Below are 144,179 nucleotides of genomic sequence, written 5' to 3' on the forward strand. Positions count from 1 at the left end.
AAGATCTATGCTACTTGTAAGTATGTCTAAACTGTATAATGTACAAAGGGACTACACAGTCTGCAAGGCATGTGGCGCAGATTACAAGCAGGTACAAGGCCACATGGAGGTGCTATTAGGAACTATTATCTATCACATCATTATTTACAAGTAACCCTTTGTTGCACTAAATACATTGGTATACACTGTACTCATAAATTGTAGGTCTACCATCTTGGCAAAATATTAACACTCTTTGCATTATGGTGTACTTGTAGAATTGGCATATATTGTAGCATTACTATAGCACCATATCATGATATAAGATCTCCCTAATTGTTTACATGTTTACTTACTCACTACTAATAAATTATTTTTGTTCTTTCTTGTTATTATTTATAGGATTCCCAAGACTTTTCTGGGTATCAAGAATATGGAATTTTTTCATACTTTAAATGGAAGTAACTATTGGACTTTGCTTCAAATGTAATGCTTAAAGTAAATGGACAAAAACACAAACTATTTTTGGTTTAAAATTGTATATTAGTGCAAACAAACAACAAAAAGTGAAAAGCAACCACACATGCAAATCAGAAAAAAATAATTCAGCTGTTTTATTCCAGGCCTGCTTACACCCTGGGCAGCTGTTTTTCTCTTGACTTGACTTCTGATTACCTGTGATGTGGATGCAATAGTGGGGAAGAAGCAAAAGGCAGTGGGGCAGCAAAGGATGGAGGGGCAACAGAGGGTGGAGGAGCAGCACAGGGTGAAGGGGGCTTCAGAGGGCAGTGGGGCAACAGAGGGCAGTGGGACTATGGGGTAAACTTGGGGAGAATAGTGAGGGTAAACATGGGGAGGATAAGGAGGGTAAAGTTGGGGAGGATAATGAGGGAAAATTTTGGGGTAAAGGGGCCTGGGGAGAGAAAATTTACAGAGAAGCAGAAGTGAGGAAATATGCCTCAGGGGAGGAGAGACAACATGTGTCATAGGAGAAGGAATGGTAGCATGTGGCATTAGGACAGGAGGGTTGGTGGTGACATATTGTATAGCAAGGTCTGTGAGATGGGTCAGGATAGTGTCAATATTTTGGAAAGTGTGATGGATATGGGTTAGGGTTGTGTTGATGTCATGGGTGGTGTTTTGGAGGACTTGATTAGACTGAAACATTTTAATGTAGCATCTTGTATGGGTAACATCTACTGTATCTTCACTCAATAACATCAACATTTTTAGATAATATTAGTAGATTTCATAACAAAAAATAAAGTCGGTGTGTATATATGGGGCTCAAAATTATTGTACCGTATAAACTTAACAACCAGAACAGGGAGGAGGCCCAGCAGGAGGCTCTCCTGTCCAGCCCTCTCCCCACTCCCTGGAGGAAGAGTACAGGGCTGAATCTTAAGAGGAGACCAAGGTAGAAAAGGCCATGGAGGAGGTCCTTGTGGAGGAGGCCCTTGAGGCCCAAGTGGAGGAGACAGGGAGTCAGTCCTATTCTACTGCAAAATAATGTAAGTATCTTGATGTTATAATGTAGACTAATATTAATTATTTTGTTTTGCAGGACAAAAGTGTAGGCGTCAGAAAGCCTTTCTTTAAAAAATGTGACATTTCCTAGGCCTATGCAATGTTTGCCATTACTCAGGTGACATCATGGACCTAATAAGTTTTTGTTGCCAAGCAAACTCTACCCAACAATATATCTGCAAGAGATAAGATACAGTTTGTCTGGGTGATATTTTTTTACTTTCCTTACACAGTAAATGACAGCAGAGCCATTCTTCCACTATCATCATACCCTATATGGACAAAACTATTCGGACACTTGACCATTACACAAACAGGGACTGTAATGACATTGTATTCAAATACATATACTTTAAAGTGTAGTTGGTACCCCTTTTGCAGCTAAACAGCTTCCACTATTCTTGGAAGGCTTTCCACAAGATGTTGGAGTGTTTCTGTGGGAATTTGTGCCCATTCATTCTGTAGAGCATTTATGAAGTCAGGCACTGATGTTGGATGAGAAGGCCTGGCTCGCAAACTCCGTTCCAGTTCATTCCAAAGGTGTTCAATGGGGTTGAGGTCAGGGCTCTGTGCGGGCTGGTCAAGTTCTTCCACATCGAACTCATCAAACCATGTCTTTGTAGTCCTTGCTTTGTGCACTGGAGCACAGTCATGTTGGAATAGAAAATGCCCTTCCCCAAACTGTTGCCACAAAGTTGGAAGCATAATATTATCCAAAATGACTTGGCATGCTGAAGCATTAAGTTTGCCCTTCACTTGATATAAGGGGCCTAGTCCAAATCCTGAAAAACAGCCCCATACCATTATCCCTCCTCCACCAAACTTCACAGCTGCATAATGCAGTCAGACAGATAACGTTCTTCCGGTATCCGCCAAACCCACACTCGCCCATCTGACTGCCAAACAAAGAAGCGTGATTCATCACTCCAGAGAACACATTTCCATTGCTCCACAGTCCAGTGTTGAGGTGCTTTACAACACTCCATCCGCCATTAGGCATTGGTCTTGGTGATGTGAAGCTTGCATGCAGCTGCTCGACCATAGAAACCCATTACATTAAGCTCCCGTTGCACAGTTTTTGTGCTTGCATTAATGTCAGTGGGGACTTTTACGCACCATGCACTTTAGCAGTCTTTGAACCCGCTCTGTGATTTTACATGATCTTCCACTTCATGGCTGAGTTGCTGTTGTTCCTAAACACTTCCACTTTTAAATTATATCACTGACAGTTCACCATGGAATATCCAGCAGGGATGAAATATCACAAACCACCTTATTGCAAAGGTGGCATCCTATCACAGTACCAATAAGGTGGCATCCTATCACAGTACCACACTTGAAGTCACTGAGCTCACTTGCACATGTAGACTGCATGGCTAGGTGCTTGATTTTGTATACCTCTGGCAATGGGTCTGATTGAAAGACCTCAATTTAATAATTAACAGGTGTGGCCAAATACTTTTGTCCATATAGTGTGCATGCTTTTTTCACATCAGGCAATATCATACAGACATCATAGAAACAGCATCTTGCAAAGGGTTAATAAGCAGGGTTAGTATGATATTTTGATAATAACTATGATAATAAAACATGAGTGTAAGGAAGGAATTGAATGCCTGGGCATTCCACTGTCAATCAATAATACAAATGCATTTTTAAATCCGGACGTGCGTATACCAAATTTAAGTGCATTTTTTTTTTAAAAAAAATGCACATTACATTTGCTTTGTGTTATTTGATGATTCAAGCCCTTTTACTTTTCCTATTTTGTCCTAAAACACTGCTTGTCTTAATAAAGTCATAAAAGTTAAGGACTTTAGGACTTTCTTTACTATGAGGCAATATCATTCACTTGATTTTTTTTAATACATTGGTACAATTACACCTATAATTGTACTTTACTGTGCAGAGTGTGCCTAAAAGATGCAAAGTTGTCCCACTGAAATGTTCTTAGGATGAGGGCTGATCTCTCATACCACTAAAGATTTGTAAAACTCAAGTTAATCAAGGAAGAAAAGTAATGACCTTTGGAACCATACTCAGGCCCTCAGGTCCAGGAAAGTGGATACAACACCAGCTAAGGTTGACACAGCCAGAATGCAAGGGTGTGGGGGTCTAAGTTACTACGGGCCGCAGTCATTAAGGAGAGCAAAGCATAAAAAAGGGTAATCTTTGCACCTGGGCATAACCATGTTGCAATTGGGGAGATAAATTTAAAATGTGGGTACAGATGTATAGTTGGGGTAGGACATGTCCTAGATCAACTTTACATTTCAATGTAAAAATAAAGCTATCACGTATTTGTGTGCTAGATGAAAAAACAGCCAGTATTTAACTTGCATGCAAAATAATAAACTAATTTGCAGCCCTTGCATTGTAACATGGTTTGTCCCGGAGAGCATTTACTTCTTTTTTTGCCTTGCTTTCCTTAATGACTTAGGCCCTACATGTGTTCACTAGGGCTCACTGCAAAACAGAATGGGTTTGGCTGCGTGTAGTAACCAAGTTGCTATCCAGCAAACTGGCTCTTATTGTAGTGTGCAGAGCATTACAGTTAAGTAGTTCTGAAGGCAGAATAGCCAGACAAGCCAAGGTCAGCAGGATGCAGGTAAAAATAACAGAATTAGCAAGCAGAGGAACAATCAGGAAGAGCCAAAGGTCAAATCCAATCTGTCAGCTCAGTAGAAAGTCAGGATCCAACTATCACGAAGACAGGAACAAGCTGGCTTAATAATCAGGATTCAAACAGTAAATAGGATAACACGCTCAGGAACTCAGTCCAGCAAAGTTGATACTCTGGCAAGAAATGACAGGCAGATTTTTTTTAATCTATCTGCAGCTGTTGCATTTATTTTACACATATAACATAAAATATGAGCAAATGACCATGTAGAAGAACTAGGGGCCTGATTCATCAAGGATCTTAAATGAAGAGGTATCTTATTTCAGTCTCCTGGACAAAACCATGTTGCAATGCAAGGGGTGCAAACTAGTTTTCTGTTTTGCACATAAGTTAAATACTGACTGTTTTTTCCTGTAGCACACAAATATCAACTTTAAATTTTAGTGTACAAATAAGCTATCAAGTATTTGTGTGCTCTATGAAAAAACAGTCAGTATTTAACTAATGTGCAAAACAGAATACTAATTTGCATCCCTTGCATTGTGACATGATTTTGTCCAGGAGACTGAAATAAGATACCTCTTCATTTAAGATCCTTAATGAATCAGGCCCTAGATGAGCAAGGTAATTGGCTTATAAGTAAAGAAGTTTGGTAAATATGTTAAGTTATGGGTAATTATGATGTTACTACATTTATCTAATATATTGAGAAGGATTAAACATAATTTAAGTGTACCTGTTGCCTACGCACAGTTGAGGCATCTATATTATAGGCAGAACCAATAGTCATGCAGCCTATCAATTCACTTACAGCCTAAGATATATCTAAATGTTATAGAAACACTTAATACAAGAATCGAGTAAACTCAAATATATATATATATATATATATATATATATATATATATATATATATATATATATATATATCTATATCTATATCTATAATATAAAAGCCTAGCGGCGTGTGTTAGTCTGTGTGTGGAAAAAAAGCAAACAAGCTGCAGCGCCACCTGCTGGGCGGAGTTATACACTGACCTACTAAATTCTTAGCATTATCTAATATATAAAAGTAAAATCCTAGCGGCGTGTGTTAGTGTGTGTGTGTGTGGAAATTTTTTTTTTTCTCAGAAAGGGCTCATCCAATTGACCTGAAATTTGGTATACTGACATTATTTGACAAACAAATTAGAATAGTGAAGTCAGTTATCTTCCATCATCCCCCCTTCCCCCTGTGGGAGGGGTAGTAAAGGCTAAATTTGCGAGTTGAGGGCTTAAACTCATTTTCGCGAGGTAATTTTACCTCATGAACACACATGTGTAGAGGCGTGTGTTAGTGTGTGTGTGTGTGTGTGTGTGTGTGTAAGAAACTATTTTCTCAGAAAGGGCTCATCCAATTGACCTGAAATTTGGTATACTGACATTATTTGACAAAAAAATTAGAATAGTGAAGTCAGTTAACTTCCATCATCCCCCCTTCCCCCCATGGGAGGGGTATTAAAGGCTAAATTTACGAGTTGAGGGGTCAATCTCATTTTCGTGAGGTAATTTTACCTCATGAACAAAGGGCTCTAGCGTCGGGAAGTAACGCTCTTCCCCTGAGGAGGTCTGGGCTAGGCCCAAATGCATGACAAGAAACTTTTTAAGACCTTAAGTAGCTTGATTTGACTAGAATGCATGAGTATCATGCACGGGTTAACTTGTATATATATATATATATATATATATATATATATATATATATATATATATATATATATGTGTGTGTGTGTGTGTGTGTGTGTGTGTGTGTGTGTGTGTTTACTTGCCTGGAAAAACTGAGGTGTACAAAGGTACTGTGCAACAGTAGCCTTCAGCATAATTATCATAAAGTTCCAATCACCTATGATTTATTCTCACACTATCACTCCACAACGTGCATAGGGGCACCCTGAGAGGGAAAGCAACACATACAAAGTACCAGGTCCTGGGCCTACCTGTGAAATGAAAGGAGTCACTGCCTGGTGGCTATAGAAGGGGCCCGGAGTAGTTTCTGCCCCAGGGCCAGAAAATACTCTTGGTAGCCCTGATCGTACATACTGAGATTTTAAAAAAAAAAGTTTGTGGCTATATGGATTTCATTTTCCTCTTGTTTTATTTTCTATAATTTCCTCTTGCTGAGTATTTATATAAAATTGTGTTGTTGCAATTACACAGCATTATCCCACACTAGCCATCCAAAAAGCTGACATGTTTTAACTCTACTATCTGCTAAGCTATCACTGTTACAGACCCTCTGATCCAGTCATGCTTAGAAAGATCCTGGAAAGAAAATAAGTACTGAAACAGACAGAACTGCTTTCCCCACACTGCAAAATGTAGAGTTGCTTTGCATACAGAACAAGTAGAAGTGTTTTAAGGCATTGTAACTAGATGCAAGATTCTCCATAGGAGAGAGGGAGAGCATACTCTGGCAGTCTATTTCAAACGGATGAATCAGCTGCTCCTGCCAGTGAGAAAGCGGCCTCGATCACAGCCACGAGTGTAACTCAGTAGTTTGAATTGAGAAGGCTGAGCAGTAAGGGAGAAAAGATCTGAATACATCAATACCTTTATTATAATGTAAAACCTGATACACTTACAGATATAAAAGAGGCATGAATTGGGCTAACTTTTTCAACAACATCCTCCCGGAAACATATTTTGAAGTGGGCTTTTATGACATTCATTATGTTTTTAAGCTATAGCATGATTTTTTCTATGTTCAGTAGGCAAATGTGTTGATTAACTTCATGAATGTACTTTGTTTAAATGCTATCTGTGTTAAATAGAATACATAGAGTAGTATTCTTCAGCTGCCTGTAGAAAGAGATCCATGCCAAAATGTTCTGGACATTGTTGAAAGTGTTAACCCGATTTATGCTTTATTTATTTTATGTGTATAAGTTATAATAGAAAGTATCACAGCACCTGATCATTGAGATCTTGTCTCGCACGGTGCTCTGCATTCTTTATTCAAAATAAGCCTTTGTAACATAAAAAATGTATTTAATTGTTTCAAAACAGGGACATGCATAATATGTTCTCTGTGCAGGTTCTGAGCCAGTTTAATAGTGACTATTTCCCCATTGCCCTTTGCAGGGCCCTCTTAAGAACCTCTTGGGCCCCCGGGCACAGCAGTGCACCGGGGCCCCTATATATACAAAAAAAATTAAAATTATTATACATATATGGGCCCTGCAGCCCAGGGGGGCCCTCCGGAGGCAGGAAAAAAAAAAACCTGCAAAAAAAGAAGAAAATACTTACCGTGCTGTCAGCTGGCGATCCGGCTCCTTCCCTGGTCTCCTCCTCCGTCGCGCTCCGCAATGGATGTCGGGTGGGCATGATGACATCACGCCCGACAAGCACTGCCAGCGCGATGGAGGAGGAGACCAGGGAGGGAGCCGGATCGCCAGCTGACAGCACGGTAAGTATTTTCTTCTTTTTTTGCAGGGTTTTTTTTTCTTCTGCCTCCGGAGGGCCCCCCTGGGCTGCAGGGCCCCCGGGCACCTGCCCAGCGTGCCCAATGGGAAAGACGGCCCTGGCCCTTTGAATGCCCTATTTTCAAACCTTCCAAACCATCTCCTACACCAACATGTTATTCCGTTCCGACAATTATGTCACACATGCCTCACAGGCTGGCACATAGGGGGTTCCTCTCCTCCGCGAACGAACGGCACTGTACAGCAGCCGCGGCGCTGTCAAAGAAGCGTCCGCAGCAGTGCTGTATTGTAGTACAATACAGCACTGCCACGGATGCTTCTTTGACAGCGCCGCGGCTGCTGTCCAAATCAGAATCGCCGAAATGGAGCAGCTCGCGCTCTCTAATTTATTTATTTTTTTTGGGGGGGAACCCCCTTAAATATCCTGCGTTTGCCCCTGCCTCATTATTTCAAACATTTAACCACTACCAATAACGTAGAAGTGCAAGATTCCCTTTCCCCCAGCCAGAGTCCTGAGGACTAAAATATGTAGCCATTTGTGACAGGGATCCTTCATTACACTGAAAAGTGTAAAATTGCGGTTTGTGACTGGCCCTTCTGCTCGCACTCCCCCTCTGCCGCCATTTTAAAGTGGCAAGCAGAATAAACTTACTAGTTCTCTATTGTAGAACTGACGGAGACGTGGGAAAAGCAACTGCATGTAACAGCACCAAAGTCCTGGCACTCTGATTATCACCATAGTGAGTGATTGATTATTGACTTCTCAGTTGGGAGGAATGCTGAACATTATTTTTAAAATTTAATTGCACTTGCCCTGTTAAGCAAGGACCAGCACACGGGTGTTATTTATAACTATTGTTTTACATGTTTATACTTCAACAGCAGCTAAAGACCATCAGTATTAAACATGCTATACACTTGTGTACACGATCACAATCACTTTACTAACAGGCACTTAGCTAAATTTGTGATGGGGGGGAGCAAAAAGCTTGCCAGGGAGGGAGATCCGTCTCCTGCAATGCTCTCTCCATAGGTTATATTGGGCTCAAGCTGAGAATTTCAGAGTTTGATAAATAGGGCAAAATTTCAGTCCCCATACACAATTATGGGGAGTGGATTTGGGACTGAAGAGGCTGGGACCACGATATCTGCTACTATCCTCTATTGATCATGTTTAAACTTGCAAATGCAGCAATCCCCTGAAAACTACAGGTTTCGGGGATTTAAACCTCTTCATAGGTTCATAAATAAGTTTGCAATCAGGGACCTCTTACCGCTTTGGCTGTTTATTAATACCCTGTCTTGTTGTATTACTGTGCTTGTTCCCAAGCACATGAAAATGTTTACAAATATAAAAAATATTTTTAAATGAGAGGCTTCTGGTTCACTGTAACCTATTGATTTCCCTCTTGTTTAACCAGCTAACTTGGTGAATTTATTTGAATTGACAGTTACATGTGCATGCTACAACACAAAACAACCAATATGAAATTGTTGATTACAACAAAAAGGTTAATTAGGCATTGACATTTAAAATATCCTTTAAACTCTGTTGGTTGTATGAAATCCTCTCTGCTTTAGCTAATCAAGTAAATATAATTTGAGGTCACATTTCCCTGTGGTAGTAATTAGTGACTATTAACTAAAAAAGATTGAAAACAAGAAAAAAACCTTCAGGTTCACAATGGATCATTTCATTAGCTTCACAATTATCATTAGATGTGACAAATACATCTAAATGAGTGCAAACATCAATAAAGAGAGAAAGAAAAACCAACACAACAATCATCATTTAGGATAACTTGATATAATTACATTTAAGAATTGTAAGTAGACAGTGGAAGGGAAATATAGATGTTGTTTAATGACAATTATGAAAACAGTAATTTCTCTATATAATTCAAGAAAACATGCTGTTTGCATAAATTAGTGTCACGGGCACTAGGAGTCTTTACCCAGGGATCACCAGGTGATGGGCTTACCAGAGCAGTATAGGTGGTAATATGGTACTCTGGTAGCAGGGTGATCACGGAACAGGAAATAGCAGATGATGAGATGCTCAGGAAAGTCTATGACTAGCAGCACTGGCAATATGGAGGTAGTAATACACGAGGAACTGTATGGACAAAGGACACGTGAAGGTAGTCAGTGGTCTGCGGTAGCAAGTTGTACCACTGCTATAGTGAGGAGGAATGTCCAACAGAAACGAGGAGGTGATGAGAGTCAGCGGTCTGCGGATAGCAAGTTGTACCGCTGTCTGAGTGAAGGAATGGAATCCAAGTGGAGGTATCCGGGGAGTCAGTGGTCTGTGACTAGCAAGTTGTACCACTGAATATATATGTGAGGAGGTGCACGGGGAGAGACTGCAACACAATATATACACGGGCACCTTGACTTTGATCCACAGTAATATGCACAATATAAATGTATAAATGACTGAACAACACTGCCAATATAGAAAGTCTCTTGAAGTAATCCGGCATGAGATAACACAGTCAATGATGGCAGTAGAGTCAGCAGATAGTACACTCCAGAGGAGAACCAACACAGTCAATGATGGCAATAGACTCAGCGGATAGTACACTCCAGAGGAGAACCAACACAGTCCAGCAAGGTATGCAATACACAGCACAGTCAATGGGAAGTATGCATACCGTGGTTCAGGAGAAGGCAGTCAGACAGGAGTGCAGAGATACCTGAAGGGCAGGAGGCCAGCAGGATACAAGTCCCTGGATGGGTGAAGCGGGGGTCTAGCAGGTGCAGCGCACAGGTAGGTAGACCAGCAGGGAACACAGGAAGGCGTGGAGAGCGGATCAGCAGTAGATGGATGAGTAGCGCTGAGAAGTAACAGCAGCGGGTCTCTGCGGGAACACGGAGGTAACCAATAGCAACCAGCAGGTGCAGTAACGATGGGACACCGGAGCAGAGTTGAACTGGAACAGATGATCACGGAGAGTAGCGGGTAGCAATAGTGGCAGCAGACTCAAGGAAACACGGTAGAGTTGACAAGGACTGAAGACTGAAGCGCACAGAGGCAGCGGATAGGAATCAGCTAAACAGTCACGATGAAACACAGACGGGTTGCAGGTTGAAGACTGTAGTGCACGGAGGCAGCGGATAGGAATCAGCTAGCAGTCACGATGATGAAACACAGACGAGTTGCAGGTTGAAGACTGTAGTGCACGGAGGCAGCGGATAGGAATCAGCCAAACAGTCACGATGATGAAACACAGACGAGTTGCAGGTTGAAGCCTGTAGTGCACGGAGGCAGCGGATAGGAATCAGCTGGCAGTCACAATCATGAACAGGTGAGTGGATGTGGTTGAAGCCTGTAGTGCACGGAGGCAGCGGATAGGCATCAGCTAACAGTCCCAATGATACATGGTAGAGTTGAAGTGATAGAAGACTGTAGTGCACGGAGGCAGCGGATAGGAATCAGCTCACAGTCACGATGATACAGTAGATGGTAGAAGTGGTATGGGAACCACAGTAGTAGAAGTGGTTTGGAAACCACAGAGGTAGAAGTGGTTTGGAAACCACAGGAATCAGCAGGGCTGAATAAACAAGGAAACACAGGAACACCTTCAGAGACTCATGGGAAATGAGACTCCAAGATCAGGCAACGTGGTGTTGACCACAGGTGCTTAATATAGGGAGGTTGCCTGATCTGCCAATTAAGTTAAAGGAACATACACTGGAGGTATAGAAAGGGCTGCGCATGCGCAGTCCCTCAGGATGGAGGACGGCCACGGTTCCTAAATGTCCGGGAAGAAGCACTCACAGTCCGGTGAGTGACAGTACCCCCCCTTTTAAAGGTGGGCACAGAACGCCTGGAACCGGGCTTGTCCGGATTTTTGGAATAAAACTTCTTCAGAAGGGCAGGAGCATTAAGATCTTCAGCTTTGATCCATGAACGCTCTTCAGGACCGAAGCCCTTCCAATGAACGAGGAAACGGAGGACTCCTCGCGAAATTTTTGCATCCAATACCTCAGTAATCTCGAAATCCTCCTCCTGATGAACTTGAACTGGCTGCGGTGCTGAGGGAGGAGTCGAGAAACGGTTGATGATGAGAGGTTTGAGCAAGGACACATGGAAGGCATTGGAGATCCGAAGATTCTTGGGAAGAAGAAGTTTAACACATACTGGATTGATAACTTGAATGATCCTATATGGACCAATAAAACGAGGGGCGAATTTCATAGATGGAACCTTCAAACGAATATTTTTGGTGGATAACCAGACACGATCTCCAATTTTTAGTGGTGGAATAGCCCGCCTCTTCTTATCTGCGAAAGACTTATATTTGTTAGATGTCTTCTTTAAACAGGTTTTGACCTGAGACCAGATATTTTTGAAGGTCTGACAAGCAGTCTCCACAGCAGGAACTTGGGTGGGTGGGAGGGCAGGAAATTCCGGAAAAGACGGATGGTGACCGTAGACCACAAAGAATGGAGTTTTGGATGATGACTCATGGTACATGTTGTTATGGGCGAATTCAGCCCAAGGAAGCAATTCTACCCAGTTGTCTTGGTTGGCTGAAGAGAACATCCTAATAAAGGTCTCAAGATCTTGATTGACTCGTTCCGTTTGTCCGTTAGATTGCGGATGGTAAGAAGATGAGAGTGCTAATCGTATGCCCAAGGTTTTACAAAGGGCCCGCCAGAATCTGGAAACGAATTGTACTCCTCTATCCGACACAATCTCAGACGGACATCCATGGATACGGAAGATTTCTTTAATGAAATGTTCAGCCAGAGTAGACGAGGAAGGTAAACCGGACAGAGGGACGAAATGGGCCATCTTCGAAAATCTGTCTACCACTACCCAAATAGTATTGTGATTCTTACTTGGTGGCAAATCAGTAACGAAATCCATACTAATATGGGTCCAAGGCTTGGACGGAATGGGTAGTGGTCGCAGCAACCCTGCTGGAGTTCTGCGGGAGGATTTGAACTGAGAACATAAATCACAGGAAGCAATAAACTCTTTGACGTCTCTCCTCATTGAAGGCCACCAGTAACTACGAGAGAGAATCTCAAAGGTCTTGTGTTCACCGGCGTGTCCAGAAAAACGAGAGGCATGGAACCACGAAAGGATTTTCCTCCTCAGAGTAGGAGGCACAAGGGTCTTCCCAAATGGTAGCATTTTGGTGGATGAAGCAGCCAGAGAAATACATTTGGGGTCTAGAATAGCATGGTTGGGAACCTCTTCTACATCAGAGGACGTCACAAAAGCTCGAGATAGAGCGTCAGCTTTCTTGTTCTTAGCGGCTGGTTTGAAGGTTATAATTAATTCAAAACGGGAAAAGAAAAGAGACCATCTTGCTTGACGAGGGTTCAAGCATTGAGCAGATTGCAAATATGACAAGTTCTTATGATCCGTGAAGATCGTCACCGGATGGCGAGCTCCTTCCAACAAGTATCTCCATTCCTCTAATGCAGCTTTGATGGCCAGCAACTCCTTGTCCCCGATAGTATAGTTTTTCTCTGCGGGCAGAAGACCCCGAGAGTAGAAGGCACAAGGATGTAATTTTTGTTGCTCCGAGCGTTGGGAGAGAATAGCTCCTAAGCCCACATTAGAGGCATCTACTTCTAGGAAGAAGGGGAGTGTCACATCAGGTTGTCGCAGAATGGGAGCAGACGAGAAGGACTCTTTGAGGATTTGAAAGGCTTGGAGAGCCTCAGATGACCATTGCTTAGTATTAGCCCCTTTCCGAGTTAAGGCCACAATGGGAGATGCAATGGATGAAAAGTCTTGAATGAAGCGTCTATAGTAATTGGCAAAACCTAAAAAACGCTGGATGGCACGAAGAGTAGTTGGCTGAGGCCAATGTAGTACAGCATTTACTTTGTCTGGATCCATCTTCAGGCCAACTCCGGAAACTATATACCCCAAGAATGGAATCTGGGGTAACTCGAATGAACATTTTTCCAATTTACAGAACAACGAGTTTTTCCGTAGTCTGGAGAGGACCTCTGCCACATGTTGGTGATGAGAAGGCAGGTCCTGTGAGAAGATCAATATGTCGTCCAGGTAGACAACGACACATACATATAATAAGTCCCGAAAGATCTCATTGATGAAACCCTGGAAAACCGCGGGGGCATTACACAGCCCGAAGGGCATTACTAAATATTCGTAATGCCCATCTCTGGTGTTAAACGCGGTCTTCCATTCGTCACCGGAACGGATTCTAATTAAATTGTAGGCACCACGAAGATCCAACTTAGTAAATATCCGAGCTCCCTTGATGCGATCAAATAGCTCAGTGATCAGCGGAATGGGATACCGATTCTTGATAGTAATGGCGTTGAGTCCACGAAAATCTATACAAGGGCGTAATGATCCATCCTTCTTTTTGACGAAGAAGAACCCAGCTCCAGCGGGAGAGGTGGAAGGTCGAATGAACCCACGCTGGAGGTTCTCCTGTATGTACTCAGATGTGGCTTGAGTTTCAGGTAACGAGAGAGGATAGACCCGACCCCTGGGAGGAGTCTTGCCAGGTAGAAGGTCGATCGGACAATCCCAAGAACGATGAGGAGGAAGACGTTCAGACTGAGCTTTATCAAACACATCGGCAAATGAAGCATACTGAGGAGGGAGTCCCGGGGAGGAAGATGAGATGGAAGATTGCTGTACTTTAAGAGGAATAACTTGAGAGAGACAACGATGGTGACATTCAGACCCCCAAGACGTAACTTGAGGGGTGCGCCAGTCAATCTGGGGAGAGTGACATTGAAGCCATGGAAGGCCTAAGACAATCGGACTTGTCGTAACTGGAAGAATTAAAAACGAAATTTCTTCATGGTGTAGTACACCAATCTGAAGGGTTACTGGAGACGTACTCTGGGTGATGAGACCATTGATGAGACGTGATCCATCTATAGCCGTCACAGTAATGGGTGTTTTTAAAGTGATCACTGGTAGGGACCATTGATTCACTAGTGATTTAGAAATGAAATTTCCTGCTGCTCCGGAATCAATCAATGCCTGTGACTCAAAGGATTTGGTAGCAAAGGAAATCGTAACATCGAAAGCGCAGACTTTAGATTTCATAGACAATGGAGAGGACTCCAGGGACCCTAACTTCACCTCTCCAGAACTAGTTAGGGCCTGGCATTTCCCGATTTCTTAGGGCAAGAACTGAGCATATGTGTGGAATCAGCACAATAGATACAGAGTCTATTCTTTACTCTTCGTTTCCTCTCTTCTAAAGATAATTTGGAACGTCCTATCTCCATGGGAATCACAGAAGGTGAAACTGGACGAAATTGAGGGTTTAAACGAAGAGGTGCTTTAGCAGAAGTTGTTTTCTCAGATTCTCTTTCACGAAATCTCATGTCTACACGATGGCAAAGAGAGATCAAATCTTCTAGTGACGAAGGAAGCTCTTGGGTAGTCAGTGCATCTTTAATTTTATCGGAGAGCCCCTGCCAGAAGGCGGCAACTAATGCTTCAGTGTTCCACTGAAGTTCAGAGGCTAAGATCCTAAATTGAATGACATACTGTCCTACTGTATGGGAGCCTTGTCGCAAACGAAGAATGCTGGAAGCAGCGGAGGTCACACGACCTGGTTCATCGAACACACTTCGGAACGTGGAAATGAATTTGGCGCTATCTTGTAGAATTGGATCGTTTCTTTCCCACAGAGGGGAGGCCCAAGCCAGGGCTTGTCCAGAAAACAATGAGATAAGATAGGCCACTCTGGAACGATGGGTAGAAAAATTTTGAGGTTGGAGTTCAAAATGGACTGAACATTGGTTAAGGAAACCTCTACAAGTTTTGGGGTCCCCGTCATATTTTGACGGAGTAGGCAGGTGAAGCGTAGGAGCTGTAGACACCTGGGATGGCACTGGGGAAACGGAGGAAAGCACAGGAGCTTCAATACTAGCTGTAACAGTCTGTCCAGATGTTCCTTGGGAGGTTAACGATTGGTAACATTGAAGTAACAGCTGTTGGCGAGCATCCTGTTGCTCCACACGGCTGACCAGATGCTGCAGCATCTCTTTAGCAGTAGGTTCCGTATCTGGGTCTGTCATGGCCTGATCTTACTGTCACGGGCACTAGGAGTCTTTACCCAGGGATCACCAGGTGATGGGCTTACCAGAGCAGTATAGGTGGTAATATGGTACTCTGGTAGCAGGGTGATCACGGAACAGGAAATAGCAGATGATGAGATGCTCAGGAAAGTCTATGACTAGCAGCACTGGCAATATGGAGGTAGTAATACACGAGGAACTGTATGGACAAAGGACACGTGAAGGTAGTCAGTGGTCTGCGGTAGCAAGTTGTACCACTGCTATAGTGAGGAGGAATGTCCAACAGAAACGAGGAGGTGATGAGAGTCAGCGGTCTGCGGATAGCAAGTTGTACCGCTGTCTGAGTGAAGGAATGGAATCCAAGTGGAGGTATCCGGGGAGTCAGTGGTCTGTGACTAGCAAGTTGTACCACTGAATATATATGTGAGGAGGTGCACGGGGAGAGACTGCAACACAATATATACACGGGCACCTTGACTTTGATCCACAGTAATATGCACAATATAAATGTATAAATGACTGAACAACACTGCCAATATAGAAAGTCTCTTGAAGTAATCCGGCATGAGATAACACAGTCAATGATGGCAGTAGAGTCAGCAGATAGTACACTCCAGAGGAGAACCAACACAGTCCAGCAAGGTATGCAATACACAGCACAGTCAATGGGAAGTATGCATACCGTGGTTCAGGAGAAGGCAGTCAGACAGGAGTGCAGAGATACCTGAAGGGCAGGAGGCCAGCAGGATACAAGTCCCTGGATGGGTGAAGCGGGGGTCTAGCAGGTGCAGCGCACAGGTAGGTAGACCAGCAGGGAACACAGGAAGGCGTGGAGAGCGGATCAGCAGTAGATGGATGAGTAGCGCTGAGAAGTAACAGCAGCGGGTCTCTGCGGGAACACGGAGGTAACCAATAGCAACCAGCAGGTGCAGTAACGATGGGACACCGGAGCAGAGTTGAACTGGAACAGATGATCACGGAGAGTAGCGGGTAGCAATAGTGGCAGCAGACTCAAGGAAACACGGTAGAGTTGACAAGGACTGAAGACTGAAGCGCACAGAGGCAGCGGATAGGAATCAGCTAAACAGTCACGATGAAACACAGACGGGTTGCAGGTTGAAGACTGTAGTGCACGGAGGCAGCGGATAGGAATCAGCTAGCAGTCACGATGATGAAACACAGACGAGTTGCAGGTTGAAGACTGTAGTGCACGGAGGCAGCGGATAGGAATCAGCCAAACAGTCACGATGATGAAACACAGACGAGTTGCAGGTTGAAGCCTGTAGTGCACGGAGGCAGCGGATAGGAATCAGCTGGCAGTCACAATCATGAACAGGTGAGTGGATGTGGTTGAAGCCTGTAGTGCACGGAGGCAGCGGATAGGCATCAGCTAACAGTCCCAATGATACATGGTAGAGTTGAAGTGATAGAAGACTGTAGTGCACGGAGGCAGCGGATAGGAATCAGCTCACAGTCACGATGATACAGTAGATGGTAGAAGTGGTATGGGAACCACAGTAGTAGAAGTGGTTTGGAAACCACAGAGGTAGAAGTGGTTTGGAAACCACAGGAATCAGCAGGGCTGAATAAACAAGGAAACACAGGAACACCTTCAGAGACTCATGGGAAATGAGACTCCAAGATCAGGCAACGTGGTGTTGACCACAGGTGCTTAATATAGGGAGGTTGCCTGATCTGCCAATTAAGTTAAAGGAACATACACTGGAGGTATAGAAAGGGCTGCGCATGCGCAGTCCCTCAGGATGGAGGACGGCCACGGTTCCTAAATGTCCGGGAAGAAGCACTCACAGTCCGGTGAGTGACAATTAGTTTACATGCTGATTTTTAGGACAGTTATCATTTTTCAACATCTCAATTTTTTTTAAGTGATGTAAAACCTTTAACTGTCTCGATGTCCTCAGTGGCATTGAGGACTGTCTGAAACAACCTTCGCACTAAATAAATGAAAATCTATTACAGATCAAGAATTACTCAGAGCAGTAAATGAATTACACAGCAGTAATATTACTGACTGTCAGGCTATAAAGTAGCCCGGTAAAGTTAAGATAAATCATGTAGTTATAATATAGTAATTCAATTGGATCAATACATGCAAAAAATACAGATTTATATGGATAGTGTAAAGAAAAATAAAGTTAGACTGTTGCTGTAGCTAAATCTAAATTTGGGTCTACCGTATGTTTGTTAGTTGACTAAAGTTATAAGTTTGTGGCTTTTTCCCAAGTCCCAATATATCTTCATAGCTCCCATGTTGGATTTTGACATGTAATCAAAACGGAAGATGTAAGTTACAATGCGATTGCTGTTTCCATGCTATGCACATTTATACACTCAGAGGGGGGGGGAGGAGCTGTTTGTGCCTACACATGAGTCTTAGTGTGGTGCTGCGTTTGCACTAATTAGGAACTGGGATACTGACAGTGACTCTTTGATGTTCTAGTTAATTTTGTAAGTGTTATTTTATCTATATTTATTCTCTTGTAGTTTTTTATCTATTTATTTATTCATTCATTCAATGATGTATTCCTTTTAAAGAGAGAAAGGGAAGTAGTTGTGTTGGTTGTGGAGATGAAAGCTACAAATGGTATAAGGCTCCATTACATTGCTATATCAATTCTGGATAAATTTAGTTTAGAACTGCTCATCATCATCATCATCATCAACATTTATTTATATAGCGCCAGCAAATTCCGTAGCGCTTTACAATTGGGAACAAACATTAATAAAACAATACTGGGTAATACATACAGACAGAGAGGTAAGAGAACCCTGCTCGCAAGCTTACAATCTATAGGACAATGGGAGTTAGAAACACAAGGGCATGTGCTACATCATATTGCACAATGGACAAGCTAGAACTCAAAGGTAAAAGTATTGAGTGGGCTGTGTGTGTGGCAATGTTGGTCAGAGGGTTGTTGTCTTGCGTTAGCTGTGTAGAGGATGGTAATAGGGTAATCTAGGGAAATTAAGATGGTGGTTGAGGAATATCATAACCTTGTCTGAAGAGGTGGGTTTTCAGTGAACGCTTGAAGGTTTGAAGACTAGAGGAAAGTCTTATTGTGCGTGGGAGGGAAATCCACAAAGTGGGTGCAACCCGGAAAAAATCCTGTAACCGAGAATGGGAGGAAGTGATGAGAGTGGAGCAGAGACGTAGATCTTGTGCAGAACAGAGGTGTCGAGTGGGGAGATATTTCGAGACCAGTGAGGAAATGTATGTCGGTACAATTTTGTTAATGGCCTTGTATGTTAGTAGAAGAATTTTATATTGGATTCGTTGAAATACAGGCAGCCAATGTAGAGACTGACTGAGTGGCTCAGCAGAGGAAAAACGGTTAGTAAGGAAAATCAATCTAGCCGCTGCGTGCAAAATTGATTGTAGGGGTTCAAGTCTGACTTTGGGAAGACCAGCAAGGAGATGATTGCAAAAGTCGATGCGGGAGATGATGAGTGCATGAATTAATGTTTTTGCGGTGTCTTGTGTCAGATATGTGCATATTCTGGAAATGTTCTTTAGGTGTATGTAACATTATTTAGATATAGAGTTGATGTGGGGAAAAAATGACAGTTGTGAATCAAGGATTACACCTAGGCAACGAGCTTGCGGGGTGGGATTTATGGTCATGTTATCAACAGAAATAGAAATGTCAGGCAGAAAGCTTCTGTTTTTGGGTTTTCATTTTTTGAAAGATTGAGTTTGAGTTGGCGAGAAGACATCCAAGATGAAATGGCAGAAAGACAGTCAGTAACGCAAGACAACACAGATGGTGAAAGATCAGGAGAGGATAGATAAGTTTGTGTATCATCCGCATAGAGATGATATTGAAATCCAAAGGAGCTTATTAGTTTTTCAAGAGAAGTGGTGTAGATTGAGAATAGCAGAGGACCTAGGACTAAGCCTTGTGGTACTCCAACTGAAAAAGGAAGCGGAGCAGAGGTGGATCCAGAGAAATTAACACTGAAAGAGCAATTAGATAGGTAGGATGAGAACCAGGATAGGACAGTGCCTTCAAGACCTAGGGATTGTAGCGTTTGTATGAGGAGAGAGTGGTCAACAGTGTCAAATGCAGCAGAGAGATCCAGGAGAATTAGAAGAGAGTAATGGTTGTTGTTTTTTGCTGTGATCAAATCATTGACAACCTTGGTCAGCGCAGTCTCTGTGGAGTGTTGAGAGCGAAAGCCTGACTGAAGAGAATCCAACAGGTTGTTTGTTGTAAGAAAGTGTGTGAGGCGAGTGTAGGCAATTCTCTCGAGAAGCTTGGAGGGGCATGGGAGCTGGGTGATGGGGCGGTAATTTATGAGAGAGTTAGGGTCAGAATTCTGTTTTTTTAAAATGGGAGTAATCACTGCATGCTTGAATAGTGATGGAAAAATACCAGTAGAAAGTAAGAGATTACAGATTTTAGTTAGAGGGGGAATGAGAACAGGAGACAGGGACATATCAATTTGTGAGGGAATGGGATCAAGAGGACAGGAGGTAGAGTAGGAAGATGAGAAGAAAATAGAAACTTCCTCTTCATTTGTGGGATCAAATGAAGAGAGAGTGTCAGAGGGTGCTACAAAGGAATTGAGCCGATTGCCTGTCAAGGGAGATGATACCATTTCAAGCCTGATCTTATCAATTTTGTCCTTGAAATAGGAAGCAAGATCCTGTGCACTGATGTTAGTTGGAGGATTTGGGGCAGGAGGATTCAGAAGAGAGTTAAATGTGTTAAAGAGGCATTTGGGGTTAGAAGCCTGAGCATAGATGAGAGATCGGAAGTATGCTTGTTTAGCAGTGTCCAGAGCATTTCTATAGAAAACTGTTTTGGCGAATGCAGATTTAACTCCTTATTTTGACATCAAAAGTAGAAGACATTCACCAGTATGCACTGTATTCAGTACGTTGCCGACTTGTGAGATCTCCGTTCCGTGAGGGAAGATCTCACTGGCAATTTCTGGGGGCGTGGCCAAGTGGAACACATCATTTGGGGCCACAATTACATGGGAATTGCATCAACAGCCGCACAACCTTCACTTAACTAACAGAACTGGACGGTTCTGTGAGGTTGCCATTTTTTTTCGGGAGTCCTGGAGGACGCCCAGATGTTCGGTAGTCTAAAGTATTTTCTAGTGAAGCAATTGTTGTGAGGACAGCCAGTGACATCTTTATTATTTAGCGGTGAAAAAATGGGGTGATGTTTTTGCGCGTGTCTCCAAAAAAAGCAAAGTATTTGCTAATGCCTTCCTTTAAAATTCAAAGGGCTAGATTTACTAAGCTGCGGGTTTGAAAAAGTGGGGATGTTGCCTATAGCAACCAATCAGATTCTAGCTTTCATTTATTTAGTACCTTCTACAACATGACAGCTAGAATCTGATTGGTTGCTATAGGCAACATCCCCACTTTTTCAAACCCGCAGCTTAGTAAATCTAGCCCAAAGTGTTTAACAACATGGCAAACTGAGTACAGTAACAAGCAACATAGCATCAGATAGCAGCCAAATGGATAGACATTTGTGGTCCTCACTGACTTTCACACCTTCATCATCAACCTCCTCATTATTAGTATGTAATCCTGCATCCAATTTTCTAATTCCAACTGAGTAGCCTAATTCAATCTATGATTCCCAATAGACATCCTTGTACATTACAGCTGCTGGGGGTGATACTTCTATACAGAAGGGGGCCAAAAAGATTAAACATGGTTTTAATTATCTGTGAAACAAATGTTTGCAAGAGGAACCCAGTAGGACAGCCAGCATCCTGTTGCACAGTGGATTACTGAATCCATGACAGCTATATTAGCCCCCAATCGCGTCCAGTTTTTGTAGACAATGGCCAAAAGTTTTGAGAAGCACACAAATATTATTTTTTCACAAAGTCTGCTACCTCAGTTTTTATGATGACAATTTGCAAATACTCCATAATGTCATGAAGAGTGATCAAATGAATTGCAAATAATTTCAAAGTCCCTCTTTGCCATGACAAAGAACTTTATCCCAAAAACATTTCCACTGCATTTCAGCCCTTCCACAAAAGGACCAGCTGACATCAGGTCAGTGATTCTCTCATTATCACAGGTGAGAGTGTTGATGAGGATAAGGCTGGAGATCTCACTGTCATGCTGATTGAGTTATAATAACAGACTGGAAGCTTTAAAAGAAGTGTGGTTCTTGAAATCATTGCTCTTCCTCTGTTAATAATGGTTACTGCAAGAAAAAACGTGCAGTCATCATTGCACAAAAAAGGGCTTCACAGGCAAGGATAGTGCTGCTAGTAATATTGCACCTAAATCAATCAATTATTGGATCATCAAGAACTTCAAGGAGAGGGCTTCAATAGTTGTGAAGAAGGCTTAAGGGCACCAAAAAATGTCCAACAAGCGGCTCCTAAAGTTGATTCAGCTGTAGAATCAAGCCACCACCAGTGTGGAGCTTGCTCGGAAATGACAGCAGGCAGGTGTGAGTGCATATGCACGCACAGTGAAGTGAAGACTTTTAAATGATGGCCTGGTGTCAAGAAGGCTAGAAAAGAAGCAACTTCTCTCAAGGAAAAACATCAGGGACAGACTAATATTCTAAAAAGGTACAGGAATTGGACTTCTGAGACTGGGGTAAAGTCATTTTCTCTGATGAATCTCCTTTTAGATTGTTTGGGACATCTGCAAAAACGCTTGTCCGGAGAAGGAAAGATGAGCGCTACCATCAGACCTGTGTCATGCTAACAGAAAAGCATTCTAAGATCATTCATGTGTGGGGTTGCTTCTCAGCCAAGGGAGTGGGCTCCCTCACAATTTTGCCTAAGAACACAGCCATGAATAAAGAATGGTACCAAAACATCCTCCAAGACCAACTTCTCCCAACCATCCAAGAACAGTTTGGTGACGAACAATGCATTTTCCAGCATAATGGAGAACCTTGCCATAAAGCAAAAGTAATAACTAAGTGGCTCAGGGATCAAAACATCGACATTTTGGGTCCATGGCCAGAAAACTACCCAGAACCTAATCCCATTGAGAAGTTGTAGTCAATCCTCAAGAGGCTGGTGGACAAACAAAAGTCCACAAATTCATACAAACTCCAAGCATTGATTAGTTAAGAATGGGCAGCCATCAGTCAGTATGTGGCCCAGAAGTTGATTAACAGCATGCCAGGTAGAATTGCAGAGCAGTCTGGAACACTTCCGCAGCCCCCCCATTCATTCTTGTCTCAAATCTGGAGACGTGACACCGAGCAGCTTAAGTTTTATTTGAGTGGCCAACTCTTCAGACTAACTTCATTTTGTCTGCTTATCAGTCCATGAAGAAAGTAACTGGATTTTGTTATTTTGGTGATCATTTTCATTGCTTTTAGCGATACAGCCTGACGTAATGACAGAAACAGTAACAGCTGCTTGAGGATACGTTGGTGGACTTTCATCAGGAGATAAAGACATTTTAGTCTGCTGTCCTTCTTTTGTAATTTCTAATTGATTTGAAAACATTATGTAGTATTTGTCACATGTGCACAACCTTCCAGAAAGTCCTGCTTTTTCCCCATTAGATATCTTTTTCAAAGATTGCAAGTTTACATCTCTGTCCTTTTTAATGACAAGAATGATGAAAAGTCTTTAATTTCTTCATTGCCTCTTCTTTAGACATGAAATTGTCATCTGAAACACACATTTCCTCAAAGCTTAAGCACAAGAAAGTTTTATTGATACTATTTTCACAGCTCACAAAATTCTCTTCACTGGGTTCCTTTTCTTTGTTACTGTACACCATATTTTCAAGTGAAGACTCTTTTGTTTCTAAAGACCAGTTTGATACTGGTCAGCTGGTATTAAAACTTCCTGTTCACTTCTTTTTAAGAGCTGTGGGGGCTGTAATCACCACACATGAAGACATTAGTTTCTTTAGAGTGACATTGTTTTGGTGAGATGCACTTATTGGAGTAACTTTGTTTTGAAACACAGTTGATGTCACTGGAATATCAGAATGTTGATCTGTATCTGTAAAAGAAATATCTTGTGCTTCTTTTTCTAAACTATTGTTCTGGGAAGTCTCTTTCCCGGAAGGTTTCATCATTGTTGAACAAACACTTTTAAAGATAATTGTGGCATCATTGATTTTCCCTATTCTTTGTGCCACTTGACAGCTTGCAAATGTATCAACCCCTTATGAAATGGACTTGTCCTGACATTTTTATATAGTTGTTTGGGCTAGAAGAGTTGCATATACTGAAGCAATTAGAATACATATTGTCTTGGTGTTTTCACAGACTTAACATTGCTATTATATTCATACATGTGTATCAGAGAATTTGCAACCTGCTCATCAAATGAGTCATTCCATATTGGTGCTTAATGGTACCTTTTCTAAAACATGACTGTCAATATTTGGGACTGGATCCAAGGCAACTTTCATTGAAGAACTTGTGCTAATTTTCTTAACTTTTCCACACATCACTTTAATAATGACCACTACGTTTGAAACTCTATTTCACCCTGGTTCTCAGGGGAAATAATATAATTCAATGCAATTGCAATACAGCAATAAACTCCCATATCTGGATTACTCACCATATCAGTTGCCATATTTTTGCAGTTAAACCACATTTAGAAATATTTGTGGCAACTTGGTTTGGTACCACTAGAAAACAGAATGTTTTCCTCCAGCTCTCTTCATGTCTTCTCAGTTCTTTCATCACTGTCCTCTGTTCAAAAAGGTTTTGCTCTAAACCCTTATTGATAACAAGTTTAATTTCTAAAAAAAAATCTACAACTACTTCAGCTTGCAGCCCATAGTTTGTCTTTCCTTATTGTGAAATTGGTGAAAGAAGTACATGTTAATTTCTTCCATCTCCTAGAGTTTGAGGGCTGCCATACATGGCTTGTTGCTAATCAGGTTCTGATCTGTGTGAAAAGTTAAAGTAAAAAGATCCATATGAGGAAGTATGTTACAGATAGTGTACCCAATATTTCTATTGTATGCATGTGTCACATAATATCATCGTCATCATCATCATTTATTGATATAGCGCTACTAATTCCGCAGTGCTGTACAGAGCACTCACATCAGTCCCTGCCCCATTGGGGCATACAGTCTAAATTGCGTAGCACACACACACAGACAGACTTGAGTCAATTTGTTAAAAGCCAATTTAAAAAGCACCCGGAGGAAACCCACGCAAACACGGGGAGAACATACAAACTCCTCACAGATAAGGCCATGGTCGGGAATTGAACTCATGACCCCAGTGCTGTAAGGCAGAAGTGCTATCCACTTAGCCACCGTGTTGATATAGGCATATCTTCTTAGGTGGCTATCCATGGGCAAAATACTGTATATAGGCACCTTCAATAAGACCAGTTACAGGTGTCAGGCAACGTTCTCGAGGGTATTTTAAAAAAGCTAAAAATAATAGAATTATATGTATTTAAATCAATTATGTATTAGTATAGGTATTGTATATGTATATTTTTTAATAGGTTTGTACTCCAAGATAATTGATTGCTATGTTGTGACCTTTTGAATCATGTGGCTGTCATGGGAAGAATAAATAGATCCCTGGCACTATACTTGTACCTGCCTTGAGAAAGACCCGCACTTGGGCCGAAAAGCGTTGGTAGTGCAGGTTATGTGCTACAGGTCCACCTGCCAAAAATACTATGGGGTATATTTGCTAAAATGCAGGTTTGAAAAAGTGGAGATGTTGCCTATAGCAATCAATCAGATTCTAGCTTTTATTTATTTAGTGCATTCTACAAAATGATAGCTAGAATCTGATTGTTGCCAAAGGCAACATCTCCCCTTTTTCACACCCGTAGTTTAGTAAATATACCCCTATATCTTTGAAAGGAATTGGCTATCACTCGATCCTGGGAATGAGACAGCATTTCATGTAATGTGCCTGTTATCTTTCAATATCCGGTAGGAGTACCTGCACTCATTTTTTCGCATGTTTTTAAAAAGTATGTAGATGTTTTAATTTTTCCCACCTTCCCCATCCCTACTAACTTGACACACTAAAGGTCACACAAAGCATTTGCATAGAGGCACTTTCTAATCCAGAAAGTAGGTGTGCACCTACTTGCCCACTAGGGCCTGATTCATGTTCAGACGTATGTCCTTATGTGCAGTGTATCTTGCGTGACACCAATGAACGTAATTGCATGCAATTCATGTCCAAACGCAAATGACACTTATGACTTCCTGCTACTTGTGAGGCGGAAAGGGGAAGGAAACAGAGCAGACAAACGTAGGCCATGTACAGTAAAGGTGTTCAGATGCTGATATAGCTGATTCAAGTCCTATGTTTGTCACCCTTGTATATTGCCAACTGTTAGTGATGACTCAGATGGCATAGTCTCTGGTTTAAAATTAGCTATCAGCTATCACAGAAGAACTGTATGCAACTAGATAGAGTAGAATTTTTTATTATATGTACAGTACACATTTAAATCAACTTTATTTATGTAATTAATGTAAAAAAAATTATATATATATATATATATATATATATATATATATATATATTGTGGCAAGAGCACACTTCTGGTGAAACAAACGCAAACAACTTCTTGCTTTTTTTTTGCTTTAATGTCAGGATGGTAAAGTACATGACAACATAAAGATTTCATACAGTTTCTTGTAACGCTAACCACTAAATATACCAGCTCTCTAGACACCGGCCAGCTTTTCTAGCATCGGTCACACTGAACAGTGAAACAAACAGGTTTTTATACCTGACCCTCCCCCCACAGCCCTGGCATGAAGGGCAGGTAACACTCCCACCTTTCTTGTAAAAGGGAGTTCTCATCTACTGTTTGATTACTGTCACTGCAGACAGGACCTGAAGCAGTGGGAAAAGGCATTTTGAAAGCATTTAAGTTAAATTAGACTTTATACCATTATTTTGTCACACATATGTCCTCCACCTGTGTTACTCTGCTTGCATCCTTTCTCTGCAGATTGCCAGCTATATGCCTACCTTTATTTATATCTATCTATCTATATATATATATATATATATATATATATATATATATATATATATACATATATACAATACTGTGCAGAAGTTTTAAGCAGGTGTGAGAAAATGCTGCAAAGTAAAAAGACATTTAAAAATAAAAGTGTTAATAGCTATTTTTAACATTTAACAAAATGCAAAGTGAGTGAACATAAGAGAAATCTGAATCAAATCAATATTTGGTATGAACACCCTTTGCCATATGTAGGTTGAAACACAGTCACTAACTGAAACAGAAACAGAAATAGTTGTGTAGGAGGCTTAAAACTGGGTGGGGAACAGGTAAACGGCTGCAAAACTGAGGTTGTGAAGGTCAGTTTCATGTCACACCATAGAAACACTGACAACAGCAACAAGACACAATGTAGTTATACTGCGTTACCAAGATCTCTCACAGGTAAAGATTTCAAAACAGACTGGGGTTTCAAGATGTGCTGTTCAATATTTTTTTAAGAAGCACAAATAAACAGGAAACACTGAGGACTGTAGACGCAGTGGTCGGCCAAGGAAACTTAATACATCAGATGAAAGACACATCATGCTTACTTCCCTTCGGAATAGTAAGATGTCCAGCTCAGAACTGGCAAAAACCTCTGGCCAAACTTCTCATGGAAGAGTTGCAGCCAAAAGCCATACCAATCGACATGGAAACATGGCCAAGCGACTTAACTATGCACGAAAACATAGGAACTGGGGTGCAGATAAATGGCAGCAGTTGCTCTGGACTGATGAGTCTGAAATATTTGGCTGTAACAGAAGGCAGTTAGGTCGCAGAAGGGCTGGAGAGTGGTACAATAATGAGTGTCTACAGGCAACAGTGAAGTATGGTGGAGGTTCCGTGCAAGTTTGGGGCTGCATTTCAGCAAATGGAGTTGAGGATTTGGTCAGGATTAATGGTGTCCTCAATTATATAAATGTTTATACTGCTAAGAGTAGTTATTTTATGATCAAACTCTTCTGGCCAAAAACAGGTTAAGGTACAGTGCAAAAAGAGAAGGAATAAATGGGAGAACTGCATGCAAAAAAGATAGAGTATAAAAATGCATTATATGTACAGTAAGCATTGAAATCATATTTATGAAATTAATGTAAAAAAAATATATTTGCCAATAAATATTTATGTACATGGTTATACTGTTAAGAGTTGTTATTTTATGATCAAATAAAAGTTTTATGTCTTTTAAGGTGACCTTTTATTGTACTTGCTCATGTGCACATTCTTCAGTCTGTTCTGTGTGTCTATGTATGGCAAGTAAAGTTTAAGCAGAGCATACTTTCACCCAGATTCAAATCAAAACCTATCTTGAGATTCGCTTGGATTTGAATATGGCCGGAGCCAGGGCCGGATTTACCGCTAGGCAACCTAGGCACCTGCCTAGGGCCTAGCGGCTCTCGGGGGGCACAGCTGTGGGGGACAGGAGTAATTTTTAAAAAAATGAAAAAAAAAAAAAAAAAAATCGGCCCCTCCCCCGACTCGCGGCACCCCCCCCCCGCGACTCGGGGGGGGGGGGGGGGTGCCGCGAATCGGGTCCCGGCAGCCTCTTCTCCTCTCAGTGTCTCAGTGATAGAGAGAGGAGGAGAGGCTGCCGGGACCCGACGAGCGATCACGTGACTCTTTCTTTCTTTTCTTTTTTTTTTTCTTTTTTCTTTACATCTGGACTGACGGAGGAGGAGCAGCGCGCAATAGAAAGGTAAGTAAAACACAGAAGTGGTGATGGTGAAGGGGCACAGAAGTGGTGATGGTGAAGGGGCACAGAGGTAGTGAAGGGGCACAGAAGTGGTGATGGTGATTGGCACAGAAGTGGTGATGGTGAAGGGCACAGAGATGGTGATTGGCACAGAAGTGGTGATGGTGATTGGCACAGAAGTGGTGATGGTGATTGGCACAGAAGTGGTGATGGTGAAGGGGCACAGAGGTAGTGAAGGGGCACAGAAGTGGTGATGGTGAAGGGGCACAGAAGTGGTGATGGTGAAGGGGCACAGAGGTAGTGAAGGGGCACAGAAGTGGTGATGGTGATTGGCACAGAAGTGGTGATGGTGAAGGGCACAGAGATGGTGATTGGCACAGAAGTGGTGATGGTGATTGGCACAGAAGTGGTGATGGTGATTGGCACAGAAGTGGTGATGGTGGTTGGCACAGAAGTGGTGATGGTGATTGGCACAGAAGTGGTGAAGGGCACAGAGGTGGTGATGGTGATTGGCACAGAAGTGGTGATGGTGAAGGGCACAGAGGTGGTGATGGTGAAGAGGCACAGAGGTGGTGAAGGGGCACAGAAGTGGTGATGGTGATTGGCACAGAAGTGGTGATGGTGAAGGGCACAGAGGTGGTAATGGGCACAGAGGTGGTGATGGTGATTGGCACATTGGTGGTGGTGGTGATTGGCACAGAGGTGGGGATGGTGATGGGCACAGAGGTGAGGAGGAAAGGGCACATGTGATATTGTGAAGGGGCAAAAGTGACAATGAAGGGGTACAGTGTGATGATAGAGGGACAAAAGTGACAAGCGCACATACTTGGATTTATGCGTATTATTTTTGCAAACAACTTAAGTAAGTATTTCTGCCCTGACTTCAATATTTATTATGTTGTTTTGACCCAACTACTTAAAAAAACGGGACTGCTTGGTAATTATTTAGGGGTGCCTTTTTCTGCAGCAGGGTGGCCTTGCTCTTTTCACATGTTAGGTACGCCCCCAAAGATGCAAGCCACGCCCTCACCTCCTTTGGCTGCGCGGCGGCACATGCTTTCATATCTACGTAACTATAGGGGTATATGGTAGGCTGCAAAAATATAGTGCTATGGATTGTTTCAGGGAGGGGGCCCAAAAACAGTATCCTGCCTAGGGCCCTATGAGGTCTAAATCCGGCTCTGGCCGGAGCTATGCTCAAGTTGCAAACTCTTTTTAACAATGCAACTTTCATGTAAGTGGCGTTCTGGCCCTAGGTGAACAAATAGGGACTCTGTGCATTTCAGCATATTGTTCAGTCAGTAAAGTTGTCTTAGAGACACAGTTTCTGTTTTTTGTTTGTCAAATAACACCAATCCAGCCTCATTATAAGGCTTTAGTGCTGTCAGGTTTTATGGCCCCAGCAAATCAGTTGGTTGAGGGGGAGGTAGCAGGGCTTTTCAATAGCTTATAGCATGATGGAGTGAATAAACAGTGTTATTTCTGCTTTTGTGGTTATTTTCTTGTTGATGACTTGTGAGGTTCAAAAGGAGCTGAAATTACTTCTAGTGACCCACAAGTAATTCAACAGTCCTAAAGGACAGGCAGAGGGAGGCATGTTGAAGAGACAGAGGAAGGAATATACTCTACTGGACTTTCATGAAGAAAGTGTCAACTTTGCTGATGATTACTACTAAGCTGTTTGAAGCACTCCTGATGCATCCAGGGGACATCAGTTGTGTAGAGCTATACTGTTTGATATGTCTTTGAAGTTTTATGTGGCCTTTGTATTCTGCGAACGTTGAATGAGGAGAGCAAGCAGTACCAGCATTATAGGGGGAAACAGATGATGTTTCTTAGCTACTGTCATGTTATTAACTTAAACCACAAAACATATCCCTTATTTTTGTCATCAATGTGTAAAATATTATTATTATTATTATTATTATTATTATTATTATTTACAAGACGCTGACATATTTGATATAAGTGTAGCATGCCATGTCATTTTGTAGAGATTTGCTATATATTTGTACTAAGTAGTGTAAAACATCTTATTGAGTATGTTCTGTTTTTCATTTCTTATTTTATTCATCTATATTTATACTAATAATCATTTATATTGTGTTTGTTAGACCATATGTTAACATGCAAAAGCATAGGGTTAGTATTATATGATACTGCTGGGGCTGCACAGTGGCTTAGTGGTTAGCACTTCTCCCTCACAGCACTGGGTCATGAGTTCAATTCCCGATCATGGTCTTATCTGTGTGGAGTTTGTATGCTCTCCCTCTGCTTGTGTGGGCTTCCTCCGGGTGCTCCGGTTTCCTCCCACAATGCAAAAAACATACTGGTAGGTAATTGATACTTATATTTGTTATATATCTTTTATTGTTTGGCTAGTATCAGTTTCTGTTAACTGTAATATGATTACTAATTATGTTAAGCGCTATACTGTCCGATTGTAAGGACCAATTGTATTTTTATTCATGTTTATGATTGGCTCCAATGGAAACTAAAACCGGATGTTATGTAATAGTGAACTGATATTTTAAAATATTGTTGTTCCTTTGGAGATCGAAACCGGAAGTGACGTTGCACTAGGAAACTGGAAATCACGTCGCGCTGTGAAACCAGAAGTGCCGTCGCAATGTGAAAACGTAAGTGGGGGTGCATTTCACAGTGCGTTCCACCGACGGAGAAATGACTTCCTGTTTGAGATTCTGTATGTTACTGTTAAGTTATGTCATTTGTATTATCGTTTTTATTAATGGAAGTGTCCAGGCCATTTGATATTTCCCTTCTGAGTCTTTAAAAGCTCCTTTTAGTTGATTTATTCTATTTTGAATAACTTACAGGTGACTGGTCCCTGTTAGTATTTATAGGCTCTCCATGCACCTTGACAAAGACTCAGCAGAGTCGAAACATGTTGGGGCAGGAGAGCTAAATACCAACTTTTTGTAATGTTTGCACAAGATACACCCTAGCATTTTACCATCTTTGCTGTGGGGAATTTCCAGTGACTTGGACTCATTTCAGTACCCATGTGAATATATCCTTACACACTGCTATTAACCGCACAATTTCTGAGTTCTTATATGATGTCATGCCCATGAAACATTGAAGTTACCTGAAGGAGTTCAAAGATCTGTTTTCAAGGCACGCACCCTACTTCTGTCTTGTGAGTAGCTAGACATTGGGGGTCAGAGAGATAAATCTAATTTATTGGATATTAATCCTTACTTGTTGTTCTGTTTTGTTTTTTTGTTTTTTTTTAAACAAATAGACTGTACATTGCCATATTTTTACAGTAGTATACTATGGTGTACTTTCTTTTCTATGTGAATTTTCCAACTGAGTGACTCCTCAATTGAAGAGGCACTGAGACCAGACAGCTAAGAAAAATAGCAAGTAAAAACATAAGTATTCAATTTTAGGAGATACTATTTGCACTTAAAATGGCCTCATATTTCTATTTTACATTTCTGTGTTTTGGTAAATTGGTGTATGTTTATGTTTGAGATGTATTGGGCTGCATTTAGAAGGTGAAGTTCTGTTGAAATTTAGATATTTTCTTTTACACTGGTAGGTTAACTGGCTAATATAAAACAAAAAATCACCCATTGTGTGTGTGTTAGGGAATTTAGACTGAAAGCTCTATTGGGGCAGGGACTGATGTGAGTGCATTCTCTGTATAGCGCTGTGGAATTAGTGGCGCTATATAAGTAAATAATTTATGATGATGCTTTAACACTAGTGCACTGTACTGAAGCTGCTCCAGATCCTATGAAATCATCTGGGTTTCTGCCTTAGAAAGGACACCTATGTCACCGTGCACAGAAGTCATGAAAAGTCCAAAACATAGATGAGCTAAATTGCATCAAATTTTATGAAAATATTTAAAAATATTCAGCATAGAAGAAATTTTGAAGACTTCACTTCAATCGCTAACCTAAAATGACTCACAGTTATTTTTTATATTGGAGTCAGGTTTCATCCAGCTCTCTGTAGCTGATAACTGTGGCTTTTGGTCAACAGTGGCTACCCCTTGCCGTAGGATTTATAGATATGGACCGCTTTTGCTATAAACACTATAGCAGTGGCAACATCCTGGTAGCAGATAAAAAGGATAAGTATTAAAAATAATAGTATTGAGGAAAGTCTCATTAAAGTCCAGAGAATTTATTATCAGCTGTGAATCACCATTAAGTGATATATTAAATCATAATTGACATTAGTGAGCCACTAAGTCCTTAATTTAAATAACCTTTAATTTATCCAATATAATTAGTATGTTTTTTGAACATGCTAGAGAAAAAGAATAATTGTTTCTTTGCTTTTCTTGGATGCTCACTTTTAATGACCACCTCACTGGTAGCTAAGCCGGAAATCATAAGCACATTAAATGCAGGCTGCATTAGTAATTGTATAAATGATATTCTATGTAAATTCATTACAAAGATATCTAATCCCACAGCCTGGCAATTGTACCTAGTGCAATATCGCCTTGCACACAATAGTTTAAGACACCACAAATAACTATTAAATAGCTGCATTTAAATGTACATTGGCTATCTGATTTCTGCTAACTAGAATTTTCAGCAAACACATAAAATTATGAAAATAGAAATGTGCAATAAAAAGAAAAAGACATAGGTTTATTAACTCTGAACTAATGGATGGATTAAGCAATCTGTGTGTTGCATATTGCTAGGAGAATGGTATCATTTGTAGGTGGGACCGTAGCTAAAACCCTCTTGATGGGCCTATTTTTGTGTGAATTAACACATTTTTAAGCGTAGGTGCATAGATTTTTGGGGTCAAAATAGCAGCGTCAGTTTCTCTCATCTTCTTTTGGGGGAAGGTGGGTTGGGGCATGTCTTGCTTAAAGTAGGCTGTGAATGATTGCACCCTACAGCAAAAACAAGATTTTGCTTTTTCAGTACTTGATTATTTAAACGAGATTCAAGGGTTGGAGATGTTGAGATGCTGTTTTTTTACATGTAGAGACAGCTTTGCCTGACAATATATACTATAATAAGATTAGTTGGTTTGCCAACCCAAAACACTATTTTCTAATCACAGGTCTGTCCAGGCTCTTAGAATTTTTAAACTGGGTACAATGTCATTTGTTGTCTTGCAATGATCTACCATGGGGATTTATGACAAAATGACCCAAATATGTACTAATGAACAAGATACAAATTGTAATGCCACTTTTAAAGTAGGGTTCTTACTGTTACAATTCTCTTGTGAAGTTCAATTTAATATACTGTTATTCCTTTTAGAACCACAGACATTATAGAAAATTATGCTTTATATGATTATCCATATAGGATATTAATAATATGTTCAATTATTTTTTAATTTGCTATAATAAATTTGCTATAATAAAGGTTATTTCTTGATAGTTATGATATGCTTTAAATATGCTCTCTACCTACAAATATCTCCTGATGGTAAATAGTGCCATTAGTTGTAATATATTGGTTGTCTCTCCATTGGGACTCCATTGTTACTTATATGGCCTCTCCTTACAGATCATGATATGCCAAATCACTGATCCAGATCAAGAGGGATTTAAAAGTTGCTCCTGTTATTTGGCAGCTATACATCAAGCACAATTATCTGCAGCTGAAGCCATTGCTAAAATAAGCCACTTTAAATAAACAATAAGTACAAACAAATGCTAATTTTACTTAAAAAATAAATACAAATGAACTTTCCTCTTACCAGAATGGGGGAGTTCTCTTCTCTGGAACAACCCTTTTGTTTACACATTTGGATCACGATTAACATGTCCCCAAATGAGGATTTGATTTGCATAGCAGACTACAGTAGAACGTAATACCATTCTTGCCTGCATTCAGGTAAGCAAGGCATTATGTAATGCTGCTTCAGACCACCAATGCAATTATGTATATTTATAATGCTCTACATATTTATACAGTCTTACATTCAGACAAACCGGATCTATCCGTGGGAGTGGACATGAATGGATTTGTAGATTTCTGTAACCTGCTGCTTTGGATGAAGGGTTAGCTGTAACCTCACCTGTGACAATCCACCAATAAACAACATATCTACACACACAACAGTAACAACAGTGGTGCTACCAACAGGGCCAAGTCACACATGTTAAACAGTTCTATGTGACCTTTTACAGATCTATATCAAAATTTGCTCATCATGTTACAGAGATTTATATTTTAGAAAGGATAAAGCATTTAAAAATATATTAACCAAAGAGCTATAATGCATAAAAAAGAATATCTTATAATATGTAAAGTACCAACACTAGATAATCCTTTTAAGACTTTAAAAATAATTAGAAGTGTCCAATATATTCAAGGACAATAAAAGTGAAATTCAGTAGTCAATGAGGCATAGTTCAAACAAATTACACAAGAAGGATTCATTATTCCTCACAGCTTGTGAGGCAACAAAATTCCCAAGGGTTGTAAATGTATGCATAATTCGAAATATATAGCACTAACATTCTACAAACTATTTGACAAAATCACAATATAGATCATCACATCTAAGTACTATTTTAAAAAGTATCTAATTAATATGCTATCAGTAGGGCTTCCAAAAATAATGGTGGGCCTAGGTACAATCTTTAACAAGGAGAGCACACAGTAGTAATGAAACTGGAACTTTTTGAATGTTTATATCTTCATTTTCTCTTCTGTGTATTGGGCTAGGGTAATGGATTAGGGGTTAATCAAATAAGAGACTTTGCATTCATCCTTTTCATTTAGATATTGTAACACTTGATGTTTCTTGTTTAGTATATATAGAGGAGAATTCAATTCACGGCAATGTGCCACCGGACATCATGGTGACATACAGCTGCACTCATTTATAGATACAATGTTACCCAGAACAGCTCTGATTTTCCTGTGCACCTATATGGGGTGCAAGGGAAAATCGGTGGTGAATTTGCACTAATGAATAGATTGAGCACAAATTGGGCATATCATCATACCTATAACCTACTAAAAAATGCTGGTGGAGATGATAGACAGTGGAATAATGACTAGGCTTTTAAAGACATAAAGGAAGGCCGTTCCGGTGGAGATTCTGGAGGGCAGAGTCTTCACAACAATGTAATGTTGTGCAATAGTCAAGGTCAGTAGTTAACAGCAAATAAGCAATAGTCAAGTAATAAGTTTGTATCCAGTAAATATATGTAATGTAATTAGGGTAGCATTATCAGGCTGGAATGGATAAAGAAATTTCATTGAGAAGGTCAAAACCTCACACACTGTCATCCAGATGATTTAAGTGCCCTAATAAAGTGCAATATTCTTCTTTATCAAGGTCTCTAACAAGGTCCAATTTTAATGTAAAGATCTGTAGAAAGCACATAAATAAACAAGTCAGGAATAATAAATGTAACCTGATGACACAGGTACTAGTTGAAATGCATGTTATAATCCAAAACGCATATTTAATAGAAAATTACAATCTTGACAGATCAAAAAGGTTGAGCATACCTTATTAAAAGACCTTTCAGTATGAGGAATGAGCTCTTTAAAATATTACTAGTTTGTTATATTGGATACTTGATATCTTAAATGTACATCATCAAGACTAATACGCATGACTTTCTGGATAAACAAATCGTCTGTTCTATAAATATCATAGCTAGTTACTTTTTATTGTACTTTACCCATGAGTAGGGAAAGCATACCATAATTTTACACTTTGCACATATTCTTATAATCCACTCAGTATGTCTTTCTAAATAAGTAATTTAGGGAACTTGCCTTTTGATCAAAAAATATTGCAGAAGATTGCGAAAACTGAGGCATGTTACACTGAAGTTTTATAACACTCTAGTGTTAAGGAACAGAGTATTTAAAGCTGTCCCCAAAAGGGAGGCAAATTTCACCCAACCTTGCCCTGTATCTTAGTGTATCGTCTCCAAAAAGACAACAAAAGCATTTTGCATATTCAAGTTTAATGAGGTTCGGACTTTATTTTGGAAGCCGTATATGAGGATATACATCTCATAAGACTTCATTATTTGTAACACTTTGCAAAACGTATTGTATTGGTAAGCCGAATAACTGAATGTATTTATTTTGCATACAGAACTATATCCATTTATACATATTTCTGAGAATTTAAAATACTTTGTTTTCCTTAACCCACAACATATCTTATTTTTTATTGGACTGGTTTGTTTTCTAGCATTTATGCCAAACAGTTTAATTCTATAAACTTATTAATGCCAAAATATTTATGCACCACTACTTTGCTGATTTGGGACTTTTCCCTGTCTTATTGTTTGTTGTTTACTGGAACATACACATTTATTGCATTAATTTCATAAACTGTTGGCTTGCTATTATCATAAAGTATCCCTAGGAGATTTGTACTCTGAAAATAATTGTAAGGTATATTCTACAGTAAGGTTTTGGAGACTGAGTATTTTCACTTAGTTTTCCTACTAACTGTAAATACCATCTATTGACATACTTGATTCAGAATTTCCCTATTAAAATACATACCTATATCTTTGTTGAAAGCACAGTATCATTAATTTTCCCAAACCATCTGTTGATTACATCATTTGTATTATACCCATTGACTTGTTAAGCACTAAGAAAGAATATCTCCCTGACAACTGTACTGCAAGAGTACTCCCAGAGGTGATTTTCACATGTTTTGTTCAAAGCGCACTTGACAAGGTTATGTACTCCTTATGCTCATGGGTCATAAAATCAGCTACTTCATTTTCATATAAATGGCACTGATATAATTTTATTGAATTAATTCTCTCCCGCAAGGTATCTGTGAATCTGCAAGTTAGAAGACCTCACACAAAATACAACATTGATAATGAAATACACAGAGAAGGTATTATAGACAACCTGCATTTTGCTTTTTTTGTAAATATATAGGGCCTGATTCACTAAGGAAAGGTAAGCAAAATTAAATAAGTAAGGCAAAACCATGTTGCATTGGAGGGGAGGTAAATTTAAAATGTGATGGCAGATTTATATTTGGGGTAGGGCATGTACTAGATCAACTTTAAATTTCTGTGTACAAGTAAACTATCAAGTATTTGTGTGCTACAGGAAAAAACAGACAGTATTTTCCTTATGTGCAAAATAATAAACTCATTTGCACCCCTTGCATTGCAACTTGGTTTTGTCCAGAGAACTTGAGTAAGAAAACTTACTCAATATCTTGCTTAACTTTCCTCAATAAATCAGGCCTATAGTTATTGAGTTTTAGCACAGTAAGATACAGAAGAGATAAGAGGGGAGTAGAAGAAGTGGACACAGCTTTGTGGCAGACAGAGCAATTATAATAGTAACCTCCCAGTGGGTTGATGCATTTAAAATGAGTGGCTGTAAAAGCATAATAAAGTCAGCAGAATTCTATTAATTAGTAACTGTCCATGGTAGTAGAGAGCAATATATTTATTGCAAGGATGTAGGGTGTAATGATTGTCTCGTGAAGAGAGGCCTGGGGTGATGGATATATGTGTTAGCCTGGTTTAGCACTGGCCAAACAGAGTCGCGGAGTCTAACGAGCCCCTCAATCATCCTCAAGAACCGCAGTAAGGCCCCTGATCAGCCACTAGGCATAACACAGCAGAGAGAAAGGGAAATTCAAAAGCATATCAGCTAGCTGAGGACTGGTACACTGGCGGTATCGATGTACAAAATCAGTATGTAGAAGGAAAGTCCAATAACAGGCTGAGATCTGGTACACAGGCAATAGTGCAGTACAAAATCAGGATCAGAAATTCCTTCTTGGATAGTGCTTCAAAGCTGCAATGTCAGAGTGAGCTTTATATACTCTGCAGGTTTAAAAATGCTGCCTCCCAGCCTCAATCATGTGACCGCCCGAAGCAGGAAGTGCTGACCTCTACACAGAGGCAGAGGAAATTAGCAGCACAGGAGTGTGGAGCAGGTAGGTTTTGTGACACAGGGGTGGGGGGGTATGTTAGTAAGGGAAAGCAAGGCAGTGGAGGGGGGTCATTAGGAGATCCAAGCCAAAACAACTTGAGCCAGAATTAATTTCCAGAAAAATATCAGAGCAACAGATAAGATGGCAGAGGAGAGGAAGGCAGCAAGAAGAAAAGGTGGGTCAAGAACAGGAGAGGGTCCCAAACTCAGAACGGAATTCACAGAATGTGAGCATAAACTCTGCCAGATCCTTCCCTAAGAGCTGGTTCAAGAGATAAATGTCAATGACCTGATCAACCACCATCCCAAGAAGACAGTGAGAAACACATATAACACACATAAAAATATGTTAAAAAGAAACGTAATAATTATTACATATAGAACACACACACATATATATACTGTATGTTCTTGTTTTTTGTGTATCTACAGGTTTGTCAAACACTCAATCCAGAGATGCAACATCCAGAACACAAGTGTCCACTACTGAGAATGCTGGTGATATTACTTAGAAAAAAAGGAAATGAGTTTATTTATTTATTTAATTTTTATTTTTTAACTAATATACAGCATTGTTTATACTTACCTTTATTTTGCCTACAGAAACATCAATGCAAGCTGCCCCTACATAGCTGCCCTCTGAAGTGGAGGAACCTGATGAGAAAGGAGGGGTCATTAATCACTTTAAGCTTATATGATGTCACCTCTCAAACATCTGCACAAGAGCAAGCACCCACAATACAGCAGCCATCACAGCAGCACATTGTTTGTCAGCACCAGCCAAACCCAGCCATTTTCTATTGGTGTCTTTTAGGTGAAGCAAAAGGAGTACATGGACATTCAATCCTGTCAAATAGGCCAAATAATTATATGATCTCCCCTATCCTGGCTTCTTGAGACTCTGGGGTAACCTTATTTGAAAGAGTTTGAAAGAGTGATATGGTTCCTTAGTAGGTAATTTGTGGTTATCCCATATGATCATGAGACAATAACACTGTACATTACAGAACACATTAAGGAGCCCAGAATGGGTGAGGGGTTTTGCAATGCCCAAATCTTCCCCACCCTGACTCCAAAAAAATAAAGGGACCAATCATTTGAAAAATGTCCTCGGTTTTAAATTACGTGCCAACCCTAGTAATTAGTCTCTGGTTAACATGAGACAATAACACCCTACACTAAAGAAAGTATTAGGAAGTCCAGAGATTGGGGAATTTGATGCAGTAGGTTGTCTATTTTTCAAAATGGGCTACCCATATTATTCTACACATTTTATTCAAAACAGTGCAACCTAGCAAAAAAATGCATTTTCAAGTTTAGATCTTACTATGAAAACCTACGTGTAAAATCCTGACTTTTGCTGTTTTGGAAAGGTGGATTGATGCCAAAGCAAGAACCAGAATTTCTTGGTGATGTCTAGAAAAAATACACAATTTGCTTTTAGTTCATTTTCATACAACTTCAATAAAAAAAATAAACTAATAGTATACAAGGTATAATTTGTGTGGGCACTGCATAAAAAAAGTTCTGATATTGATTTTGGAATGTGATCAGCCAAAAAAGTACCAAAATAGCCTCAGCACAGGGTTGAGAAAATAAACAGTGGCAAAGGGTTTAAATGTGGTAAACAAGGTGACATGGTGGCACAATTGGTAATATTGCTATGTCACAGAGTGGGATGGTTTTGATTGTGACCAGAACACTATGGAGGACATTCAATTAGCTTTTACCATTTACTGTTACTACAGTAAATTCTCCGTTGATTTTTCCTCGCACCTCTATGGGGAGCAAAGAAAAATCAGCAGAGTTATTGTAAAAATTTAATCTCTCCCTATCACCGTGTAGAGTGTTTATTTTCCACAGGTTTCTTCTGGGCACTCAATGTTTAAATGTAAGGTGTTTTCAAAAGTAATGCCTATAATGTGTGCTAAACTCATTTAAAATTGATTGGCCATGCTACTAAGATAATCTCTACAAGCCTCTGGTTGTGAAAGGGTTAAAAGTCCCTAACTACTATGTAGCCAGCAAAATGTTTAAACTAACTTAACCACTAACCCTGACCAGTAGCCTGGTTATATATCTGTATTCTTCAGTATGACTCTTGTTTTCTACTTTTCATTTATTCAAATGTACATGAACATTACTTTACTTTATCTTTTCAGAACTGGAAAGTGCTGTGTATTGTACTTGCAGGGTAAAGTAAGGGCACTAATTAGATTTTTGAAAGTGGTTCTAAGGAAAGGGACCATTAAATCCCTACACTGCAAGACAGTCCTGCAAATTCATTGTTTTACAATTACCTCTGAAGCACAAAAGTGACTGTACTACTGTGCAGAATTCTTTATTTCTAGCATTTTTCATACGTATGTGCATTCATGTACATGTATATAAACGTGAATGTAGATTGCAAAATAAAAGTAGGAAAATACAATTATTTTACACAGTTTTCAGATAAACTAAAATACAAAGAAAAATCTTACAGTAAGAAAACAGATATAAAAATATGATTTTAAATAAGAAACTCAGCATATAAAATTCAAAAGATAACATGAGGGCAAAGCAATTACAAGTGATTACAAAGAAACCTATTTTGTATTACAGTCTTTTTTCCACAACCATTAAAATACATGTAGCTTAAAAAGCTTTTACAAGCACAGTTAGCCTTCAATGCATCTTTAAAAGTGTACAAATCTTTAAGAAACAGAGTCATGTTAGAGAAAAGTATTTGTAATCCATTTACATAGTGAAAAAATACAGTTGTCTATCTTTATAATGCCCTGTATGCCCTTTATAATGTGAATTCTATGTGTAGAAAAGGGCTTTCACGTGCATATGCCACACTAGTATAATGCCTCCCCCACTATAATAAGAACTCTACAATTCTATTTACATTAATAAAAATACATATGAGCCTATGTAATATGGCAAATATAGAGAAAAGAGTGTTGCATTTTCACTCTCTCCTCAATATCGGTCTGCTCTATGTCGCATTGCATAGCAATTGTATGGGGTTGGGGTGATAATGGTAATAAGACACAACATTACCTTTTCTGTGATTCTTCACCTCCACTGTGCTCCAAAATCCATCACCGCCTTAGGTGCAGAAAAGCTGAGCTGTATTGTATGTAACAACCAAATATTACATATGGTTCCTCTGTTGCAAAAACTGAGCATTGTGCCCTATGCACATTAGTACATAGAGCTTATAGTCATTATACAAATCCATTGGACAGTTATTAAAATAAAATGGCTTGCCTTTATTTTTTATGTATTTTGTCAAAAGTAAAAACCATATCTGCCCTTGTTTAGACAGCCTATTTGTTGATATGCACTTAATAAGTAATGTACTTAATTAATAATAATCAATAGTTACTCGTTTAGCTTAAAGATAGTGGAATAGATTAAAGTTTAGCTAAAAGACAATATGAAGAGAAAATAGAGGAATGGACTAAACTGTGAAATTTTTAAATTTAACAATTTAAATTGTAAAAGAAGTCATGTGGGGTACAAGAATCTGAAAGCAGAATATAGTAGTGGCGGATTTCTAGAACAAGGGGACACACTTTGAAATTGCAGTATCATGCGCCAGACCCTATGTCTTACTTATCTGGGTCTTTCCCTCCTCTGTCGGGTCTTTCCGCTATAGTTTTGACGCTTCTCTTTCGATGGTGGCCATCATTTTGGATTTAGATCTAGCATGTGCAGAATTTTCTTTTCTGCTTTTATCTGTCCAGCCATTGGCTGCTAGCTATTCACGCATATATGATTTCTGTGAATTGACCTGCCATTGGATTGCTGGCTCACCCTTGTATATTCCCTTGGTACCCTGCTTTCTAATTTGATAATTACCATGTACTGATTGTCAGAATCACTAGGTGGAATTGATGATACCTTCCAGCAGTTGGCGCTATTGAGTACTGAGGCGCGGAGTCTAACACGCCCCTGGTTTTCACCAGGAACCTCCGAAAGGAGGTATGGACTTTGCTGCAAGGGATAGAATGGGTTATAGATTCCTGTACTCCTGCAGTTGCAGTTCCATGAATTCAAGAGTGCATGGGACAAACAGCTTACTATTGTTAGATAAAGCATAGTAGCTGTTAGGTTTTCATCTGCTTTGCATTATGCTTGCTATTCAGATCTGCTATGCAGTTCATGTCTATCTCCTTTTAACTGCTAATTGGAAGGCTTCACTTTATAAGCTCTCACCTGTCCTGCACTCATTGCCAATGATAGTGTTACACATTAGCTTCCTGGTTCCTGCATCCTGTGTGATTCTGACCTTGCATCAAGCAGTTCCTGATTATGCATTTAGCAGTTTCCTGATCCCTAATTGTGCAATCTATTGTCTCCTGGTTCCTGATGCTTGGATTTGCAACTTACAGTCTCCTGATTCCTGATATTTGGCTTTGTATCTGTATGCTATCCATATAGTTCTACACATTATCCTCAGGCATGGGCTGCGGTATGTATCCTTACTCACTCTGCTGGGCATTCTCAGTAAAGACTGTTAGACCTGCATTTCAATGAAGACTGTGTATATATCTGCATTGTTATCAAGATATCTTTAAAGTAGCATTGCTACAGAGATACTGTTATATACTCACATTACCACAGAGATTTTGTTATATTCAGGAATTGTCTTATGACTGTGAACTATCCCTGAATTACCTCACAGTTTGTATTTTCACCTGGCTTCTCTTGATTACTGCAATATTCAAACAATCATTATATGAACTACTTCGTTAAGTTTTTACTACAACATTGCCTCGTATTCCTGTGAATTCCTACAGCAGCCGAAGCACAAGGTTATGACAGAAGCAGCTTCTTATTTTATTCATAGTTGTACTCCCCATAAGAAAGGGCAACTGAATGGAATTTTAGAGAAGTCAGGAAAATAACATTTTGAGCAAGCAAGAAAGTTCAACAGTAACACATGTATTCATTAGAAAGAAGCATTAGACTGTTGATAGGAACAATATGTCAACTTTTCATTCTTATTTACTTTGCTCAGTGTGATTCAATATTTTACCATTATAATTACTCTACAAAACTAATGCACCAGTAAATACATTTTTCATCCTTTGAACAGCCAAATAATACATATGAAGCTGTAATCTTAAATTGTAATAAAGAAATAACTAAATTTAAAGCTTCACAAAGGTTCAAAGAGCCGTACATGAAATGTATAATAGAATGTGGTTAAGGACATTCCATTTTCTTACACAGTGGCCTCTGTTTCAATTTTAGACATTTTTGCTATGTATAAAACCACATATATTTTTCATCAGCCATTTTAGTAAGCAAACCAGTTTATGGGCTGAAAAGGCATCCTGCATTTACATATCAAATGTTGTGATTCACCTCAAACAAAGAGGTACAGAGCCAAATCAAACATTAACCACTGCTTGTAACAGGGCTTTCTCCACCCAAACCTAAGTTTTAAGTATTATTACACAAGGTTCATAGGTCTCTTACACATTGGAAATCATAGGTGAACATGCAAGTAGTTTTGCTCTCTTGTTTCCTATACACCTTCCCTTACCTTTGTAATGGTTTTATGTTTGTTGCAGTGGTCGAAGTGGGGTATAAAGTGGTACGCCATACCACCACTTCTCCTGCTGTCTTAATTGTAAAACTATTAAATTTCATTCCCTTACATTCCCAATACATTTTTCATACTCCCACATCTAAATTTCCATACCACCACTTCTAAATTCCACTTCCATGACTGAATTGTTGCATAATAATCTTGATTTGGCACTGAATATCTCTCCTGGCATTACCTCAGCTTTCCTGACTATTTTTTGTCTTTTGCTTTGGTACCTCATTGCCTCGCTTGATTGACCCTGCTCTGTCTGACTATCCGCTGTCTTGGAGAACTGTCTCTGGTGACTGTCTTGGAAAACCACGATCTGCGCATTCCTTGTGACCAAGACCATACTGCCTTTGCGGGGGTCCCTGGTAAAATCCAGGGGGAGCGATAGACTTCACGTCTCCCTGTACAGTAGCACCAATACTGGCAGATAGCCTCTATCTCCTTTTCATTTGTGACAGCTGGAATGAAAAACTTCGAGACTATATGGTTTATGTATCATGAATGTGAGTGGTAAGGGATATAAGAAGTATTTGAATTTTATAGTGTTGTAAAATTTCTGTGGTATTTATTGAAGTCTATGTGATATATATTGTTTATGTTGTGTTGGAAGTTATGTTCATATGAGCTAATGGAGTCTTCATTAGGATTGACCTCCATCTTGGCGTGAGTTAGACAAGATTGAGATCAGCATGAGCTTGTTTACAGCTTTCCCCATTATACACTCCACTCCTCCGGCTACAGACATACCCACACACCCCACAATAAAAGCGTAAAAACAATAGGTAACACTCACTCTGACATACACACACATACACACACACAAACACTACTTATATTTTTTTGGTCTTATGGATTTAGAGCAGAAAGGGAATTTCATTCCTTTGGTAAAACCGGAAACTACCTTTGCAAGGAGCTTGTTGATGATATAATTGAGTAAGTTATTAAATGGTCATTAGCATATTTGCCATTCAATGTTACCACAGATAATACTAGCTCCCATATATAATTTAACATGTACAATACACAGACAGAAATGACCCATAATACATTGAACATTTCTAAACTAAACATGATTATGCACAGAGCAGATATCTACTAATTAACAGATTAAACACGGATAACTTGGCCATGCAGATCAAATGGTATTCAGTCAATCAGATTCATGGCAATGTCCAATGTGAAGTAGACCTGGCCTCACGAAAACAAGACTAGGGAAGCAGGTCTAGCGGTACAGAGGGTGATGCAACAGTAGAAGGAAAACACAAGGAAAGAGGGACCTGCTCATGGGACCTTTAACACTAAAGGGAATGGGAAGACACAAATAGGGTGGGGGTTTGAATGAGTGAAACTGGTATCAGAGGAAATGGAGTTAAGAGGAGCACTGGTAGGTTTGAATAAAGAGATGCGTTTCAAGGACAAACTTGAAGTCTTGAAGAGAAGGTGCTAACTTGATAGGTCATGGGAGATCATTCCACAGGTGAGGAAAGTCCTGGAGGTGAGAGTGGAAAGTGGTAATCAGTGTGGTAACAAGGTAGTGAACGTTGGCAAAGCGGAGTGGGTGGGAAAGATTGAGGGTATAGATAAGGATGTAGCTGTATGGGGGGTCATTGGCTGAGGGTTTGTAGGTTATGGTGAGGAGTTTAAAATTAATTCTGTAGAATAGGAAGCCAGTGTAATCATATAGGAAACTCTTTCAAGCCCATTTGCTGCTGTTATGTCTGCATGCAAGTCAAATTACTTAAAGGAGTTACATTACTCTTTTGAAAAAAGACATATTATATTAGGAGTATTTTAGGACTATTTTATCTGATAAGAACAATTCCTCTGTGGTATTTAGTTTAAAATGTATCAATTTTGTAAGTGGTCTTGGAGAGTTTATTCCATGCAAAACCCACTGCCATACCATGCAATACCCATTCTCTAATTTGAAAATTATTAAGGTAGATTGATTTCAATGTTGCAGGACTCTTCCTAGTGACAACACAGTACAACCAGGAAAGGTGGAAGCACCCTTGGTATTCCTCTTCAAGTGCTGAGCAATTTGCTCCCTCTCTTCTTATCTTATGTGGAACAAGTGTGGGGAGGGCGGCAGCCTGCATCCTCTATTCCTCTGTATCAGACTGGGAGAGAAGCGCTTGGCTATGTCATTATAGCCAAGCATTACATTCTCATTCTGTTACTGACATGGAGAAGCAGCATTTGACAATTTCACAGCTAAAAGGTTGCCAACTGCTGCTTGTCAGGCGCTGTCCCCGCCGTACTTCCACTCGGCGGGGACGGACGCCTGTCCCCGCTGCTCTGCCCGGACTGTTGCCGGGCAACAGGATAGCCGTGCCCCTCAGCCCTGTCGAGCGCATGCGCAGTGGCCCGTCCCATTGCTAGGCAACGGGACGCTTTCTTCGGCACTTCCTATGCCTGTTTATCGCTGAACCTATCATCTGCCTCCTGCCTCTATTTAAACCTGGCTCTGGTGCCATTAGGGTGCCAGAGTAACAGGTTCCTGCCTCTAGCTCCCACAGTGTTTGTGCTCCTTGTTTTGACCCGGCTTCCTCGACCATTCTCCAGTCTCTGCCTCCCAGTTGTGACCCGGCTTGCTGACCATTCTCTATTCTGTGTGACCCACTGTGTTCCTGCGACCTTGGCTTGTTTGACGTTTCTTCTGGATTCTCCCTCTGTACCTCGCATACCGATTGGCTTGACCCGGACCGTCTGACTCCTCTTCACTACATCGGTAACTGACTAATAGGACCGCGACCTGCGTACCCTGTGCAGCGAAGTCCATACCTCCTTGCGGGGGTCCCTGGTGAAAACCAGGGGTACGTTAGACTCCGCACCTATCTGCTCAGTAGCACCAATACCGGTTAGTGTTCCTCTCTATTCGGGCCTGACACTGCTCCGCCAAGTCAAATGCTGGTGCCTATTAGGGAGGTGCAACAGGGAGAGTAAAAACACTAAATTAGCTGGAGGCCATGAACCAAACAGTCCTATGGTAGTTCTCAGCTGTAAGCAGAAGCATTCTGAAATGGAAATGAAAAAACTGTGGTGTAAAACAAATTCCAGCTTAATGCAAAAGGGGAAGCTCTCCTATTTGTTACAATGATGGCAGGCTTTCATCCAACAATGGAAACATTTTTACTTGCTAGACCCTTTCAATGTTGTACTTGTTAGACCCTGATATTTCCATGTATTATTTTGCTGTGTGCACAGTGGTGAGTAATTTTATACCACCTAGGTTAGAAGTCAAGATAAGCTGGTACTCAATGTGGTTGCAACGTACATTATAGACAAATTTATTAGCAAAAAAGTATAGATGTTAGAACTTGAACTTTTGGATGAACCAATCAGAAAAATACTGAAATCTTTACATCTTGACATCATGTTGAGGATTGCAAACTAATGGCAGCGAGAATAATTCTACATTGTAATCCCTGGGTAAATTCCTCAGTCAGATACAAGAAACAGTTTTATTTAACTCAGTCCAAAGTTATCTAGGATATTAGAACACAACCCAAACATATTATAATTGGGCACCGTGGCCGAAACGGTACTTACAGTGACTTTGCATATTGTAATACATAGATTCAGTTAATATTTAAAGAATAACATTTTAGCTTTCTTTATAACCTTGCCAAGCATTCATTATTCACCATTTTATCCCATTTTCTTAATCCAGCTAACAAAACGTATTCAAACTTAAATCTAACCACCTCCACCCAAGAGCCTAGATCCTAAATGTTACATTTTATTACAATATTGTATATGTATTTTATTTAAACCAGTTTTAAAAGTTATTTTTATGTTGCATATAATAATAAATATTATCAAAATATGTTTAAAAACTTTACTTTTTTTTAAATATCACCTGAAACATAAATACTTCATAGCAGGAGTCAAAGTAGAAATTTAGAAGTGATGGTATGGAAAGTTATAAGTGGCGGTATCAAAACTGTAAGTGGATGGAATCTGATCGTTTTGCTATCGCCAGCCCACTTCAACCACTGTTTTATAGGCAGAAATATTTGGAGGAGGGATTATTTCAAATTTACAAAAACTTGAATTTTAATTTGTTTCAGTACTCATAGCTTTGCATTGACCCAAAAGTATTCTCTACTTTTGTACTAACTGATCAAATTGTATATTTTATCAGAAACGGTGACACGTTTTAATGAGTTACTGAACACTTAACTGTTATGATTATCATAAAATGCAAATTACCTTTTTATTTGCACTTGAAATACAACAGTTTAATGTAGAGCTAATGCAAACATTGTATTCATCACAAACATTTTCCGAGTAAAAATTAGATTATGAAGGTCATTACATGAAAAACTATGTCATTAGACTTTCTCTCACATTTTAAGTCAAGCTATGCAACATCAATAAAAAAGTGTTTTTTTACTATTTAAATATAACGTAGGTCCTTGTACTTGTCCTTTCATATTACTTGATATGTAAGGAGTCAGAGTTTATGAAACATGAATTAACTGTATTCCAGGCTAAGTATAAATGTTCAGAATTTTAACGGCACAATTATAAAAATAATCAAAATCCCTATTACTCATAGAAGAGAGTAACATATGTTAATATTTCCTTACAGAGGTCACTATGAAATCGAGGTAATCAAAGTAAAACCTTCCACTGCCCCATACCATCTAAGGTCAGGGAATAAGTAATATTAACATCACCCAAGGCACCAATGACCATTCTTTTAACTCAGGAAGCCAATGCTTTCATCCAAGTAGAATAAGTGAACAGGTGGTTCACTCCTTCTGAGCTAATGGGCTACGATTTCATCACCATAGGGCACAACGTGACAAAATTTATTTATTTTTCACTTAGAAAACCAAAGAGTACAATCCATTGTCATTCCAAAAGGATGGCAAGGTTCTCTCTGGCCACTAGGTCCCTATCATTGGTTTCTGTGAGCTAGAAGGTTGACACTTAGGATCGAGGAAAGGTAGAGTAGGACCTGCTGTACGTTGTTTCTAGTGATAACTGCACAAAAACTATGTCTGAATATAAGGAATAAAGGTATTTTGGCATTAGTAAAGTATAACTTGTATGTATAAAACAAATCCCTATAACAACATGATAAATAACACAATGCCCAAATTCACAGATTGGGCTGACCCAACATGTAAAAGATGTGTGTCCCCTTTATGCTATTAAGGTTTTTCTAAACAGGGTTCCTTCTGCTTTACATGGTAGACATGCACTACTGCAGCTAAGTTCTGGTCCATAATTGCAAGGACTCCCTTCCTTCTTTAGAGGACCAATTAAAACCACCCCAGGCTTTAAAAGGTTTAAAAGATACTATTTAAGCCATATCAATGGCTTAGATAGTACCCATTGATATGGATGGGATATGACAACCCCCTAAAATTTAAATATTTGTATATTGTATGAATACATAGCATGGTTGACTATCTGATTATACAAGAGTACTATATATATATTAATACAGCCTACTTTATGGGAACATACACCAATTAAATAACCCAATACCATTAATACAACTTTAGGTAGGTGACATACAAACTGAGATTGTGCCCTTATTGGAATAATCTGGTAACACATCTGTCCAGAAATGTAATTATAAAGGGGATTGCTAATATATAAGAATAAGCATTCCAGCTAAGAAATAATAGTAATCAGCTACTAAGTCCCCCTTATTATAATGTGACCAGGGGATTCCTGAAATCATATGAATTGACAGTGTATTCCATATATTTTTATACTCACAAGTTGTCCCTGGTCTGGTCCACCAACATTTACATGACTTGATCAGAATTTTACTGACTAACAGAAGTATGCCAACACATTGTCTACCAAGTGTTTTTAACTTAGATATATATATATATATATATATATATATATATATATATATATATTAAGTATGAAATTAAGGTTATATTTTAATATAATTTCTATTTGGGATGGCCAATAGCGATTGAATTTATCCTCATCATATTATATCCTCTTGTTAGCACATGCCCAGGTGTTACGTATACATAAAATGTAAGAACGGGTCCTAAAAATAATAACCAGTCTACCAAATATAAGAAGTAGTAAAGCATAGCTATTAATATCAACAGGACATAATGAGAACATTTACAGAGAATTACATCTAGCATACAGAATAAACCATTTCTATCTGAGCAGTTAACCATACACACAAGACAAGAATTATCTAGCATACAAGACAAGATACAATATCTAATTCTGAGCAGCTGGTTAGTATAAAGAAGAACATCATCTTCTATAATCTATAAAAAAAATGCATAATACTTTAAAATCAGGAACTATAAATTTAATTTCTCACATGAAATCAATAATTTCTGAATGTATTTTCCTTAGTAACTAAAAATTACCATTCACCAAAAAGAAATATTTCTTGCAAAATAAAAAGCATCTATCCCATCAATTAAGAATGGACCTTTGAAACATGTACCTTTAATGTAAGTCTATTCAGATTGCATGAACACTAGTTGGGAGCAGCCTGAAAATGTTCCACTCTTCCTTTGATACTATTTATATGTAAATGCAATTTTAATTGTTTATAAAAAATTTAATAAACCGTTCTATGTGCAGTTTCCTTGTCATTTATAGTGCCTTCCATATCTATATGAAATATATAGCCTTAACAAATACTTTACAAGCAATAGATTTATTCATGCACTATACAATATATCAATTATCTTCCCATGGACACCTTGCATGGCCTGATTTCACCAGAGATTCTTTATCACAGAGGAGTGAGGTATGAATGATAAGTAAGCCGTTTTATTAAAAGTGTGATTGCTCTTTAAGGGTGCTATTTTTAGGATACCCTAAATAAATAATACAAGAAATCATTGTAACTGTCAGAGGTGAACAGCTGAGATACCTTGGTTATTTGTACATAACTTTGCATCACAAAGAAAAGCTTGTAAACATGTTCAAATGTAACCGTTCTGCAACTCAAATAAACAAATACACAAATGTATGTTATTTAAATTGTTTTAATGTAAACAATAAAACAATATTTATTTGAAGTAGGAAAGATAAAATATAAATAAGCAAGGATAACACAAATAACAACTAAAATCTGATAGAAGTAAGCTAAAGAAAGAGGATTCCTTTGTGACTATTTGTTTTGCATTTTAAAAACAAAAATCAACTACTGCAGGATGTACCGAATGTGACTTTTGTCAACGCCAAATCTAAAATTACATTATAACTCCTAAATTACAACTTTTTTAGTTTGTTTATTCAAAATCCCTGACAATTAATACACAGTTATTTGGTTTGAAAATACATAGGGCCTATTTTAGAGTTGAACGTAAATCCACTTGCATGGTGTAGAAATGTGCTTTTTCTAACAGCCTGGACTGGTCTCCACTTAAGCAAAGTGAAAATCAGTGTGTAGTCCCCTGTAAAAGTGGTAACCAGTAACAAGAATGGACAGGTCCATTAAAACAGGGAATTCTGCAGTGTGGGGTCCCCCAGTCATAGTGGGAACCAATCCCAACCCTGCACAGGGATGGAACATCTATGTAGAGTAAAAAATATTATTACTTGTGATTGGCTAAGCAACTAGGAAAATGCTTGCAATTGGCAGGGAGTGATGATGTTTGTGATTAGCCTTTAGCCTCTAATTCAATTGAGAAAAATGACCAAAATAGCTAGGTTTATATGTGTTTTTTTTTCTTGTTTGGATAATAAGGAAGATTTCCATTTGGATTATTCAAAAATATGTATTTTTTCTTGAAGTGGAGAACGATGGGATATTGTGGATTTTCTATTTGAATACTAGTTTATGTTTGTTGTGAAACTGCATGTCCCACAGCAAACACTGATAATTTTATTATCATGTTGGTGCTTGTGGTTCAAAAAGCTTTGATATACTTACAGTAAATGACTGCCAGTGTGTGCTGAGACATGCAGTGCCACAGTAGCTGGGACCGCTGCCTCTCCAGTTGTCAAGGTTTTGGATTCAACTGACCATAAGGGATGGGAAACAGGGTGCTGGTGTTTTTTTTTGAACTGACAAGTCTTGGACTGGTTTTCACTATGACCAGGTGGTCCAGTCTGTTGATCCCCTGCGAAAGTAGAAATAAAACCAGTCTGTCTCACTGGGGCTTGCTAAAGATTTTAAGGGAGGAGTAGAATTTTTTTTTTTTTTTTTTAAATATAAATAATGAAATTCTTCAATCTGTTGGAATAGACAGAAAAAGTTGAGAATGATGATAATTTGCATTGTTGACCATTGGCCATATCTATACACAGCCTCGGACTGGCCCGCCGGACAGCCGGTCAATCCACCGGTAGGCCCAGCGGGGTTGAAGCTCCGCCCCCTCCGTTGTTAGGGCGGAGCTTGATGTTGAACTTTGTTTAGATGGCGGCGGCGGTCACATCTCCTGTAACCACACTACCGCGCAGATGCAGAGAGCCCAGGCGCGGTAGTGTGTTTTTCAGCAGTTTGAGCAGGGGAGGAGGACGTCCTGATATCAACATACTGATCCAAGGTCAGTTTGGTCATCATAGGTTCATGCAACACTGGACGCAATAGACCACGCCCCCTCTGACGCTGCAGAGTTTCCCCGGGTTATCTGAAGCCCAGCCAGTTTGATCGTGGCTGGGATACAGAAGCTGGATACTGCCGTTTGATCGAGGAAACATATGGACTGAAAGATACCTTTTTAACATACAAAATGTGAGTGTTTTTAACCCCATGTTTTAACTTAATAAATAGAGAACGTAAAACACCATGAGATCTTTCTCTGTTCTCTCCCTGGTCTCCCATATGTGCACTCTGGTGAGGAGAAGAAACAGGTTTAGAGGGGAGTAAAAGTACATCGTGGTGGTGCTTTTTGAAGCAAGAGGACACATTATTCAAATACTGTATGGAATAGAAAAGGTCACATTGATGTAAGTTTACCATCTGGGACATCGGTATAGGTGGAACTAGAAGACCAACATCCTTTAATGACTTTGGGACCGTTTTCCCCTTGACTTATTCATTGACCCAATCCTTGTGTTTCTTTACCCTTCCCCCATTTGCGCCCGTCCTTTGATATTTATATTCTCTTTCATACAACACTGGCAGCATACCAGCATATATGGAATAAATGTGACAGGCTTTGGATGGGCTGTATTCTGTTCATTTTTTTGTTTTTTAAAATTTCCCTTCTCAACAAGCATTCATTGGTGAAGTACGCAACCGTAGTAGCACTGATGCTGTGTGTATGGTCTTTGACGAGTGGCATATTCTGTAAGAGTCCTTAAAAAATAATTATAACAAAGAGTCATTTTAATAATCAGACTGTGTATACAAGATCTGGCAAATGAAGGGTGCTTTTCATGTAGTCTAGTATTCCAATTGCATCCAGTTGAAAATATAATCATTCAGGGTTGTATAATATGTTGGTCTATATTGTATGTTAGTGTAGAAAGGCACATGCATAGGAGAACATAATTATATTTATATATTTTTCCTTTTGCCTATTGTGCATTCTTTTTGATGGTTGTCCTGTTTAGAATTTAGGGGTGATATAGTGAAAGTATTATAGGCATATATCAACCGTATTTAAAATGAAATTAGATGGATTTCACTGAGATTAGTTGAGAATTACAATCACTTGTTTTTTTATGAATTGACTTTTATTCCAGGACATGTCACAGCAACAACAGGTTGGTAACCATTGTACTAAAAAATTAATTGTGCAGTTTATGTCTTCTAATTGATGATGTTATTATTTGGTTTGTGTAGCCCTTGTAATGGCTTTTAATAAGCTCAATACATGATGGGCAATAACAACATATGAGGCGAGGGTTGGAGGTAACCAAATGATGCACTTATCATAAGTAACTGTCTTGGTGCATTAGGAGACGACAGGAGCTGGTACTGGAGTTTCTTCCAAACCACAAGTGTTTTATTAATGGGTCCCATGTAGTTCCCTACCAGTAGAATGGGCAGGGTCTAATGCAAAAGGTGCACATTTAAAATAGTGCTATAAGTTGTCCTCCATAGCCTGACCACACCCCCTTTACTGACCACACCCACTCCTAAAGTTGGCCACACCCCAATATAGTGGGCCCCTATCACTGAATTCCCCCGGTGGGCCCTTCATGCCCCAGTCCGACACTGTCTATACAGAGTATTTTAAGTGGCATGCAAATTAAAATACACATGAAAAATGCATGTTTGTGTCTACATTCTGGATGTATTTGTGCATCTACTCTAAAATCAGTAACACAGTGAGGTAGATTGTCCAAATGAATAAATATTTATAGTTCTGGAAGGTAGAATTCTGTCTGAAATATTTACACTAGGGCAAAACTCCTGCCACTGCTAGCAAGTAATTTATACAAACATCAATGCTGTGTGACATTCATGTGTTGCTTAGATTGATGGTTTTTTTCATCAATTTGTTGAGGGTATGGTAAACAGATTTATGTTAAATAGTCAGAAATTGATTGATGAGTGAAATAACTTTCTTATTCACTCTAATTTGCAGGTAAATACATTCTGATTTATTGTATAGAACACTCACTTTGAGTACTGCGCTAAGCAACAATCAATTGGAAATGAATTAGGAGACAATTGAGCACTGGTGGACATAAACATATGACACAAATGTTCAAGACCTTCCATGACTTCTTCATGATACTTCAAGTTTTATTTCAAAAGTAGCTTCTAACTTCCAGCTGATGTACAAAGCAAGCAAGCAAGGTTTCTGAAAATTGCAGCTGTTTAAATAAGTGCAGAACGCCAAACAAAAGAAGTTCCTGTAAAAAGATTGACATTTATTTTGTACCTTTTTTTTTAAGCCATTTCAAAAAAATATTTTTATTTTGCCTATGATTTCAATGGCAGAATGGGGGAGGGAAGGGGTGTATGCACCTCGTCAATGTACAGCAAGGTTGAGCTTGCACATCTGCTCGATTCAAGCTCTGGGCAACTCCCAGGTATGTGATTTTCAGCCGTATCACATGCACCAGCTGCACGGCAGATGTAAGTTCTGAGTGATAGTAATGACAGTCACGTATCCATGCTAGAACATGTGTATTTTAAGTACAGTAGAGATTAATAACATTCTGATAAATTTATGTCATGTAAAAAAATTAAAACATTTTATTTTAATATTTTTCATTAATGATTATATTAAAAATGTTAATGTATTTAAAATTTTATTTTCTGTGCATTCTGATGGGACTTAATATATACATATGCATTGTTCCTGTAGTTTGCTGTGTCTGTCTATAAACGGCAAGTACTGTATAGGCAGAGCATACTTACACCTATATTCAGCTGGAAACATTTCTTGAGATCCAGCCACATCTGCTTGAATTTTCCGTCCATTTTTAAAAAAACAAACAAACCGATAATTGAGCTCGATTTGCATTAATAATGAATCAGGCTCTATGTGTGCAAATTGCCCAGATTCAGGATGAGCAATTGACAACACTGAGGTTCATTGACAACATGTGGATGACTTTGTTGCTCACTTTGCAGACACTGGTTGGGGCCAGTGTTTATGGGGGTGGATGCAAGGAGGTGGAAAAAGGGATCTTGAGGCAAGGAACCAGAGCTGGATTAACTGTTTGGGGGTTCTGGGCACTTAGGACAGTGTTGGGGGTCCTATTGTCCAAAATTAAGGGCATAGTGTCATCATTTACAAGAGAAAAAAACTGTGTTATTGTTACACTCGCATGTCTCTCATTTTACCCACAATGTCTCTCACTACATTTCCATATCTCTTTCATTGCAGCTCCCATCGTGCCTCCTTATTGCTGCCCCCACTGTGCCTCTCATTGCTGCCTCCTTCAGCACTCTCATTGCTGCCCCTCCTTGTCTCTCTCATTCCTGCTCCCTCCATGTCTCTATTTATACCCCCTATAGGTCTCATTGCAGCTCCACCCCTTATAGGTCTCATAACAGCCCACTTCCTCTTAGTCTCATTGTAGACCTCCCTAATAGGTATCATTGCAGCCCCTATTGGTCTCATTGCAGCCAATATTTGTCTCATTGCAGCACCCCTCCCACACTTGGTCTCATTGCAGTCCCCCTCTAACAGGTCTCTTTTCAGCCCCCTTCTTCTTGGTCTCAATGCAGCCCCTGCTTATAGATCTCATGGTAGCCCCCTCTTGGTCTCACTGCAGCCCCCTCTAAAAGTGTCATTGCAGGCCCTGTATAGGTCTCATTGCAACCTCTCTTAATAGGTCTAATAGCAGCCTCCCCTTATAGGTCTCATTGTAGCCCCCCATTGGTCTTACTGAAGGGAGGGGTTACCCTTATAGGTCTCTCCTTTAAAATTACATGAGACTAATAACTGTCTCTGATATTGAGCATGTTGGTACAGGAGTAACATTGCTGTAGCAGGATATTTCCACCAGCATCCAGAGGAATTACTGCACTAGTAAAGATGAAGACATGAGGGTAGTTATCACCAGATTAGTGCTTGTGGTGGGTGACTCAAGTATTGGGAAGTTAAATAGGCAAATCTATTGGCAAGACTGAGAACACTGAACAATTTCCTGTCTCCTAGGTGCTTGGGTTTGGCAATATGTGAATCAGTTTGGGAGCAGCTGGGAAGAAAATAATGGTCGTGGCACATATGCAATTAGAAATGGTCAGTCTTCTGAAAAATTTAGTTAAATAGGATGTAAATGAAAAGTAAACACCTCCAAGGTAATATTTTCTGACACACTACTTATGCTGAATGCTACATCAGACTGGGAGAGTTTAAAGATGGTTCAGAAGGCTGGGCCATATTATAACCAGGAACTGGGGGGAGGGTAAAGATAGAAGCAGTGAACAAGATAGTGTAGACAGAGAACAGCATCAAGAGAAATAGGGGAAGTGTGATCGAAAGCATTAGAAGAAGCAATAATTAGGTGTGTAAAATTAAAAGTGGCAGTAAAAATGTGAAATGTATGGGAACAAATGCTAGAAGTCTTCCAAACAAAATACATGAACTAAACTAAAATTAATTATATCAGAAGTTAATTATGATATATTGAGCATAATTGAGACTGGAAGAATATAGTATGTTTAGGAAGGATACAAATATTAGAAATACGGAAGCACCTTGTCTACATGTTAAAGTCTTATAACATAAAAAAAAAATAACAACTCATTGCTACCCTAGTGTCCAACATATACAAAGTTTGAAATTCGCAAACTCTTAAAATGTCAATGTCCGTCTTCAGAATCCAGAATCATATGAGACACTAGCGCCACCAATTCAGGATGAGACACTTGAAAAAGTTCACCAACATACAGGTGTTAATGGATTTCAAATAAATCCAGAAGCCTCTGCCAGAAAAATACATAATGCCTTTGGTGTATTTTTTTGTCAGATATAAATTAGGACAATGAAACTAATGGTTACAGCAAGGGAAGCTATATATCTATATCCATCTATCTATCTATCTATCTATCTATCTATCTGTGATATATGTGTGTATATATATATATATATATATATATATATATATATACATACATACACATATATATATACATACGGTTTGAATGGCAGGTATTCATGTCCCAGGCTGTCTGACTTGCATGCTTGTATAGGAAGCAGCATCCAAGAGAGTTTGTTCGGCTTCAAAAAAAGCTGTTAAGGGTCTTTGGTGTTCTTTATGGAGAGAGCAGGTTGGGCTCCATGCAAAGGGCCCAGTCCGGGTCTTCTGGTCTGCAGGCTTACAGCAGACTAATTAGGAGTGGCACCTGAGTGGTGTCTGTAAAAGGCTGCAGTTTTCCTCAATCAGTCTCTCAGACCTGGGGAGGAGGTTAGTTGCCTCCTGAGAGACTGTGCCATGGTGAGCAATAGTATGTATTTGATTTGTGCGTGGGACATAAGGTCCTTCACACTTGAGAGAGGTTCTACCTAAAATGTGTAGTGAGTACCAGACAGGTTCATTTGAGTGTGCTAATAAAACTGGCTGAGGTCAGTTACACCGTAAATATTGGACTTGTATGACTTTACTGCTGCTGTTTGCTGCAATCTACCCCAGGAGATGGTACCTATTCCCTTGACACAGTCACAATATGTGTATATATATATATATATATATATATATATATTTAGATAGATAGATAGATAGTAAAAGACAGCTATCTTCCTTAAGTGTGTAGAAGAAACAACTAAAGGAGAGAATCTGCTGGACTTGGCACTATCTAATAGAACAGTTAATATTTTTAGAGTGATCGCAGTGTGAAAACATTTGACTACACTTTCAATAAAATGTTTAGTAATGGAGTTAACAAACATAATTTAGAATGAAAATCAGTTCAAATACACATTGAAGGTTGTCGTATAGTCTGGGATTTTTTAAAAAATATTTTAAATAAATACTGCTCAAATACATATTGTATGCAAAATGAAATTTAGGAAAACAGGCAACTAATGGAGTTAAATTATTTATTCTATATGAAAAAAGATGTTAATTGTTAACACTAGAAGGGATTGAAGTGCATTATAAAAATACAAGGAATATATAAAAATATGTAAAAAGGAAATCAGGTTAGCAAAGATTGTAGCTAAAAATATGCTGAAGCTAACAAGTCTAATCTTTAAACAACTATATAAATAAGAAAAATAAAAGTAATAATATTGGTCCATTCAAATATAAACTAGGGAAAATAATTGTAGGAGATGAAGAGAATGTTGATGTTTTCTTAAAAAACGTATTTGTCGGTATTCATGAAAGAATAAAAATGCCAAGAAATAGATCATATGCACACCATGAAATAACAGGTTCAGTGATGTCTAAAAGCAGTTGTGGAACCAAGAAAGGGAACACAATCATAACTAATGAATTATAAACTAGTGAGCCTGATTTGTGCTGAGTGTAAACCATTTGAAAGAATTATAAGGGATACTATTTTGAAGTATATTGTGGAAAGTAAGTTCATAACACAATTTTAACATGGTTTCAGAACGGACTGAACATGTATAACAAATATGATTAGATTTTATGAGGAGGTAAGCTTGAAACTGAATTTTGGTACTAAAGTTGTTGAAACTCAATTGTAATTTTTTAAAGTTTTTGATGCTGTTCCACATAACAGTCTGATACATAATATGGGATTACTAGGTCTAGATGAAAAAGGACAGGTAAATAACTTGTTGAAGAATAAGAAAAATATTCATATTCTGAAAGCTAATAAGTGTATTAGCAGTGTATCTCACTCCGCTCCCCGGGTGTCTCTACCGAGCCTCAATAAACTGACTTTCACTTTAAATCTCTTCTTGATACAAACTGTCAGCCATGGTTTGCACCTGTGATTACTTCACCTGTGTTTCAGTCAGTTCTGCCATTGGTCAGTCCTCCTTTATAAGGCTCCTCCTTTCACCTATTTATTGCTGATTCTTCAAGTCTACACCTGGCCTGGTTCAGCTGTCTTTTCCCGTTATGATGAACGCCTGCTATCTACTCTGTATGCATCGCTGACTACTGTTTAATCATTTCACATCCCTGTGGTAAGCTGTGGCTCATCGTTTGCTGCATATCTAGATTCCGAGGATCCCTGCTCACCTGTTCCACTGACTCGTGGTAATCGCTATGATCAACGCCCGCTATCTACTCTGCATGCATTGCTGATTACTGCTGACTCATTCAACATCCTTGTGGTAAGCTGTGGCTCATCGTTTGCTGCATATCTAGATTCCGCTGATCTCTGCTCACCTGTCCCACTCATTCGTGGTAATCACTATAATCAATGCTCTCTATCTACTCTGCCTGCACCACTGACTACTGTTGACTCATTCCACATCCCTATGGTAAGCTGTGGCCCTTCATCCGCTGCATATTTGGATATTGATGATCTCTGCTCATTTGATCCACTCGTTACTAGTTGTTTCTGTGATCATCTCTTACTATCTACTCTGCCTACATCGCAGTCCTCTGCTAATCCCTTCCACAGCCATGTAGTGATAGTTGTGGCTCATCTTCTGCAGTATACTCGGAATTCCATTGGACTTTATATTTATGTTCCACTCCTTAGTGGTACTTACTGTGATCAACGCTCACTATATATTCTGTCTGCACTGCTAAACTCCGCTGACGGTTGCTACTCTCCTGGATAACAGCCGTGGCTCATCATCTGCGGTATACTTGACAATCCATTGAACTTTACATTTATGTTCCACTCCTTAGTGGTACTTGCTGTGATCAACGCTCACTATGTATTCTGTCTGCACTGCTAGACTCCGCCGACTGTTGCTACTCTCCTGTATAACAGCCGTGGCCCATCATCTGCAGTATACTCTGTACTCCACTGAACTTTGTATTTATGTTCCACTCTTAAGTGGAAATTGCTATTATCACCATCTGATATCAGAACTGTATCTCTCTGTATGCTGACTAGATCTGTTCTCTCATCTGTCTCACTGGGAACTTCCCTGGAGGGCCACGACCTGCAGGGTGGAAGCCGCTGAAGTCCAAATTCCCTTGTGGGAATCCCCCCTGAATACCTTCCATTCTGTTAGACTCCTTGCCTCTAGGGAAGTCTAGTCAATACCAGTTGAGACAGCAGGATCTCACTCATTTCTTTGTGTGCAAACCTGACACAGTGTACCACAATGGCCCTTTATATTTCAATGTTTTTATTAATGACCTTTAAGAAGTCCCAAAATGAAATTTGCCCATTTGCACACATGATAGGGTAGTAGAGTTGTTAACATGGAATAGTATATAAATTACATAAATAGGACATATATAATATGTATTTATAAAATATATACTTATTCATTCCGTACCTCACTCTCTGCTCTGATAATGACTAATGCTTCAACATCACAATAAAACATCACATCCTCACCTTCAAGACTTCTTCTGTGCTGCTCTACACCTATCAAACACACTCCCATGTCCAATGTCCTATCAGACTCTCAACCAGCCCCCAATGTTTTAAACCATCCTTAAATCCAAATCCAAACTCTAGACTTGTTGGCCAAGCTTTCCTATGCCCACATTCTTACTCCTTCACTCCCTTGTTGTCTCAGAATTCCCCTCCATGATTAGATTGTAAGCTTTCATTAGCAGGTCCTCCCTCCCCCTCTATATTTGTCGCACACCTCGTCCATCAGTGCTTTTTGTATCATGCCTCATGCTTATTTTTTATATAAAAAACTGTGCTTGTCATAAATTTTGCTTATTACATCTTATATACTGTAGTATTTTTCTTGAATGCCCAGTGCTTTGCCAGTTGGTCCTCTCTGTTTTTGTACTATGCTTTACTTCCCCATTGTTTGGTGCTGCAAATTCTGTCGGTGCCTCATAAACAAATGATGATTATACTGTAACCAAGATTAATACAAAGATTTGTCTAATGAACGTGTAATGCCAATGGTCATACATGAGACAAGGGGTTATTGGAGAAAGAAGATTTTACTGTCAACCCAGGAAGGGTTCTATGCTATAAGATGTTAAGCTGACAAATTCCTTACCACAACCAGTTGCAGTAGACTGACTGAATAGAATTATAACTGAACAGTCATTTTTGTTCATAACCCAGAATAATAAAAACTTAAGCACACAACATTTTTGGGTAATCATTCTCTCTTAGAGGGGACGATTCAATTGGCTCTGAAGTGAAGCGATGTGTCTCCAGAACAGACCAGGGAGACACATCGTGCCATAGTTTTTACTTAAATCTCCAGTCATTTTCCTTCTCATCCCATACAGATGCAAGGGAAAATGAGCAGCAATTTCTGTACCATATTGGCCAGCAAAGTGTGGCAATTGATTTCACACCAAAGTGTATATTTATGTATAAATATATACATTTATTAGAGATCTCATGTGGTTTTGGACCTTGAACAAATATAACCAAATACATTTTGATTCATTAGCAGGTTTTCATTGAGTTATAATTTTACACTTTAAAATATTATCAGTAGCGGAGGATTGCCATTTACAGTTAACTGTAAAAATAAAATTATAATATGTGTTAAACAGAGATGGCAGGTTCAATTATGTATTTCATTATATATTCAGTGACTTTGGATATTCAAGTCCATTCTCAGATTGTAATGTGACGGAACATGTGTGAATTTCATTTCATATAAAGTGTTTGACAACAGAAGCTTCCAGAATTAATTTGATAGGGGTATCAGTATTCTGTGCTGTAAGGAGATCCTGCTCCTTCCACTCAGTCTGTGTCTACTTACTTCCTTATTTTACCTAACACACCATGCCAGTGCCCCTGTCACGGGAATATCTATCCTCACTAACATAATATTCCGACTTTTGTTATCATTTTGAAGACCTTACTGGCTACAGGTTGGTCTAGTGTAAAGCTGTTTACACACTGGCATTAAGGAAATAAACAATGATTACAATAAGTGCTCTGATGATAGTCAAAGTAACCTAAAAATTAACTGAAAATATATGAGGGGTTCGGTTTAAAATACAAATAAGGGTCAACCCACTCAAACTAGTTTGAGGAACAAAATGCAAGTGATTCACTTATCTCCAGTGGTAAGCAATGTCCAGGGCCATGACTCATGGGGGCGTATTCAATTGTCGGGAAATCCCGCCACGTATAAACTACTACCGTTATTACTACGGTAGTAGCTAGCTGGATTTCAGCTCGCGGCTCAGGGAGCCGCGAGCTGAAATCCAGCGCGAAAATTACCGTAGTAACGTTTTTTCCCGCGCACTATTACCGTAATAACGGTAATAGTGCGCGGACCACGGGATTTTTGGCGTTTCCGCCGACAATTGAATACGCCCCATGGAATCTTGGAATGTATTGACTATCTACAGTTTCAAATTAAAACAGAGCTATATGTTTAACACAAAGTATACAAATGTGATTTTCTTTGCTTTTATTTTGAAAGCCAGTGGAACATGTGCTCGAAATACAATTTTCACATTGTACTGTGCTGTTATTAGTCTGAACAATTACGAATCATATATGAGAATTTTTTTAAACTAGATTTAATTAGATTTAAATCTTTTGAGTTGGTTTGGGGTTTTAGCAGTATTTTGTTCATTTTTCTTTTCAGTTTGTTTCTTTTCTTCACATAATATTATTAACCTACATACCATGGAATGTCATAGCATATATAGGCAGTATTTAATTCAGTTTCTGTATAATTTTGTTCAAGGTTCCTGCAAGGTCATGTGATGTGAATATAACATCTATAATTTCGTAGTACAGGAATCTATCTGTATTATTGTTTTTTGTTGTTTTTTTTAAGAGAAAGCTAATTCTGCTCTTGACAGTGCATGGTTAGGAAGGTGATAAGAAAAAGCCACATGACTCATACATAGTTCTTTGTTCCGTGTGGCACAGCATCAACCTTGCACTTCAATTCAGATTGTAAAGATTTTCTTGTTTTACATTTCCCTGTACTGCATTCACACTGTACCGTTCTGATCCTTTCCTTGGCTCTTTCTTTGCTAGATTATATTCATTTGATTCCATTTTACCTAAAAATTATTTATCTAAAATTGAAAGATCATGGACTGCTAGTATTTTTTTTTTCATTTCATTTTTCCAAATATTTCTATAAATATGTATTTCTATACTTTCAGAAATGTATGGCACGTGAAACTTTACAATAACACAGAAACACAATGACAGACATTGGTAAAAATGTGTACACATTTATTCTAAACAAGCGCATTAGACACTAGTCAGGACCAGGCATTAGAGTTGGTGTCACTTTCATCTGTCCCTCTAATTCTAATAAATACAATTTAGAACACAAACAATCCAATGCCAATGTCCTCTGTCCCATATGAACAGCACTAATACAGCAGGACCAGCACTAGTGTAACTTAGTCTGGCTCGAAACAAACAAAAAACAAATGTTTGTGCTGGTCCCACTATCAACACTTTTAAATAGTAAAAATAGTTAATAGTCCTGTATTTAAAGTTACTTAAAGTTGTGGATTTACCATCACTGAAACAGTGCAATTTATAGAAGCAGTTCAACATTTTTATTTATTTTATTGGACATATGGGACCTCATTTAGAGTCGGACGCAAAGTCTGTTTTAGGCGCAAATGTCCAAGATGCAGGCGGATTTGGTACTTTCTGCACATGCATGATAGTGCTTTTTTGTTGGATGCGCCTATAACGGATTTTACGTCTGACTCTAAATGAGGTCCATGGTAACTAGGTGGTTTAGGTCACACACCATGCTGTAGAAAAAAATAGGAAAGGTTGCTGGAGTGTAAGCTCGTTGCAGTCTTCTACAAGTAAATTTATTTAAATGTCTCCCAGATGCAAAAGGCTAGTCTGTAAGCTTAGTTGGGCATGTGAACAGAGAAAAAACAAATGCAGATTAATTGGCTAATCAGGCTCCCATGTCCATGCTTTTAGTTCCACTATGGATGCGTGAACCGCCTAGCTAGAGCACACATGCGCACATCCCTTGTGACTGGTAAGCTAACTCTTACCATTCCAGGAGAGCATTGCTCACCTGCCTTTGCAGGATTTTATTTATAAATTATGGTGATAGGTGGTTTTCTATCGCTGCGAGAAGATCTTAATAATAAGGCACATTAATGATTATCTGAGATCTCATATGAATGCTGCTAGATATGATTTTCTAATCTAAATGTGTAGTATATTATTGTTTCCATATTACAACAGCTAAAAATAATTAAAAAAATAAATAGAACAAAATAGATTAGCTTTTATTAATGTATACTTATTTTTTTTTCATTAAATTTTCCAAGATGGTAATGTGCAATATGTGTCTTTCCATAGAGATCAATGATCCCTATGCAAGCTGCTGTCTGCCCTCCACATGTGACAAAAAATGTAACAGAGGAGAAGGGGATTAAATAATGCTCGTATGGACAAACTTTTATTAATATTCCTATTAATTAGTTCTTGTGGAGTGTTTTAGTATTTATTGATGTACATGTGTAGGAGTGTGTTATAACTTAAATAAACTACAGAGGTTAAAAAAGCACTATGTGTATACCTCTGTATCCCACTGACAGCAATTATTCCCAAAAAACTACAACATGTGGAGGTATAGATGACAATTGTTAGGAGAATAAGAGAAATTAAAAGATGAAATGAGAACAAGTGACAGAGAAATGGATTGATATAATTATGTACAAACCTATGAATTAAGGGAGTACTAAATCAATTCAAAGGTTTGGTACAATAGGTGTTTAAACAGTTTGACAAATGATGCTAAATTGCAAATTGCTTATATGAACCAAATATTAATCTTGTGGTCATGCATCCTATTCTTTGTTTAATTTATAATGTATAAACATTGTTAAAGATCACAGTAACATTTACATATATATTAATCTCTCTGACATATGATAGCTGCCACCACAACTACAAGACATTCTTTCAGTCTGAGCTCCTCACACATTCCTATACTCACCAGTGACATTTCAGCAGTATAATCTTCAATTATTATTATTAGATGTAGTGTTTTTTTTAATGCACAAGTCACATCTGAATAGAGGAATTATCATCTTCACCATCTCATGTCCTTCATTTTCTCCCTTTTTATTTGCCTAACAAATCTTTTGAGGCTTTCATCAATACCACTCATGACTATGAGAAAGATTTGCCCTTTCCCAATTGACATATGTAGAAAGTTTTATCTTTCATATCTGTATGCAAATTATATGCAGATTTTATTCTAGAATTAGACTATAAGTAAGGATCTTTGGTCATAAAGGATGCCAGCTATAAGCATGCAGCAAATATTTATCAGCTTAAAATAGGTTATTATGTATAGAAAGAAACATTTTGCACATGTGTTTAAAATATTAATCTATATATATATATATATATATATATATATATATATATATATATATATATATATATATATATAGATATAAAACAAAACAAATGGGAGGGGGTGCCACATAGTATAATACTGTATATAAAGGCTAATACAGAAAAGTGTACCATAAGCCAGAATATCAATCAACCACGTGGATGTAGATAAGGAGTAATCATATAATACACAGAGTGTATGGGTGAATCAATTAGTAGAAAAAAGGGTATGGAACTCTGGAACACCAACACCTCTGAGTATATAATGTGTGTACCAGATAGAAAAACTTTATAGCTTATCTGTAGGTTTTTAATGATGTCATCACAGATCAAGGTGGATGCTTTTCACCACTTAGATGTATATTGAGCGGATACTTCAAGCAGCTCTTATGAGGTCTGGTACTGGCACTTCATATATGGCTGTAGTTTTTAGTATTATCACTGAGATCCCTCAGTGGTATCCAGAATATTAAGAGAGAAAGAACTCACAAAGTATAATGTTGTATAAGCAACATATTTATTACACATTTAATGCAGAATTGCACTTACATAAATAATAATAAAACAGGCTTATCTGGGTATCTTTGCCACGACCATTACGAATGGAACACTGTATGGGGCAAGGCAGCTATATCCAGGCGATAAGAGTCACACCAGCAAGCAACAAGGTATAAGGTCAGCAAGATCCCAAGAGCATGATAGCACAAATCCTCAGCGTTTCCTCTTATTAGATAAAGACTTCATCAGGAGGTAATATAATTTATGACTCTTCAGATAACAGATTTAAATAGAGTCCGCCGCGCCGTCTTGTGCAAGATGGCATCCTTAATACTCTAATGAATCCATTAGCCTGTTAAGTAGAATACAGCTCGACCAAGTTAACCCTTTGAATTCCTGTGTGTGATTTGTTGATACATTTGATTAACAAGCTTAGTGTGAGCTTGCATTTACATTTGTGTAACAGTCTGAAGGTGTGAAGAGTTAACCCTTTGCTTGCTGGTGGGGACTTTGTCAGCCTGTGGTAGCTAGAAGCCTTGTGTGCCATTGTGGGACAGTATATTGGGGTCCTATTGCCCGTATTCAATAGTTGGTGGCAAACCTGAAGTGTATAGGGGTGTGAGAGCACTCTGTGGGGGCAGGGCCGGATTTACCACTAGGCAACCCAGGCAATTGCCTAGTGCCCAGCAGTCCCCAGAGGGCCCTCCCAGGGCCGGCGGTGAGACCACAATTTAAAAATGGGTCGCTACTTATGGGCCAGTGCTATATGCTTGCTTCCCCAGGGCTAAAGTCTGCCAGCCAGCCCCTGAATAGGGATATATGTTATGCAAAAAACTATAGTGCTATGGATTTTTTCAGGGAGGGGGCCCCAAACCAGTATCTTGCCTAGGGCCCCATGAGGTCTAAATCCAGCTCTGTGTGGGGGCGATTCATTAGGTCTATAACCTGTGTGATAGATAGAGAGAGACTGTGGGCTGGAATCGTGTGCGACCTTATACAGTAGTCCAGGTTGAAATGCCAACCCCTCCTCTGATTTTTAAACCACGATGTTTAATAATAATAATCCTACTTATGATAGTCATAAGATGATCATTGATCAATGCATGATACAAAGGTAGGACTCAAATAAGACTCAAAGCAGAACCAACCCTGGCCTAAATGGCTGGCATTGATTGAAGCCCACAACTGCAAACAATTGCTAGCCATCCATTTCATCCCATAACCTGAGGCTGAACTGCCAGACAGGCGAGAAACAAGAAACTGTAGCTTAGCAACAGAAGGGTTGGATCAGCTGATCACAACTAGAAAGCAATTGACAGTGGCAGTGGAGAGAGGCGGCTGAGAGTGGCAGCTGAGCGAAGGGGGGAACAGAGGCTTTTGGTAGAGACGAGATATTTGAAGTGGTCAGTAGTCAGCGTACAGATAAAGAGCCGACAAACAGGAGAACAACAGACGTAGAAAACAGAGTAATGAGGGATATTTGACAAGTCTGATACTGAGTATCCTAAATAACTGTACCCAGTTTTAAAAATGCGTGAGTAAACATGCTGACAGAATTATATACGGGCTGGGGCACCATTTTAAAAGTAAATACCGCTGACAAAAATAAATGTGCATTGAGGCACCATTTTAAAGCTAAACACTGCTGAGAGGAATAAATGTGTGCTGAGGCACCATTTTAAAATAATTGTGCAGGTGGATTAATGAGTATGTGAACTCTTATGTTGGCAACTGAATGGTAAATTAAGATCTGTGCAGATGGAGATGAGTGATGCAATTTTTTTTATCCTTAGTCATATTGACCACCTAAGAACTAAGCTGGAGGAGACAGAAATTGAATATATGTTATTTATTATTTGCAACCCAAGTATTGTGCTGGGGTGGAGAAGCCACATAAATAAAGAGTTAGATTTTGTTATAGAAATGGTCTGGCTCCAAAGTTATTGCAAAATATATTGCATTGCTCCATCATGCAACAAAACCTGTCAGAATCAGCATGCAGAAAAGACCCAATATAGGTTTCTCCTGCACTGCCCTGAGATTGCCATCTGCTGGGGAAAGTCCATTAATGGGAATGTGACATTATTGCAGTAACATCACTGGTTTTCCCTGTAAATGAGGAAACTATGAGACGTAATGTACTATTGTACTAATGTACTTGGGATGCCAGAAATCAAATGCGGCTCCTGTTACCCTCCAGAGATTTCCTGGCTTTTATTTGAAATGTAGTCAGCAAACAATTAAAACAACATTTTATGGGTTCAAAAAGTATTTGTTCAATATGATATTTTTTAATTGAACTTCTTCATTGTAAAATACAATTGTGTTCAAATATAACATTTAAAAAGTTAAAGATTTTAAACTTTAAAAAGTAATTCAGAGGCTCTGACTCTCTAAAATTCTAAGGGGTTCTCCCTGTTATGCCGTGAAACCCTCTGGAAAAGTCGCGCGGACACTTAGCCTCGACGCAACATTGCAGATTTTTTTCTTTGCAACCCAAGGAGTTGCAGAGGAATATCTGAAACTTTGGGGTACCATAATACCTGGAAATGTACACAGCTGAACTTCACATTGACGTTTGGTGGCACATCGTGCATAATTTTATTTTCCCCTGAGCTACTTCTCTCATCTGGAATCAATGACTAGTATGATGGCATAGGGCTAGATTTACTAAGCTGAAAAAGTGGGGATATTGCCTATAGCAACCAATCAGATTCTAGCTTTCATTTATTTAGTACCTTCTACAAAATGAAAGCTAGAATCTGATTGGTTGCTATAGGCAACATCCCCACTTTTACAAACCCGCAGCTTAGTAAATCTAGCCCATAGTCTCTTTTACAACTCTGCTAATATTTACTCTTCCATCACTAGCACCCACCACATATCTCATTTCAAGCATGCATAAACTTGCCCTAGACATCCCTCCAGAGGAATCTTTACTGTAAGGATGACAAGTGTTGCATAAACCTGTTGGATGCATTTTAAATGCATAATTACAAAATGTATTTTCAATCTTTGCTTTATTCTTGAAGATTATGAACCTGAGTCATTAAGGCAAGTAAAGCAAAAAAAAAGGAGTACATTTGTAACTTGGCAAATCAATGTTCCATTGGAGTGGGAGGTAATTTTAAAATGTGGGGACCTAGATCAACTTTAAATTTCAGTGTAAAAATAAAGCTATATATAAATAAATAAATCAAGTATGTGTGTGCTACATGAAAAAGCAACCAGTATGTTCCTTATGTGCAAAATAATAAACTAATTTGCAGCCCTTGCATTGTAACATGGCTTCTCCAGGAGCAAATATATTCCTTTGTTTGCTTTGCTTGCCATAATAAATCAGGCCCTATGTCTTCAAATATATCTTGCCTTCCAAAGAAAGGTTTACAGGTTAGCTTTTACTGATATGCAGTATATATCTTAGAGTAATAGCCGTCTGGAGTAGGAAAACTAATAACAAGGCAAATTCATTAAGACTATTTATTGGGGCATAATAAAAGTTGTGCATTTCCTGATCTTTCCAGTCATATTGCATACACGACACTGTGACTACAATACAAGTGTTCTATGTGGCATCTTTCTATGCAGCCTTCCTAAACGTTTGTCTTGCATAATGACAACCACAGACAGGGAGTCCCTGCTGGTATGATAATGTATCCCAATGTAAAGTCATTTTGAGTTACTCACACAGTTACCTTTTTTGACCAGGCCAAAACCACCCAGATATAACAGATCTCTTGAATAATTCATTGTGCAAATCACCATTTTAACATGTCAATTGCTATTTAAAGACAAATTTATCACCAAGTTAACCATAGTGAAGGTCATCATGTTGGTTAAGTACATGGGATCTGAGTCATTAAGAAGAGCAAGGCAAAAAAAAGAATGCATTTGATAATGGACAAACCATGTTACAATGCAAGGGATGTAAATTAGTTTATTATTTTGCACATAAATAAAATACAGGCTTTTTTGCCATGTAGCACACAAATAACTTTATTTTTTCACTAAAACCTAAACTTGATCTAGGTCATGCCATACCCCAACTATAAATCTGTTCCCACATTATAAATTTACCTCCCCCTCCAATGCAACATGGTTTTGCCCAGGTGCAAAGTAACTCAGTTTTTCTTTGCTTTGCTCTCCTTAATGACTCAGGCTCGTTATGTCCACTAAAGTTATATCACACCTGGGGGTAAATGTATCAATGTACGCATTTTGCAAATCGCCAATATTCAGCGGTTTTGCAGAGAAATTTAAAGCGGCAATGCTTGAAAGGCATTGTTTTGCCTTTAAAGCTATTGCCCCTTTATTTTTTCCCTGTAAAGTCGCTGAAAATTGGCAACTTGCACATTGATACATTTACCGCCTGGTCTGCATTGAAGCACCTGCCTGGAAACAACCTGTCAAATAAAACTGTATTCAAGTTTTGGCAAAAAGTATATTATTTTATGACACCTATCCTTTGGCAATTCTTAGTGATCTTTGTGACCATTCTCACTTACACTTCTACCAACACTTCACAAATTGGATCTGATAGCCTAGGTGTCACAGATTTGTTAGCATTAAAGGTTTAAGCTGTTGGTATTAGTGCTGCTAAGCCAGGAGGCGTGGAGTCTAACATGCCTCTGGTCTTCGCCAGTTATCCCCCCAAGGGAGGTTGGGGGTTTGCTGAATGAGATGTGCAGGTCGCGGCCCTCCCAATCAGCCATCAGTGAAGTAGTAGGTGAACAAACATTGTCGTGCAGTCTGAGGTCAAACTGTGCGGGAAATAAAAGCACCAAAGGACCAAGCAAAAGCGGAGTCAGGAAGCCAGGGTCAAAACCAGGAGATGTATGCAACCAAAGATTCAAAAGCAAAGTAAGGCACAACCGAATCAAAATCCAGGAAGTCAGGCGGGATGCTAGGGAGAAAACAGGAGCACTGGAGTAAAGGAAGACCTAGATACTTTGACACCCTAATGGCGCCAGAGCCAGCTTTAAATAGAGTATAGTGACTCCTCATTAGTAGCAGTGGAAGCGGTGGTCTGGTACAGCTGGCCACTGACAGGAAGAGGCAGCAGGCATGTCCGTTGCCTAGCAATGGAGGAGTAGTTGTACTTCGCATGCGCAGGGCCGGTGCTAGGGTTCTCAGCACCATAGGCAAAATTTCAAAATACCGCCCCCCACCCCAAGACACGCCAAATACCCACTTCCCAGACCCTCACACACTTCATTGGTAAAAAAAAAAAAAAGAAAAAAGATAAGCCTTACCTCCTACAGCGGTCTGGCTGCCGTGATGTTTTATAGAGAACGTTGTCCAGACTCCACTGCTGTCCAGGGTCAATCACAGAATTTCTAGAGAGGAAGTATCCAAGTATTAGATAAAGGAACAAAAACTTGTAAGAATGGCCCATAACACTGCCCCCCCACTGCAGCATACTGCCCCCCATGTCCTCTGTCCCACCACCCCCTGCAGCACCAAGTCCTCTGTCCCCCCCTGCAGCACCATGTCCTCTGTCCCCCCTCCCTCTAAGCACCATGTCCTCTGTCCCCCCCCTGCAGCACCATGTCCTCTGTCCCCCTTCCCCCTGCAGCACCAAGTCCTCTGTCCCCCTCCCCCCCTGCAGCACCATGTCCTCTGTGTCCCCCCCTGCAGCACCATGTCCTCTGTCCCCCTCCCCCCTGCAGCACCATGTCCTCTGTTCCCCCCCCCCTGCAGCACCATGATTTTTTTGACTTGCAGCAAGTCAATAATAGAACATGAGGTGCCAATAAAATAATTATTTTATCCACCATAGTGTTTAAATCAAAGATAGAGCATGAAGTGCCAAATAATAGTAATTTTTCCACCGCATAGTTTGCAAATGAAATATAGAGTATGACGTGGAAAATAGTCATTTTTATACCATTGAAAAATTTTCCACCTCATGATCTATATTTAATTTTCAAGCTATGTGGGAGAAAAATTAATATTATTTGGCACTTCATGCTCTATCTTTGATTTAAAAACTATGGTGGATAAAATAATTATTTTATTGGCACGTCATGCTCTATTATTGACTTGAAGCAAGTTAAATATAGAGCATGATGTGCAATAAAATAATTATTTTAACTACCTTAGTTTTAAAATTGAACAAAAAAGTTCAAACTTTAATTAATTAAATTATAATAATAATACCCCCCAAAAAAAGATAAATACTTACTTTTTTGGATCCTGAAGGCTGGGAGGCTCTTCTTCTCTAATGGCTGCCCAACGCTCCTCACCTTTATCACAAAGGAGAGGGGTGGAGCAGCCTATGCATGCTGGGAAGGGAGGGGGGCGATGGGTATTAGCAAACTTTATTAACACTGTCTGCCAGTGGCAAACAGTGTGATATATTAAAGCACAGGCGCCGCGGCCGCTGGGAAGGTCTGTCACCTGATCACTGACGTGAGTGATCAGGTGATCAGCAGTGTGATGCGCCGGGCAGCCCGGGCGGGTGGACAGAGAAGAAACAGCGGCGGCGTGTTACCTGGCTTGAAAACGGGAAGAAGCATCCCATTGTCTAGAAATGAGACGTGCTAGTGGGGGAAGGAAGGCAGTTGTCCCTAGCACCTACTGTGCGTGCGAGGACGGTGCCTGACAATACCCCCCCCTCCCTCTCCACTGGAAGTTACGTTCTTCAAGCAGTGTCTTTTAAGAAATCCAGCCAGAGAATGAGTAGCATGGAGGTCCTCCACATACACCCACGACCTCTCTTCAGGGTCGAAGCCCTTCCAATGGACTAAGTATTGGGAACGTCCGCGCAAGTGGCGAACATCCAGAATGTGACTGATCTTGTATTCGCTGTCAGCCGCAGTCAAAATGGGGTGTGGATGAGAGGATGTGTGAGAGAATTTATTGAGGATCAGCCATTTAAGAAGGGGAAACATGTTGTGGATCTTAGAGAGGGAGGAAGATGGAGCATGTAAGTTATAGGACTGATGTTCTGAATCACTGGGAATGGCCCAATAAAACACCAACCCTTTTCATGGAGGGCAACCTGAAGCCTAAGATTCCATGTTGAGACCCACACCTTATCCCCAAGATGGAGAATGGGGACCAACTTGAGTTGAGGCCCAAACATGAGCAAAAACTCGTACCAGAGAGTGGGCAGCAGGAACCGTAGGTGCTGGAGGAGGCTAGTAATCAAGTAGGATTGGGTGAATAAGGGGGAGGAGCTAGAGAAATTGTGTATATGAATATTATGGGCAAACTCAGCCCATGGGCGTAAATCGCTCCAATCAGCCTGATTACCGGAGGAAAAGCAGTGGAGTAATAATTTAAGATCTTGGTTTACACGCTCCATCTGGCCATTGGTCTGTGGATGGTAGCCAGAGGAGAACTTTAGACCAACTCCCGAGTCTTTAAAGAAGGCTCTCCAGAACTGTGATATGAACTGTACCCCGCGATCAGATAAGATTTCTTGCAGACAACTATGGAGCTGAAAATCTTCCTTATGAAAAACTTGTGCAAACTTGGAGGCAGAGGGAAGACCTATCAATGGGACAAAGTGAACCATCTTTGAGAATCTGTTAACTTTTTCAAAAATAGTGTTAAAACCACTTCTAGGGTGTAAGTCAGTGATAAAGTCCATGGAGAGACTAACCCAAGAGTGTTCAGGAACTGGTGGAGGTAAGAGCAGACATGCCCGGAGAGTATGCCACCAATATCATCGGGAAGGCAAAGAGAATGTCTTCTTAAAACAAGCGTGGCCGTCAAATTTGGTAACATGGGCCCAGCGGAGCGCTTTGAGGTGAAGATGAGGTTCAAGATAAGAATATCCGACTGGAGGTGTCCTAGAGGAATCCTTAGTTAGGGCAATAATGTTGGAGGGTTCAAGTATGTGAAGAGGTTCAGAGGAAGGAAATAAATCAGACCCATCGAATGATTGGGACAAGGCATTCGCCTGAGAATTTTGAGCACCAGAACGATAGGTGAGTTTAAGGTGAAAATGGGAAAAGAAAGAAGACCACCTAGCCTGGGGTTCATGCAGCGGGCATCCTGGAGATAGATTATATTCTTGTGGTCAGTGAAGACAGTGACCCAATGGAGAGCTCCCTCAAGGTGATGGCGCCATTCTTCTAAGTCCGATGTAATGGCGAGTAATTCCTTGTCACCAATCCCGTAGTTACGTTCTGAGCTTCCTTGAAAATCCACAAGGATCAAGGTACCAGAAGAGGATTCCTGTAAGAGAACAGCCCCTACTCCAACCACAGAGGCATCAACTTCCATAAAAATAGGTTGCTTTTGGTCAGGTTGAACCAGAATAGGTGCGGTTGAGAATTCCTCTTTCAAAGAAGCAAATCATGAAATTGCCTCAGAGGTCTAATTCCTTGGATTGGCTGACTCTCGAGTGAGAGCCATGATAGGGGTAATCAGTGTGGAGACAAGTTTGATAAATTGCCTATAGTAATTGGCAAACCCATTAAAACATTACACAGCTTTCAGGCCCAGATGTTGTGGGCAATTAATAATTGCAGAAATCTTTTCTGGATCCATTTGCAATCCTGAAGCGGAGACCAGATATCCTAGGAACGGAATCTGAGGAACCTTAAATATACATTTTTTAAGTTTACAAAAGAGTCTGTTCTGACAAAAGCTAGAAAGGACTTTCTTCACATGAGAATGGGGAGAGGTGAGATCAGAGGAGAAAATTAAAATATCATCCAGATATACAATCACCGAACTGTAGAGGAAGCCCCAAAATATTTTGTTGATTAAAGATTGGAACACTGCTGGAGCAATACAAAGTCTAAAGGGCATGACGAGGCCCTCATAGTATCCATCACGAGTAATGAAGGCCGTCTTCCATTCGTCTCCCTCGTGGATACGGATTAGATTATAATATCCGTGTAGATCTAATTTAGAGAAAATTTAGAAGCCGCTAATCCGATCTAATAATTTGGTAAAGAGAGAGAGAGGGTACATGTTTTTGATGGTAATGGTGTTTAGCTGTTGATAATCGATGTAGGTGCGTAATGTAACATCTTTCTTTTTAATGAAAAAGAACCCAGCTGCAGCAGGAGATGAAGATTCTCTGATGAAGCCACTTTGGAGGTTCTCAGTGATCTACTGGGATATTGTCTGATTTTCAGGGAGTGGGAGAGGATAAATCCTACCCCAAGGAATGGGCTTCTCCAGTACCAAGTCAATAGGGCAGTCCCATGAATGATGTGGGGGGAGAATCTTGAATGCTGCTTTGCAGAAGACGTCCCAAAAGGAGGCTGGAAGTGCTGGTTGAGAAGAAAACACCCAGCAAGAAATAGTGGAAGTACTCTACATCCTGGTTTTACAGCAGGGAGTCATTTCTTGAAACACTGAGGACCCCACAAAGTAATCTGTGCTGAACTCCAATCAAACTGAGGTGGATGAAATCTGAGAAATGGGAGACCCAAATTGAGAGAATTGATGGACTGGGGTAACACCAGAAACTTAATCCATTTTGTATGCAAGACCCTTACTGTTAGCCGAATAAAAGAAGTGAATAGCTGACCGCTGACAGAAAGAGGCAGCAGGCATCTCCGTTGCCTAGCAATGGAGGCGCGATCGTACTGCGCATATGTGTGTGCGGGGATGGCACCTGACAGTGGGATTGCAGTGAATTAGCCAGGTACCATTTAATTTGATCTTACATGTGCATTAAATGGAACATGATGATTCAGAATTAGTGTTTTACTAGTGTCAGACTCAGTGTAGGCATTCACAAAAAAACAGAGAAACTGCAGAACGATTTTTACAAAGTGGTCATATCCCTGCACAAAAATTATACAAATGTTTAGCTATCAATTTATAATTATTTTTTCTTAAACAGTCTCTTGCTCCTGCCCTATACCAGGTATACATTGACATTAGTTGGGTGCCTGTATGTGGCTCAAAATTATGAGAACAAAGTCTTCATTGAATTGCATTATTGACAAGTATGCCAACACTTTTCTTTTAGAATTTTTTGCATTTGTTTTATTTTTAAAAGTCACCCCAAAGACTACAGTAGATCTATTCAGAGCAAGGAGAATAAGGAAATTATGCTCTAAAAGAAAACATTATATATAATTTTAGGTGAAGCTCTCATACAGTCTTTTATTTGGTCACAAAGATAAACCCATCATAGTTTAATACTATTTTGAAAAAATATATAATTTTACTCTTTGTGTCCAAAGACAAGAGAGCTAAAATGTATATTTTGCTTTTAATATAAACATAATTTACTACTGTCATTAATTTAGGTTTTAGCCCTGTTTATGCCACCCAGCAGCATAATTTCATCGTGCATCTCCCTCCTGTCATGCAGTGTTCCAGATCCTGAGACAAAGCATGACTTATGTATGCTGCACTAGAGGCTGCCATATTGGGTAAGACGCTGCACTAGAGGCTGCCATATTGGGTAAGACATTTTAGTACACCCTGCCTATTCCGAGCATCCCCCAATTAGCTCCCTCTGCGGACTATAAAAGTAGCCTCCTACTTTCAACAAATTGCCAGTGCAACACTTTCCTAGTCTTGCCACTGTTGTCATTTATCTACTGCTGTACAGACTCCAACCATTAACTCTTCGTGTGGAGTCAGCTTACTTCTGTTATTTCAGTATTATTATCTGCAGTTGTACAAACTCCAGCTGTTAACTCTTCATGTGGATTCAGCTTCCTTCTGTTACTTCAGTATTACTATCTGCTCCTGCACAGACTCCAGTCATTAACTCTTTGTTTGGATTCAGCTTCCTTCTGTTACTTCAGCGTTACCATCTGTTGCTGTTCAGCTAATTGCTCCTCGTGAGGATCCAACTTTCTCCTACCTATTCCTCTGACTCACCTACTGGCCCTTTGGGGTAGTAGGTTACTGTTCTGAGTCTTCCAACTTCTGGAACCAGCTCTGTATCCCTGAGTATGGGTTTTCCATTTCCAGGCCTGACCAGGCTATGGGTTCTGAGACGGTCTGATCCCTTTGGGGTTGCTCATCTTGAGTCCCTACTTTCTGATGCAGGACCTGAGTCCTGAGTTGTCCGGGGCCAGTTCCAAGTTACGCAGTCCAAGTGGTTGACACCCCGAGTATTCCTCTACCTGAGTTCTGAGTCCTTTCCAATTCCAGTCTTGATACGATAATCCTCTAAGTTTCTAGACTTTGGGGGTACTGAGTCTCTGGTTGAGACTTCCGTCTTTCTGTTCCTGCGTCCAGGTTCCAGTCCACCAGAACCAGATTCCAGTTGGTTATTCCACTAAGGAGTTCAGTCCAGTGTCATCTGGTAGTCACAACTAAAGTACACCTTCTCTCCATGAGCAAGGTTTTTATCTGGCCTCCTAGTTTCTACTTCACCTCTGCTACAGCTAGTCCCAAGGGTCCCGAGACAGATCCCAGAAACCCTATTTCCATTAAACTACTTAATTCTAGCAAAACAAAAGAAATTTTCCTTTGAATGATTAACTCAATACTCTTATTATTACTCAAATTCTACCCACACTCCCTCCCACCCATCTGTCAATGACCACAGCCTCAATACTACAGGAGATGAGGAGCCCACCGGTGCCAATTGAGAGAGGGGAGAACATAAAGAAAAAGGCAAGACACCAGTGCAGGGAGGTCATCTTGTAAGAGAGTGGGGCAAGAGAGAGAGAGAGAGAGGGACTTGCAGAGAGAGAGAGAGGGGAGCCTATCTAGAATACCAGAGCCAGTCTGATTCCAGCTAGAGAAAAGTGCTGGAGAGACACAGAGATACAGAGCATACAGATATAATAATAATAATAATAATAATAATAACAATAATAATTAATTACTGAAATGAGGGGGGTGGAGGATGCACTAGACAGTAGTGGGATTGTACGGGCTGCAACGTGGATGAGGGTAACCAATCCCTTGAATTAAGTGCAGAAGGAATAGTCCATATTGCGCTCAAGTACAACTGAATGTGCTGGAGTATGTAATGGCTGATGGGGTGGGTGTTGGGGTATAGCCAAGGAAATGCGACCGAGAAAATTGTACCAATACAATAGTAATGTCAGTATGGTAATGGAGAAGTGGAATAAGGTAATAAACAGAATCAAATGGTGTCAAATAATAGCAACAAATAATATCAAATAACAGTAAATAATAGCAGAAATAGGCAAAAAGTCCATGATGACTGTAACAAGATGTAGCTGGCAACTGTATCAATTGCTGATAGCAAGGGATGGCTGTGTGGCTGCTGACGGCTCAGCTATACTTAGGTTATATATGTGTTTGCAATTGCATTATTGTAGAGGTGAGTGTGCTTAATAGTTGGCTCTGTGGTGCAGTCTGTTGGTGCCTGGTCTCGTTGTTCCCCGATATGAGCCTGCTTGCAGTGGCTTGAGGCGGGTTGTGGTGCGGGTGAAAGGTAGGTCCCGTCCGGCAGCGAGTAGAATAGAAGCGCTGTGCGTGGTTGTCGGCATACGCTCGGTCCCATGGTGAGCAGGCGCTGTGTGTTCAGCGACTTCCTCTGTTGCCGGGTGTCTGCGTGCAGCTGGGGGCTGCGCATGCGCGGTGCATAGTACTCGGGATGAGAAAATACGAGGCTACATAGTGAAGTGCTGCCTAGCAATTTAATGCGATGATAAAGGATGCACTTACATTAAAATGGCTTGGGGATAAGCACGTAAACAATAGTTGTACAGGTTGGTCAGAGTGCATATCACCAACGCGTTTCGTCCTCATTGACTTTCTCAAGGAGTATAATTAATTACTCAGTGGCGCACGCAGGGGGGGTTTCTGAGTCTCCAAAACCCCCCCTGCGCTAACTCAGTGCCCACCATATCGATACTGTCCTATACAGCAGCCGCGGCGCTGTCGAAGAAGCGTCCACGGCGGTGCTATGTCACCGCCACGGATGCTTCTTTGGCATCGCTGCGGCTGCTGTATAGGACAGCGCTGCGCAGCAGCTCTCTCTCTGTTTTTTTTTTGGTCAGGGACTGGGGGGGGAACCCCCCCTAACAATCCTGCGTGCGCCCCTGTTACTGCTTATTAACTGTCAGGCGTTGTTCTTCTCTCCCCTCACAGGGAAGGCTGCTTGCCTCTGCTGTTTTGCTTGCGCCTGGTTCTTTGGCAACTAGACATGTGGCTTCTCTGCACATGTGCATCCTGTTGCTAGGCAACTGGATGCAATTCTAGCTCCAGCGGCAACGAATGATGTCACCACCACTGGTAATACCGTGGACCAGCTCCCCTACATAAAGCAGTCTCTGGTACTATTAGGGTGCCAGAGAAGTGCCAGAGTGTTTGCTTCACCATTGCTCCAGTGCTACTTCTTCCTGTGACCTCCTTATTCATGCTCCATGCATTGTGTCCCCCTGGTACCAGACTTGGCTTGTTCCTGACTTCGCTCCTCAGATTAAAATTTGGCTTTGTATTTAATTTCCTGGTTTGACCAGGGGCTTTTTGGCTATTCTTCTGGATCACATGTCAGTACTTTTAGTCCTGCCAGAATTGAACCAAGATCGTCTGACACCTTTCCTACACCTATTACTTCGCTGGCAACTGTTCAGGTCAACCGTGACCTGTGCGTCCTTGTAGCTAAGTCCAAACTTCCTTGCAGGAGTTCCTGGCGAAAACCAAGGGAGCGTTAGACTTTGCACCTCCTTGTTCAGTTGTGCTAATACCAGCAGGTAGCCACAATCCACTACCAGTTCTATACATCAGCATTAGATTGTGACATTAACATTAATATTTTATACAGTTCTTCCTGTGCAAAATAATAAGAATACCTAAATTGCTAAGATGTTTTATTTGAAATTACAGAGGAAAAACTAAAAATAAGTATTTTGATTAATTTGATTGTAGTACTTTCTAACATCAATAGGTATCAATGTAATCTGTTTTATCTATGGTGTACATCTGTCTGATGACCACACCTTTCCATACAGAAAAAAATGCTATAGGGACATATTAAACACATTGTAAATATAATTACAAAACATATAACACAAATTAGGTATTTAGAATTGGTATCTGCACTTGCATTATATTACCACCAGCTCATATATACATAACAGTGCACCTTTTCAGCAGATTCTGTGACTGGATAAACCCTCAGGAAGTAAGTAAGAGTTCTTATCAAAGTCATGCTTCAATGATCTGCAGCTTACTATATTCACAGGGGAGGAAAGGTCAAAGCATTAGTCAACAATTCTGGGCCCTTTCTACAGGTATAGAGCCGAAGCACAGTTATATTTTTTTCTGAGTTGATATTTGAGTCTGGCTGTTCAGTAGCTAACTGTTAATTCTCTGTAGAGTTTATTCATCTGGAAGGAAAATGCAGCTTAGTAAGAAAGTCTGACCATTTCCATAAACAGAATATCTGAAGTAATTATACCATGGTAGAAAGCTTTGCTTTAAAATGCCAATGTTTCCAGCTATGTAAGTGATTCAAGGAATTGCTAGCGCAACTTTTTTCTCTTGTGACTCTAACTGTGTTGACTTTGCAAATTTTGACAGATGAGATCAGGTAGTTAATTTTTGCCCCAGTGCTAAGTAAAAGCTGCCTTACAAGATTATTGCAAAATATAATGAATGAGACCATGTTTTATCTGATCAAATAGGCAGATCTCATGTGATTTCTATGATACAAATGTGGAGTCTAATGATATATCCTCACTGTGGCTGCCATGGAAACCTTCTAAGGGAGCACTTCAGAAAACCAAACTTACAAGAAAAAGCATTTTAAATGTCCTTAAATACATTTATTAACACTAATATTTTGAAGTTTTTATTGATGTGAATGGAATGTTTAAGTGAGACTTATTGCAATGTAGCACAGGTAATTTTTGGCATTTTGTTACTGTAAAAATATAAATAAATGACCACTAAGCTTTACATTCATATTTTTCTCATTGTTCCTGCTGTGGCACAATTTGCCCATTACTGTTCCCTCTTCACCTGTTAAATGAGAAGAGCTGCTGCAGTGATACAGTTATCACATATTATAAGAGTGTCCACTTGCACTTTGAAAACAAGAAGGGGGCAATGGCGTGTGAGATTTTCAGGTTGCAGGACTCATGTGATGGTGTCCAGCAGCCTTATAATGACAGCTGTATGCAAAACATGTTGAATATTGAACTCAGCTTGAACCTATCTTTATAACTCTACAGTCCGAGCAGTGAACACCTACAGTGCAGAGATTGTGCTGCCCTCTGGTCTAAAAACTGGAAGAGGGGCTGGAATTTCAACTTGCCAAGCATATACTGTCAAGCTGAAAATGGGCTTCTTGTTGCTATAGGGTAACAGTGTAACCTGATCAGTGGATCTCATTGAAACCTTTTGCAAAAGGTGAAGTGGGGAAATAGGTGTGTGATAATAGTTATGAATTTAATGTTTAGTGGTTACTTCCTGTCAATGACTTTTTTATTTTCATCAATGATTATCAGTAAAAGTTATTCTCTCTGCAGCAGATATAGATATAAAGGGGGCGATAGTTGAGAAAACAAAAATCTAGAACAAACAGAATGCAGAAACTTAAAGAGTGTTTAACAAATTCCTTGTACTGCTGAGACAGAGAGGGCCTGATTCATCTAGCAACGCATTCTGAGTACAATGCGAATTTGCTCTAAAAACCGGCATAAAACAGTTCTGCGTACTCCCGTATTCAACAAGGAACGGATCTGAAGATACGGGCACTGATAAATTTTTGTGTAGATCTGATGTGCTCTCTACACAACCTCCTCCTCACTGGCCTCCCCCACTCTCATCTCGCTCCCCTTCGATCTGTTCTTAACGCTGCCGCTAGGCTTATTTTCCTTTCTTGCCGCTCCTCTTCTGTCTCCCCCCTCTACCTAGCCCTTCACTGGCTCCCATTCCCCTTCAGAATCCTCTTTAAGCTCCTCACACTCACCTACAAGGCCCTCACCAACTCCACTGCGCCCTACATCTCCACCCTCCTCTCTATTCATGCTCCATCCTGCCCTCTCCATTCTGCCTCTGACCATCGCCTCTCTTCCCCTTATAACCTCCTCCCACGTGCGTATCCAAGACTTCGCCCCCGCTGCCCCCCTCTACTGGAGCAAGCTCCCTCCCTCCATCAGAACTTCCCCTAATCTGTCCAGTTTGAAACGGGCCCTTAAAACCCACCTTCTTCTTAAAGCCTTTCAGTCTCCCACTTAACTTCCTACCTTATCTTCTGCCTCCGTCCCCCTACTCTCCCTCTCTCCCCTGCGTCTCTCTGTCTGTCCACCCCTCCCCTTAGATTGTACGCACCTCTGAGCAGGGCCATCTCTCTTCCTTTTCCACCACTTCTAACTCTGCTCTCCAGCTACTTAGCCCTCCTCTTCGAGGGTCCTCCACCCCCCAGTCCCCTCTCGCTCCCTCCTCTGGGGGTCTCCCTGTCTTCCGCGCCCTCCTTTTTGGGCCCCGTTGTTTGCGGATCCTCCCTCCCCCTTCCCCGCCCCTTCTAACTGTGCATTGAGCTTACTGAGTTAGTGTGCTTACTGTTTACTGTACTGTGCTGTCTCCCATTGTATTGTCTCCCATTATATTGTAATTCGTTTGTCCCTGTACGGCGCTACGGACACCTTGTGGCGCCTTATAAATAAAAATTAATAATAATAATAATTATAATAATAATAATAATAAATACACAAGACACTGAAATACCTATGAGGATTATAAATTGCAAACAAATGCGCAAGAAAAAAATATATTAAATTAATGTCACCTGTTAATAATATAGGCATAAATGTTAAAACAGTAAAAAAATCAAAAAAAGGTATTGCTATTTTTTCTTTCCATGAAATATATTTATTAGGATTATCTAAATGTCTACTGAACATAAAATAATTTTTTACAGTTACTCATGTTATAGCATGCATGCGGGACTCTCTTTACTAGTACTCTGGACTGAGACTATTCCTGTAGCTGGACCAAAAGATACGGCAGAAAAACAAGTAACTTTGGAATTAAGACGTGGCACCGTGCATACTGTACATTGGCAACAGCAACAACACCCCTTCCGCGTCCTGTTCACTCACCGAAGTCGTAGGCTGTAGTAATTGTTCTTTGCATGCAAAGACAGCGCGGACAGGGCTGCATTTACTGACATAAGTCATAAGTCCTGGTTCTGGGCATGCGCAGAGTGACTTTGTGTACGATATGTTCGAAATTGGTAAATACATGCTTTGATGAATCAGGCACAGAGTGTTGTCTGTCCATATTATATTCTATATTTGTTTAAAAATTTCTGTAAAAAAATACTTTACATCTGGCTACAAAGTAATAGTTGTTTGAACTTTATTGTATTTGCATTCACATTTATATTAGAGTATCAATTTATTGTACAATTTCAAAGCTTTTAATTATGTACCTTTCATAAGCCTAGTAGGTAAGAGTTAATCATGCAATTATAGTATGTCAAAAGTGTGTAGCAGAGTGAAAGAATGGAGATCGGTGTTAAAATTAACCAGGCATAAGACTATAGGAGATAAAATCGATTGGCTTATGGCAATTAGCACCCACACTAAAACAGCAATTGGATAATAAGGGAAAAGTGCAGAATCCATTCTTAAAAGTACAAGTAGGTGAAGCACCCATTTACAGTTCAACTAAACACAACGTTCAAATTTGCATATTGGAAGCAAGAAGGTAAATAAAAAGTTTATAAAGACATAAATTCTTTAAAAAGAATTAGAACTTGTACATCTGCACTACATATGATTACATTCAGCATCGTACTGGCCCACTGGGGTATCATGGAAATCCCCACTGGTGCTACAAGGCCTTGTTACCCCACCCCTTGCCAGTGGTAGGGGGACCCCCCAGTTAAACCTACTGTTGATAGAACAATGCTTCTTTCATATACTGTCAATAGGCACACACTGGGAAGTTATTTGTGGTATAACTATTTATAATAAGCTGTTTATAGTTATCAGCATACAGACATGGCAGGTCTTATATGAACAACAACATTATTAGAACATTCCTGTACAGACTACATTTCTATAATACAGAGTGATAACACATTATCTCAATACCTATCTGTATTCAGGGCAGATCAGCCCTAGCAACACACGCTGTGTGTGACAGCACCACCGATAGTCCAGATCCCTACATACTGCCTTCACATCAGCGCTATTTCAAACTATGACTTTTGACACTGATTACATTTGGGGCTGTGGACTGATGACACATCTCTCATGTGTCCAGAAACGCTCCTGCCCCAAGATGAATTACCTGTCTTTTACCTGTATCGTTGAGGTGGGTACAACTTTAAAGCCTCCAATACTAGCCCTAAACCCTGCGGTCTATCCCTGCCACAGTACTGTGCCCTGGATGATTGTGACAGGATGGACAGCCTATGCCAATCTGTCTGTTGTTGCTGGGAACCGGTTGGGCTTACTTTGCCACCGCCCCCTTTTGTTATTCCGAATACACTCCTCCTGTCACAGTAGGAGCAGCCTGTTGCCACCATTGGACTCCTTTATGGCATCCAGAACCACATTCCTTCTGGGTAACTGTCGCTGCTAGTGTACTCCTGTGCTGGTACACCTGTGCTGGTATCCCTGACCACTTATTATGGATCAGGGTGCTGTGGATGGATCCCCCCTGGCCTATCACACTGGCCAGAGCTGCTGGGTAGCGGGCAAAGTGTTGGTATTAGGATCTGGGTCCAAACTTCAGAAAAGCTGGAGGATAGATTAGATTTAGGGTCTAATCTGTAGGTCACAGGAATACATCAATATTGAAGAAGTTGTCAAGCATTGTCTTGAAGCAGAGTGTGTTTATTTAGCTCACGTGTCCTGACAAGGACAGTTCCACTGATTAAAGGTATCAGTGGTCAGGTCAGATGGAACATCAGAATGATATATTTCAGTGTACAAGGGCTCTCTTTTTATACAGTTTTAGAGACTAGTCTTGGCAAGGGGTAAGCCAGCCCCCTGATCAGAGTAGGCTCCGCACAGACTGCAATAATTCTTTCAAACATTAACATCAGGATGTACTCTAATCCTGCATCTAACACAATTTAACTTCCACATCAAACTGATTTCCTCAGATTTTCATCAGATCTCAGGATGTTCTTAGATTTTAAATGCAATTTATACGTAACAAAACTTCCACTTTTGTGATATCCTACATAACGTAATGTTTACAACATTCATATAGGTTCTAACACCCTTAACAAAAGCCACTCAGGAACTCATGGTAACAACCTCCTGTGGTGTGTTCAAGTGTTGGTCACTCACACTGAATAGACTTAATTAGCCTTAATGAGGTCATCCTCTAGAAACTACACACAGACTACCTCAAATAAATGCTTATCAGAAATCAAACATATACCTCAGACATGAGTGCATTTCCTCTGGAAAAGTTAAAACAAACAAGTTTCTTCCCTGGTTTCAGAAACAAAGATTTCCCTTACCACAATATACACAATATTAAAAATAAGTGCATTTGCAATTATATAAATAAGCGCCCTGCGCTATTTCCTTTAAATACATTTATACTATAAGTTACTTATAAATGATCCAGTCACAATGATCATGCATTAAGTCCCAGAAACTGTGTTCTCATAAATTATTGATCCCTGACTTCACACCATCAGCCTGCTTTGTATTGCTTCTGGACCCAACCCCCTGACCTCCAGCAGTTGTCTTTCATCTTCCATAACACTATGCCATCTGCCTCCACCCGCCTCTCCAATATGCCTCCCCTACCTCATCCCTATGCATCCACTTTTCAATTACCCCTGCTTAACCAACTTTCCTTCATTCTAGCAGGGAATGTTAGCTTTACATCTTGTAAGCTATTTCAGTTCAGAAATTGGGGTTGGAAGGCTATGTGGTATCTCAAAGAATAAGCAAAATAAAGTCTATTGTGTTATATACTAACAGACACATATAGGGCAGTGTATCCCATACCACTGCCAAATGTGTCTTTTATATTGTTATATGGAACATTTTGTCTTTGAGCACTTTACAGTTACCAATACGCTATATGTTTTGTTTGGTCTGCTAGGGCATGACAAGGCTTACACAGGTCCCTTGAAGAGCCTAACAGTATAATCATTCTGCTGCAACTAAAGCAACAAACTTTAAAATTACATATTCACTTCAAATAATCACCTAATAAATATCTGTCTTTCAAAACTATTTCCAGGCAAATGATTCTGTAGAGTAGGTTCACTAACTTCAGTACATGAGTGAGGTAACTCACAGCACTTGTGCTGCTTTCGTAGGTATAATCTTTACTTTACTTACCTTTACTATACTGATCAAAGCACACTGCAGATTTGTTGGGTTATTGCATTTTTGCACTTGTGTTAGTGGATTACCCTGTTTATATATGGTATTTTATGCACATAATGGTCAACGAATGTGCATAACATTACATTGTACTGTTCTAATAAATTATAAACACTGAGGGCCTGATTCATAAGTCAAGCAAAACGATTATTATTTTTAAATGCACATAATTCAGGCATATGCAGGAGATCTGTATAAAGTGTAGGCAACAGCAAAGGCTGCAAAGCAGAGGTTGCGTATGTGTGTATGTGAATGTGCACTGGTCTCTGCATTATATGGCTGTCACTTGGATGATCTTTGCATTTTATTGTGGTCAGGGATGCTCTCTGTATTTTATGGCAGTCACTAGAATACTCTCTTTATTTAATATACTCACTTGAATGTTCTCTGTGTGGCATAAATAGGATGTCCTCTGCCTTGTAAATTGGTCAATAGGATGCTCTATGTATCATATGACGGTCACTATGATGCTCTCTATATTGTATATCTATCATGTTAGCGGCAAGATTTTTTGGATCCTTTGCAATCTGCGTGGTTTATTACTGCCTACCACGGAGATGTGGAATCTAACAGGGTAAAGTTATTCACCAGGGACTCCCACAAAGAGGATTGATCTTATTTGCTTGAGTCCTGCAAGTCGTGGTTCTCTGGGTGCGCACCAAGCGAGACTGGTTGAAGATGGTGTAGGTTTAGAACTAGTAAACGTATCCGGATGACCAGGTCAGCTGGGAGGCTGGGAGAGCTGGTTTTCCAAATATAGAATATGACTGCAGATATAGGGTGCCTGGATTGCCAGGTTAGGCTGGGAAGCAGGAGCGTCTGATTTTCCAAGTTTGACAAGTAACTGCAGGGAGCCAACTAATCCTCAACTGAGCAGGCTAAAGGACAAGAAGGTCTGGCAATTTGGGAAAGGCACATGTGCCTCAAATACCTGAAAGAGGTGAGTGGGAGAAACAACTAATCAGCCTGTGGCAGGTTACAAAGGAAACAAAAGATGGGTCACATGTACAGACCTAAATCCAAGATGTCGCCCACCACTGGACGGACGCTGCACTTCGCCACCTTTGGGAAGCGTGTCACACCCTGGCACGCAGGTTTTCAGGTCCGGTTAGTGACAATATTGGTCACTAGGATGCTTTCTATGTTGTATATTAGTCAATAATTTGCCCTCTGTATTTTATGCCAGTCATTAGGATGCTCTCTGTATGGTATATCTATCACTAGTACTAGGCAAATTATTATGCATAAAAGTATAATTCATGCTTTACCTTATTTGCAATATATTGAGAATATACCATTAGCTGATACATACATAAAGCTATATTTTGTAATCTAGGAAAAAATGTATAGAACTGTATCTTCTTAAACATGATAAATGTTGGCCAGATGTCCTTTCCTATTTTTTTTACTGTACATTTACAAAGCTTCTAGAATGTGATATTAATTACTTCTGCATATGATGAATGAAGCACTGTTTTATCCACAAAAACAGATGGCACATAATTTACTGGTAAAAAGTGTACAATGGTGCTGCTTGTAGATAATTTTCTAAAATGCTAGGTCAACACATCTGTGTCTGAGCTGAAGTAATACATGAATACATAAAGTAACTGGTTGTCTAGCAATCATTGTTACACATTGAAAGAAATGATTACAATTCTGCATGTGGCTCTGTGTACATTTGTTAACTGCATGGAGTGTTCAGCTGTGTTTGCAGAAAATTGTAGAACTTCAAAAGGTTTATATTGATATGTCTGCTACTACAGTGCTTCCAACAACAGTCCATAGCCTGACATGGTCCCTAAAGCAGCAGTGGAGAAGTGCATAGCAATGCCCTATAGCAAAATGTGAGTAGGGGCTCAGTGATGCTGTTCTCTCCTTTGGGGTACCACGCTTTTCATAAAGGAGAGACGTTGCATTTCCGAGCATGCACAGTCCAGTGAATGCACATCAAGCTCACAAAAGTCCTTTCCTCCACTCTTTTGAGAGCAAAGGGGGAAAGAAGTAAGGGCCACACGGGGTGACCCCTCCACACTTCATGCATCTGATATTGTTACTTGGCAACCCTAAAGTTTTGTTGTTGTTTTTTTTTAGCAGGTTCTTGAATCGAAACCTGTTACACCTATGCTTTCATCAACACACAGAGTAGAGATTGAGAGATCTAATTGAAATAATAATAATATTAAAGGCTGGATTTTGCAGGATATGCACAGGAAAGGAATTAGTGAAAAAATACAAGATAATAATAAGCCATACAATTTTTTATGTTCAGAATGCCGAAACCTTAATATAAAATAATATATCACAATTTGCATTCTAACTCCAAAGCTTTTACATAAAATAAGTATATTAATAATAATTAGCCAACATACTAGTGCTCATTGGGTACAAAGTGTTATGTACTGTGATATTTATTTTGTGTCCAAGCTTACTGGGTGCAGTAGCGTGCCAGTGGTCACTATTACTGCATAGCTGTCTAATCAGTTTTGGCCGCTCGGGATGAATAGGAAGCCAGGCAAGGTTTATAGGAAGGACTTTTGGATTGGTGAGAAAGAAAAAGTAGCCAGGCTAAATTTGAAAGTACATTATTGAGAAATAGCAAGCAAAAAAAGAGAGTAGTACAGTAATGATGTGATAGCAATGGACCAGAGCAGATGATCATCATCATCCTCATTTATTTATATAGCGCTACTAATTCTGCAGCGTTGTACAGAGAAGTCACTCACATCTGTTCTACCCCAATAGAGCTTACAGTCTAACTCCCTAACTCACACAGACAGGCAGATAAGGGTCAATTTGATAGCAGTCCATTAACCTACCAGTGTGTTTTTGGAGTGTGGGAGGAAACCGGAGTGCCCGGAGGAAATCCACCCAAACATGGGAAAAACAAACAAACTCCACACAGATAAGGCCATGGTTGGGAATCAAGCTCATGACCCCAGTGCTGTGAGGTATAAGTGCTAACCACTAAGCCACCGTACTGCCCATATAATAATGTACAAGAAAAAATCCATAGTGGCACAGTAAGTATAGAACATCTAGCTTGCAGCAGTGAAAGGAAGACATGCAAGTAATGCAGATCAGGTAAGGGGGTACCATCAAAGGAAAATGATGCATGCAGCTATAATGCCTTGATTATTTAAACAGGATAAGAGTTCAATATCTTATTAATGATGAACATTACAGTTTGGTCCTTGTGAGGGACACTCTGGCTTGTCTTTCCATGTCCAACATGATGTGTCTGCCAGGTTGAACCAATACAAGGGACTGCAAGCTTGTTCCATATATCCAAGAACTGTAAAAAGATGTGAATGCCTTGGTAAATTATGCCAAAAAACATTTTTAAGCATATTGTACCTGAATATTTAACAAATACAAATGCTGATTCATGCTGTAATTTTGTGTGAAAACGTTCTGCTCATTCGCCCAGGACTGAAGCATACACCAGTGAATACAACAACTTTTAATCAATCTTTGAGCACAAGGAACAGGAAGGGGAGGGGGTGTATGCACATAGTAAGTGTACAGTAAAGGTGTTCCCCATCAGATATGTGTAAATCAAGCTCTAGCGCACTCACAAGTATGCTGCTTTTCACACATAAGGTTTGCACCTGCTCAAGATCAAGTCTAACTCACGGATGATAGTAATGATCAAACACAGCATTCCTCAACTAATGGGAGAATTGACTATACACCTGCAAACCTGCACAGATTCATCTAGTTATACAATACTATATAAGACTGTCACAAACACGCTCCCAGCTGCTGTGACTGCTGTGTATGCTGTACATACACCCCCAAAGTCACCGCGGTCTCTCTCTACCTATCACACAGGTTATAGATCTACTGAATTGCCCCCAAACACAGCGCTCTAACACCCCCAGACACTTCAGGTTTGCCACCACCTTTTGAATACGGGCAATAGGACCCCAATATACTTTCCCAGACTGGCAAACAAGGCTTCTAGCTATCCACAGACTAGCAAGACCCACACAAGCAAACCAAAGGGTTAACTCTTCACACCTCCAGACTGTTAAACAAATGTAAATGCAAGCACACACAGCTTGTTAATCAACTGTATCAACAAATCACACTCTGGCATTCAAAAGGTTAACTTGGTCATGCTATTTCTTCTAAACAGGCTAATGGATTCATTAGAGTATCAAGGACGCAACATATTAAATTATAGATTTAATATACAAAAGTACAGTGAATACAGCTGTAAAAAAATAATTAATAAACAATTAATAGATTGAGATAACATACACAAGCAAAACAGTTTAAAAGAAAAAGGATTAGATTCAGAGTGTCACTTACATGAATGGCATACTCGGTGCCATGGGAAATTGGCAAGGAAGATGGACAGCTTATCAATGTGAATTGATTTCCCAAAAAGTCTGACCCCTTGCTATACCTGGTCTCAGCCTTTTAAATACATTTCTACACCTCTTTTTACCCCAGGGGGTTGTGGCCTGTGACAGTTTTTCAATCACCATTTGCATGTTGCCTGATTTACTAACCAATTCTACTATGCAAACAGGACTGATGACTCAGGAGATTTTGTTAGGGCCCATTAAAGTTTCATACAGGGCACTCTGAGACGAATATTCTTTGTGGAGAACCAAACTCTATCACCTTGTAAAACAAGCTCTAAGTGAAGTTAGGACTATAGATAGGAGAACTCTCCTGGTTTCTAACCAAGAGGAAAATAGTGGACATAATTTAAATCCGATTATTACTCAGTGTGTTACAATTATGGAAAAAATGTGTGTAGATAAAAATAAAAACAAAAACAAAAATTTTAATGACCATGAAAGGGCCTTTATTTCGAAATACAACCAATCCTCTTTTAACATCAATAGGATTTTATCTTCCAATTATTCTATATTTAGACAAGGCCCCTTGTTGAAATCACTCTTGCCAGACAAACCCATAGTGGTTTTTAAAAAAAAGCCAATAATCTCAAAAATATTTTAGCACCTAGTTTTTTGAAACCCCAAACACGTTTGGTATCAAAAACTGATTTGAACTGTCTTCCACCTATTCCTAAGGGTTGTTTCAGATGTGGTGGTTCGGGCTGCATTACCTGTAGATTTATTGAAAATAAAAGCTCTATGTCTAAGGACAAAATTTCCAAAATTAGAGGTTTTATAAACTGTAATTCTACATTTATTATATATCTGCTTAAATCCAGTTGTAATTTGTATTATATTGGTAGATCAACCAGACCATTAAAGGTCCACTTTAAAAACACAGACGTAACATTCTGAATGGCCTGAGAACTCATAGTGTCTCTAGGCATTTTGCATAACTGTAATCCGGCTTTCTTTACAGTAATAGGGCTAGAACAGATTAATATCACCCGGGGGGGGGGGGGGGGGGGGATGATAGATTCAGGAGTTTGTGTAAACAGGAGATCTTTTGGATTTATTTGCTTAACACTTTGTCTCCAAGTGGCCTCAATGAATCTTTGGAATTGAATGAAATTGTCTAACTATAATGAGCTTATAAATTTCTCTATAAAACTGTTTGTTTTGTTTATCTGTGGGTACTATTTCGTCATCTGGCTATTATGCTTATTATTCTCTGAGTGTGTCCTGTTTTACTATAAGGTTTTTCAATCATACACATCTACTATAAAATTACCTTTTAATATTATTATTATTATTATTATTAATATTATTATTTTTTTTATATATGTCCAGTTATGGATTATGCTATAATTTATTTATAAATTAATTTTATACAGTTTCATAACTATTGTACTTGAGTTATATTTATGTCGCTGTCTTCCCTTGCTCATTTGTTAATAGAGTAATTCTCTTATCTAATGTACTGTGCTGTTAAGTTGTCATAAGATGCATAAGATGCATTACTATAGTAACTGCTATGAACCATGGATATGGAAAGAGTTAATCCTTCACCAGTGTTTAGGATGAATAGTTAATTACCTAAAGTATGTATATATATATATATATATATATATATATATATATATATATATATAAATATATATATATATTGAAGTTCAGAGGAGGCACTAACATGTCTCTGATGAAATCCCATGCCGGTGATGAAACGCGTCAGATGTGTGATTTATGTTGAGAAGTCAACTTTAATACTTTTTTTATTTTTGCCACGAAAGAAACATCTTTTCTTTAAGTGGCAAATGCAGGTGCTGTCACTTGGAGACAACCGAAGCATAGGCTCACAGAGCCTTGTCGGCTGTTTTTCCACTGATTTGTGTTACACCAGTATGCAGAGGAGAGGCTGTGCTTTACATTCCATGTAACCCATAACATCGAAGGCAGTGCTGTTTGGGAGAAGCCTTAAATTGCTGAAAAGTCCTGACGTCCACAAGCCTTCACCAGCTGGGATGCCGTCTCTATTTTGTGAGGTAATGAGCACACAGGGGAAAAGCTGCAGCTCGTCACATGCACGGGAAAATCTGACGTCTGGAATTGAATCAAGGTCTGATAAACATCTCGTCTTCCTCTACACTTGCAAGTGACACTATAAAGCAACAGATCTAAGTTTCCCTATCCAACTGTGAAGTGTGGTTGTGACTATATATTTTTACTATTGCTGTTTTTCGAGATTGTGATTGTTGGTTGCAAAATCTAGTTGCAGTTATATATCTGCCAAATGACTGAATGCTTATTCTGAACCTTTTCCTTCAACCTGCTATGAACACACTACCATCTGAATAATTGTTGGCAGCACTCTTTTACAAGTATACACATACAATTAAAAATATACAGCTTCATCTCCAAGTTATTGTGCAATTTTAGATTGGTAACATCAGGGGGTAAATGTATCAATGTCCGGATTCTTCACCTCCAGCGAGATCGGCGTCTTCAGCACTTAAATTTAAAGCGGCGCTGCCTTGTAAATGAAAGTTTCCCTTTACAAGGCAGCGCCGCTTTAAATTTAAGCGCTGAAGACGCCGATCTCGCTGGAGTTGAAGAATCCGGACATTGATACATTTACCCCCAGATGTTTTCTGGCAATTAGCTTATGGATACATCCATAATTAAATTGAATTGCTTTTTAACATTTACATAATATTTGTTATGCCTATACTATATGGTTTTTACTCCTCTTTTATTGATCCAATGCCACTCATTGTTTGTGTTTTTTTTATTTATTTGGTAATATAACATTTTTTAACAATGGTTCATGATTGATTTTTTGGATACATATACACTATTGCATATTGCTGCTCTTCAATCTTCAAAGCTGGAACCGTCTACGCTTCTTATCTGCAAAAAATTATAACGATTAGAGGATTTCTTGAGAGCCCTTCGGACTCGAGACCATACAGATAAGAAGTCTCTACCTAAAGAGTAAACAATGAGAACTTCGGTGGGTGGGACTTAAATTAGGAAGAAGAGGATGAGTACCATACACAATAAAATATGGAGTGGCAGAAGTGGACACATGATAAGATTATTATGGACAAAGTCTACCCAGGGTAACATGTCATCCCAGTCCTCTTGCTTTGCAGATGAAAAGATTCTATAAAAAGTCTTGAGATCCTGATTGACCCTTTATGTTTGTCCATTTGATTGAGAGTGGTAGGCAGAAGAAAAGCTTATGCGAACTCCAAGAAGACAGAATTTTGAGAAAGCACAGCACCTACACCTACTGTGGAGGCATTCACCTCTATGAAGAAGGTAAGTAATGTATCAGGTTGCTTGACAATGGAAGCAGTGGAGAAGGATGTTTTGAGAAAGGAGAAAGATTCAATGGCCTCGAAAGACCAGAATCGGCTCTCAACTCTCTTCCGAGAGAGCTACTATAGGAGTGATGATGATGGAATACCCTAAAATAAAGCGCCTATAATAATTAGCGAATCCTAAGAAACACTGGATAGACTTAAGGCCCCTAGATTGTGGCCATTCCAGTATGGCGAGAACTTTATTGGGATCCATCTGCAATCCGGAACCTGAAACAATATAGCCAAGAAAAAGCATACTGGAGGCTTCAAACATGCATTTCTCAAGTTTACAATAGGGACTATTTTTTCATAAACGGGAGAGTACCTCAGACACATGACCACGGTGAGAAGTGATGTCTTTAGAAAAAAGTAGGATATCGTCAAGATAGACCACTACATAAGAATGGACAAGATCCCGAAATATTTCATTGACTAAGCTCTGGAAAACGGCAGGAGCATAACATAATCCATATGGCATTACCAGATATTCATAGTGGCCATCACAAGTATTATAAGCCATTTTCCACTCATCTCCAGCTCGGATTCTGATGAGATTATATGCTCTATAGAGGTCTAGTTTGGTAAAGACTCTGGATCCTTTAATGCGATGAAAGAGCTCGGTGATTAGTGGAATGGGATACCGATTCTTGATTTTGATAGTGTTGAGACCACAGTAATCTATGCAGGGTCACAGTGTCCCATCCTTTTTCTTCACAAAAAACCCCCCTGCTCTCGCCGGAGAAGTGGAGGGTCTAATGAATCTAGGTTGCAGGTTCTCTTTGATATAATCTGTCATGGTGACAGTCTCCAGCAATGAGAGGGGTTATACACCACCACGAGGAGGAATCTTGCCAGGCTGTAAGTCAATGGGACAGTCCCAAGGACGGTGATGTGGTAATCGTTCAGAATGGGCCTTATCAAAGACATCGGAGAAGGAAAAATACTGAGATGGCAATGAGCTAGAAGCGGAGTCCAATGATGTGCAGGTAGTACCCAAAAGACGAACTGGAGTAAAGCACCTTCCTGAACAAGCATTACCCCATGCCAAGATATGGGAAGAGGACAAATCTAGGTGTGGGGAATGTAATTTGAGCCATGGCAGACCCAGAATGATCGGCCAGGTGGTAAGAGGCAAAATAAGGAAGGAATCTGTTCAAGATATAGGGCCCCTACTTGAAATGAAATGGATAAGTCCGTTGGTGATAGGAGAGCCATCAATTGTGGTAACCACAATAGGAGTCTTTAAAGGAACGGAAGTCAGAGATAAACAAGAAACTAATGAATGGGAAATAAAGTTTCCAGCTGCTCCAGAATCCAGTAATGCGCTAGAGTGAAGAAAACCTTAAGGTAAATGCAAAGTAACAGGAATGCACAGACCCGACGAAAATATGGCCGCGAGAAGACGCCGGACAGAGCAGAGAGATGCGAGCAGGCAGAGTTGTAAAGGAGATATTAAAATGAAAGAGCCTATACAGCAAGAGTTGGAGAGATAGGATACAAAGAGCTGTTATCAACAGTAAGAAATTGCTGTTTTCGCTCTGTCTGCTGCAGTGTTGTCTTCAGCCTGGATGTGATCACTACAACTCTCACCTGCAGCTCAAGCTGTTACCTGCCCTGATTGGCTACTCCTTCTTTAAATACCTATCAGTTTCACTGAACCTTTGCCGGTTATAGCGTTCAATTCCTGGTGGCTGACCTGCTCCTATATAGTGTGCTGATTACTGGATTGAATTTCTGTGTATGACCTTTGGCTCGCTTCCTGACTGTGGTTTATTGCTGGTGGCCCTGATCTTTTGCTTGTGACTTGGATATCCTTACTTTATTCTGCCCCTGACCCATGCCTGAACCTTACCTCACTGCTTGCTTCTGTCCTCGGTCCCTGGCTTGTTCCTGACCACGGTCATCTCCTGTCATCACCTCCTATACCACACTGAGTTTAAGACCTGGGGGCATCTGAGTACCTGTGAGCAATACGAGCTCTATGGAAAAGGCAGCTGCTATAGATATACTCCCTGTTCTACAAGATTATGATAATCAGCTCTTAGCTGTAACATTCAGGCGTCAGCTGTAACATTATAACCGGCCCACCTACTTGGGATTTATTACCATTACTCCTCTATCCCTTGCACAAGTGCTGGCTAACTGACTGCAGGCTCAATGTCAGATTTTTGAAAACATTTCTACCAGATTGTATATTCATGAACAAGCCTCCAGAACTACCTCTTCACAGGAAGTTGAGGTTCAAGAACCCAAGCTTCATCTTCCAGACAGATTTTCTGGCAACCGAAGGGATTTCCACAACTTTAGGGAAAGTCACAAACTATATTTCAAACTACGTCCTCGGTCTTCCGGTTCTAAACAGCAGCAAGTGGGTATTGTTATCTCACTGTTACAGTCCGGAATGTTTATCTGTAGATTCTTTTTTTCAAGCCTTGTGCATGATGATTCTGATAAAGTCGCTTTTGCAGAGTCTAAACTTAGATCTTTGAAACAGGGACGTTGTTCTGCGGAAGAATACTGTACAGAATTCCGCAGATGGGCCTCAGATTGTGATTGGAATGACCCAGCTCTCTGTAGTTAGTTTTGTTTGGGTCTCTCTGAACTAATATAAGACATATTGGTACAATATCCAGCTCCTGATTCTCTGGAGTCCTTTATGTGTTTGGCAATTTGCATTGATCGGCGAATAAATGAAAGAAGACTGAAAAAGGAATCTCATCTGAAGAACTTTGTCTCTATCTCTAACTCAGCTAAGACAGAGGATACAAGGAAATTTCATATAGGCCTTTACCTTTTACAGAACAAAAACTCCCTCCAGTTACCTGCACAAATTTCCCAGAGGATATATGTCCCAGCTTTCATGTACAGCAGAGCAGCTGGAAATTTTCTATATATATATATATCTGGCACGGAAATCTGCTGTTCCTACCCAACCATTAGAATTTCCAGTACCGGTTTGGATGGGCACCTACTTTTGGGCGGTAGCGTGCTAGAAAGTACCAGCTCTGTTATCCCGAAGGTGGGTGCACTTCATAAAAAATCTCTGTCATTTTATCTTATTCATTCACCAACATACCCTATGGTTCTGGGGTACCCATGGCTTATTAAGCACAATCCAGTCCTTGATTGGTCCACATGAGAACTGGTGGCATGGGGGAAATACTACCAGGGGACATGCTTAGCAACAACTGTTAAAGTTGCTATGGCTTTGCTCAAACCAGGTCTCACAGTATTGTTGCAATATCAAGATATTGCTGATGTTTTGTCCAAACAAGCTGCAGATACACTACCACCACATGGCCTGTATGACTACACTATTGATATTCAGCCTGGAAATAAATTTTCTAAGACTTGTTTATATTCTCTTTCCGTGGAAGAGACCAAAGCCATGAAGGACTATATTTCTGAGAACCTGAAAAAAGGGTTCATTAGAGCCTCTCGATCACCCATTGGTGCCGGATTTTTCTTTGTCAAAAAGAAAGAGGGATATTTTCGACCTTGCATTGATTGCAGAGGTCTGAATCAGATCACCATTAAAAACAAATATACTTTGTCATTGATTTCTCAGTTGTTCAATCAGTTAAGAGACATTTCAGTATTTTCTAAGATAGATTTACGTGGAGCGTATAATTTAATACGCATTCAGAAGGGTGATGAATGAAAGACCTCTTTCCATACTCATTCCGGACATTACGAGTATTGTGTTATGCTATTTGGTCTTTCTAATGCACCAGCCATGTTCCAGGACTTGATCAGTGATGTACTTTGTGATTATCTAAGTCATAGTGTATCTGGATGACATCTTGATCTACTCCATATCTTTGTCTCAACACCGTGAACAAGTCTGTTTGGTACTACAGAAATTTAGAGAGAATCATCTATTTGGTAAGTTGGAGAAATGTGAGTTTGAAGTTTCCACTGTGGCATTCATTTCTACCAACGGATTTACAATGGATCAACCCCAAAGTCCAAGCTATCATTGATTATAGCCATCCTAGTAATCTAAAAGCCATCCAAAGGTTTCTTGGGTTTGCCAATTATTATAAACGATTCATTTGAAATTTTTCAGTAATTGTTTCACCTATCACTCAATTGACTAAGAAAGGAGCTGATCCAACGGTATGGCCGCCAGAAGCTGTTAAAGCATTTGTGTCTCTCAAAAAGGCCTTTGTTTCTGCTCCAATCCTTAAACATTCAAGTGCAGAGCTACCTTTCAAAGTTGAAGTGGATGCTTCTGAAGTTGGTGTATGGGCAGTTCTGTCACAAGTGTCCAGCTCTGATGGGAACTTGGGAAATTCTCAGTAGCAGAGATTAATTATGATGTGGGAAATCATGACTTTCTGGCTATTAAATGGGAATTTGAAGAGCGCAGACACTGGTTTTAGGGCGCAAAGCATACCATCACAGTGTACATAGATCACAAAAATCTCCAATACATTGAGACTGCCAAGAAGTTGAATCCCAGACAGGTGGGCTGGGCTCTTTTCTTCTCTTGATTTAGTTTTGTGATCACATATCGCCATGGTGAAGGTGGTAGCCTTATCCGGAAGTTTCCTACAGAAACATGAGAATTAACTTTATAACACTTCTATCGTACTATCCCAAACAATTGTCTCAGGGCTGACTCAGGAATTGGCAACCCAATCACAGGATCAGGCACAAGTCTCCATGCCTACCAATATGTTGTTTGTGCCAGTTGCTCTGAGACAGCCCCACGTTGTCTGGGGTCCATGACAGCAAAATATTTGGGCAATTGGGTATCACCAAGACTAATAAATTGCTCTCTCGTTCTGTTTGGTGGTCTTCTGTGAAGAAAGACTTAAGATACTTTGATCAGTCCTGCGAAATTTGTTTCAGGGTGAAAACAACCAGAGATTTACCCATGGGACAGATGATCCCTTTACCCGTGCTCAATGTTCCATGGACCCTCATTCCCATGGATTTTATCACGGATTTACCATTTTCTAAAGGGTGTAATTGTATTTGGGTGATAGTTGATCGCTTTAGTCAGATGACTCACTTTATTCCATTACCGAAACTACCTTCTGCTAAGTCTTTGGCTCCCCTGTTCATTCAAAATGTTTTTAGATTACATGGTATACCCACTAATATTGTTTCAGACAGAGGAACTCAATTTGTGGCCCAGTTTTGGAAATAATTATATTCCTTGCTAGATATTCAATTGAGTTTTCATTAGCCTATCACCCGCAAACTAATGGACAGACGGAAAGGGTAAAACAGTCTTTGGAACAATATTTAAGAAGCTGCATCTCTGAATTACATGACAAATGAGTAGAATACCTGCAGAATTTTCCTACAATAATTCACTACAGTCTTCCTCTGGTTATGCCTTATTTTTCAGCATTTATGGAAGACATCCCAAGTCTGAGATCGGACAGATTACTCGTTCTCTGAATAGAATATGGAAAAAAATAAACATTTCATTAAAGCAAGCAGCATCTCGAGCCAAGTTATTTAAGGATCGCTTCAGACATAACTGCAAGTAACAGGACAAAGTAAACTAAAAATATCAAGCTCCGTCAACCTTCTTTTAAGTTTGGACCCAGATACATTGGCCCATTTAAAATCACCAAGAAAATTAATCCAGTTGCTTTTTAGTTGTGTCACATGCCACTCACCCAGAACTGCCACCCGGTAACCTGAATATCATTTATTCCTCATTCCCTGCTTTTTCCCCGGCTGTCAGGCCAGCAATCAGCTCTGCACATACACAGGTAATCATCTCACCTGTGTTCACCTGTCACGCTCATCTATTGGTTACCTCTCATTTATAAGGCTCCTCCCAGCACCTCTCAGTGTTAGTAAACCTGTAAGTGAAGTTGCCTCAGCGGAGGGAAGCACCCCCGCCAGGGTGGGGAGGGAAGAGACCTGTCCAGGACGGGGTCCAGGACTACATTGAAGTCACCGCCCATGATAACGTCACCCCTCGCCAACCGCTCAATGCACTTAAAGATTTTGATGAAGAAGGGTTTTTCTTTCTGGCTCGGGGTATAAACTGAAACCAGAGCCACAGGGGCAGAATGAAGAGTGCGGCCAACCAGTTGAAAGCGACCATCTGGGTCTGTGTAAGTAATGGAATGTAAAAAGGGGACTATGTTATCGACCAGGATAGCCACACCCCATTTCTTACAATCCGCTAGGGTAAAGAAGGTCTGAAAGAACTGCTTACTCTGAAGTTGGGAGTGGACTCCAGTGAAGTGTATTTCTTATAAGAAAACAATGTCCGCTCTTTCCCTCCTATAGGCCCCCAGCAGGATTGTTCATTTGCGTGGCTAATTGAGGCCATTTACATTAACGGAAAAGACTTTCAAGGCCATGGCATAGAGGATGGGCCAGTTCTCATGAGTATGGCTAAACACAAAGGAGGTGGAGGAGGAAAAACATAAGTCTGTCCCAGGAACTGACAAAATGAGCACATGGAGATATATGGAAAAAAGCCACAGGAGACAAAAGGGGAAAAGAGAGGAAGGAGAGGCCCAATTGGGTGAAAGCCCCGGAGGAAAGGAATCCTATGAAGATTCAGAGACATAATAGGAAAAGTATATATAAAACAACGTACAATGTGAAAGGGTGCATGGGGGGTGGTCCTGAGTCTGTGAAGGAAGGCGATCAGGACCTAGAGACCCACAATAAGTTCTTCAGAAAAGATTTGCATTAAATATATCTAACCGGAGAACAGTGTGCTAAGGGACTAATGTCTAAACACAGATTGACCTAAACATACTAGTGGGGGGAAGAGAGATAGGAGGGTATGAGGGGGGAAGGGGAGGAATAATGAAAATGGCCTCACCTATCGATGGATTAGGAGATCAGCAGAGTTAATTACAAACAATAAAGCATCAGGTTACTAGGAACAATGTAACAGGTGAATAATATAGTAAACATGAAACACATGGAAAGTGAGTAACAGGATCAAAAAGTTCAAAATACATGGGAGACTTAAAACATTAGAGAACTGGAAAAAGCAGTAACAGATAAGTAAGATAATAGTTCCAACAATTGTCAAAAGTCCACCTGCAAAACAAGTAAAACAAGATGATAGCATCTCGGGACATCGGAGAAAGAGAGACATGGGACCACTCCGGATGTGGAGGCGCTGGGCGTTGGGTCATTGAAGGTGTAGAATGAAGATCAGACAACTCAGGGAGGATATCCAACTTGGTAAGAAGGGACTCACCTTGATCCACGGTTTTAACAAAGTGAAAGGAGTTAGCAGCAAAATCTTGTAGCTGAAAGGAAAAGCACCAGCGTTAGAGGATTCTGTGTTGGCGGAGGAATCTGGTGACAGATGAAGGTCCCTTAATTTTTGGATTGTGGAAGGAGCAAGGTCCTGAAACAATAGGATATCCATGTCTCTGAAGGAAAGAACGAATTGGTCTCTGGTAGCTGTGAGAATGCGGTCTCTAGTGCAGAAGTAGTGTAATCGAACAATGATATCCTTTGGAGGTTGGCTGCTAGAGGGTTTGGCTCTCAGGGCTCGGTGAGCTCTATCTTTGAGACAGTCCGCCTCGGAGAGATCCAGAAGAAGGTGTAGAAAAAGGAGGTGTAGGAAAAGGGCCTTGAGGAAAGCTGGGAGATGCACAGGAGCGACATCCTCAGCCACATTTCTAATGTGTATGTTGTTGCTGCTGGAATGATTTTCAGAGTCCTTTTGCTTCTCCTTTAAGGCCTCAACTTCCTCTTGAAGGCGGGAGAGTTCCTTGTCAAGTTCAGATTGGGAACAACAGAGGTCATCAGCTTTTGATTCCAAGGTCCTGGCGCCCATTGACTGCAGTTCACATTTAATATTCATAACCGCCTTTGACAGTTCTAGGTAAAATGCCATCTTAACTTCCTCCAGAAGATTAGTTATCACTGCTTGAATCTGGGGGTCGTGTTCTCCTGCCCTAGACAACGAAGGGCTCGACGAGCCATGACGGTCAGACTGAGGAGAAGGAGGTTTAGATTTTGAACCAAAGAAAATAGCCGAAGCTCCTGATGTCACTGTCTTTGCTTTACTAGACATGATGAGACCGGCAGGATAAATCCAGCAGTGAAGTGGACTAGGGAGGGCAGGATAAAATGTGGACGATTGCGGAGAGGAGGGAAAGCACACACTGATCCCAGCTTGAATGAGAAGGGTCTACCCTGGAGCGGGCAGTGTGATAGGAATCACATAGTCCCTTCAGGTGGTGTGAGCCACAGGCTGCAAGGAACAACAAAGTTGGCGGCTCTTAGAATCAGATGTCTGCGGTATAGCAGATTATGTTTGCTGACAGGCCAGACAAACAACATCAGTTTAATACACCCACCGGACAGTGGCAGTGGACCAGCACAGGCCAGGAGAGGACCTGGAGATGTATTGTATCTAAAGATGTAAGCTGGGATATCAGGCAGTCTCTGTATTATATGCGCAGATAGAGCTGAGGGATAGTTTCCACCACTTGTCAGATAGATGTGAATGTCTATGGTCCCAATGATAGGCTGGGTATCAGCACAGCAGGATCGGGGTCCTCAGACATCCAGTAAGGGTCCAGAAAGGTCAGCGAGCATGCTCAAGGAGGTAAAGCTGCAGGAGCGTATAGGCTCTTAAAAAGGCTCTAATGGCTATAATGATCAGGGAAGGCTGCCCTTCTGAGGGGACAATCGTAGTGTCCTGTGGGAGTCATGGAGCCAGTGGAGACTGATGTAATACTCCAATGACCAGACAAGCGTCCCAGGGGTGGGTCACTCCAGGCCATGGATCCACATTCTGAAAGGCCCGAGAACCAAACAGACAATGTGGAGCAGCCAGTAGGACAGGATTTCAGTTGATCGGGAGGGGGGTACCCCAGATGAAAGCCAAGAGCAGGAGTCGGTTTTAGGACTAGGATAGCCCCGATGGATGTCGATTAATGCTCGTTTGTGGGAATGCTCAGGGAAAGTCTGACCACCCAGTATGACAGTCTAGCCACGCCCCCTTCACCTCTGTGTTTCAAACACAGGACATATTTACTATCGCAAACTTACACCATACATTCTGGTAAGTATTGTGTTTAACGTTTTGTTATCCAAAGAGTATATTCACCTCCGTGTTTAAACTACAGGACTTATTCGCTCTCAGTAACAATTATATATTAATTGTCTACAAAGCTAATTGTTGAGATAATACATATAATTTAGTTCATACAGTTTCTTAAGCCAATCTACAGATGCAAATCAACCTTTTCAAGCATGTAAAGATTAATCACTTTTGGATGATTTATCTAAAACACACATTTATAATGTTAATTATAAAAACCTAAAATGTCTGTCATACATAGATACAGATATAATCTTTTGTTATCCCAAGAGGGTGGTTGACTCCATGTTAAAACTGCACAACCAGCCAGAAATAAAGTATTAATTACTCATCTGCAACAATGGTTATAAAAATAATGCATATAGAATAATACATTCAAATTTGTCATCTAGCAAGAAGATAACCTTCTCAATATCGAAATAGAGAAATTCTTAGTCTGGCATACACTGCCTTAATAAACACTATCCTTCACCTTTCATCTAATCTTTTACCATAGAATTGTGAATGGCATTGTATTTCAGTTGTTGTCCTAATAATACTGTGGATGTCATTCTATTGTCGACTTTATAACCCTGTCTATTCTGCTGCCCATAATTCGTATTATATCAATACTGTAGCTGTCAAACACATATATGTATCACACCCAGGTTTGTGGCCCCAAGTATAATGCCATCTTGAACCATTTAACATTGTGCCCTTAATGTCTCATCTGTTAAATAATGTCTATAGATGCAGATGCTGTCCATCTAATGAGCTCTGATACTGCCACTGCTATCCCCTTTCCAATGTATTGCTGCTGACCCTCTCCAATGTATTTGCTGAAAACCCTCTGCAATGATTTGCTGCAGACCCTCTCCAATGTATTTGCTGTTGACCCACTCAAATGTATTTGCTGCTGACACTCTCAAATGTATTGTTGCAGACCCTCTCAAATGTATTTGCTGTTGACCAATTCCAATGTATTTCCACTGACCCACTCCAATGTATTTGCTGCCAAGCCTCTTCAATGTATTACTGCAGGCCCTCTCCAATGTATTTTGTTCATCCTCTCAAATGTATTGCTGCTGACCCTCTATAAAGGAGGCAGCATGGTGGCTCAGTTGTCAGCACTGGGGTTCATAAGTTTGATTCCCAACCATGGCCTTATCTGTGTTCTCCCCATGTTTGCATGGGTTTGCTCCAGGTGCTCTGGTTTCCTCACATACTCCAAAAACATATCAGTGGGTTAATTGGCTGCTATTAAAATTGACCTTAGTCTCTTTGTGTCTCTCTGTGTCTCTCTTTGTCTGTCTGTGTATGTCAGGGAATTTAGACTTTAAGCTCCAATGGGGCAGGGAGTGAGTTCTCTGTACAGCGCTGCGGAATTAATGGCACTACATAAAGAGATGATGATGATTATATATTGGTTGTTGACCTTCTCAAATGTATTGCTGCTGACCCTCTCAAATGTATTGCTGCAGACCCTCTCCAATGTATTTGCTGCCAACCATCTACTATGTATTTGATGCCGACTCTCTCCAATGTATTTGCTCTTGATCCTCTCAAATGTATTTGCTGCTGACTCTCTTAAAATGTGTTGCTACTGACCTTCTTAATGTATTTGCTGCTGACTCTCTTTAATTTATTTGGTGCTGACCCTCTCCAATGTATTGCTGCTGACCATCTCCAATGTATCACACATGCTGCCTAATGGGTACCTACTTGGTGTGTTTTCTATTGTCAAAGGAAAATGTACTTGATGTAGACATCTTCAATGAGAATGATGACTGGTTATCATTGATGAAGATGACTACTGTTATCCAAATTCCCATTATTAATTTGTTACCATCCCTATCTAATCTCCAGTTGGCTTTTATGGGGGTCCAAACAAATTAAGCACTTAAAACACAAAAGGGGTAGTGTTTGTAGAGTGCTTGGTTTATTAACCTACGTCCTTTTCAATATATGGGTGTGTGGGTGGCTCCATGGATAACACCATCTTGCACAATTTTGGCTCCTCAACTTTTCCCAAAGAATCTACTAAAGCCTTCTTTGTAGTACATTCTTGCACCAAAATTCCCTTTTTTTGCAGGCTTTTGGTAATTCACCACAATGCCTAACTGTTTTCAGCATGTTACTAGTGCTGGCAACTGCCAACTGACCGCTGGTTGGGTGACCAATATGCCAAATTCTGTCACTTAATTTCTCAGCAATGTGGACTTTCAAATTCAATTGCATTGTCTTGTCAAGTCAGATGTTAGGCAACCACATCTGCAATGTGAGTTATACATAGTTGTGTGGGAAGACCAACTATTTCCCAATCTCAACTGTCTAGTTTGCATATTTTTTACACTTCACTAATATAACATATATGTATTATTTATACATTCCATATTCATAAACATTCCATATATTGATATACATGACATATTTATATAGTTGCAAATATATACGAGTGACGAGTCCCCTTGTTTGGGCAGTCTTACGGCACATACTAATTTCTTTTCAGCTAGATTTACCTTACTTATACCATAAAAAGCAGTTATAGTAAAACAAGATATTAGAAAGCTCTACTCTTGGCTTCCGATGTATACTGTACCCAACAATAACTGCATAGAAAATAAAAATACTTTGTCTATTTAGATTTATCAATGCCTAAGTGTAATAATTCTACCACTGACCGCTGCGTTTCTGTAGACTAAGGGCTAGATTTACTATCAGGCGTGTTTGTAAATCCGCCGACTTTCGGCGGATTTGGCGGCGGTTTAGCCATCGCCGGATTTACTAAGGCTAAACCCGCCGTCCAAACGGGCAAAAATGATGTTTCCAAACCCGCCTCTGTATACATCGCCATGACGGTTTCAACAATGTTCAACATACAAACAGCCGGATTTACTATTAGGGGGTTTATAAAGCCGCCGGAAAACCGCCATTCAAAAGACCAAAATGAAAGCGCTGCTTGTGAGCGGCGTGATGGTTCAAACAGTGTGCTGTTTCAGGTATTTTGCCAATCAGACCATAAGAGAAAGGCCTATTTCATGTCCAATGATTGCTCCATTAGGACTGTGTATAGAAAATGGCCAAAGTGTCATGAAATTTCAGGCTACTGTTTTTTTTTTTTTCCATTATTTTTTCACCCAGTATGATTGCATAGTAAAATCTCATTTCACCTTTCCTTTTCTAGTTGTTTTGTACTTTCCAAAAAACCACTAGAATACTGTTGCCTCAAAGAAACTAGGATGGGAATTGTTGCATTACATAGTTAACCCTTATTTTAATGCTAATGCAATCCACATGTGAAAAATGTTTTTTCTGCCTGAAGCAATCACAGACAATCACCGTCTATTGCCCAGCAGTTAATCATGATGCTTACAAAAAGGGCCCCTCATTATTTGGCAGGTGTGGGTTTGTTGGAGAATGGCTTTTGCAGGTAATGGGGTGCATTCTTGCCAGTGTATGTTTGCAGCTTTTTACCTGATGGAGGCAGAAAGGCGCCAGGAGGAGGAGGATGAACAGCAGTTGGCATCTGTTCCGCGGAGCCTGCAAAGACCCCGCACTCCACGTGCATTTTCAGTGCGTTTGAATCTGGAGTCTTTGGCTGATGTGGAGGTAGTACAAATGTTTCGCCTCAATCGTACTAACCTCATGGCACTGTATGAGCAAGTGAAGGATGATTTGGAGCCTACAACCAGCCGCTCTAATGCAGTGTCAGGACTACACAAACTACTGTGTGCAGTTCACTTTTTGGCAACAGGTTCCTTTCAATCTGTGTCCTCCAGAGTGATTGGCATAACGCAGCCGACATTTTCAAGGCATTTTGGACAGGTTTTAGGTGCCCTTAAAAGAGTGTGCCCTAGCTATATCAGCTTCCCCAGCCAGGAGTCACAGTGGCATGAGCTCAAGGGAGCTTTCTATAGGGTCGCAGGTATCCCTAATGTAATGGGTGCAATAGATTGCACTCATATTGCCCTGAGACCACCTCACCACAGGGCAGAGGTTTTTGTTAATCGCCATCATTACCACTCCCTGAATGTGCAGGTTGTCTGCGATGCTAACCAGCGTATATTGAGTGTTGTTGCAGGCTATCCTGGGTCATGTCATGATGCCTTTATCCTGAGACAGTCTACCCTTTATGCCAAATTTGAAAGTGGTGAAATGCCGGAGGGATGGCTTTTGGGTATGTACTTTGCATGTTTTATATATCCCTTATCCTTGCTCAAATGGACTCACATATGCTAACTGCTGTACAACATGCTCAAAGTAAATGGGAGCTAACATTTTACTTTTATTGCAGGAGATTCAGGATATGGGTGTCGCTCCTGGCTCATGACTCCTCTGCTGCATCCTCAGACTCCTGCACAGCACCAATACAATGAGGCACACATAACCACTAGAGGTATCATAGAACGTACGTTTGGACTCTTGAAAACCAGGTTCAGGTGCCTTGATAAATCTGGTGGGGTGCTTATGTATGCACCTGAAAAGGTATCTGAGATTGTCCTGGCTTGCTGTCTGCTGCATAACCTGGCTTTACATCAACTTACCCCACCGATTATTGCAGTAGACAGTGAAGAAGAAGGGGTACGTGTCACATCTGGTGATGTGCAGAGCACAGAGGGCGGAAGGGAGATTAGAGACCGTCTAATTACAAACTACTTTACGTGTAAGTACATAGTATGAAAAGCATTTTTTGCTCAAAAATGTGTTTTATGTGAGTGCAATTTTAGTATTTTATTGTAAATTTTTTGTACATTGGAACCTTTAAAAACAGGATAGTGTGTACTCCTCATGTGGTAAATATGAACATCCCTGGAATGTGACAGTCAGAGGTCAATGTTTACATGAAATTAGTGCATAGTTGTTAAAAAATCAGAATACTCTTGTTTAATGTGCAGAAAAGAAAGACTGACACAATAGAAATTTAACTGCATTTATTGCAGAACACAATAAATAAAAACGTATAATCGTTATAGAAACTTGACAAAACATTAATAAATAACAAACATTGTGCTAGCGATGTCTTTTTGCAGGCATATCGCTATGCTTGGTGCCACTCTCTCCCCTCCCTCGCCCACCCCTGGTGCGAGCACCTCTCCTTGGAGGAGTACTCTGTAGAGATGTGGTAGGCGTGCTAGCGGCACTGGTGGAGGCCGATGAAAAAGGGGCCGGCAAGCGGGCAATCAGTTCCTGCTGGAGTTGGCCTGCCAGCCGGATAACGTTGGCATTCCCCTCGCGAATGGAGGAATGCATGGCGTCCACAGACCCAGACATTTGGGCCAGCTGCACATTTGTCTGCTCCAAAGCGCTCGCCAGCCGGTTTATTGCAGCAGGGATTTGGCTCGTGGAGCGGTGTATTCGCCTCAACTGGGCCGCAATTTGTGACATGTGCCCAGTTTGCCTGTCCATGAATAATGTCTGTTGCTGCTGGAATGCGCCAATAGACAGCGCCATTTCTCTGGCTGGGTCCATAGGTGCAGGTGCAGGTTGCTGGTGTGATGGTTCAGCAGGGCCAGGTGAAACTTCCTGGAGGCCAGACACAGGGGCATCCACTGTTACCAGGGTGATGGTTGTTAGATCCTCTGGCTCAGGGGACATTTCCAGGGACTCCGCCTGAGGTGGCTGGTATGAAGAGGGCCCTGTGTATGAAAAATGACGGTAAGTATATAGTATATAATATGTTTGTATATTGCATTCTGAACACTGGATAGGAAAGAATAATCTTTAGCAACTACAGATTCTTTCACAATGTTTGCATTCCTGATTTCTAGTCCTATGCTACCTGCTTACGGATGCACTTATTATCCTTTTAATACCCATTATCATTAGGACTGTGTAGTACATGCTGGGTTATTTTGACTAAAGTGCATGCTATCAAAAGTGGAGATGTTGCCTATAGCAACCAATCAGATTTTAGCTGTCATTTTGTTGAATGCAATAAATAAAGTAAAGGTATATTCTGATGGGTTTCTATAGGCAACATATCAGTTGAGTAAAATGTAGCCCTAACTTCTCATTGCAAACAATAAAAAGAAAACAAAAAACAACATTGACAGCAACATTTGCACAGAAAATCAAGTAACTCCATTATTTCTCTCCTAAACAGAAATCACGCACCTGCTTGCTCGTCTGTGCCCGAATCTCTCGCTGAAGGTGGAGGTGTAGGTCTGGCACTGGGACTGAACTGCGGTCCTGGCGATTCTGGATATATTAGAAAAAGCATACAATGTATTTCCAGAAAAAAAAAATAATCAAAATATACTGTTTATTGCACAAATGTGTTTACAATTTTTTTTTTTTTCTATGAGAAAAAAAAACCTTTACAAACTATTAGAGGCAAATATACACTTTGAAAAAGAAAACAAAAAATAAAAAAAAAAACGTTTGCAAAGAGAAAAGCAGTTTTGCAAAGAGAAAAGCAGTTTTAAAAAGAGAAAAGCAGTTTTGCAAAGAGAAAAGCAGTTTTAAAAAGAGAAAAGCAGTTTTAAAAAGAGAAAAGCAGTTTTAAAAAGAGAAAAGCAGTTAAAATACTGTTAGGGTAAAAAAAACAAATAACTCACCAACTACTTGGCCAAAAGAGGGCGAGTCGGTGTCCTGGACATTTATGCCCTCTACAATTTCTGCCGGCATTATCTGGCGCAGCTCCTCCTCGTACGTGGTGTACTCCATACGAAGTGGGGGGCCACCACCCGTGCGCCTTGTGGACCTCCTTTCCTGGGCCATTTTTTCCTTCAACCTCCTCTTAATGTCCGAAAATCTCTTGCGGCAGTGCGCCACTGTCCTCTTTAGTGGGCCCACCGCGTTAACAGCGTCGCACACTCTCCCCCACAATTGGTGGCGCCGCCTTAGCGGAGTCCGGGCTGCCAGGTTCCCCAAGATCACCTCGTAGCAGGGAATGATATTGTGCACCAACACACAATTCTCATCATGTGAGAAGCGCACATTCCTCCCTGTCTTGGTCTTCCTGCCCTGTCCTGTCTCCTCAACCTCTCCCTCTCCCTCCTCTGACCCCTCAACCTCCATCTCCCTCTCCTCAGCCTCTGCTCCCCTCCTATCTCTGGACATTTTTACCCAGAAGACAGAAAAACACAAAACACTGAAGGACTTACAAACACAAAGAACAAACTACACTACCTACAGACACACTCTCCACACAGTCACACACAAGTAACACAGACAGAGGACAAGTCAAATACAAAAAATACAAGACAGAAAATAAATGAGAAAATAAATGTACAAAACAGGAAAAAACCACAGGACTACTCACACTTCAATCAGATATCGCTCCACCAATCCACCAAACACCAACTCTCAGCAAACCACTATCCTCCAAACTCCTCTCACAAAACTCCTCTAAACCCTATCAGAGAAAAAAGTGTCAGGCCAGTGGTTTATATAGGGCTTGTGATGTCAAATCTCCTGAGTTTGAAAATAGCCAATAGTAACAGGCCAGGAGACAGGTGTAATTTTCAAAAAAACCGCCTTTACACAAAAGCGCCGTCATTTAAAGCAAAAGCGCCATGTTCTATTCAAAGCCGCCGGCGGCTTTGAGCATTACATCCCGCCGTTACATCGCCGGCGGCTTCAAATTGAAGCTGAAATGCGCCCATTAGTAAATCCGGCTGTTTGCAATGCAAACACGCCGGAAAACCGCCGCGATGCATGGCGGTTTGAAGCCGCCATGCATCACGCCTGATAGTAAATCTAGCCCTAAGTGTCTATGATGGATGTTTTGTTATGTTCTTTCTTGATAGCTATCATAAAAGTATCCGCTTGTTTTTTCTTCACTCCTCTGTGAAGCACAAGTGTCAGCGTATATATATATATATATATATATATATATATATATCTATCCTAATATATATAAGCCTAGCGGTGTGTGTTAGTGTGTGTGTGTGTGTGGAAAAAACTATTTTCTCAGAAAGGGCTCATCCAATTGACCTGAAATTTAGTATACTGACATTATTTGACAAAAAAATTATAATAGTGAAGTCAGTTAACTTCCATCATCCCCCCTTCCCCCTGTGGGAGGGGTAGTAAAGGCTAAATTTACCAGTTGAGGGCTCAAACCCTTGACTGTGTGGGTATATATTTACCAGAGCCTGTGTTTGGTCATGGACAATTGTATGTCGCATTTTCACGAGTACGGAGAAGCAGTGATGTGAAAGTGCAGGTTATGAATACTGCCCTTCAAGGAAGACTGATTGAGCACAGCGATAAGGTGTTTAGCAGAAACGTTGTGTATCGAGAGGTTTTAGAACAGTAAGACGATGGAGATTAAGGATGTGGCGATGAAGATGAAGGATGATGTGGTGACAAAACCACGTTAAAAAAGGGCGCTTACGTCGGGAAGTAATGCTCTTCCCCTGAGGAGGCCTGGCCTAGCCCCAAATGCATGACAAGAACCTTTTTAACACCTTAAGTAGCTTGATTTGACTAGAATGCATGAGTATCATGCACGGGTTAACTTGTATGTATATATATATATATATATATATATATATATATATACACACACCTGTAGTGTATAAAATCAAGCACCTAGCCTTGCAGTCTCCATTTGCAAACATTTATGATACAAAAATGTTTGAAGAGCCCAGTGACTTTTCAAATATGGTACTGTGATAGGATGCCACCTTTGCAAAAAGACGGTTCTTTAAATTTCATCCCTGCTGGATATTCCACGGTCAACTGTAAGTGATAATATTAGAAAGTGGAATCGTTTAGGACCAACAGAAACTCAGCCATGAAGCGGAAGACCACGTAAAATCACAGAGCGGGGTCCACGACTGCTAAGGCACATGGTGCATAAAAGTCGCCAACGCTCTGTTGATTCCATAGCTGAAGAGTTCAGATCTTCCACTGGCATTAAAACTGTCCATGGCTGAGCAGCCATGGAAACCCAATCCATGGCTGCTCAGCTATGGAATGGGTTTCCATGGCCGCGGAGCTGCATGCTAGCCTCACATCAAGAGGGCCGGCACAAAAAGGCTATTTTGGGCCGGTACAGGGACCGGCCCAAGTTTATTACTTTGTGGCTGGTCCTTCCTCTGGGACCAGCCACCTTCCATCATTGGCCACCGATCCACAGCCCCTCCCCCTCTCCCCTCCCTCCCCTTGTTAGGCCTAGGTGTCACATGGGATGCGCACCATGTGACAGGTGCCGTCCCATGTGTGAAGATCAGCGCATGCGACGGAACAAGGTAAGTGGTGTGTGTGCTGTCAATGTAGTGTGTGTGCTGGCAATGTAGTGTGTGTGTCATGGCAATGTAGTGTGTGTGTGCTGACAATGTAGTGTGTGTGCTGGCAATGTAGTGTGTGTGTGTGTGTGCTGGCAATGTAGTGTGTGTGTATGTGTGTGTGTGTGTGTGTTGGCAATGTAGTGTGTGTGCTGTCCATACAGTGTGGGTGAGATTTCAATACAGTGTGTGTGTGAGCTGCCCATACAGTGTGTGTGAGATGTCAATACAGTGTGTGTGATGTCAATACAGTGTGTGTGATGTCAATACAGTGTGTGTGATGTCAATACAGTGTATGTGTGTGTGTCTGTGTGTGTGTCTGTGTGTGTGTGTGTGTGTGTGTGGAGCATTTCATTATAATGTGTGGGAAGGGGGAGCATGTTAATATAATGTGTGAGGGAAGGGGGGGGTCTTAATTTAGTGTGGGAGGTAGACTATTTAATGATGGAGTGCAGGAGGGGGTAGTTATTTTATTATTATTATTTTATTTTATGGTTAGGGCTGGAGGGAGTCCTAATTATACTAATTATAAAACATGGGTGCTATTAATTTAACACCAGGACTGTTTGGAGTTTTCTAAATTTTATGTACCCATTGTTTTTTCCTAATAGGGCATCCAACATTCCATGATCCAGATAAGCAGCAAATGAGTTAAGAAACCAGCACTCACAAGTGGTGACACTGACAAGAACAGGTAGGAGAGAACAGGACGGTCTGCCAACTGTCCTGCATCTGGTGGGACAATCCCGAATTAGGGTTACTGTCTCATTTAGGACAGTTGGGAGGTATGTCCTTCACACTCTACTACTTGTGAAGGCAGAGCTGCGTGCACCTAACAGTAGTGCACACAGTATTGCCTGTGTAATTATCTAAAATGATAACCATATTACATAATAGGGGGCTACCCTGTCTAAAGTGCACAGGCTCCCCAGAGCCTTAATCCAGCTCTGAGCCTGGGCATAAAGATATATATATATATATATATATATATATACACACAAGTTAACCCGTGCATGATACTCATGCATTCTAGTCAAATCAAGCTACTTAAGGTGTTAAAAAGGTTCTTGTCATGCATTTGGGCCATAGCCCAGGCCTCCTCAGGGGAAGAGCGTTACTTCCAGACGTAAGCGCCCTTTTTTAACGTGGTTTTGTCCACATGTCACCACCTCATCATTCTTCTCCATCACCTCATCCTTAATTTTCATCGCCACATCTATCCAGATGTCTATCCAGACACAGGGATCTCTCTCAGCGGTCCTGAGTATCACACTCCTCTCACTCTGTCACCCCCGGCAACCACCAACCACTCCCCACTGTCACCCCCGGCAACCACCAACCACTCCCAACTGTCACTTCTCCTTCATGAAATATATATATATATATTTTTTAAATCTTTATAAACACTTTTAACAATTAATAAATTAAATTAACAAATTAAAAACATCTTAGTATACCAAATTTCAGCCCTTTCTGAATTTTTTTTTCCACACACACTAAGAATTTAGTAGGTCAGTGTATAACTCCGCCCAGCAGGTGGCGCTGCAGTTTGGTTTTATTTTTTCCACACACACACACACAGACAGACTAACACACGCCACTAGGCATTTATATTATAGATATATAGAGATATATATATATATATATATATATATATGGATTAACCAACACTAAAATAGCCTCTTTCTATATAGATAAATATATATTTTACCAAAAACAACTCTTTAAGGATGGGCCACTATTTATGGGCCAGTGCTGTGTGCTTGCCCCCCGGGCTAAAGTCTGCCAGCCCTCCCCTGTACTTCATCAGACACCAATGCCGGGTGTGGGATGAAGTGGTGTAAAGGACACCGACACTGGACTGTGGAGCAGTGGAAATGTGTTCTGTGGAGTGAAAAATTATGCTTTTCTGTTTGGCAGTCAAGTGGGTGAGTTTGGGTGATTGCACTGCATTATGCCAACTGTGAAGTTTGGTGGGAGAGGCATAATGGTATGGGGCTGTTTTTCAGGGTTTGGGCTAGGCCCCTTATCTCCAGTGATGGCACTCTTAATGCTTCAGCATACCAAGTCATTTTGGACAATGGTATGCTTCCAACTTTGTGGCAACATTTTGGGAAAGACCCTTTTCGATTCTAACATGACTGTGCCCCAGTGCACATAGCAAGGACTACAAAGATATCACTTGATGAGTTTGGTGTGGAAGAACTTGACTGGCCCACACAGAGTCCGGACCTCACCCCCATCAAACACCTGTGAGATGAACTGGAACAGATATTGTGAGCCAGGCCTTCTCATCCAACATCAGTGACCTGAACTCATAAATGCTCTACAAGATGAAAGTCACAAATTCCCACAGAAACATTCCAGCAACTTGTGGAAAGCCTTCCAAAAAGAGTGGAAGCTGTCGTCGCTGCCAAAGGGGGACCAACTCCATACTAAAGTTTATGCAATTGAATACAATGTCTTTACAGCCCCTATTGGTGTAATGGTCAAGCGTCCAAATACTTTTGTCCATATAGTGTATGTATATATATATATATATATATATATATATATATATACACACACACACATTTTATAGATTAAATAAATAAATAGGAACTAGTCCATTTACAGAAGTGTAGGTATGCAAATAAGAACCTCAATATCAAAGTGCAAGTCTAAAAATTCAGTAAACATGAGTCTGTTATCAGCAGAGCATATACAATATAGTCCTGTGACATTATCAAACGTTGTGGAACTATCAAGAGAAAATAGAATTACTTTATTCTTGAACATGAATTCTAATGAAAAAAACATTGCATAAGTGGTACAATTATTCCCAGTTGTTGCAATTTGCAAGTTAAGTGTGTAAAACTGTGTAGTTAGGCGAAGCAACGTGCCATTAAAATGTACATTCATATGTCTATGATAAACCATATGATGGATTTATTTTCAATTAGGTGTTAAGCCTAACCGCAGCACTGGAATATTGTTAGAAGCCTAAGCACCTAGTATGAGCAGCTCTGGGTAAAGGGTAATGCTTGAAGCATCTTGTGAATCTGCTCAGAATACAAAATTACAGTAAAGGAACAGATGACTCATATTTTGTGAATATAAAGTTACAGTTCACTGAAGGTGCTTTTTTATTGATAAAAAAAGATTCAAAAAGAATAAAACAACAGAGACAAGTTTACAAATGGTCATCTTATAGCATTCCATATTCCAGTATGTACAACTGAAGGAATACAGTAACCTCTGCCATGCAAGGATAGTGACAACTTTGTTACATTTGTTTTAAACATATGAATCTGCTCAGACACAAGATCTATGAGCATGGGGCATGCAAGAATAATAAATCATATTTAAGGGTGAATTATTATTGAAATATGGTGCTAGTCTTGATATGTTTCTAACATTAATAAACAAGGAAAGTGATCATAAAATCCAATTAGTTGCACATGAAATAAAAACAACATTGGGATCAAATACCTTCATTTAACTGACTGTGGCTAATCTAAGTGTATCTATATCTGCCAACCTGACTTGACAATGAGATCATTAATACTATACTTCTGTTTGTCACATTTGTTTTCCAACTGTAATCATCTTGCCTCAGTAAATTAGATGGACTTAAAGGTATTTCTTGACATTAAATAACAAAATTCAACCTATGTTATATTAACTGGAAAATGAATGTGAAAAGGCTAAAACGGCATATTTTGTCACTGAAAAACAGTAAGGTTAGCAGATGCCCTCAAATTAAAGCTGAAAGTCTGCAGTTAAAGCACATTTAATTTCAAATCCATTGTGGTGGTGTATAGAGCCCAAAACATGAGAATTGTGTCGATGTCCTAATATTTATGGACTTGACTGTATGTATCTATAATATAAATGTCTAGTGGCGTGTGTTAGTCTGTCTGTGTGTGTGTGTGGAAAAAATAAAACCAAGCTGCAGCGCCACCTGCTGGGCGGAGTTATACACTGACCTACTAAATTCTTAGTGTGTGTGGAAAAAAAAATTCAGAAAGGGCTGAAATTTGGTATACTAAGATGTTTTTAATTTGTTAATTTAATTTGTTAATTGTTAAAAGTGTTTATAAAGATTTAAAATATATATATATATTTCTTGAAGGAGAAGTGACAGTTGGGAGTGGTTGGTGGTTGCCGGGGGTGACAGTGGGGAGTGGTTGGTGGTTGAGGCCTGGGCTATGGCCCAAATGCATGACAAGAACTTTTTTAACACCTTAAGTAGCTTGATTTGACTAGAATGCATGAGTATCATGCACGGGTTAACTTGTATATATATATACATGTATGCAGATTCTGAGAATCAGGTCCGGTGCTCGCATATCCAGCAACCACTTGCGGGACTTCACTGTGCATGCTCCATGCTCCAGTACCCTTGATCCTATTCTGATCACTAGTGTCTTCAGAGTGAGGACTCAGATGCTAAGGTAGTGGGCACCTGCATTGAATTTTTTTTCCAGTACAGGCATTCTAACGGGATGCCACGGTAACCACGGTACCCTCCTTTCATGCTTACTGGACTTACCGTGTTTCCCAAGCCCTGATGAGATTTCAATACATAAAACAATATGAGCTGTAAGGCTGTGTGCTATAACCAGTATTGAAGAAAAAAACCAAGACCATTGTGTTATTTAGTAAACAAAGCAAAGTCAAATTTGTATAACATATATCAGTATATCATAATGTTAGTGATGCTGTCACGGGCACTAGGAGTCTTTACCCAGGGATCACCAGGTGATGGACTTACCAGAGTAGTATAGATGGTAATATGGTACTCTGGTAGCGGGGTGATCACGGAACAGGAGACAGCAGATGGTAGAGAATGCTCGAGGAAAGTCTATGACTAGCAGCACTGGTAATATACAGATAGTAGTACACGAGGAACTGAATGGACAAAGGAAACGTGAGGGTAGTCAGTGGTCTGCGGTAGCAAGTTGTACCACTGCTATAGTGAGGAGGAATGTCCAGCAGCAACGAGGAGGTGATGAGAGTCAGCAGTCTGCATATAGCAAGTTGTACCGCTGTCTATGTGAAGGAATGGAATCCAGGTGGAGGTATCCGGGAAGTCAGTGGTCTGCGTTAGCAAGTTGTACCACTGCTATGTGAAAGGATACTAGAAACAGGTGACTCGGGAAACAGGGATCAGTGGTCTAGTGGGCAGCACAGTGGCCTAGTGGTTAGCACTTGTGCTTCGCAGCACTGGGGTCATGAGTTCGATTCCCGACCATGGCCTTATCTGTGTGGAGTTTGTATGTTCTCCCTGTGTTTGCGTGGGTTTCCTCCGGGTGCTCCGGTTTCCTCCCACACTCCAAAAACATACTGCTAGGTTAATTGGCTGCTATCAAAAATTGACCCTAGTCTCTACCTCTCTGTCTGTATGTATATGTCTATGTGTGTGTGTGTGTGTGTCTATATTAGGGAATTTAGACTGTAAGCTCCAATGGGGCAGGGACTGATGTGAATGAGTTCTCTGTACAGCGCTGCGGAATTAGTGGCGCTATATAAATAAATGATGATGATGATGATGATGGTCTGCCTGTAGCAAGTTGTACCACTGAATATATATGTGAGGAGGAGCACGGGGAGAGAAATGCAATACAGAGTATACACGGGCACACTGAACTTGATCCCACGATGATATGCACAATATAGTAATGACTGAACAGCACTGCACAATAATACAAAGTCACAGGAACTATCCGGCAAAAGGTAACACGGTCAAATGATGGCAATAGTCTCAGCGGATAGTAAACTCCAAGGGAGAACAACTCAGTCCAGCAAGATATGCAATACACCAGCACAGTCAATGAGAAGTATGCATACCGTGGTTCAGGAGCAGGCTGTCAGACAGGAGTGCAGAGATACCTGAACGGCTGGAGGCCGGCAGGATGCGAAGTCCCAGGAGGGCAGAAGCGGTAATCAAGTAGGTGCAGCGCACAGGTAGGTAGACCAGCGGAGATGGGACAAATACTCAGGAAGCAGTAGTATATAGGACTGGACACCTGGAGAACACTGACGTGTAGAGATGGTCTAGACGAGACGTAAGCAGCGAGGCGTTGATCCAATGCAGACAGGCGAGTTGACACAGGCAGGAACACTGTAGAAGCACGGAGAGCGGATCAGCTGGCTGCAGACACGAATAGAACTGAAGGGTAGCTGCAAGCAGGACACTGCAGGTACACGGAGGCAGCGGATAGGAATCAGCAGATGCAGTCTCGATGAAACACGGGAGAGTTGAGATGAGCTGGAACTGTTGAGCACGGAGACAGCGGATAGGAATCAGCTGTTGCAGTCTCGATGAAACACAGGAGAGTTGAAGTGAGTTGATAGCTGTAGTGCATGGAGGCAGCGGATAGGAATCAGCTAATACAGTCACGATGAAACACAGGAGAGTTGAAGTGAGTTGATAACTGTAGTGCACGGAGGCAGCGGATAGGAATCAGCTAATACAGTCACGATGAAACACAGGAGAGTTGAAGTGAGTTGATAACTGTAGTGCACAGAGGCAGCGGATAGGAATCAGCTAATACAGTCACGATGAAACACAGCAGAGTTGAAGTGAGTTGATAACTGTAGTGCACGGAGGCAGCGGATAGGAATCAGCTAATACAGTCACGATGAAACACAGGAGAGTTGAAGTGGTCTGGAAACCACAGGAATCAGCAGCGCTGAATACACGAGGAAACACAGGAACACCTTCAGAGGCTCATGGGAATGAGACTCCAAGATCAGGCCACGTGGTATTGAACACAGGTGCTTTAAATAGGGAGTGTTGCCTGATCAGCCAATTAACTAAAAGGAACATGAACTGAAGGTTTGAAAGGGCTGCACATGCGCAGACCCTCAGGATGGTGGACGGCCACGGTTCCTAAATACACGGGAAGAAGCACTCACAGTCTGGTGAGTGACAGATGCTAGGATTAAAAACTGCACACAACCAATTCGAGTTACCATTTTATAGAATCTACTAGGTAAATGATAGCTAGAAACTTATTGGTTGCTATGTGCAAAACCTCCACTTTTCGATTTTAGAAAATTTTAAGATATTGAGCCAGAATAATTCATACATCTTCAGAATAATTGGTTCCTAAAAATTAAGTTTTTTCCCCTACAAAGGATATATTAAATATTGTGATAAATAAGTTTTTGTTTATACATGGTTTAATACAGACAACTTTATTCTTGTTTTAACTATCAGCCAATCCTTTTGAGTGTGATTAATCTGTGATATTAAATGTACATATTCTTATATTTTAGTGAAAATAAGCACTGTTCCGGTGTAATTTTTATTATTTGTTGTCTTGTCAACATAGCAGATGATTATTCACCACTGCGGCCATTCTGAAGGCAAATGTTCAAACAAGCCTCATTTTGGTGGTTAGTATACAATACGTTTGGGTCCAGTTGTTGTCAAATTATAAATCTCAGTGTTTCCTGTGATTTGCTGGCATGATGTGTTAAGATTTGTAGTTCCACAAGAGCCAGAATATTTTTGAGATTTGTTTATAACAAACAACTGGAGCCATGGGAGCAGCCGGGCAGCACATTATCACTGCCTAACGGACCTGCACAGTGTGCAGCCGCCGGCAGCAAGCCCCTGCTAGGGGGGTGGGGGGGGGGGCGATCGCCCCGATCCGCCACTGATGACATTGTTGGTTGTGCTTACAGTTCTCTTTTGCTACACTGCTGTATATCAGGCTTGGGCACCTAGTGGCTATCCAACTGTGTGGAGATACTAGTACCATCCTACTCTTTCAGCCTCTAGCTGGTAGAGTGTTTGGTAGTTATAGGGCAGAAAAGCTCTGCTTAGGCCCAAATCTACATACTTTGTCCTCTGAGGCCAATTTTGCTGTGCCCCTCACAATAGCACAATTTCAACCTCTACTGCATCTACTCAATTCTATCTGTACAAAATAAATAAATGAAAACAATACAATAATATATCTGTTTGAGGACTTAGTCCTACATTAAAGTAGGTAAAATTCATTAAATATGGTACAGATTTTACTAAGCGGTACTGGCAGCCTGCAAGCCACCCCAGAACTGATTATGAGAACAACACACAGACTGTCATTCTCTCTCTCTCTCTCTCTCTCTCTCTCTCTCTCTCTCTCTCTCTCTCTCTCTATCTTTCTAGAATACAATTCTTAGCAAAAATCTCATTTAAAATGTTGTTCTTGAATAAAACTGTTGTGCTTTTATCAAACATGTCAACATTAATAAGAAATTGAATAAATGTAATACGAAACGTATTGTTATTTTTTTTTAATTCACCTATAGATGTAGTTGCTCAAAATTGTGACCTATTCTGAAAACAGAACTAAAGAGAGATTTGCTGTTATTTTGTCTTGTACAAGTTTCCAAAGACACAACTGACCTCTATCTGACACTAAGCACCTTCATGCCAAATGCTTCTAATGTCTAAGAATAGTCCCACCTTTTGAATATTTGTGTCTAGAATGTTAAAACTGATCAACTGAACAACATAATACCCTTTTATTGTATATATTGTATGTCTCACTATTTTATTCTCTAGGTCTATTAAGACCATATAGTGAAATTTAATATTTAAAATATGATATATCTACATTACAGCCATGATCAGTGAACAATTACAGACAAAAATTGCAGTGCTCCAAGGTCCGTGTCAAGGCATACTGTACATTTTACAGAAGATTATTCAAGTTGTTCACTAAAGCAGTACAAATTATAAGTGGAGATGAGCAAACAGCTTTGGACAGATACCGTAGGCTCCAACTGAATGAATCATTTTACAGATGATATTGTGGTTTTGTAGATATGTACAAGTTTTGCATACATTGAACATATTAGAATGGTGTGGAATTAGATTTGTACTGTCTATATCAACAGGAAATGAGGATTTAGTTATAAAGAGGAAACAATGTCCCTGCACCCAAAAGTACCAATTTGTTTCAGAAGATATTTTAAATAATAATCATGTGACAAATCAGGTTCACAGTTTGAGGTCTACTTTTTCTCCCTATAAAATTAAAATTATATTAATTGTATGTATATATTTTTGTGGCTATATATTTAGGTAATGCATTCTAGACCATTATTTAGGTTCTATACAATATAATTTTTTATAAATTGTGAGATGTGATGTCAGAATTCAGCTATTATAAATTTAATTTAATTTGCAGATGAACCTCTTTGTTGCACAGCTGCTGAGCAGTGACATAGCTAGAGATATTGTTTGGGGGGATTGAGGAATTTCCTAACTCTGATTCCTCAAATGTCCAATTCAAAAGACAGGCGGCTAAACTCTGCAAGGTATTGTGGGGGTGGGGAGTGAGTGAGGAAAAGGGAAAATAAATATGAATAAATTCCTAATAACATCACACTACTTGCATGACATAAATCACTGAAAAACATGGCATAACTTTTATTGTGTGTCATTGCTTTTTTTTATAACAAGGAAATTGTAATGTTTTTAAAATTCCTGTGATTGTCACATTACAATAGATATTTTAATTAATAAAAAAATTAGAGAACTTATCATATAAATGATGAAATGAGCTCACAAAATGGAAAGCTAGTAACAAAAGAGGCAATAAACTCCTTTGATAAATGTGACATTGATTTATTGATTGAAAAGGCCATATGGAACATCACTTGACTATGACTCCTAAGCAATCTGCCAAACACAAAGCTCACACTCTTAGAAAACATCTATAAATTGCCATTGTACTGTATTGTACCTTCTCTGGCAACAACACGCTTTTAGCTTTAATAGAACAGGCTTTCATCAATACCTTTTATTGCTAGCATGTTTTGACATAAGGCGAACAGTTGTGGGGAGTGTGCCCACCCCTCCCACATTAGCACACCACAGCGGCTGAGATGCTCCTCACATCTACAAAAGGTTTAAAAACCCTACAAACTCTTACTGAAATTGCAGGTTATTGTGATATAAAGCCTAAAATCAAGATAAATCATGTCAGACCATTTCCCCACCTTTAATGGGATCAACAAAATTAATGTGGACAACATTTGTTTAGGAAAAGGAATGAAAATTAAAAAAAAACTACAATTCCCTAGTTACATAATTGGGCACATCCATACATCATTGGCATGTGGTTGTAGTCAGAATTAATAAAATCATGTTCAAAGGTGATTATCATACATCTGCCCACAATTAAAGTGGTTTTGATGAACCCCAAATAAAGATCAGCTATTTCTGTTTGATTTCCTTGCAATTTCTTGCTTGCATCCTACAGGAATAGCTATGGTTCCCATGGAACTTTTATAACATGCGGTATGTTGTTGTGGAAGGTACCAATTAGGAGAGGTGTATAAAAGAATTTCAATGGCTCTGTTAAGATTATCATCTATAAGTTGAGAAAATGTGCACAACATGGACATTGCCAAAATCAAGGTGTCCCTTCAAAGTTTAAGAGGAGCAAACTCATAATGCAGACAACTAAATGGCCGATGGCAAAATTAAAGGAGCTGTAGGAATTTCTGGCAGAAACTCGACACTTCTTGCATTGGACAACAATATCTCCGTATCCTGCACATGTTTGGGCTATGGGGTAGGGTGACAAAATAGAAGCTATTTCTCACAAAAAAGAATATCCAAGCTTATATAAATTTTGCAAAAAAAAAACCTTCAATCTCTCTAAACCATGTGGGAAAATGTCTTATGATCTGATGAGAAAAAGGTTGAACATTTGTCCTTAATTCTAAAAGATATATTTGATGCAACTCTGCTTGTCACCAATATAATACCAAACCTGCTCGGACAGAGGTTCTAGTCAGGACAACGACTTGCTCCGAATATCAAGATATTTTGGCACAAATCTTGCTTGCACAACCAGAAAGCTAACAGTGAAGAGCAACTTTCCAACATGACAATAATACAAAGCACATATCTAAGTCTACCACTAATGGCTTCAGAAAAGGAAGATCAAAGTTTTGGAATGGCCTAGTCAGAGGCCAGACGTCAATCTCATTGAAAACCTGCCTGAAAGCATTACCTGAAAAGGGCTGTGCGCAGGAGGTTCCCTCACAATTTGATAGCCCTTGAACTTTTTCACAAGGAAGAGTGCGGATAGAGTTGCAAAGTCCTATTCAAAAAGACTCACTTCTATAATAAAAGCAAAAGATGTGCCCACAAACTATTAGTTTAGAAGTGTACATATTAATGCATCAAGGGTTTCGCCCTTTTTTTTTAATTCATAGATTTTTCCTAAAAGATGTATATTTGTTTTTTCCTTTGAATTTTGTTGATTTCAATGTCACATTAAAGGTCATATGGTTTATCTTGATTTCAGGTTTTACATCACAAACACCTGCAATTTAAATAAGGATGTGTAGACTTTTTCAATCATTTGTAGGAGTGTGGTGATTTGCTAACAGTTGTGTACCCTGGTATACTGTATCTGTGATTCAGCAGAATGTGCCCAGATTACTTTTCTCTCCCTGATTCCTGATCTTAAAATCAGCCTCTCTTACAATATAACATTACAGAGGTATTTCTCACATTTCTTCCTCTTCTGTCCACTCACTACATGTAATTACTTCTAACTTTTCAGTTTAGTGTTTGCAAAAAACATAGCCTTCATTGCTTCAACAATTATAACCAATACAATCCATTCAGTTATTATGTCAAGTATTTCTAATATCCAATGTTAGTACTATATGGAATAAAGTATCTTGTACTAAATACATTATATAAAGATTAAAGGTCACTACGCAGTATTGTGATCTGTATAAATCATACAATGCCTCAATGACTGCTAATATACACATAGTCTACAGTAAACGATATATGATCCCTTATGTCATGTATGCTAATTAAAGTAAATCAAGGTTTACATTTCTGCTGGGAATATTACTAAGACACTGATTGATTATACAAGTAAACTACATTTAATATGATTGAATACTTAAATAAAAATAAGTCAGTGTATACATGAATAAGTGACAAGTTAATTGTCATGTCTTTGTTATTGCTTTATATCTTGTTCAGCCTATTTCTAATACTGATACGTTTTTCAGCATATACGAACATATTTTTAGCTGCAAGCGGAGTTCAGTGTTTTTTCTACACGGGCTGTTAGCACACGCCCCCACCTCATACGAGAACTGCAGGCGGGCTGATATATTCTAATATTGGGCATTGGAGCGCTCAAACATTGCGCATAACCTGAAATATCAATTCATTTTTGCTATCCATCGATATTTGCCTTCATTTCATCAGCGCTGCAGGTGGGCTGCCAAGCTCGAACACCGAATAGGTGAGCCCAAAACGAGGAGTGTGAATTACCAAACACAGTACAAGTCCTGGCAATACAGGTTTATTTTTTAACTCCGCAGCACTATACATAGTTTAGGTTCCTTTAATGTTAACAGGAACTAACTACAAGGAGATCGCTACCTTTTATTCATGTGGTTGTGAGGCTTTATTATATGTCTCTTCTAAATACAATGTCACTTTATTCTGATTACACCTGCTGTTGTTGAACCCAGGTGAATTTTAATCTATGATTGCATTTCCTATACCAGGTGCTGCAACGGCATCTTTTTATAGTACTATAGTCTATAGTCTATTTTATGTGTAATATGCACTCATGATTGTCCATTAGCAATCCAGTGTGTAACGGATTATTTGTATGCATACTTATGCTTATGGTGATATAGATCGATATTGGTCTTATCTATGAGATTAATAAACTACTGTGCCGTTTTTGTGTATTGCGCTATCTTATTTGTTTTTTATTTCTAATACCCCTTGTTATGTATATGTATTTGAACATCAAATATTTATTTAGCTATTATGTTAGTAGATATGTTTGCAAAAAGACATAATGTACAACCAAAAATAGATATCACATTTAAAAGGTCCTTAAAATGCTAATTTGGGCAGAAATTGGGAATAGCTTATCTAGCAATCATTTCTATAATTATGTATATTATTACTTTATGCTTGGGATTTTATTTACCTCCGACATTTTTTCAGCACCCATTGTGCACTGTGTTTCTTAAGACAGCTTTAGTTTTTGTAGTTCTAGTTCTGTATTGCCATATTGAGAGTAAATCCAGCTAAAATGTGCAATTTGGTTGCTATATTTTAAAATCAGAAGTTTTATTCATGTAGAAAAAAGAGAATTCAAGATAAAAAGGGAAACAGGGCATAAACCATAGATGGGCTGCTACACTTCAAAGACCATCAAAGGGAAAAAGGACCACACATTATCTCTAATTTTAGTAATGTTTTAAAGCAATACATATAGTCAAAGAAAAGGACACCAATCTGTAATAGAGAGAATATCTGTTCACATGGTAAGTGTGAACAAAAATAAATAATAACTTTGCAGCACACTGGAACATAACAGGGCCTGTCTAAACATTCCTTATCTTGCGGAGGAAGCCATATGGTGCAGAGGAGGTCACGTGATGTAGAAGTTGGCTGCTCCAAGCAAAGTATAACATTTAGTTCAAGCTCATTCTCTGTTTTATGGCACAGCAAGCTTCACTCAGTGAACTAGTTTTTATTTAATTAAAGTTGGGGACATAAGTAAGACCATACTTGCGTCTCCTGTAATTTCCGGGAGGCTCCTGTACTCCCGGAAGAGTAGGCATCCTCCTGGGTATTTGGAGAAGGCAGAGCTTAATTTCATAATTAAGCCCTGCCCCTGCTATCAAATGCCATGAATTTTGGCATTTCATAGCAGGGGGTGGAACCATGGTGACACAATGGGAACTTATCATATGAGGTTTAAAAGGTGGACAAGTATGGGTTAAACTCAGCATTGTATAAAGCACAAAATAAGAGCTGCTGGGTTCTATAGAGCACAAAACAGAAAAAAGGACAGACAGGGCATAAAACAGGGGAGAGGCGGGCAGGCTGAGACTCCGAGGACCCTACAAAGCCCTTGGTCCTCATGTTGACCTTCACTGGCATAAACTAATGGCCATGACATAAAATGTGTGTTTTGTCTTATTCGGAGAAGAACTTTTTGGATCTCATTTAGAGATAGAAGCACATTTGCACATGCACAAATTGTGTTGTGAAGCAAAATTGCAAAAAACATTTTCCTGTAGTCACAGAATATACTGTCTGCTTCTGCATTTAGCACAAAGCTACTGGGCAGCTTCACTTTTGTACACTGTGATTTAGAGTTGAGCTAGAATGTGCCTTCTCCCAACTCTAAATTTGTCCACACTTTTTAAATTTGCTGTGCAACATGGTTTTATCAAGGAGCACTTTCTAGATGGGTTTCCAGATAGAGTTACTCCTAACCGTCTGGAAGTGGACTGGGTGCTATATAAATGGCCTGATGTGTACACAAAATGTGTATACAAAGAACAGAAAGCTCTTTATTGGAAAAAATCAAAATAAATATGTTCATGCTTTAGGCGCATAAAAATGTAAAAACTGGAGACAATTGCAAAAAATACACTTTTCGGTAAATGTTACTGAATTTACTTTGTGTAATCATACTGCAGTTAGTGTGTAGAGACAGTGGACGGGAACAGATTAACTAAATATAAATAGCATGTACTTTGTCTATTTGCTGCCAGATGATATATTTAAATTTTGCCTAGAAGGGCAGAGTTTAGCTATGTTTAATAGTATGGTGATTTGGGGTAGCTCTGAAGCCTGAGAAAGCATGACTTACAGTCTTTTAAGTATCTGGATTCACACACAAGTGCATGACCAGTAATGTTATACCAAATGTGAAGAAAAGTAATTGACACATCCTCCGTTAGTTTAGCTTTGATAATTGTCTAAGAGTTGGGTGATGTAACTACATCACAAAATCTACAGTGTGCTGTCTTAATGAAGGATTTTGTAAATTCGCCATCATTGCATTTGGTTTCTCTGTGTCAATTCGAAAAATAATAAACTGAATAGTGTTGACATCTTCCTTTCATTGCACCCAAACCTCCTTCTCATGTTCAGACTTACTATTGCTGTGATTGAATGAATAAATAAATAAGCACATGGACACCAATGTAAATTTGGTCACAGTTTTTATCTAAACAAAAATGGTGGCGGAGAGTGCAATGTGAGTTAGCTAACAACTAATAGCAAAACGAAACAGTGGAAGGTCAGATTGCTGGTAGACCACTTGTCCCAGATATAGATATAATCCTTTATGATGTTACAGATTCCTGGTAACTGTCATAAGCTTTTAGAATGAGCAGGAGAGGTCTTCAACTACAGCTATCAATTTTCCTGTTGAGTTGGACGTACTCACAGGTACTCGGATGCCCCCAGGACTTAACTCAACATAGTAAAAGCTTATGAGCAGGAACCGGTAGCACAAAGGTAGGAGAAATGGGGCCAAGAACATTCTCCCCTTGTCCACTCAGGAGGCAGCAATAATTTTATTTAAAAAGTTGCGAGCCCCAGCCTGTTACCAGTCGGGACGCAGCCCTGGCATCAGAGAGTGTACACCCCTTCATGGGGACTGCCTCTGAAACAAGTCTCGGGCAGTCCCCGTTGGGCGAAGCATACCCCAAGGAAAAGATTTTTCCGCCCTCCCACATAAATATTTACGAGTACCCTGGTTTGAGATTCAGAATGGCAGCATTATGGCACAGATGTACCTCACTCTAAGGACAATGCCATCATGACATGCACCATTTAACATTGTCTCATCATCTTTTAAAGTTTTACTAATGCCTATGTTCTCAGTTGTCCACTGTTGTATTAATGAAGAATTTTGTAAATCTGCCACCCATGCATTTGCTTTTTCCAATTCAATTAAAAAAATAAATATCCTTATTTTACAGTTTTATAACTCCATCACATAGCATAAATCATCACCCTTTATATCTCCATCTATACATCTATTCTTTGCCAGGTCCAAAATCTGTCCTGTTAATTCTTCAGAATGTGGACTTTCAATTGCATTGTCAAGACATATTTTGGGCATCTAAATCTCCATCAATGTAAGTATTACACATATTTACATGTGTGGGAAGAGTAACTATTGGCCCATCTGAACTGTTTCTTTTACATATTTCTTAAACGTCACTAATAGGACATATATATATATTTTTATATATATATATATGGATATGTTATTATCCCTTTTTCTTTGGGGTTAGATGAAGTTTCCACTGGAGGGGAATGATTTTTCAGACCTCCCTCCCCATAAATATATACAAGTCCCCTGGCTTGATTCAGAAGGGCAACATTATGGCACAAAGCATATAAGTAAAATAAAGTAAAGAGGCCATGCTCTTGGTAACCGATAAATACTCTGGTAATGTATTGTATGTCTAATCTTTGAATTTTTGCAGCATGGATGCAGGCCACCTTCATCACTCAGCGTTCTCATATATTCATATAGCGACAGCAAATTAGATAGAAATGAATAGATTGAAAAATAGAACAGATTATAATAAATAGCGTTTTTTTGGGGTGTGTGGCTGCGTGCTGATTCTCCCAAACAATCTTTTTTAAATATAGATTTCACTGAATAACCCTTCAAAAATAGACAAGTATTGAAAAATAGAAAAGATTAGAATATAATAATATATAGCTTTATTTAGGGGTGTGCGACTGCATGCTGACCCTCACAAACAGCCTTTTCTAAATATAGATTTCAATGATTGACCCTTCCAAAATATAAATGTATTGAAAAATAGAAAATATTACAATATAATAATATATAGCTTTCATTTGGTGTGTGCAACTGCTACAGATTTTCACATGTAAACACACAGTTTTTTCAAAATTATTTCAGTTGTCACTGCCCCACACAAGATTACTTTCAGTAGAAAAAATTTAAATTTTAAAAGAAAGAAATCTGTTTGCTTTTCGGATTTTGCTGCTAACAGTCTGGCAGCAAAAGCACTGTTTTTCTCACAGAATATACTAGTTAGTTCAGAATGATATATATCCAAATCAGTCTATATATACTGTCTAATACTATTATATATATGTAATGCAATGCTTTAACAACAATCAGTAGCCACTAGTCTGTGTAAAGTGTATTTAAGATTGAAAAGCAATTGATTAGAAAACTATTGCAGCTGACTATTCTCTACAGAACTAATTTACAATAATGACAGTCTATTGCTTTCCTATGGTCCTACTTCACCCTAACTGTTATTTTAACAGCAGAGCACGTAGCTAACCTTCTCCCTACACGTTGTCTATTCTCAAATGGCACTTGAGAAAATGAGGGAGGACTATAAAAGATGGCAGGCAATAAAAAGCATGCACAAAATAAAAAAATCACAGAAATTATGTTTCGCCTCATTTTGAGATCTGAGTTTGGCTGGAGAAACAGAGTCATGACTCTGGTTCACTCGATTCCCCAACTTCGGATTTCAAGTGATCTGAACCGTCTATCTGGGCTCCAACTAGACCCAAACACCATCATGTCCTCTGCACCTTCTATGCCCTATCATCCTGGCCGTTGCCCAAATAGTCCTCTGGATCATCTGGACCCTTCAGGACTGTGTACCACCCTGGCCCCATCTATATCTGTCTACATGACCTCAGAACCTTGCAGACCTCTGCACCATAGTGAACCCCACTGAGAGTATTGTCCCATTTGCTCCCTTTGTCTCTCACTATCCCCTCCCTTTAAAATGCAAGCTATCACAGGGAGGGTCCTCTACCCTATGTATCAAGTCTGCCCACTCTCCATCCTCCTCCTTGTATTTTGCTGAATTGTTTTGTATGCCATGCAATTTGTTTTTGTTAAACACATCAATGCTTTTATTGTTATGTCTATCTGTACCCATGACTCTTATCTGTATTTACTTATGTAATTTTGTTGTATGTTCTAACCCCTATGCAGCTAAGTTCCCCTATGTATGGCCTGTTGAAGCCTTGAGGCACCTTATAAATAAAAGATAATAATAATATTGTCATAAGTATCCAGGTACATGAATATGCACCTCATTCATGTTTAGTTTTTATTGTTAAAACATTCCTGTTTGATAATGTTAACCCACTTATTCAACATGACTCAGAAATTATTTTTTGTATTCTGGCAAGATAAGTAAACATTTTTGAAGCTTAGAGATTGTGATATTTATACTTCACTTCAAAACTGCATACACCATATACTGTAAGTAGCATAATGTCCTCAGATAGCAATTGTTATCATGACTTAAAATGTTCTAAGCAGGCAATATGTAGTCTAGCAACAGACACACATAATCATGCATTTAATTCAATTTAATTTAATTTATATTGTAAGTTGAAACACTGAATATAGTTAAACTAACCAAAATCTACTGATCTTTTTGATGTTGAGACTTTTTATTTTTTTTTACTAAATCAAAATATGTTACAAACAAAATAATTATTACTGCTCTAGATGTGATTAGGGAGATATACTGACCAAGTGCAAATGTGCAGCAATCCAAAGAGAGCAACTAAATATTTGTCTTCATTAGTGTAACCTACAAATATTAATGAGATCTATGAGAGTATGTCCATATGCTTGGATACTATTGACATTATCCACAAGTAGGTAGATGAAAGCTAATTACTAATTGGTTGTTATGAGTCACTGCACTTTGATGGTAAATCATCCCTCATTGGTAGCGATTTATTAAAAGTGTTGCATTGCATTAAATTCAAATGTATATTATAGCACTACACTGCATGAAGTATTTATAGTGGTGTATAGCTTTTTTTTTTCTATTTGTTGCATGTGTAATAGGGCGGATCGTTGGCACCCCAGAATAATGTAACATAGGATTCAACAAGCCTGGTGGTATGGTAGATAGCCAAAGGTCCCCCAGTACTGTTGGAGAGAAATAAGGGACACAGTGCTAAGACTGCATAACCTTTTGGGTTTATATCTTTTCTTGTGACATAAAGTTTTACCACAGCGGCAGATAAGTAGCAGTAGTGTATAGAAGAAATACCACGAGACCTTCAATATGCAATGTTATTCAACATATCACAAAATAAATAACAATTTAGGAATCTTGTTTCAACAAAATCAGCAAGATGCAAACATAAATCACTACAAGACATAAGTCACTGAATAAATCTATCTCAGTGGGAAGTGAGGCACTAGTGCTTCAATGCAATGGGATTCACTGGATAAATATTTTTTAAAGTCAACCAATTGCTAACAGGTTAATTAGACAATTATACTAAGTTCTGCCGCGGCAGATTATCTAGACAAATCTTTACAATAGATCGAACCCCTGGGGGTAGATTGTAGTCTGCTGGTCAAAGCAAGGTTTCAGCTGGACACGTGAAGCTAATTAACTTGTAAAGGATGAAATCAGTAATCAACTTGATGCATATTTGATTCCTGAGATTGATGTAAGAAACAGTAATTCTATGCAATATTCAATTTCCAGTGTAAGGAACACAATTTTCACTTAGTAATTGGTCTAATGGAATAAGCAGATCTCTCTCAGCAATTGTAGATAGCACAGGTTGATGTCTCACTTGTTTCACTTTAATAATTTGAACATAGCAAGGCAAAATAAACCATAAACTTATCTACCTTCATATAATCCCAGCTCACATCCATCTAAGGGGCAAAATTCTTCATCCTGGATTGAATTTTAAAGCTGGAACTTTAGCTGGAAACATCCCTTAATGCAATAGTCCAGGGACATTCAGTGACTCCTTGTGTGTAGATCCTCCATCATCCCAGGCAGAAGTAAAACAGCACAACTCACAGCAACCTGCAACTTCCCACTGCAGTGGATTCCTCCTCTTTTCCCCAAAAATATTATGGAGCCCTCTAGCCCATTTTGGCACCAAAATGCCCATCTTTTTGCAGGCTTTTTGTAACTTGTTGCAGTTTCTAACTGTCTCTGTATGCTTCTAGTGCAGTCTGGGGCTCTATTGTTATGCCTGGGGGCTCTAGTTTGCAGTTTGTACACCCCAAAATGGCCGAAGCAATTTGCAGTGAACTTCCCAGGTACTGTGATGTAGTTTTTATGAATGAGTGCATGCAGTAATAAACCTGTGATTTCCAGTGTATTACACGTGTTGTTTTTTAAGCCTTCTACACCTGATTTATTCTAGGTCTATAATAACATTAAGTCTGTGCATTTTCTGGACCTTAAAATATTGTAAAAAAAATACATTTTTACGGAAGACATATTGTACTGAGAGGCACCACAAGGCCTGTTCCATTTATCCATGGCCCTGGGGCTAAGTATCACTGAAAGCAGCATGGACAGATTTGATGAAATAGATATCTCTGTGACTGAACTATGTGGCATGTACACAATGGGGGAATTTACAAACTGGAAAAAAATGAAGCCTCCCAGTTCATGTAATAATGTACAAATGCAGCGGCTGATACTTCTAAAAAACACATGGTATATGCCCCCCCCCCCACACACACACAAACACACACCAGGAAAAATCTGCACCTACTAACCTGGAATGTGCAAAATGTGTCCCATGAGAAGTATGGGACAAGGTCCAAAATCAAATGCTTTTTTAAGGAGAAAAAGACTGATTAATAAAGGAACGTAAATCCCAAAAGGTACATATTTTGCATAATTGTGTAGCAAAAACATAATACTCAGGCGCAGAATGGACAATATATACACATAATAATTCATATGGTTATCTAGAAACCAAAAGTAATAATTTTCGAATAGAATAGGCTGCTGTAGAAATACTACCCCCTTAACGAAAACCACTAAAATACAATAAACAACGCTCTAAAATCCATTCATGATTAATCAATATAAAAAGAGCAGAAATAAATTAAAAATAATCATCTTCAATTTATAAACATGTATAGGAGTCTAATTACATCTGACTTTACTATGTTCTTTATATGATGGTATTACATACATTAGTAATACTATTAATACCAGATATGAAATATGATAATGTATGATATATATTGCATATAATGATTAGTCTATATATATTGAGAGCTAGAAATTGTGTTTTCTTACTCTCTCGTTATGTGAAAAAATAAAAATGTTGTCTTTCATTGTAGGTTTGTAAGAAGACTATAGAATGGGCAGTTAATTAGGATGCTATTTTTTTGTTTTGTGTCTCCTTATTTTATTTTCAATTTTCATTAGCTTTATTTTTATTATACATATTGACACTCTTTAACTATAAATATATATTCTTTGGATTTGAATGTTCTCTTAATTAGTATGAAAGTATGTACGTGGTGCTCAGGGCTATATTGAGTCACAGCTGATGCTTAATAAGTAATTAATTAATTCAAGCGATTAAATATTTTGATTTGCCGGGGATCACTATGTAAGGAGGAAAGTGTAAATGCACCATTATGCTTTGAAAGAGTTAATTTCATAACGAAACGCGTCAGTTGTTGCTAGTGGAGATAAAATGCAGATTATTAGATGGAGAAACCAGTCTGGCCAGTTTTGACTTGTGATTTTGATATTGGAAGCTTAAATGGATATATGGGGTCCTAAACAGTCATGTGCTTTTCTGTCCAAAGCAGAGAAGTTATTTATGGAGTGGCCACCTTAATCTAGTACCACTGTAAAAGAGGATTAATTATACTGCGCACAAGAGACTTTGGTCCCTGGTTCTGGGTAACTAACTAACCAATCAAGCAGCTAAGAAATTCCCTGTAATTCCCTGTAAGATGCTGATATGCAGTGTATTTGTTTTTGGCTGCGGCAGTCAGTTCTACGTAACGATTTGTCCCAGGACTTAGGTAATTAAATTGGTGATTGTCTATCTGAACCATTGAGACTTAAATACTGTATATATTTGGTGGAGCGATATCAGAATCAATTTACTTAAAAACAACACTATGTGGATGCGATGAGCTGTTCCATTTCTGTGAGCAGGGATTAAAGGGCTGCAGCTGTTGCGGGATATAGAGACCGCTGCCGACTCTGTTTTATTATACTTTGAAAAGTTTGAAGCTTCCCCAGATGATAGATATATAAAGGAAAGTATTACATTCTGTAAGAAAGGAAATTCATAAACTTCTTTTTTGGCTCTAGTTTTATCTTTATACAGGAGGACGCTCCTGGTTGTGTTGATTATCTATTGAGATTTTGAGTGATCACGTATACATCTTTGCTGTAGGCATTTTTTCCTGTTTGATCTTAATTTGGTTAATAATAATGAAATGTTTTATATATGATGTATTAGCTATATAGATATTCTTTATATTTTACTGTGTTTTACATGTGATATGGTTTTTATGAACCTAATTAAATCTGAATTTACTAATTTTTTTCCTGCCCTCTTTGTTTTGATTAATTATGAATGGAATTTAGAGCACTGCTTACGATATTTTAGCGCCATTCTCAGAAATGGACTATACACCACTGAATGCAACGACATGCAAATAATCTTTGAACGCAAAGGACACTGCCGTCAGTCTACGATTTCAATGGCTGAATGGGGGTGGGAAGGGGTGTATGCACATAGGCAATGTACAGTAAGGGCGTGCCAAGGTCGAGCATACACACACACTCTGTCCAATTCAAGCTCTGGACATCTCTCTCAGATACATGATTTTCAGCAGTATCACTTGCACCAACAAAAGGGCAGGTGTAAGTGCTGGTTGATAGTGATGACGATAGCATATGCTTGCAGAACATGTGTTTGCAATTAGGTGCAACTGTAAAAATGCATTTTATGTACAGTAGGCATTAAGAACATCCTGATATACAGTATGTATTTCATGTAAAGAAAAATATTTGAATGTATTTTTATTAATGATTACATTATTAACAATTATTAATGCATTTAATAATTATTTTTCTATCTGTGGGTTCTGATGGGACTTTAAATAAACATATTCATTGTGCACATCCTGCAGTGTGCTGTGTCTGTCGACATATGGCAATTGCTATATAGGCAGAGTGTCCTTATACTTATAGTCAACCAGAAATGTTTCTTGAGATCCTCTTGAACTTGAATATGGGTGTATCTGCTTGCAATTTCCGTCCAATTTAAAAACATGCAAATTTTGTTCACTTTGCGATTCTGGATGAATCTGGCCCTCTGTGTTTCCCATCCCTCGGAAAACAGGAATTATCCCAATAAAAGTACTCTCTCCTCGGATCTCAGGATAATATTTTATCTTGCAAAGCAAAATTTTGTTTTTGCATGCAGGTACAATATATGTAAACAGACTTACCTCAAAAGCGACGCTGCAGATCACTGATCGCACCAGCATGCTGACCGCAAGTTATTCCGAATGGACAGCTCTCCGGCACTACACTTTGACGTCATTGCGACCTCTATGCATGTTAATTTAAAGCAGCAATGTCGGCTTAAGTGTTTAAACACTTAACCTATGGGGTCCCGACATTGCCGCTTTAAATTAACAATTATAGAGGTTGTGATGACATGAAAGTGTAGTGCCGGAGAGCTGTCCATTCGAAATAAATTGCGGTCAGCATGCTGGTGCGATCGGAGATTCGCAGCATCTCTTTTGAGGTTAAGTCTGTTTATATTGAAATCTTTTTTTCATAAATTTGGATTTTAGTTGTAGGTCTCCTCAGTGTGGGAATTTTTGCACCGTTAAAGCGTACCCAACCCAATATAACATTCAGTAAGGAACAACACAATACATCAAGCTCCTCCTATTAGAATAAAAAAGTTCCAAAATTTTGCACTCTTGCAGATTCCATCGCCTTGACCCGCAAATCCATGCACTTCCCAGTGTAAATGAGCACATTTCTTGGTAGATGACATCACAAGATTACATTTGCAAAGCAGGACCATAGATTTCCAGTTTTTAAATTACCCCTTATTGACATTTGTTTAAAGCGCTGACTGTACCTGAATACTGCTTGAATTATTTCTGGTCCAGCCAGCACTTGAAAACAAATGTCAGTGTGTACAGACTACACATTTCCCTTAAAGATTAATGATCCCGATGATCAGAACCACTCCAACTGCAGTCACTGGGCAGTTAGCACAACTGAATAATGATACATGTTACTGGAGGGTAGCACCAGTTAAAGTTCTAGTGGGTACATAACATTAAGCAACAGAAATTAAAGAAGATTATTTAGGAAGGGGAAAAGATGCATATTCAATTATAAATTTGTTCCACTTTGTGTGTAGTATTATTTGTTCAGATTTTCCAGCACAGGAGCTTTAATAAGTAATATCCATTATATTTTATAACTGCAATGAAATGCATTCCAAATATAGTTGTATTATTATAAATAGACATAAACACAAAAAATAACACTCAAAAAGCTTGAAAAAAAGTATATTTACAATCTCTTGTCCACAACATTGTAAAGGGGAAAAAAAGCATGACATAAAAAGTAAACTATCTAAATATTTATTTGGCAATGCATAAAAGACCAACTAAGCAATGAGGTATGGTTGAAAACAACACTTAATTCCAAAGCATATAGTTTTAGCACAGATGGTGTACAATAAAGCAAAGTAATTGTTTTGGTAGAAGTCAAATAAAAATATACCTATTTCCTTATATTTGTTAGTCTACAAAATGCATTAATGCTAAACTCAGAGTTTACACTAGTGTTAGCGTAAACTTCTGGAGTTCAGATTTTATTTGTAGATAACTTTCCAGAGATAAATATGTGTTTATGAGATCGTTCTCTCCCATAATCCATGTAATTTGAGCTCCTGCCGAGAAATAAAAAAAACAGGATTGTAGAGCGTGATAGCCAGTTTTCCGTTTTATCATCATCTTTGACTTGAAACAGTTATGTATTGTGAAAGCAGACAAGATGATTAGACAATACAATAGTATATTTGCTATCTATTATCAAATGGCAAAAAAACAAACATTAATAGCTGCTATTTCTATTTCAAAAGAATCTGTGAACAAATAATATCATGAAAAAGGGGTGAAGAATTAGTTCACATATTCTAGCAATACTGCTTGAAACCTTTTAAAATACATACCGTATAAAAGGAATATTTTCAAAGACAAACTGACCCATACAATCATTTATTTTAAGTCTCTGTTAATTGCCCTTTATTATATCATGTAGCAAATGTTGAGCGTGTAGCTGATAGCCCTTTTATATGTTCTATATTGAAGCTTCAGCATTGTTAGCTAGAGAGAGAGATGTTTCTTTTTTTTTATAAGACTGCAAAGATTTTATACAAGAGGATTGTTGAGCAACCTGCATTCATCTTCATTTTAAGCCAGACTTGGTTATAAGCCTCTAAAATGAAGCGATAGACTTAAAAGCTTAATCTAAAAAGAACGACACCCATTGAATCTGATTTTCCATGAACTACATGATACTAACAACTTCTGTTTTTAACACTATTTTTTTCCAGTTTAAAGGGAACATTGGTTATAAATAAAGCCTTTATTAAAGCTCAAGAGTTTTACAAACTGCTATAGCTGCTGTTTAATGGACAAGTGCACCTGACTTGGGTACTCCCTGGGTACCCTTTCTTTGTGCTTAGAGGAACTCCTAGCTATTTTAGACCTCCATAAATGAGAACCCAATGCTTGCAGTAGTGAAGCATAATGGCAAGCCTGTCCTGGACACATTGTGTCTCTTCTGCAGTCTGCCAAACTAATTACACTTGTAAGTCCCAGCATGGTAAGTATTGAGGCTGGCACTTTTAAATGTAATTCTGTCTGCAGGCTGAAATGATTGTTTTAGACGGGTGGGGGGAGTGTTGGATGTTGTAGAAAGAAGATGTCATATAACATCCCCCATCCCTCAGAATTATATTGCAATTTATCTATGGCTGTTTCAAGACTGTGATAGCTGTCAAAGGCTGTTGTTCATTTCCCACTGAAAACTAACAACCATATATATATATATAAAACACTTTGTTATGTACAAAAGTTTCAAAACACTGTAATGCAGTGAAATATGCTTGATGTATTATAAGGGAAATTGCAATAATAACAATGATTAATAGCACTAAAGTGTTAACATTAATAGCAATAAAAATTACAATTATATTCATTGTTGATTTAGAGTTTTCAGATGACTTGCAATCTAAAAAATGTTTTCTCAACATGCAGAAAAACATATTTCAGAAGAGAACAGACATTACTTCTTTCATTTTTCAACATGTTCAGTCCTATCATATGCCAAAATCCAGCAACATACTGAGCGGCAGAGAAACATTAAAACGTGGAACGTGGTGTACCATAATGTACAGGTGGAGCTCAATTTGTTTGGATAAATAGCACAATGGAATGCTTGTCTGCATGGGTCACCGCCCCTAGTTACACTATTAAGGAGGTGGAACCAATACCAGAAGATTGAGCCTTGCTCCTGTGCCCCAGAGGCACTTAAATGTGACGTTTGACCAAACAAATTGCAAATAGACGCATTTGCACATTTAAAAAAAGGTGCTATAGTATAACTGCATATTTTTTCCACTTCATAAGTTATCCCCAGAGCCCTGTATATAAAAGCATAAAACATAGCAATACAAATCTTAGAATCTTCTATACTGAAAGGAACTGTGTGATGGTGAACAAAAGGCTTTTCTGGTTTTTCTTTTTATTTACTTTATAATATTACATAAGAAATACAATTTCTAATATTTATTTTCATCTCAATAACACAAATGTACATATTGCAATATTTCTGAGATGATAACATTAATTATATAGTGTTATTTTATAGACAACATATATGGAGTCATGTGAGTAAGATATCAAATACAATGTTTGGTAGGACTGAAGAAGTATTACAATAAAGTAATATTTTAAATGTGCACTTTTGGTTACATTTACATGTGCATGTACTATGTGTACTATTTACCCAAAGAAAACAAACTACAATTTGTGTTTTAGTACCTCAGGGCTCCACTATTATGTACCTCAAATTCGCTGATTGCTTTCCATGTCTCTTATTCATTATCTGGTTCATACCCCAAACTATACTGTACCGCTTCATCCTACTTTTTCTCTTCACCCCCGTTCTAAAATGTAAGCTCTTCCGGACATGGTCTTCTCGACCTTATGTCCATGTCTGCCCACTATCTACCTCATATATCCTTTGTCAAGTATGATGCTGATATTTTGCTGTATGCCATGCAATTTTTTCTCTTATTTGCATCCAATCATTTGTTATGCTGCAGGGGCGCATGCAGGGGGGGAGGTTCTGGTTCTCCAGGAACCCCTCCCCTCCGCGAAGAACAGGGGCTAAACAGTGCCCCATACATAGCGGCACTGTACTGTACAGCAGCCACGGCGCTGTCAAAGAAACGTCCATGGCGGTGCTGTATTTTTGTACAGTGCCACCGAAATGGAGCTGCTGCGCTTGCGCGGCCGCATGAGCAGCAGCTCTCTCTCTCTATTTTTTTTCGGGGGGGAACCCCCTTAAAAATCCTGCTTGCGTCCCTGTTCTGTTATGTACTATGATTACTGTTGTCTTTTAGATCATGTATATCAGGTGCTATGAAACCTGTGGCATCATAAAATAATCAATGATTATGTTTTATTGTCTCATATGTTTTGCGATGTGTATTTTCTTTTGATTTATGATAATAAATTTCTATAATTTCCGGAGTTGGGAAGTGGTGTTTCTGTTGACATTTCACTACTGTTTTGGAGACCACCAAATACCAACCCATTTTAACACACATTGGGCTAGATTTACAAAGCTGCGGGTTTGAAAAGTGGGGATGTTGCCTATAGCAACCAATCAGATTCTAGCTTTCATTTATTTAGTGCTTTCTACTAAATGACAGCTAGAATCTGATCGGTTGCTATAGGCAACATCCCCACTTTTTCAAACCCGCAGCTTAGTAAATCTAGCCCGTTGTCTCATTGTGCTTTTCTATAGGCAAGAAAGTGCTTTTTTCTTTTCTTCTAATTACTACCCCTAGTGGTATATGCTGGTAGTGTGCATGGTCGATATAGTGCATCACCTGTGATATCATTAGCATCCACTATTTAAGCTGTCACGTTTCTGTTACCATTTTTCTGAGCAACAGGTGTACCTAAGCTAATTATTTCTGTCCGTATTTATCCTTAATGAATTATTGGTTGTGGATATTCCCTTTGGCTACTGACATACTTTAGTTACCCTGTCCTCGACTTGTTTTCTGACTCTATGCCATCTGCTCTGAACACCTTTTGTCACTTACCCATACTGATAGTCAGTTGTTAGTGGTGTAAGCCTGGGGTTCGTAGAATGTGGGTACTGTATGATGAAACCCAATCTCACATGCGTGAGATAGTGGTGAAAACTGAGGTGCCCATTCAATCCCGCATGCCAGGTTAGCCAGCATAAACGTGTTCTTAAGCAATTCATTTGTGTTTTAGGGTCTTTTTAAAATCACTTAATTGAGGCCAGGTTAATTTAATAGTAAATGCTGTCGCAGACAAGTTTGTCCCAATGAAATGGGTCAGGAATCAATTTAGTATAGAAAATCAGTATGTAGCATATGAGACAGCATTCTGAGAAATATTAATTCAGCCCCAAAAAATGGCTACATCTTCTGTCTGCAAGTGACAATGCCACTTTCAACATTCAGTAGTGCACTAATTAAATATAATTTTTAAAGAAAAGATACCAATCCAGAGTTATGCCAAAAAATTCCTCAGAGAACAATATGACACATGGATTTTATTTTGATTTCTTTAAATCATATACATACATAGTTAACTGTTGTTCCAATTTATAATTTACGATGTATATTGAAGCAGAAGCTGAACGTCTGCCAATGTGTAGGCTTTAATACTCTGTCTGGCAGCTACATCTATAATCTTCTTTGGGATTTGGTTGTGAAGAGAATGAGAAAGGCAATTTGTTGTCCAAGCTTCTCTGCATTGTGCGGAGCTCACGGTTAGCCAAATTTTCACCCCTGATTACTCAAGATGAAGTATACACAGAGATCTTCCCAAAAGTGACACTTCACGACAAATGCTGATGGGTCTTCTGGGAAATTTATCCAGGTTAGATCAATAAATTTATGTGTCTTCCAAAGAATGATGGGATAGTCTTTTGTATCTTTATCAACACTTTCATCCTACCTGTAACTTGTCAGACATTGCAATAATTTGCAGTGCAAGTCTATGTTTAATGCTATTGTCTGTATTTAAAACTTGTTCTGAGAAAATAGGCTATTGTATTTTTTTTAAATATGTGTGAATACACATTATTTAGTATGTCATTATTTTATGTCTAAAGTGGTTTTCTACTAACCTTGCCAAGAGAAATAATTGAAAGGATTATGTTGATCTTATTTTACTTTTATAAAATTAAATGGTTCATTTATTAGCCATCTAAGATAATTATTGCAGATGCTTTTGTCTTTGATATCCATGCCATGTGCATAAATATATTATTCTGAAAAAAACTGATTACATTCCATGCATTCTTTAGCGGCGAAACATATTCTGGAAATATTAACTTACTTAGAATAAAAAATGTTGACTCCACAACAAAAACTTTATATCCCAAATTAGTTAAATGAGAAAATAAAGTAAAGGGATAGTTTTTGCATTCTTATAATTTTACCAAAATCTTTTTACTTTTGAACGTACTTACTCCAGAAATTTGCTGTTGTTTTATATGCAGTCACAATGATGTTATCTTATTAGAAGATTTCAGAAAACGAGATTATGATATAGTAATTGCTTATTAGGCAGATTATGTTCTAATTCAGAAAATGAACTATAAGATATATTCTTGTCTGGTCACTGCCCATTTTGGAGTTTTATAATGTTCATAAGTGATCTTGACATTTTTATTAGTATCCTATTGCTTGGGTAATACGTATACACTTTAAAAAAAAAATGGTTTGCGTGTATTGTAGTTGTAACTAATTGCTTATTTTACTTCAAAAATATATATTTTTTTACTTTAAAAAAGTAAAGTGACAAAGCTTTCAATTATCTTAACAACCAATTACTACTGTTCCCTAGGTTTCAGACTACAGAGGCTCAATGGGATTTAATTTAATCCCTGACTGTGAACAGATGGAGAGATTGGAGGTCTTTGTAAAACAGTTTTCTGTACTCTAGTAAACACCTCTCTCCTGCAGAGGGATCATCATGTCATTTATTTTTTTTCATTAGTAAAATATAGTTATTAAAACTTATTAAAGAAATGTACCTCACTTAGCAGACTTCATTTGAAATTGTGTTTGGATTACATGATTTCATATTGTTAATTATGTCTGCACAATAGTAGTTCTGATTAAAAATGTTCTTACATGTAATTATGGTTTTTAAAAAATCAGTAAAAAAGCAGTCATTTACTATCTGCAATCTAACTTTCAATTTGCAAGTTGATTACTTACTAGAAACAACGTGTTCACAACAAATAAAGACCAACTGGCCATCTAGACTCTATCTATACAAAGCACATGGGGCCTGAGTCATTAAGGAAGTAAGGCAAAAAAATGAGTAAATGTTCTCTGGGACAAACCATGTTAATCAATGTCAGGGGTGCAAATTAGTTTATTATTTTGCACATCAGTTAAAAACTGGCTGTTTTTTCATCTAGCACACAAATACATAATAGCTTTATTTGTACACTGAAATTTAAACTTGATCTAGGACATGCCCTACCCCAACTGTAAATCTGTCCCCACATTTTACATTTAACTCCCCCTTCCAATGCAACATGATTTTGCCCAGATACAAAGTTACTCCTTTTTTTATGCTTTACTCTACTTAATGACTCAGGCCCATGAAGTTCAAACTGGTGCCAACCAGGAAACATTTTGGTTCAGGGTCAGTCATTGCTAATACGCCTCAGTATACACGTAAATGCGAAAACATGACTTATATTTGCAGTAAAGTTATAAACTATACATGGGCATCAAGAGGTGGACAGGGCACATTTGTTGAAGCATTTCCTAGTTTGGGAGGTGATGAAAACAAGGCCTCAGCCTTTGCTTACAATGGGACACCTCTTACACCTTTCAGACACACCTTATATAGAAAAATTAATTTTTTGGCTCATTTTGACCTATGTAAAAAAAAACTTTCAAACATGCAAGGGAAACAAGTAAGTCCCAACCCTGGACTTTTGAATGAAGAATTTATTCTTTCCACCCTGAACTTTCCCAGCTGTATGCGGAATCCTGCAAAAAGGACTGTAGATCATTTTTACAGGGATGGCATTGAAAACGGAAATGGGGGTGTGCCTCCTATTATGTGCCCTATGGAAAATTAGGCACATTTCGACCACTACTCACCTACTTATTTTACTGTTCAAAAAAGATCCTTAATGACATATTGTTCTGAAAGTAAACCAAACCGTATGTTGTCATGCGATTTAAAGTGCAGGACATAAACCAAGTGATTTACTAAAGGCAAAACTGCACATCAAAGTGCATTAAACAAAACTGCAAGGTCTCAAATCACATGGCAAACATCCACTGAATAGCTAAAAAAAATGTAGTTGTGACTGGCGAGATAGCTGAAATCACATGATTTTTAAGCTAACTCGCCTGTCTGAATAGCTAATAAATTCATAACTAATGAAAAAAGTCCCCTTCCTTACATAAGCCAACAGCCCAGGATTCTTAACATCGGGTTCAGTGTCCTCTAAAGCGAGGCCTGAAAAAATGGCCGGGCTTCCTCACCTAGAGGGCACTGACCCAATTCTGAATAACACAGGCAACTACTGGTAAAAATGTGTAAAAATATAGTGCCAACCTTGTGTGACAAGTGCCAAGCATGCACTGACAGCCCATGAGTGTTATTGCATAATGGCGAATGTAGAACTGCAAATGCCAGCAGGCACATGGGTGCAAATACATACTAACACTTGTAGTAACACAAGTATTCAACATAGATTTCCCCCATAATAAATGACTGGTGCCCCAATAACAAAATAATAATCGTTGCCCTAATAAATACCTCAAAAATTATTTTTGTCTTAGTCCATCGTAATTTTAGTGGGAAGTTTGTTTCTAATTTTTAGGGATAGTCCCAGGTTTGTCTCTGCTTTTTCCCCTAGGAATATTCC

Source organism: Mixophyes fleayi, chromosome 6 (assembly GCF_038048845.1).
Source record: "Mixophyes fleayi isolate aMixFle1 chromosome 6, aMixFle1.hap1, whole genome shotgun sequence".
Classification (NCBI taxonomy): Eukaryota; Metazoa; Chordata; class Amphibia; order Anura; family Limnodynastidae; genus Mixophyes; species Mixophyes fleayi.